The 144,179-nt window shown below is 39.4% G+C and overlaps 2 protein-coding genes across 15 annotated transcripts in view; one reads left to right on the top strand and one right to left on the bottom strand.

Moving 5' to 3' along the window:
* Positions 1 to 6,881, bottom strand: part of lig (ubiquitin-associated protein-like lingerer) — a 114,797-nt gene extending 107,916 nt beyond the window's left edge. For 4 of the 7 annotated variants that reach the window (XM_053784327.2, XM_053784330.2, XM_053784331.2 and 1 more), the window contains exon 1: positions 4,144 to 4,286. The gene's annotated coding sequence lies outside the window, so the exon portion shown is untranslated. Of the gene's footprint in view, positions 1 to 3,824; positions 3,970 to 4,143; positions 4,288 to 5,686; positions 5,831 to 6,759 lie in introns of those variants that run through there. The other 3 variants (XM_053784328.2, XM_053784332.2, XM_053784329.2) reach the window with 3 other exon arrangements.
* Positions 6,882 to 24,940: 18,059 nt separating this feature from the next.
* Positions 24,941 to 118,962, top strand: LOC128694122 (uncharacterized). Of its 8 annotated transcripts, none has more exons than XM_070093583.1 (9): positions 24,941 to 25,080; positions 76,948 to 77,049; positions 85,175 to 85,329; positions 89,023 to 89,188; positions 92,599 to 92,813; positions 96,462 to 96,573; positions 102,590 to 102,916; positions 107,951 to 108,208; positions 118,781 to 118,962. In XM_070093583.1, exons 1-9 carry the CDS (start codon positions 25,009 to 25,011, stop codon positions 118,919 to 118,921), a joined length of 1,548 nt encoding a protein of 515 aa, XP_069949684.1. In that variant the 5' UTR covers positions 24,941 to 25,008; the 3' UTR covers positions 118,922 to 118,962. The 8 variants fall into 8 exon arrangements, with proteins under 8 accessions (XP_069949684.1, XP_069949685.1, XP_069949687.1 ...); XM_070093586.1 differs by lacking the exon at positions 24,941 to 25,080 and adding an exon at positions 83,721 to 83,832 and having other exon boundaries at positions 77,026 to 77,049; XM_070093590.1 differs by lacking the exon at positions 24,941 to 25,080 and adding an exon at positions 83,730 to 83,832 and having other exon boundaries at positions 77,031 to 77,049.
* The last annotated feature ends 25,217 nt before the right edge of the window (positions 118,963 to 144,179 follow it).

The raw sequence follows: 144,179 nt of genomic DNA, 5'->3' as shown, positions 1-144,179 counted from the left end.
TCCCAGATGAGTATGGGTGGCTAGCCAGAGCTAGATAATGTTTCCCCATACCCTGGGGCACCAGGCTTTTCAAAAAACAAGCCCACTAAATTCAGAGTAAACTTCTACAGTACTTTAATATTTTTAGACTGAATCTATAAAGAAACTGTAAATAAATGGGCAAGAAAAAACAGAAATAATCTACAGTTAGATAATAAAATTTGCAAATTACTGAAGATCAAAAGGAATCTCATGGATATTGCACAACTGACACATAATATATAAGAAAGAGCAAAGCACTGAGAGTACTAGAAAATATACCAGTAATTACAGTTTAACTATGTGCAGAATATCAGTATTAAATTATGATTTATCTATGTAGGGGTTGCAAGATTCTGTATGAGGCACAAGTACGCTCACACCTTGAGTATGCTCCACTTTCTTGGTTCGCCTGCCCCCCTTCTCATTTGCAACTGCTTGACAGAGTAGAGAACAGAGCAAGACGTCTCATCTCTCGCCTGGACCAATCCTGGATAGATCTGTAATTTCAGCAGAGCCTTCAACACAGGAGGGATGTGGGTGGCCTTACTGTTATGTACAAGGCCAATATTGTAAAAGTACCGCACTTGGATCCACTTTGAGGACAGCGTGAAGCAAGTTTCTATACCACAAGACGAGCAGAAAGCAGCAACTTCACTCTAGCTGTACCTTTCTCCAGAACATCACTTCATCTGAGATCATTTATTCCCAGGATGACTCAAGTCTGGAACACATTTGTACAGCATTATGATGTCAATGAGATAAAGTCAGCTGATCAGATGAAAATGCTGGCCCACAGATGGCTCCAACTTCATCGTGTTCCCTACTTGTATGTTTCATAACAATAAAAATGCTTTCAAATGAGCTGATGTAGGTAACGGCTCTTAGCTTGCCAATAAAGTTAGGAATCCTTAACCTGTAAATAGCTTGTCAATAAAGCTAGGGATCCTTAACCTAACCTTGTCAAACCCTGTGTAAAAAAAAAAGAGAGAGAGAGAGAGAGGGGAAAGATAAAGAAAAATAGAAAAAGTGAGAGAAAAAGAGGAAAGGGGGGGGGTGTAAATAATCCAGATTTATTACAGGGAAACACCCATGATAGTTTCAAACTGAAAAGTAAATAACAGTCATACCATCATATGCATACTGTGCTCAAAATTTTCATCACAACTTGAAGCTAAATTTCTCTGAACTCAAAATTATCATAACTCAAGGGACCACTGTAGGCTCATACTGTACTGAAAAATGCAACAAATTTTCTTAGGTAAAAACTGTAATACTTTATTTTCAATATTATGCTGCCACTTTCTTTAACAGTCTTCTGTATGAAAATATCAAAGCCTTACTGAAAAAGAGAGAGAAAAAGAAAAATGCCTTCAAGTGAGCTGATGTAGGTAACAGCTCTTAGCCACAAATGCCTTACTGAAAAGCCAGTGTTAGTAAATTTGTTGTCTTGTATCCTATAAGTGGTTCATTATTTTACTCGAAACATTTCACCATGAGTGGAATACCAGTGATCTCAAATGTTCCCAGGTCACCGATTAGTCAGATGTCTCAAATGTTTTCTACTAGTGGAGAACTCTCCTGTACACACTGCTGGCAAGCACTCTTGTAAATATAACCAATACTCTATCCTTACGATAATGTTCTTATGAGTGAAAAGGGGTAGGCTTGTGAATGATTACCAGAAATGCATTTACAATGTTGGATAACTTGTCATACTTTACATCACCAAGCTTGCTGCTTTGATAACTCACTGGCATAAAAAACACAAGAACTCTGAACACTGCAGTATGCATGCTGGCCCATGCTTGGCAGGTTCAGCTCACCCCACCCCCTCCCCCACATCCATTCATGTATCCATAAAACCCCCATTTAAAGCAACCCAAAGGTCTCGAAAAAATGTCACCATCTGGGAGTTTGTTCCACTCGTCTACATTTATTGCCAAATCAGTAATCCTCTATATCCTTCTTAATTCTAAACATTTTCATCTTGAATCTACTGCAGGAAGTCCTGCCTCATTTATAGATACATGTATTAGTAAATCCTTGATACAAAGGACTAATAGGGGAGAAACAGGTGGCCAGGAATGGCAATTGGGGTGTATAGAGAAGAGATTGTTTTGTTGTAAATCAAAACATAAGAATTCTGCAATTGCTGGACTTTTACTTTTTAATCAATTGATCCAGCAAATTTTGTCCCATATTTCCAATCTTATGTCAACGTCCTCCATTATATCAGCATGCTATTTATACCCCCTTAATTTATTAGTTTCCCCATTTGTACATGTCTAGCACATCTCAATTATATAGACAGGGTCCTTGTGTTTTTAATTATGTAAATTCTCCAGCATTAAATGGGATGTGCATTAGGAAGTTGTACATAATTTTTTTTTTATTTTTAACCTGGAGGGTTAGCTACTCAGGGTAACTCAATAAAGTCCACGAGTCCTCAGGGACTGTTACTCTTAAGTTCACTGTGGTCCTATAATATTCTCCCCCAGAATGCAACCTATAACAACTAACATCCAAGTACCAACTTACTGCTGCATGAACAGGGGCAGCAAGTGTAAGGAAACATTCCCATTTCACCTATGCCAGTACTGATACCCAGTCCCTCCGCAAGTAAGCTGAGGACACTATTAAGTGAACCACAAGCATCCACAATGAGAATTCAACCTTGGGCCTAAAGATTTTTTTTTTTTGGGGGGGGGGAAGGGGGGGAGGAACCAAACTCGATAATAAAAAATTTACATAATAACCTATTGCTAAGCTTTAAAAAGAAGGATCTTAAATCAGCTCAACTGTATGTATAATATACCACGTGTCCCCTAACTCCTCCTTTTCAGCGAGTGCAAATTCGGTGCTTTCAGCCTATCTTTATAGGAAAGAATTGATATACGGGATCAACTTCATCCTCCCATGTATATTTTCCACGGCAATTATGCCCATTCTGTAATACAGACAACAACTGAGTAGCATGACCTAACTGATGCCTTATCGAAGACATATAAAGTTGAAACATATCCCAAGTACATCAGCAGCCTCAAAATTAAATAATTTTTAGATATCCAGGCTTCATTTTTTTTTTAATTCTTTACACTTTTTAAACCCTTGTATATATTTTCTGTGGAGTGAACTTGCTTTAGTAGACACCAAGGAATAATCAATAGTACATCTACTTGTCAGCAACTGTTTAAAATCCTCTAATAAATATTTTACAAAGATTATTCCTTCAACATACATGAAGAATAAATAGTTTTATTTTGGGCTTACCAACTTATCACGTAAACATAAAATAACTATATTCTCAAGGACTTGAATCTTTTCTACATCTAACTGCTAAGGTTGGGATATCACATTTACAAAATTGTTCCTCAATTTTATATCTTTCTGATTTCTTGTGTATAAAAATTATACATATTAAAACATCCATGGAACTTTATGCTCGGTAGGGCCATTACATTTCCACCATTATTCTCTGCTTTTATTCACTTCTGTATTGAAACCTAGAAATTAGTTAATAAAAGAAACGTATAATCATGGGGGATTTATCTAACTTGTTGCTCATCAGGATATTCACACTCGTACCGCTGTTCCTTGGTGTCTATCACCTGCAATCTTCATTTTAGGCACTGGTTATGGTTTTGCAGTGGAAATGTGTGTAGAAGAGCAGTAATTAGAGGTGCCAGAGGTGGTCACCACACATGTAGACACAGCAAAGCAAAGTGTAAACAATGGAGACGCAGGCATCAAGGACCCTCCCGCAAGCCTCTATAATTTGCTCAATTATACATTCCACGCCTCACCGAAGAAGGATAAGGAAGCAGCAAGTAAGGGTCCACCTCTGGTGGCAAGCTGACCCCTCAGGAATCATCACCATGGCCAGTCGACACAGCCAATGTTCAATAACACATGCGAGGTTGACGCCATTTGCACCAGCACATCCTATGTCTGCACAACACCGGTTTTAATGTCTGTTTTTACGTAAACTAAGACACTCACGCGGCTATCCTTCCACTAATAGTCCTCGTGAACCATTTCCGATGTTGTTTATCACATATGGAAATACAGTAAATTGCTAGATAGATAACAAATGCACATTAAATCCACAGGGTTCATATTTACCTAGGAAAATGCGCTCACAAAAGCTCTAGGGTCACGTGACCATGTGTGGCGGCGCGCATGCGCACCATCCGTGACGTCACAACAACGTTTTCTTTGATAACTTTGGCACTTCTCTAAATTACTACACTATAACTCTAATCAATAAGAATTAAAGGCTATAAAGGGATCTTCTAGCTATAATGAGACTCAGATCAATTTGCGTAGTGGCTAAGGAGTGCAGTATGGAGGTGGTCGCCTGCTTAGTTCAGTTCCCCGTGCTGAAATTGGTTCATTTATTTCTAAGAAGCTTGTAACAGGTTCCACGTGATAACCCTGACTTTCATTCACCACTTCCACAACTTATCATATCTACACTAGAGATTCACCACAGTTTTGCACCAGTTAATGACGTTTTGACACGGGTAGTGGACATGTGTATTATAAAGCTTAATTATGTTTGAGAAATAAAGTGGTTAGAGTGGCACTAGTGCCGACTTTACTGCAACATGAACGATAACTTTACATTCCTTCCTGATAGATATACTTCCTACCTGCACATTCACTTCTCACTAAATAAAACGGTTACTACGAAATGAAGCTTATTACGTTATTAATATAGACCTTTAAGGGTGAGTGTTTTAATTGTTGTGTTAGGGCTCTTAATCCAAGGAACTGGAGCTGTCCTCCCCCTCTGATCGAAGCTGGCTATCTCATATTTCCCAGATACTGTGTGATATTAACGGGTTTAAAGCTTTTCCTGTAAATAATAACAATAGGAATCACAGATTAATGTCAGTACATCGAGTAATAAGTCAAAAATCAATGATAAATATAAGAGATAAGTAGACTCATGCGGCAGACTTGCACCATCACTTCCAACACAATGGAAAATTCTTTTCAAGTCTGTCATTTCCCATTAACTTGGAATATACTTAAAGATGGAGATTGTGTCCTAGTAAGGTGTGTTATACTAAGTTTATTCAGGTATACACAAATAGTTACATATATTAGCAGGATATGTGTAGAGAACCTAGGATAATCCAAAACAGTCAGACAAAGTGACTTATTTCCATTGAGGTCCTAGTAAATCTTCTGTTGCACTGGTGAAACAAATGTTAACAAACTTTTTCTCGAAAATTTTAAGTATGAATTTCCATTTGTGTTTTTATAATTTGCGGGAATAGTGGATGTGATCGGTTGTAATACAGTATTATCTTCTCATGACTACCATTATTTCCATATCATTCACGAGGTTTTAATGAGTTTCAAGGATAAACTTTCTTTGTATAGTATTTTAAATAATTTCTCTTATACAAATAAGTGTACTTCAGCCCGCCTCGCTACATACAACATATAAAGACAATGAGCCAACATTCTGGCCAAGTTCACAGAGGATACCCAGCTAAAACTTTCTCTTAAACCAGATTTTTTTTTTTGAGTTAGTATTTTATAAAAGTAGACATCCTAGTCATTTAATATAGGTAATTTTCAATTAATTAACAGGGCTATTTTAAGAATAAATTGCTAGACGTACTTTGACAGGGATTTACTAAGTGTAGGTTACCTGTAGTCGCTTCCGGGGGACCCAGCCCCCCCGGGGACCGGTCCAAGACCAGTTCTCCTGGTTGCTGGTCTGATCAACCAGGCTGTTGGTGCATACCGCCTGCAGTCCAAGGTATAGACGGGGCCAGGAGCTATGAATCGACCCCTGCAAACACAAATAGGTGAGTACATCATCCTGGTTGATCAGGAGCTAAATATAAATTGACGATTAATTATTAGAGTGAATAACCCAAAAATAATTTTATGGACCAACATAAAAAAAATAACATGTCCAACGTTCCCACCCGCCCCGGGGTTGAACCCGGGGTACTGCGGTTATGAGACAAAGGCGCTACCACTTGAGTCACAATCATGAGAGGAGCATTCAGGCGGGTGCTGGTGAGAGACTCTTGATCCAGGGAGCTGGAACGACCCTCCCTTCCCTCAGATTAAGCCTGATAACCCTCCCAATCCCAGCCCCCGTAGGTTCGTACGGGTTTAGTGCTTCCCAATAAGAATAAGAAAATAATAATAGTAATAACAGTAATAATATAATAAAATTAATAATAAAAGTAATAATACAAAAATAATAAAATAAATAATAATAATAATAATAATAATAATAATAATAATAATAATAATAATAATAATAATAATAATAATAATAATAATAATGTGCACAACTGTCAGAATAAAGTCACAAAATTTAAGTCACCGTATCTCACATCACAGTATTCCTGTTGTTGTTGTTATTGTTGCTATACATTTACCTTAGATAAACCTTTGATGAGTTCTGAGTTTTTCTCATGCCTGAGAGCAGCCCTGGGCCAGGATTGTTCTTGTTGCTCTTGCTCTAAATGCTTGCATAAAATAACTAATATATATACCAGTCTTTCTAACAACTTTATCTTATTAAAAACACATTATTATTATTATTATTATTATTATTGGTCAGATGAAAAGTCACACTGGTGTTTGTCATGAGTGAGGCGTCTCGGTCCGCACTCAGAGATTCCTTAGTAACTTACATTCATTACTCTCTATATATTTTTTACTGCATTCATAATACCATTTTTTTTACAATGCTGTACCTACCTATGCTAACGAAGACAGCTGGCAGAGGCGGGGCAAAATGGTGGTACACCCGACTATTGTGTGTGCAGAGGTAGTTTCAACTCCTGGGCTCGCCTCTCAACTCACAGCTTGCCAGAGTCACCTCTGTTATCTACGTGGTACTTATCATACATGCTTTTGTAGCTGAATATGTTTTGTTTACTGCGTGACCTAAGAAAGGTATTCCTACATTCCATAACGTCAGTCCCTTGTGTCTTAATGCACGAGAGATTGGAATAGTTGAATAAGTAATCTACTCACGTCTTTCTTCTCATCTATCCTTCGTATTCTGTACCTCGCCACACTATTTTTTTTTTTGATCTGTATTTCTGGTTGAACCAAGAGCTGTCTTTATCTTTGTTGATTTTATATCTGAATTTGAAGTTCTGCTCGACCACCGGGTATTTTATAGCTGGGTACTCCATCGTCTCATTAGCTGACTTTCCAGTCCTGTATACCACTGCATTTCATTCGGGAATTCTCTCGTCCCCTCTTCTAAATTCTGTTTTTTTTTTTTTTTTTTTTTTTTTTTTTTGCTCTTTCCACCTTCCATTCTTTTCTCGACTTTCAGTTCTACTAGGTACTCAAAGTTTACAACTGAATGATCACTAGCCCCCCAGGGAGCTTTCATATTCTACTCCACCTATGACCAAGGGCGGATCTACTGTGAAACTAATGAAGCTTAACCTTCAGGGCCCCTAATCCCGGAAGGGCCCCAGAAGCGACTTTAGTCCACATTGCTTAAAAATTTTGGGTCTACTCTATGAGAAGGGGCCCCCATAACAGTTCAAGCTTCAGGGCCCCCAAAAATGTAGGTCGGCTACTGCCTGTCAGATGTACATGCAGGAAATACTAGGTCCAGTCTTGCTGGCTCATCATCTCTCTCTCTTGTCGTGTCCTTAACATGCTGAATCAGCATGTTAAGGACATGTTAAGGACACAGGACTACAGCAACGCTCACCCGTGAGCATTGCTGTAGTCCTGTGTCAACCATCGTAATATTGCTGTCTTAATATTCTTGCTTCGCTCTCGTATTATTAGGCCGCAGATGGTATATCACTGTAACTACTGCTTTACGTTCCCCAGTCTTTAACTGAGCCGTTGTGAAATCATGTCTCTTGTTTGTGCATTTCTCGTACCTCTTTAAAACTCCGCTGAGTTCTCATTGTTGGTGCATTTCTCGTACTTCTTTTAAACTCCGCTAAGTTCTCATGTGCATTTCTCGCACCTCTTTAAAACTCCGCTAAGTTCTCATGTGCATTTCTCGTACCTCTTTAAAACTCCGCTGAGTTCTCATTAACAGTGTCACTCCTCTGCCATTACTGCTTCCTCTGAATTCCTTTTTGATATCCTGTTAGATACTTGGCATCTGATATTATATGAGTCAGAGTTATCTTTGTGATAGCTACAATGTCAGGAGTTGCCTCCTGACATTGTAGCTGTCACACTTTCTCCAGCTATTCATTCTTTCAACTCATAACTCTTTGTTAAATAATGCATATGCATTATTAAACTTTACCATACACTAGTTTGTGCTGTCTACTCTTTCTGCAAATTACTCATCCGGCAGGAGTGAGGGAGGAAATGATTGGGTTGATGCTCATTATTAATATTATTATTATTATTATTATTATTATTATTATTATTATTATTATTATTATTATTATTATTATTATTATTATTATATGTACGCGGCGCTAAACTTGTTAGTCTGATTAAAATGTTTATTATTCACCATACACTCAGCCTTTGGGCGAGTCAAAAGATTACTGAAATATACAATGGGCCCAGAACAAAAAAATATATACTTGAGGTTTTATCACCCACCAACCTCAGACTAGTCTCTGATGAGCCTACTGCTATCAGTAAGTCTAGTCTCGTAGTTTTATTAGCTTTAGTTCCGGGACCAGTCTTGTTGCAAACATGAGACGTAGCCACTTACGACGCTGGCTCAACTCACTGGTGGGAACGTATGCCAATACGTTCCCACCTATGCTCAACTCAGTTTAATACGCGTTCTCTTCCTGTGTATACACCTCAGGATGCAGGTCATGGGGCTGGAGAATGTGCACATGTTCGCAACGAAACTGGTCCAGGAACTGCTAGGAGAGACTATATATACTGAAAGCACCTGTCGGCATTGAGTATAGAGTGAATAATCTAGCACACTAACGGTTTAACGCTGTCATAATAATAATAATAATAATAATAATAATAATAATAATAATAATAATAATAATAATAATAATAATAATAGAGGATCAAGGGCCGGATTTAGGCATAAGCTAAACAAGCTACAGCTTAGAGCTTCACAGTCTGAAGGAGCCTCTGAAAATCTCAGAATTTATTATCTATTTGCGTATGCCTAAATCTGGCTCTGAATACATACCTGATGGCAGTGTCTTCCATTGCAGACACTGCAAGGCTCCAGGCGGACATCAACCAAATCTTTCAGTGGGCTGCAGAAAACAATATGAAGTTCAACGATGAGAAATTTCAATTACTCAGATATGGTAAACACGAGGAAATTAAATCTTCATCAGAGTACAAAACAAATTCTGGCCACAAAATAGAGCGAACCACCAACGTCAAAGACCTGGGAGTGATCATGTCGGAGGATCTCACCTTCAAGGACCATAACATTGTATCAATCGCATCTGCTAGAAAAATGACAGGATGGATAATGAGAACCTTCAAAACTAGGGAGGCCAAGCCCATGATGACACTCTTCAGGTCACTTGTTCTATCTAGGCTGGAATATTGCTGCACACTAACAGCACCTTTCAAGGCAGGTGAAATTGCTGACCTAGAAAATGTACAGAGAACTTTCACGGCGCGCATAACGGAGATAAAACACCTCAATTACTGGGAGCGCTTGAGGTTCCTAAACCTGTATTCCCTGGAACACAGGCGGGAGAGATACATGATTATATACACCTGGAAAATCCTAGAGGGACTAGTACCGAACTTGCACACGAAAATCACTCACTACGAAAGCAAAAGACTTGGCAGACGATGCAACATCCCCCCAATGAAAAGCAGGGGTGTCACTAGCACGTTAAGAGATCATACAATAAGTGTCAGGGGCCCGAGACTGTTCAACTGCCTCCCAGCATACATAAGGGGGATTACCAACAGACCCCTGGCAGTCTTCAAGCTGGCACTGGACAAGCACCTAAAGTCGGTTCCTGACCAGCCGGGCTGTGGCTCGTACGTTGGTTTGCGTGCAGCCAGCAGTAACAGCTTGGTTGATCAGGCTCTGATCCACCAGGAGGCCTGGTTACAGACCGGGCCGCGGGGGCGTTGACCCCCGGAACTCTCTCCAGGTAAACTCCAGATACTCTTCTAGCGTGTGTATATATATATATATATATATATATATATATATATATATATATATATATATATATATATATATATATATATATATATATATATATATATATACAAACATACATATATATATACATACATACATACATATATATATATATATATATATATATATATTATATATATATATATATATATATATATATATATATATATATAAACTGACTGATTTTTATGTTTTATGTGTTAATCATGTTACAGTTTGAAAATTACATTCCATTTTCTGTCAATTACAAGTTTACGTCAGTATTTTACTACTAGGAATTGAATATATTCAGTCACTGGGAATGAATTTTGCAGTATTATTTTCCTCTTAATAAATATGTTTAAACTGAATAATTAAAGTCATATTTGTAAAGTTGTAATGGAGTAACCTTGGCACTCCCTCACCAGGTTATGGCTTATATTAGAGGCACTCAATATGAGATGGTTATAATCGTAACTACAAATTTTAAATGGGTGGAAGATAAGCCAGTGGAAGGCCTCGGTCAGATGATCAAGAGTTGCAGCGGCGGGTCATCATATTAAGATCAACGTCAGGAAACACTTGTCCTGTTTCCTGACAAATCTTACCTAAGCTTAGATACACTCTTGTCAAATTTACTTATTATACAACTTTAACACGTGACAAGCAGCGATTCTAAAAGCTTCCCATAAGTTAGGCCTCACCAGGTCTATATCCAGCCCTGTCTACGAGTTACTCTCAAGACTTGATCGAGCAGGAAAAGAGACTAAAAAGAATCAGGTTTAAGTTATAAACATGACTGAATCACAGGAATGTCAGATGTTATTACATCAGCCTCGAGGTGATCAGTAAGTGAAATAGTCAGGATGAAGAGATGGTGAGCCAGACACTATGTTAGCTTTAAAAATGGGCAAGTTGGAGCTAGTAAGGCTACACTTTAATAACTTGGCTAGGGCTGGGTAAGGAAGTGGGGCCAGGAGCTAAGAATCGACCTCCTGCAACTACAAAGGGGGTGAAATAAAGAGACACTTCAATGCAGTATGGAAACTTTATTTATAACAACTTTTCGCTTGATTTATTAGCTTTATCCAGCTGCTAACTTTAAAAATATTGCAAATCAAGCAAAAGTGTCATAAATAAAGCTATTATTATTAGTAATAGTAGTAGTAGTATCAAAAAGCAGCGCTAAACCCACGAGTCATACAGCGCTCCACCTTGCAGAAACTCGAATGCTCTTCCACCCACAAAGAGCAAGTATAAATTGTTGAGTAGAAGAGGACGCAGCCTTGACCTTGAATACTACGTAGCCACCACAACACTCCCTGGTGCCCCACCTACTACACCTGCTTCACTCATCTCCCATACTCTGTTGTACACGAGGATTATCCACGATATTCAGTCCTCACTGTAACTGTCACAGTAGCATCACCAAACACTGCTTCCTTCACCACACTGTTCACTGTCCTCCCTGCACTATTTGTTACTGTAGTGTAGTCTACGTTGGTCCAGGTGACCTTTCAGACCAGAAAGACAAACGAGGTATTTTCTTTAAACTCTGTGTAAGAAAACTAACCCCTTATAATCAATCGGGACTCCTACTGTTGCATAAGACAGGTGTTGATGGTTAAGAGTCGCATCCTGGGCGGTAAAAAGTGTAATATAAAGTGTACGAGAAACACTAAGATACATCCTGGGTAAGAATGCTAATGTCTGGGTAAATTTCACACCTGTTGGAATTTTAAGTACGTTTATTTAGGTAATAGGTACACATCAAGTACAATTATCATACCTTGTAACGTGTAAACTACCTAGGATAACCCAAACAAAAGTCAAGTGTATGGTAAACAGTATTAGCACGATATGGCGTACCTAATAACGATTATTAAACTAAATGATCATGTAAACTATATTATTTGTATCGCACAAAGAAATAATTTTTTTATAGTACCCATTAACTGTCAGTGATGAGTCCTGTAACATCTTCAATTTCGTAGCTCTTCCCACAAAACTTTCATGTGTTATTACTTTTATTTAATGTTAGGTTAAGGTGAGCGTCTATAGGTTACATAAACCCATAATAATGTATTGCAGACGAGTAATAAGTAAAATAAAACAGGCACGATACGTCTGGCAACGAGGTACTCACACTGAACTATGGTACCATCACCACTGGAGTACTCACATGTACTCACCTATTTGTACTCACCTATTTGTGGTTGCAGGGGTCGAGTCTTAGCTCCTGGCCCCGCCTCTTCACCGGTTGCTACTGGGCCCTCTCTCTCCCCGCTCCATGAGCTTTATCAAACCTCGTCTTAAAACTGTGTATGGTTCCTGCCTCCACTACGTCATTTTCTAGGCTATTCCACTGCCTTACAACTCTATGACTGAAGAAATACTTCCTAATATCTCTCTGACTCATTTGTGTCTTCAACTTCCAATTGTGGCCTCTTGTTTCTGTGTCCCCTCCCTGGAACATCCTGTCTTTGTCCACCTTGTCTATTCCACGCAGTATTTTATATGTCGTTATCATGTCTCCCCTGACCCTCCTGTCCTCCAGTGTCGTCAGGCCGATTTCCCTTAATCTTTCTTCATAGGACATTCCCCTTAGCTCTGGAACTAACCTTGTCGCAAACCTTTGTACTTTCTCTAGTTTCTTGACGTGCTTTATCAAGTGCGGGTTCCAAACAGGTGCTGCATACTCCAGTATGGGCCTGACATACACGGTGTACAGTGTCTTGAACGATTCCTTACTAAGGTATCGGAATGCTGTTCTCAGGTTTGCCAGGCGCCCATATGCTGCAGCAGTTATCTGGTTGATGTGTGCTTCCGGAGACATGCTCGGTGTTATACTCACCCCAAGATCTTTCTCCTTGAGTGAGGTTTGCAGTCTTTGGCCACCTAGCCTATACTCGGTCTGTGGTCTTCTGTGCCCTTCCCCTATCTTCATGACTTTGCATTTGGCAGGATTAAATTCGAGAAGCCATTTGCTGGACCAGGTGTCCAGTCTGTCCAGGTCTCTTTGAAGTCCTGCCTGGTCCTCATCAGATTTAATTCTCCTCATTAACTTCACATCATCTGCAAACAGGGACACTTCTGAGTCTAACCCTTCCATCATGTCGTTCACATATACCAAAAATAGCACTGGTCCTAGGATCGACCCCTGTGGGACCCCGCTCGTCACAGGTGCCCACTGTGATACATCATTACGTACCATGACTCGTTGTTGTCTCCCTGTCAGGTATTCTCTGATCCATTGCAGTGCCCTTCCTGTTATATGCGCCTGATGCTCTAGCTTCTGCACTAATCTCTTGTGAGGAACTGTGTCAAAGGCCTTCTTGCAGTCCAAGAAGATGCAATCAACCCACCCCTCTCTCTCGTGTCTTACTTCTGTTATTGTATCATAAAACTCCAGAAGGTTTGTGACACAGGATTTGCCTTCCATGAATCCGTGCTGATTGGCATTTATACTCTTGTTCCGTTCCAGGTGCTCCACCACTCTCCTCCTGATAATCTTCTCCATAATTTTGCATACTATACACGTCAATGACACAGGTCTATAGTTTAGTGCCTCTTTTCTGTCTCCTTTTTTAAAAATGGGAACTACATTTGCCGTCTTCCATACCTCAGGTAGTTGCCCAGTTTCCAGGGACGTGTTGAAGATTGTGGTAAGTGGCACGCACAACATATCTGCTCCCTCTCTAAGGACCCACGGGGAGATGTTGTCCGGTCCCATTGCCTTTGAGGTATCGATGTCCCTTAGCAGTTTCTTCACCTCCTCCTCATCTGTAGGTATGTCGTCCAACACTTGTTGGTGTATTCCTTGCTGGTGTCCCCATCTGGTCTGTCCCCCCAGAGTCCTTCCTGACTCTACTGTAAATACTTCCTTAAATCTCGTGTTGAGCTCCTCACATACCTCTTGATTGTTTCTTGTGAGTTCTCCACCTTCTTTCCTCAGCCTTATCACCTGGTCCTTGACTGTTGTCTTCCTCCTAATGTGGCTATACAGCAGTTTCGGGTCAGATTTGACTTTCGATGCTATGTCGTTTATATACTGTCGCTGGGCCTCCCTCCTTATCTGTGCATACTCGTTTCTGGCTCTTCGTCTGTGTGAGGTTGCAGGGGTCGATACACAGCTCCTGACCCCGTCTCTTCGCTCCTAGGTTTACTTTCTCCAGCTCCAAGAATCTTATCGTACCTCTTCTTAATGTTGTGTGGATTCTGCCTTCATACTTCACGCTCCAGATTGTTAGAAGAGATAAGATTTTGTTCGGATTTTTAAGCCCGGAGGGTTAGCCACCCAGGATAACCCAAGAAAAGTAGTGCGTCATCGAAGGGCTGTCTGTCTATCGTATTTCCACTGGGGTCCTCAATCTTGTTCCCCAGCATGCGATCCACCCGAGTCGACTAACACCCAGGTACCTAATTACTTGCCAGGTGAACAGGGACAGTAGGTGTAAGGAAATGCCCAATGTTTTCACTCTTGCCGGGCATCGAACCATGGACAAGTGTATGAGGAGAAAGTGTTGCTTACCAGTCGGGACACTAGAGTTGAAGAAATACTTCTTAACATCTCTATGACTCATCTGAGTTTTCACCTTCTAGTCTCTGAAACATTTTGCCCATGGTCACCTTGTAATTTTATCTCAGTATTTTGTGCTTCTTTATCATATCCCCCTATCTCTCCTGTTCTCCAGTGTCATCAAGTTGAATTCCCTTAACTTCTCCTCATAGGGAATACCCCTCAGCTCCAGGACTAATCTTGTTGCAAACTAATGCACTTTATAATTTCTTGATGTACTTATCAGGTGTGGGTTCCAAACTGGACTCGTTACAGTTGTGGCCGGGTGTGGAAGTGTGAATTGCTCATTACTCTATAATTTGTTCATGATTGTAGCCATGTATAAACGTAAGTAACCATTCTTACAGGATTCATTACCTTTGTAACTTGTGAGCTCATTACCTTTGTACCTAGTTCAGCTATCAAAACTTTGGGGGCCCAGTCCCTGGACCCATTACGTATCTGTAATCTGTAAATACCTTTGTAACTTGTCATGATTGTGACCAGACCTACCTGGAGTTCATTACCTTTGTAAATTGTGAGTTCATTACCTTTGTAAACTGTGAGTTCATTACCTCTGTAACTTGCTCAGCTATCAAAACTTTGGAGTCCAGTCCCTGGACCAATTATGTACCTCTGTAATCTTTTGACTACCGCCCACAGGATGGGTATGGGGTGCATAATAAACATATTAAACTAACTTCCAAACTGGCTCTGCGTACTCCAATACGGGCCTGACGTTCACTGTACAAGTGTCGTAAATGGCTCCTTACTTAGAGGTCAAAACGTTATTCTTAGGTTTGTCAGACGCTCATATGCTGCAGCAGTTATTTAGTTGATGTGCACCTCAGAGGATATTCTCGGTATGATACTCACCCCAAGATCCTTCTCCTTCAGATAGGTTAGCAGCCTTTGACCCCCGGGCCTGTAATCCGTCTGCGGTCTTTGAGGCCTGGTCACAGACCGGGCCGCGGGGGCGTTGACCCCCGGAACTCTCCAGGTAAACTCCAGGTTCCCCAGGCTTCGTAACTTTGCTCTTGGGGTTTAAACTCAAGGAGCCATTTGTCGGACCAGGTTTGAAGTCTGTTCAGATCCTTCTGTAGTCTTTCCTGATTCTCCTCTGCTTGTATTCTCATTAGCTTCACGTCATGTGTGAACAGGAACACCTCTGAATCTATCCCTCCTGTTATGTCATTCACATTTACAAGAAACAGCACCGATACTAGGACTGACTTGTGGAACCCCACTCGTCACGTGCACCCATTCCGACACCTCGTCACGTACATTATCACTTGTTTCCTTATATTCAGGTAATCCCTGATCCACTACATGGCGAGACTTACATTGAACAACACAATCACCACTCTGGAGTGATAAACACTGAGTGTCAGTGTGAGCTGCACTGTGAACAATGATATCGTGCTACTCTAAAATGCTAGGCTGTCTCTGCTATATTTCTGTTCTCCTTTCCCCCCCTCTCCCCCCCAAAAAAAAACCCTTGCTATTTAATGTTATTGTCCCATTATTTTTGTAATTGCCGTTATAATAATAAATTTTTATTGCTCCGAATGATCATTTTACTCGAAAATCTTAACTTAGTTATGTTACATTGGGCATATAAATAATCTAACTTTAATTGTTGTCCAGTAATTTTAAGTTATAATGTTAGGACTGTCCGAAATGCTTTGCACAACTACGGGTTTTAACATGTACTCATCTGTTTGTGGCTGCAGGGGTCGTTTCTCAGCTACTGGCCCTGCCTCTTAACTTGCTTCTTGACAGATTTACTCTCGTAGCCTCATGGGCCGTATCGTAGCCATCCTTTTCAACTATGCATGAAAACCTAGGTTGGTTTGTTAGTTAATGTGGTTTAAAGTCCATCCACTACGCGAGTCATCAAGGCTGCATGTAACCTGTTCAACAGCAATCAAGAATATTTTTTATTCCTAAAGTGGGAATCCAAGTAAACTCAACACATATACACTGAGAGCTATAAACCTCATCGTGTTTATATATACTATATATCTTGTGTTGATACAAACTATGTTGTTAACCAGTTTCTGCTATACACTTGTATATTCTTGGAAAATATATAAGTTGTTTCCACTTCGTATGGGTCAGTCAGTATGGTAATATCTTGAGACTGGATTTCCAGTATCTGCTTGTAACCGGAGTATCAGAATTTCGAATTATTGATATCTTTACGCTCTAGTTCTGTCAGGAATATCTAGCTCTATGGAGAACACATGGTGAGTATCTCACGAGAGCTGACCTCTCTAGCCAGTTGTGGAAAATTGCATTTACTTGGATGTATCATTATATACATAACAGTAAATGAACAAAGATAATTATTATTTATCAGTTAGACAAGTAGGAATTTGGGACACCTAGGTAGCAAAAAATGTCCCCCTTCGATACCTACCACTGTCATATCCACAAGTTGCTCTGGACCTATTACTTACAAATGAAAAATACATCACCAGGAATGCTGGTAAATATATAAATTTGTGGACTGTATATTAAATTAAAAAAAGAATTATATATACACACATTTATATAACAGAAGGAGAATATATCTTAATCATAACACTCACCAATTTGACTGGAGATTAATGTGTCATGTACAGGACCCCCCCCCCTTTTGCCTACATTTATGAAAATTTTACTGGCCAGAAGTTAAACATAAATTAGACAGCATATCTGAGGTTCCTGGAGTTGTCCTGTCATGTCGCCTGATATCTCAAGTTATGCAGGAATGCACATCCAACAACTTCGCCTCCTATTTGAGAGGTGTCAGCCCAATTTTAACCTCTAGAGCACGAAAATTCCTTCCCATTACACTAACGTTGTATCCAATTCAAAAACCAAAATGGCGACTATCCTGCCCAGCCGCAGATTTCCCATTTTCGATGACATACTTCTTTTAAAAATACAATATAGGGCATCTATTTACCTATAAATTACCGTATTTCCGGAAAATACATACAATATTTTCTACACTGCGGCCGGCCGGAGTTCGTTGCTAAACGACTCAAATTGCTCATTTGACAATGGTGGAGGACCTGGGTACATATAGGATCTGGCATCCACACGGCAGCATATTACACAAGATTTAATCACCCTTTTTACACTTTGCCGTCCTTGTGGAATCCAGCAAGTTTCCCTAATAAAATGTAAGGTATCTTGTACCCCACCATGCATTATATTTTCATGGGCATTTAGCACAATTAAATTTGTTAGATGATGAGTTTTGGGCAGTAAGATAGGGTGTTTAGCATAATCATCCAATTCAGCATTTTGTAACCTACCTCTGCACCTAATTACACTGTTCTCTAAATACAGCCCCAATTTCTCTATTATGGAACCTTTCACAATTTTTCTTTCCATCATCAATTTAATCTCATTTCCATGGATTTCCTCCTGTACCCTCTTTATCCAATACTCAAGAGGATGTGAAAACTTATATGATATATTCATCTTGCTTAGAAATTTAAACACCAACTTAGTTACATTGATTAGTTTGGGTAAAGAGGAATATCTATTTATATCAATGGCTAAGAGAGGACAAACTATTGGAGTGGTGGTCACAGTAATTTCAACAGGAGCAATATACGCCTTTTGTACAGGCCAATTAGCTTTATTTACCAACCAGCTCGGTCCTTTAAACCATGATACAGCACCTACAAATTTAGCATAAGGTCAACCTCGAGACAAGAAATCAGCTGGATTCTCCTCACCAGGTATATGATTAAATGTTAACATATGCTGACCCAAACTATTATACTTCTCTTGCATCTGATTAATTTCAGCAACTCTGTTTTGTATGTACACAATTTTACTGTTTCCATTACGAATCCATTGTAAGGATACCTCATTATCAGACCAAATTAAACTGTCGCTAATATTTATCTCCTGCAACTTATTTCTTATATAATTAGCTAATTTGACACCTACATAAATGGCTGTTAATTCCAACTGAGGTAGGTACGTGATTTAATTGGAGACACTTTAGCCTTAGACATAACAAGAGAAATAACACTATTACATTGAAGGTAAGCAACTGCTCCATATGCCAATTTTGAAGCATCACAAAAAATGTGGAGTACATTTTTTCCATTTGGATTGGCCACCTGGCATGGGAACTCCAACATTGGAATTTTCTCATAATCACCAATTAATTCATCCCACCTGTTGATGAATTCCTCAGGTAGAATTTCATCCCAAGCACATTTAAGTTTCCATGCTTCCTGAATTAATAATTTCCCTCTTATAGTAAGGGGTGACACTAAACCTAGTGGATCAAAACATTTGGAAACTTCAGCAAGCAAAACTCTCTTAGTTAATTTGTTGGGCATACTGTAATTATTAGATTTTAACATTAACAAATATCTCTCAGTATCCCAAGTTAAACCCAATACATTACTACATTTTAGCATTTCATCTCCAGGGAAATCTTCACTTATTTTGTCCTTTAATTTGGACGAATTACTATTCCATTCCCTCAGAGGCATATTTGCACTTTGCATTATTTTATTAGCCTCTCCATAAGTCATTAACAGTTTCTCTTCAGTTGACGTCACACCCAGGAAATTGTCCACATAAAATTGTTTGCTCATTACTTTACTCACTGGACTTCCCATACGTTTAAGATGTGCATTTATCGTCGCTTGAAGTAGGAATGGACTGGATGTAGCACCAAATAATACTCTTCTAAAGCGAAAGGTTTTCAGAGGGCTAAGTGGGTCAATAGGATTCTCAGGCCATAAGAAGCGGGTACAATCCCGGTCAGCCTCTTGTAAACCCACTCTTAGGAAAGCTTTACTTATGTCAGCCGTAAAGGCATAGTGCTTCACTCTGAAATTTAATAAGATATCTCCTAATTTTTCCGTCAACGACGGACCTGTCATCAAACAGTCATTTAAACTAGGTACATTTTTGTTACTCCTGGCACTACAATTAAACACAATTCTCAGAGGAGTTGTCTTAGAATCCTTCTTCACTCTGTGATGTGGCAAATAGTGACCATAAATTTTGGCTTGCTCAGGAGGTACCTCTTCTATAAATTTATTAATTAACTGCTCAGCAATTATATCATTATAGGCAGTTAGCAATTCTGGTGTCTTACTCAGTTCGCGGAGCTGAGCCTTTAATTGTCCATATGCCATTCTGTAATTAGTGGGCAATTCTGGATGGTTCAGTCTCCACGGAAGTCGTACCCAGTATTGTCCAGATTCAAATTTTACATCTCTCAGATATTGCTCCTGAGTAAAAGAATCGTCTGGACTTTCTTCATTTACATTTATTCCAATGCTGTCTAATTCCCACAATTTATGCACTGGCTCAACACCATCCTCTATGGAAGAATTATACTGGGGTACGATTTCATGAGTAAGACACACAGTTATGGTATTGGTAGTTTCCTCTAGTCATGAATTATTATTACGAGGAATCCTACCATACATTACATGGCCTCCAGCAGTCTTCAAAAGGGTGACACCACATTTCTTTACCATATCCTTTACAAAGCAGGCATAATAGTCACTACCAATCAAAATATTTATTGGGCCTACAGAATCATCACTTACACCAGAAGGTGCTAAATTTACATTATGTGAGAGTCTTTCTGTAGCTTTACTAAGCCCTACTGTAGATATTTTCTCTGGAAGTCTATCCACAATTACTGCATTAACACATTTTTTCTCATTGCCTAACCTGACAGTTACATAAGCAGTGTCATACAATTGAACTCTTTTATCTGAGAGAAAACCAGATAATTTTAGAGTTGTAGGATCTCCCATCTGTACTTTCATACCATCAAGACATTTACGTTTAATGAAAGTACGTTGGGATCACTGGTCTAATAATGCATTTACATTTTTTGATTTATGCCTTTTATCATCAACTTTTACCTGTAACACAGGTAAGGCTACTTCAGCAAAACCATCATTATTAACATTAGCAGCAATTTTTACATTAGCTACTGTTGTGTCAGGATTGTCAACATTATCATTATTATCAACATTATCATATAGACCTTTACACATGACTATATGGTGTCTTCCTTTGTGACATTGATAACAGAAGTTTAATTTGGCATGTCAATCCTTTACATTGTGATTACCTAAACACCTGATACATCTGTCAAGTTCCTCCAATCTTTCAACTTTATCATTCCATGAATTGTATGCATTGCAATTCTTAGAAAAATGAGTACCCTTGCAGAAAAGACAATCTCTCTTTTCTTTGACTGGTTTCTTATTAATAACTGGGCTACTCTTAGGAGGTTACTTATTCTTCTTACCTTGTGGAGAGTCAGTATTTCTGATTCCTGCTAATTGATATGCATCTATGCAACTCTCTTTAGGAAATGAATTTTGATTATTACTATTGGTATAATTTTTCCCTTTATGAAACTTGACAGATACCTCAGAGTTATTATGTGTTGCATCTTTAAAATAAGTGGTTGACTGGTCTGCAACTGAACAATTAATTATTGTAGACCTAGTCTTATTTCCTCCAGACCTATATAACCCTTGTGATATTTATTCGAGAGCCATTCAAGTGTTTTACAGCTTAATTTATTCCGTACCATGGCACTCAATAACCAGTCTGATTTCTTCAGATTATATTTATTAGTTAAAGTTTTGAGAGTGCTCTCCAGTTTAACTCTAAACTGCTGTAAACCTTTGTAAGTGTGATCTGGAGATTTTAAATTAACAATGATATTCACTAGATCCAACCTACTTTGTTCTATATTACCATAAGTGACCTTCATCAAGTCAACTGCTTCATTGTAAGAGTCATTTTCATTGGGAAAGGCTTGTATCAGTATGTGAGCATCTCCTCTTACCTGTCCTTTGAGGTAAAATAATTTAGTTACACAGGCTAGGTCACTCCTGTCATGCACAGCTGCTTTAAAAATTGACCAAAATTCCTCCCAATTTTCTCCAGGATTAAACACAGGCAAACACAATTCTGGGAGTTTTGGCAAAGAAATATTATTTGTTGGAGCAGACTGACCAACTGCCTGGTTTACACATTTTAATTTATTCAAGGCCTGACTTTTACAAGAAAGAATCTTTTCCTCTAATTCATAATACTGATTAATCATGAGATCTATTTCAGTCTCATCTACACAGTTTACTAACAAATCTCCTTCATATTTGTTGTAATATAATTTGTATGAATCATATCTATTCCCTAAAGCATCTAAATATAATTTTAAATCATCAGTATTCACAGTTTCTTGATTCATTAATTCCAAACATTTATTATATGCCTTGGTTACATGACCCTTTCTAGCTTGCAGTGATGCTTTCTTTGCTCTATATTCCATATGTTTGTCTTCTACATTAATTTCCTCATTTTCAGCCATGATGCAATGTATTAAATTCAACTTAACACTGATACAACTTACCTTTGAATAAATCCTAGCTACTTGAGCTCAGCAATTACATATAAAAGATTGTAATATAAATTTTAAATGTACATGAGTACAAACCTTTAGCCAGCCTTGGCTTATCAAAATTATTATACAAATTAATATAAATCCTTGCCAGAATTTGGCATAGCAAATTAATATTATACACATTAATATTAGTTACACTTGGCTTATCAATTACACCTACACTGATATAAATCTTGGCCAGAATTATCTTATCAAATTAATATTATACAAATACAGAAATATAAATCCTAGCCACTTTGGCTTTGCAAAATTAATATACACATTAATTAGCTACACTTGGCTTATCAATTACACATACACTTATACACATTAATATAATCTTTAGCCACACTTGGTTTAGCTTATCAAAATTAATATTGTTATTATTATAATCCACTACACATTAAGTAAATTTGTGAACTTAACATCTACATCCTTCTGTCATGTCACATATAATTATTAAGTAATTAACTAATTAATGACTTCACTAATTACCTCCGGTTCAAGAAGGACCAACGGGCAAATTAATTGTGGAGAATTGCATTTACTTGGATGTATCATTATATACATAACAGTAAATGAACAAAGATAATTATTATTTATCAGTTAGACAAGTAGGAATTTGGGACACCTAGGTCGCAAAAAATGTCCCGCTTCGATACCTACCACTGTCATATCCACAAGTTGCTCTGGACCTATTACTTACAAATGAAAAATACATCACCAGGAATGCTGGTAAATATATAAATTTGTGGACTGTATATTAAATTAAAAAAAGGATTATATATACACACATTTATATAACAGAATGAGAATATATCTTAATCATAACACTCACCAATTTGACTGGAGATTAATGTGTCATGTACAGGACCCCCCCTTTTGCCTACATTTATGAAAATTTTACTGGCCAGAAATTAAACATAAATTAGACAGCTTATCTGAGGTTCCTGGAGTTGTCCTGTCCTGTCGCCTGATATCTCAAGTTATGCAGGAATGCACATCCAACAATTTCGCCTCCTATTTGAGAGGTGTCAGCCCAATTTTAACCTCTAGAGCACGAAAATTCCTTCCCATTACACTAACGTTGTATCCAATTCAAAAACCAAAATGGCGACTATCCTGCCCAGCCGCTGATTTCCCATTTTCGATAACATACTTCTTTTAAAAATACAATATAGGGCATCTATTTACCTATAAATTACCGTATTTCCGGAAAATATATACAATATTTTCCACACCAGTATTTATGATGGGTGCGGAAGCCTTGATGATCTCTGGACAAATAGCCAAGAGAAGATTGGGTGGCCAGACTGTCGGGGGACAGAGTTAGTGATTCTGTGGCCAGCTTCTGCTAGAGCAGGAGCCTTGTGTCTCTGAGTTGGAAAGATGGAACTTTCCTGTGGGAGCTGGATTATACTGAATGTAAAAGGTATAATTTGGATTATATTCCCCGTGGAAGGTGTATTGTGGTTTATACTCCCTGTGGTAGGTGGAGTCTGTTATACTTGGAGTAAGTGGATACTCAGTTTTGTCAACTAATTATATTCTCTATTAGATCACCTCACTTTGTCATATCTACCTAGATATCTTAGTATCAGATCCCTTTCTAATTAACCAAAATATGCTGTCGTAATAAGTATCTAAGTTTTAATAAATTGTGATAGTATACACTTTCCCCAGCATCGCTAGGTGGAATCGAGTCATGAATGGTGCTCAACTTCTCGCCTGTGCTGTGACAACATTTCCCATGTCATAGTTCCTTCATACACTTATTAAAGGAAAATTTTGCATAAATAAAACAGCAAAGAAAAAAAATCCACATTATTATTATTATTATAATCAAGGGGGAAGCGCTAAACCCGGAGGATTATACAGCGCCTGGGGGGGGATGTGGAAGGCATTCAGGCTTAATTCGGGGAACTGGAGCACAGTTCCAATTCCCTAAATCAAGAGCCCCTCACCAACATCAAGGAACCTTCCTTGAGGGAAAAAACAAAAATCCACAGCCTGTTGACTATGGAAATCCGGAAACTTTCATCATTTCGCAAATTGTGTTAAAAACTTATGTATATTTCAGGGTATTTATTAAAGGAAACGTTCCGCCACGGGTGGCGAAAAAATGTTTTATAAATATTTTTTTGTTTCCCTATTTTTCTATTGTTATTTAGCATTACTATGAGGGTTCATCCTTTTATGTTTTTCTTAGTCCCACTTAAAAAAAAAAAGTTCCTGTTGACGCCCAGGTAACCTGCATTTTAGTAAGTACTGCTACTACCACTAATAATAATAATTAGTATTATTATTACTATTATTATTATCTTCAACCACTCCCACGGGGTCCTCCTCTAACGACCCCAAGGGTCGTTAGAGGAGGACCAATTATTCCCAAGGGGTCCACTAACGATTCCCACGGGGTCCCCCATCAACCACTCCCACTGGGGTCCTCCATCAGTCACTCCCACGGGTTCCTTGATCAACCACTCCCACGAGGTCGTCCACCCCCTTTCCCCGGGGTCCTTCACTAATGAGTTCCCCGGGGTCCTCAACTAATGACTCCTGGGGCCCTTCATTAATGGCTTCCTGGGGTCCTTTATCCACCACTCCCACAGGGTTCTCAAAAAACGACTCTCCAGGGGGTCCTCCACCACCCACTCCCACAGGGTCCCCCATCAACTACTCCCACGCACTATTTAGAAATCAACAGATACAGAAAATGTAAATACATAATAAAAATAACTTATAAAGAAGTATCCGTGAACAATAGAGTTGCCAGCTAGTCAGTTATGAGGGACATTATGTCAGTAATGTACGGCGCAGTTGGCAGGGTGACCTGCTTTCTAGTTCTTGTAACCAAACCTTCATACTATGGCTGCTCAACGGTCCATCTGTAACATGTGTTGGCCTTGTATCAACCGGGCAGAATCCGAATCCCAGCAGGTGAGTTCATCGGAGGTGATGCGAGTCAGTTGTGCAGCGGTACGAGATCTTTTGTCTATACAGTAGGTTGCACACTACACAAAGATTCCACTTCCACAGTTGCTACAGGGACTGTGAGACTCGTATGTCACTTCATGTGCTTTAAATTATTCTTTAGATCCCCCTCAGTTGAGGTGCACTCATGCCGATGAGGGACACTTATTCCAAGAAGTAGATTTATCCGTTCTTTTCTTTATTTTTATTATTATTTATCGGACCTGATTGCCTCTCGTTATCTAGACGCCGCATGGTTCCTATGGGTTGGACTGTTTCCTAATTGAGATAAAATAAAATGCTCTTTAGCTAATGAAAATAGTTTTTTGGGTAATAGTTTGCGACCGCTATACTGATTTCGTCCATTATACACTGAGCTATAAAATATTAACTTGATTTTATAGTTGGCAATATTTTGTTGTGCAGATGGAAATAAACCTAACGAAAACCACCTAACCTAACATAAAATAACGTAAACGTTACTTAACGTTACCTCCTCGATCGGTATTACGGTGAAAAAAAAAAAGGTAAAAGGACTTGACATACTTTATTTTTGAAAAATGTTTGTTCACAAATGTATGTTGTACCAAAAACTGATATGAACCCACTATCAGATTGCTTCGAATTTGGAAACTGTTCAGGCTTTTAAGATTTATAAAACTGGATAAGATTTCCTCCTTTACCTGGAGTTTACCTGGAGAGAGTTCTGGGGGTCAACGCCCCCTGGTGGATCAGAGCCTGATCAACCAGGCTGTTACTGCTGGCTGCACGCAATCCAACGTACGAGCCACAGCCCGGCTGGTCAGGGTGATTGGAGATCAGTAATTTCCATTTGAGACTGACTTGGGAGTTCTTCAACACTGCAACAAAATCCTTAAACTGAAGTGACTGAAAATGAGGGTTTATTAGTTTTACTATTTTTAAATATTTCAAGTTACTGCGGGCCGCATAACATCTTGTGGCGGGCCGCATAACATCTTGTGGCGGGCCGCATAACATCTTGTGGCGGGCCGCAGTTTGGTGACCCCTGATTTAGGCCAAAGTTCGATCGAAGAAACATAACAAAGCAGTGGTTGACACCATAGTAGAGAACAGCTAGAAGTGTACACGGCTGAAGCAGAGCTACTTATCTTGGGTGAGTTCGACCACAAATAGAGTGAGAGAACAGGAAACCATATGGGGTGCTAGAAACTTGGAGAGGTAGGTTGATGGAGGTGGTTAGAGATAACTTTAGGTATCAGCATGTTAAGAATACAAGAGAGAGAGGAGATGAACCAGCAAGACTAGACCTAGTATTTATCTCAAGTACATCTGATATGGAAGAAATAGAATAAGAGGAGTACCCTGGGTGCTATAGATCATACAGTACTGAAATTCAAGTACCTTTTGTAATTAAATGTAGAGGGAAGAGCGGCAAATGGGAGCATGAGAGACCACATTTTAGAAGAGGGAACTTTGTATGGATGAGAGATTTCCTGAATATAGTGCAGTGGGAAAGGGAATCTGAAGGAAAGTCAGTGGATGAGATGGTGGACTACCTAGCTGGAAAGTGCTGGGCTGCAGAGCAGAGATTCATATTCAAAAGTAGAAGGGGAAATAAAAACAGTCCTTGATATATCCACAGATGCAGATAGGAAGAAAAAGAGAAGCATAAAAGTGGAAAATTATAAGAAGCGAAGAATAGGTGAGAACAGAGAAGCAGATTAGTCAGAAACGAATATGTAAGGGTGAGAAGAGAGACTGAGCGACAGTTTGAGAATGACATAGCCGCCAGGGCAAGTCTGGAGCTAAACTGCTTAACCATCACATGAGAAGAAAGGCGACAGAAAACGACTAAGTGATTCGATTAAAGAAATAAGAAGTGTTGAACGAGCGATTTAAAGAGATCTAACCGCAAACAGGGGCAGCACCAGAAAGCCTAGGTAAAAGAGTACAGGCGAGAGAGAGATCATAATCTACACCTGGAAGATTCTGGAGGGACTAGTCTCTAATCTGTACACAGAAATCACTCCCTACGAAAGCAAAAGACTTGGCAGGCGATGCAACATACCCCTAGTGAAAAGTAGGGGCGCCACTGGTACACTAAGAGAAAACACAGTAAGTGTCCAGGGCCCAAGACTGTTAAACAGCCTCCCACCAGCCATAAGGGGAATTACCAATAGACCCCTGGTTGTCTTCAAGAGGGAGCTGGACAGATACCTAAAGTCGGTGCCAGATCAGCCGGGCTGTGGTTCGCACGATGGACTACATACGGCCAGCAGTAACAGCCTCGTTGATCAGGCCCTGATCCACCAGGAAGCCTTGTCATGGACCGGGCCGCGGGGGCATTGATCCTTGGAATACCCTCCAAGTAGACTCCAGGTAAACAGGTACTGGACACTGGAATCAGATACATCAAAGGTAATGGGACCTGACAAGGTGTTACTATAGACTTGTGGTTGGAAGCAGAACTGTTGTTCAGACCACAGCTAAGATCTACAAGTCAATGTCCTCGTGACTTGCTTTTAGAGATTTTAAAATTGAAGTTGAAAAATTATGGAAATTAAGGTTTTCTTACCCAAAAATAGTGCAAAATTCTGGCAACATGTTGATGCAATCAGCTTCTTTCTATCATATTTCTAAGTATGTTTTTTCAAAAATGTAATTTTTATGTTTTTGCTGTCATCAAGAGGATATGTTGGCAATTAGTGTTTTTATTGTTGTTTTTTTACTTCAAATTTTACTATTATTGTTTCATTTTAAATACTCAACATAGCAAGTTCTGTGAGGACTAAAGTGAAGAGCACGGAGTTGTTGCTGCTCAGTTGCCTCTGGGTTGTCAACAATGATAAGGGTTTGCAACACGCTCAGATTTGGCGCGCCATGTCCATAGACTTTTGTAGAAAAAAAAATACGAATAACTCAGGAATAAGGGATTGACATTTGTTTAAAATTGTTTTTCAAAGAGTAATAATGGGAGTGTCATGATTTTTTCAGACATTATTGATGAATGATGGTTCTGTTAGTCTTCAGAGATGATTTGCAATATGTTTTACCATTTTGTTTTTGACTCTTATTCTCCCAAAAAACTAAAAAAAAAACACAAATTTAAATTTTTTTTATAATGCAATCTATTGACATTTCTCACAAAAAGCTTTGAAATTTAGATAATCTGACTCATTATCTTTCTTCTGATGTTTACTAAAACATTGTACATCTTACCAATTTTATAGGCCAGGGAGGGTTTTATGATAAATACAATTTTGCAATATCTTGCAATTTTGCAACATGAAGTCAATACAAACAAGTGTGTTGGATGCAGACTGCTTTTTTAAATCACAGGACAAATTTTCATTGAAATTGGACAAAAAAAAAAAAAAAAGCAGCAAGGGCCTCCATCCCTTAATTTTAGTAGACTGAGTAGACGTCAGATTTAAGATGGCACGTCCGAGTATACGTACTGCAGTGAAGCATCTTATCTCTCACCGCATCCCGTCCTCTGAATAGCAAGTTCGTTTTATAAGCTGAGTGTAGTAAGATAAGACATTAATGTAACGTTTAGGAAACTTTGCTGACGGTGCTTCCCGCAAAACTGGATTGACAAAGCTCTCCGAACGAATGCACACTTGTTATACTCGCACACTTGTCAGTATAATATGCTCTTTCTTATATTTTACATTACCTTTAAATATCCTGTATTCATATACCAGAACAAATAAACTCAACTGTCTTTTGTACAGTAAGTATCAATTAGTTTTTATTAGGGCAATTCACCATTATCGATGTCACTTTCTTAACTGCTAGCAAGCCACTACTCTGTTTTATGTTAAGTTACAGTCAATCACAGTCATCACAGTCAAGTAACACTAGGAAACATTGAAGTCTGTTTACTTATCACTTCCGGTAATGTGTTGCATCCCCACACCGTCAGCAACATTCATATTCCATCGTTTGCTGTTTATTTATTCCCAGTCACTGTGTTGTCGACGAGTCAAAGCACGGCAGTTAAACTACATTTATGTAAGTTCATGTATCCTAGCCTAACTTGGCCGTTGTCGTTATGTAAGTTCATGTAACCTAGCCTAACTTGGCCAGTGTCGTTATGTAAGTTCATTTAACCTAGCCTAACTTGGCCAGTGTCGTTATGTAAGTTCATGTATCCTAGCCTAACTTGGCCAGTGTCGTTATGTAAGTTCATTTAACCTAGCCTAATTTGGCCAGTGTCGTTATGTAAGTTCATGTAACCTAGCCTAACTTGGCCAGTGTCGTTATGTAAGTTCATTTAACCTAGCCTAACTTGGCCAGTGTCGTTATGTAAGTTCATGTATCCTAGCCTAACTTGGCCAATGTCGTTATGTAAGTTCATGTATCCTTGTCTAACTTGGCCGGTGTCGTTATGTAAGTTCATGTATCCTAGCCTAACTTGGCCGGTGTCGTTATGTAAGTTCATGTATCCTAGCCTAACTTGGCCAGTGTCGTTATGTAAGTTCATGTATCCTAGCCTAACTTGGCCGGTGTCGTTATGTAAGTTCATGTATCCTAGCCTAACTTGGCCGGTGTCGTTATGTAAGTTCATGTAACCTAGCCTAACTTGGCCAGTGTCGTTATGTAAGTTCATGTATCCTAGCCTAACTTGGCCAGTGTCGTCATGTAAGCTCATGTATCCTAGCCTAACTTGGCCAGTGTCGTTATGTAAATTCATGTATCCTAGTCTAACTTGGCCGGTGTCGTTATGTAAGTTCATGTATCCTAGCCTAACTTGGCCAGTGTCGTTATGTAAGTTCATGTATCCTATCCTAACTTGGCCGGTGTCGTTATGTAAGTTCATGTATCCTATCCTAACTTGGCCGGTGTCGTTATGCAAGTTCATGTATCCTAGCCTAACTTGGCCAGTGTCGTTATGTAAGTTCATGTATCCTAGCCTAACTTGGCCGGTGTCGTTATGTAAGTTCATGTATCCTAGCCTAACTTGGCCAGTGTCGTTATGTAAGTTCATGTATCCTAGCCTAACTTGGCCGGTGTCGTTATGTAAGTTCGTGTATCCTAGCCTAACTTGGCCAGTGTCGTTATGTAAGTTCATGTATCCTAGCCTAACTTGGCCAGTGTCGTTATGTAAGTTCATATATCCTAGCCTAACTTGGCCGGTGTCGAGAGGTTTTTCTACCCTAGAAGCCTAGCCTGAGGACAAGCTTTTCTGTTGTACTGTCTGCATAGAGCCCATGCTGTCTGCCAGCTGAGTTCATATTTCGTGCCATACTCGTGCTGCCACCTATAGGCCTACCACTTCAGTATGCCTACACCTGCCTCTGCCTCACTCTGGCCGCTCACTTCACTCAGTCAACAGGGCTTGAAACCTCTCTCCCTCGCTGGGCATGGCCCTCCCGGGCCATGGGCACTTAACACTCTGCCTGTGTACCCGACGACATTGCAAATAAAGTAAGAAGCCTCCAAAGTATATCATCATTCCCTGCTACCAAGAATGATCAGTAAACTCCGTAAACAATAACTGCTAGGAACATGTTGATAACTTCTAGTAGCATGTTGATAACTGCTAGTAGTATGTTGATAACTGCTAGTACCATGTTGATAACTGCTAGTAGTATGTAAAGTAAAAGGACACAAGTGCAACTAATGTGACATTTATTGTGGCGACGTTTCGCTCTCCAGGAGCTTTATAAGCCCTTTTACTTTACATATTGTCGGTAATTCTACCAACTTTATTACAATCTGCTAGTAGTATGTTGATAACTGCTAGTAACATGTTGATAACTGCTTGTAGATGCTGATAACTGTTAGTAACATGTTGATAACTGCTAGTAGCATGTTGATAACTGCTAGTAGCATGTTGATAACTGCTAGTAACATGATAACTCCTAGTAGCATGTTGATAACTGCTAGTAGCATGTTGATAACTTCTAGTAGGAGGTTGATAACTGCTAGCAGCAGGTTGATAACTGCTAGTAGCATGCTGATAACTGCTAGTAGCATGTTGATAACTACTAGTAGCAGGTTGGTAACTGCTAGTAGCAGGTTGGTAACTGCTAGTAGCAGGTCGGTAACTGCTAGTAGCAGGTCGGTAACTGCTGGTAGCAGGTTGGCAACTGCTAGTAGGTTGATAACTGCTAGTAGCAGGTTAATAACTGCTAGTAGCAGGTTGGTAATTGCTAGTAGCAGGTTGGTAATTGCTAGTAGCAGGTTGGTAACTGCTAGCAGCAGGTTGATAATTGCTAGTAGCAGGTTAGTAACTGCTAGTAGCAGGTTGGTAATTGCTAGTAGTGGGTTGGTAACTGCTAGTAGCAGGTTGATAACTGCTAGTAGTAGGTTGATAACTGCTAGTAGCAGGTTGATAACTATTAGTAGGTTGATAACTGCTAGTAGCAGGTTGATAACTGCTAGTAGCAGGTTGATATCTATTAGTAGCAGGTTGATAACTGCTAGTAGCAGGTTGATAACTGCTAGTAGCAGGTTGATAACTGCTAGTAGCAGGTTGATAACTGTTAGTAGCAGGTTGATAACTATTAGTAGGTTGATAAGTGCTAGTAGCAGGTTGATAACTGCTAGTAGCAGGTTTATATCTATTAGCAGGTTGGTAACTGCTAGTAGCAGGTTGATAACTGCTAGTAGCAGGTTGATATCTATTAGTAGCAGGTTGATAACTGCTAGTAGCAGGTTGATAACTGCTAGTAGCAGGTTGATAACTGCTAGTAGCAGGTTGATATCTATTAGTAGCAGGTTGATAACTGCTAGTAGCAGGTTGATATCTATTAGTAGCAGGTTGATACCTGGTAGTAGCAGATTGATATCTGGTAGTAGCAGGTTGATATCTGTTAGTAGCAGATTGATATCTGGTAGTAGCAGGTTGATATCTTATGATAGCAAGTTGATATCTTATGAAAGGTTGATATCTTATGATAGAAGGTTGATATCTTATGTAAATAGTATAGAAACCCGCCAAGTTGAAGACTTAAGACGTTTCTCCATCAATTGGCTTCCTCAGTCCGGTACAAAAATCAATGGTGGAAAATGAGAAGGATTTTGAGGTAATCGGTCGCTCAGCCTTTATCAGGGGAATACAGGAATACTGATTTGGAGATTGTGATGCCTTTGTGGTATTGTCATTTGACAGTCAGTGGGATCAGCGAGGGATGTGGGAAGGGCCCCTTAAACCTTCCCTGGCATCTAGGGTTCTCCCTTGAAGGGCATATCAGTGGTAAGGGCTGGCAAAGGTGCCTTGTTGATTAAGCAAGTTAAGTGGGATGGTGGGAGTGGCAGTCAGTGCAGCAGTGGTGATGGTGGTGGGTGATGGAGGTGGTAGTGGTGAGGGGTGGTGATTATGGTTGATGGTTGTGGTGGTAGGGGTGAGCAGTGGTGGATGGTAGTGGTGGTGATGGGTGGGTTGGTGGTGGGCGGTGGTGGTGGTGGTAGTGATGTTTGATTGAGATCCATTAACTATTGTCACACCCTGCGTCATTGTGTACTGGAGTGCGATAAAATTAAGAATTTAGAGACAGCTCACTCAGAAATGTTCAAGAAATGTCAAAGTATTTTATCCATAGTGGAATATTACGGACCATTGTGGAAAAATACCCTGACTTTGCTCACTGTAAATAAAACATTACTGTGGAAAATTGCATTTATCTGAATGTAACTAATTATTCACATAACAGTAAATGATAACAAAGATAATTATTATTTATCAATGTTACATAGACAAGTAGGAATTTGGGACACTTAGGTCACAAAAAATGTCCCCCTTCGATACCTACCACTGTCATAACCACAAGTTGCTCTGGACCTATTAATTAAATGAAATATACATACACCAGGAATACTGGTAAATATATAAATTTGTGGACTGTATATTAAAAAATGATTATATATAAATTCACATATACATAACAGAAGGAAAATATATCTTAATATCACTCACCAATTTGACTGGATATTAAGTTGTATCATACTCAGAAAAACCTCACTAACTAAATCTATGAAAATAATGCTGGCCAGAATTACACACAAATCTAGAGAGCTTATCTGAGGTTCCTGGAGCTGTCTTGTTCAGTCGTCTGATATCTCAAGTTATGCAGGAATGCACATCCAACAATTTTGCCTCCTATTTGAGAGGTGTCAATCCAATTTTAACCTCTAGAGCACGAAAAATTCTTCCCATTATATTAACGTTGTATCCAATTCAAAACCAAGATGGCGAGTCTCGTCTGCGCAGACGCAGGCTTTCCGTTTTCTATGACATAAATATTATTAAATACAGTATTGCCATCTATTTACATATAAATACTGTATTTCTGGAAAATATGTACAGTATTTTCCACACTGCAGCCGGGCGGAGGTCGTTGCTAAACGACTCAAATTGTTCATGTGGCAATGGTGGAGGACCTGGGTACATATAGGATCTAGCATCCACACGGCAACATATTACACAAGATTTAATCACCCTTTTTACACTTTGCCGTCCTTGTGGAATCCAGAAAGTTTCCCTAATACAATTTAAGGTATCTTGTACCCCACCATGCATTACATTTTTATGGGCATTTAGAACAATTAAATTTGTTAGATGATGAGTTTTTTGCAGTAAGATAGGGTGTTTAGCATAATCACCCAATTCAGCATTTTGTAACCTACCTCTGCACCTAATTACATTGTTCTCTAAATACAGCCCCAATTTCTCTATTATGGAACCTTTCACAATTTTTCTTTCCATCATCAATTTAATCTCATTTCCATAGATTTCCTCCTGTACCCTCTTTATCCAATATTCAAGAGGATGTGAAAACTTAAAGGAAATATTCATCTTGTTTAGAAATTTAAACACCAACTTAGTTACATTGATTAGTTTGGGTAAAGAAGAATACCTATTTATATCAATGGCTAAGGAAGGACAAACTATTGGAGCAGTGGTCACAGTAATTTCAACAGGAGCAATATACACCTTTTGTACAGGCTTAGCTTTATTTACCAACAGCTCGGTCCTTTAAACCATGATACAGCACCTACAAATTTAGCATAAGGTCAACCTCGAGACAAGAAATCAGCTGGATTCTCCTCACCAGGTATATGATTAAATGTTAACATATGCTGACCCAAACTATTATACTTCTCTTGCATCTGATTAATTTCAGTGACTCTGTTTTGTACGTACATAATTTTACTGTTTCCATTACGAATCCATTGTAAGGATACCTCATTATCAGACCAAATTACACTGTCGCTAATATTTATCTCCTGCAACTTATTTCTTATATAATTAGCTAATTTGAGACCTACATAAATGGCTGTTAATTCCAACTGAGGTAGGTATGTGATTTAATTGGAGACACTTTAGTCTTAGACATAACAAGAGAAATAACACTATTACATTGAAGATAAGCAACTGCTCCATATGCCAATTTTGAAGCATCACAAAAAATGTGGAGTACATTTTTCCCATTTGGATTGGCCACCTGGCATGGGAACTCCAACATTGGATTTTTTTCATAATCACCAATTAATTCATCCCACCTGTTAATGAATTCCTCAGATAGAATTTCATCCCAAGCACATTTAAGTTTCCATGCTTCTTGAATTAATAATTTCCCTCTTATAGTAAGGGGTGACACTAAACCTAGTGGATCAAAACATTTGGAAACTTCAGCAAGCAAAACTCTCTTAGTTAATTTATTGGGTATACTGTAATTATTAGGTTTTAACATTAACAAATCTCTCTCAGTATCCCAATTTAAACCCAATACATTACTACATTTTGGCACTTCATCTCCAGGGTAATCTTTACTTATTTTGTCCTTCATTATGGATGAATTACTATTCTATTCTCTCAGAGGCATATTTGCACTTTGCATTATTTTATTAGCCTCTCCATAAGTCATTAACAGTTCCTCTTCAGTTGACGTCACACCCAGGAAATTGTCCACATAAAGTTGTTTGCATATTACTTTACTCAATGGACTTCCCGTACATTTAAGGTGTGCATTTATTGTCGCTTGAAGTAGGAACGGACTGGATGTAGCACCAAATAATGCGCTCCTAAAGCGAAATGTTTTCAGAGGGCTAAGTGAGTCAATAGGATTCTCAGGCCATAAGAAGGGGGTACAATCCTGGTCAGTCTCTTGTAAACCCACTCTTAGGAAAGCTTTACTTATGTCAGCCTTAAAGGCATAATGCTTCACTCTGAAATTTAATAAGATATCTCCTAATTTTTCCGTCAACGACGGACCTGTCATCAAACAGTCATTTAAACTAGGTACATTTTTGTTATTCCTGGCACTACAATTAAACACAATCCTCAAAGGAGTGGTCTTAGAATCCTTCTTCACTCTGTGATGTGGCAAATAGTGACCATAAATTTTGGCTTGCTCAGGAGGTACCTCTTCTATAAATTTATTAATTAACTGCTCAGCAATTATATCATTATAGGCAGTTAGCAATTCTGGTGTCTTACTCAGTTCGCGGAGCTGAGCCTTTAATTGTCCATATGCCATTCTGTAATTAGTGGGCAATTCTGGATGGTTCAGTTTCCACGGAAGTCGTACCCAGTATTGTCCAGATTCAAATTTTACATCTCTCAGGTATTGTTCTTGAGTAAAAGAATCGTCTGGACTTTCTTCATTTACATTTATTCCAATGCTGTCTAATTCCCACAATTTATGCACTGGCTCAACACCATCCTCTATGAAAGAATTATACTGGGGCACGACTTCATGAGTAAGACACACAGTTATGGTATTTGTAGTTTCCTCTAGTCATGAATTATTATTACGAGGAATCCTACCATACATTACATGGCCTCCAGCAGTCTTCAAAAGGGTGACACCACATTTCTTTACCATACCCTTTACAAAGGAGGCATAATAGTCACTACCTATCAAAATATTTATTGGGCCTACAGAATCATCACTTACACCAGAAGGTGCTAAATTTACATTATGTGAGAGTCTTTCTGTAGCTTTACTAAGTCCTACTGTAGATATTTTCTCTTTAAGTCTATCCACAATTACTGCATTAACACTTTTTTTTCGCATTGCCTTACCTGACAGTTACATAAGCAGTGTCATACAATTGAGCTCTTTTGTCTGAGAGAAAACCTGATAATTTTAAAGTTGTGGGATCTCCCATCTGTACTTTCATACCATCAAGACATTTACGTTTTATGAAAGTACGCTGGGATCCCTGGTCCAATAATGCATTTACAATTTTTGATTTATGCCTTTTATCATCAATTTTTACCTGTAACACAGGTAAGGCTACTTCAGCAAAACCATCATTATTAACATTAGCAGCAATTTTTACATTAGCTACTGTTGTGTCAGGATTGTCAACATTATCATTATTATCAACATTATCATATAGACCTTTACACATGACTATATGGTGTCTTCCTTTGTGACATTGATAACAGAAGTTTAATTTGGCATAACAATAATTTACATTGTGATTACCCAAACACCTGATACATCTGTCAAGTTCCTCCAATCTTTCAACTTTATCATTCCATGAATTGTATGCATTGCAATTCTTAGAAAAATGAGTACCCTTGCAGAAAAGACAATCTCTCTTTTCTTTGACTGGTTTCCTATTAACTGTGCTACTCTTAGGAGGGTACTTTTTCTTCTTGCCTTGTGGAAAATCATTATTTCTGATTCCTGTTCCTTGATATGCCCCTATGTAACTCCTTTTAGGAAATGAATTTTGATTATTAATATTGGGATAATTTTTCCCTTTGTGAAACTTGACAGATACCTCAGAGTTATCATGTGTTGTATCTTTAAAATGAGTTAGTTGGCTGGTCTGCAACTGAACAATTAATTCTTGTAGACCTAGTCTTATTTCCTCCAGACCAAAATAACCCTTGTGATATTTATTCGAGAGCCATTCAAGTGTTTTACAGCTTAATTTATTCTGTACCATGGCACTCAATAACCAGTCTGATTCCTTCAGATTATATTTATTACTTAAAGTTTTGAGAGTGCTCTCCAGTTTAACTCTAAACTGCTGTAAAGCTTTGTAAGTGTGATCTGGAGATTTTAAATTAACAATGATATTCACTAGATCCAACCTACTTTGTTCTATATTACCATAAGTGACCTTCATCAAGTCAACTGCTTCATTGTAAGAGTCATTTTCATTGGGAAAGGCTTGTATCAGTATGTGAGCATCTCCTCTTACCTGTCCTTTGAGGTAAAATAATTTAGTTACACAGGCTAGGTCACTCCTGTCATGCACAGCTGCTTTAAAAATTGACCAAAATTCCTCCCAATTTTCTCCAGGATTAAACACAGGCAAACACAATTCTGGGAGTTTTGGCAAAGACATATTATTTGTTGGAGCAGACTGACCAACTGCCTGGTTTACACATTTTAATTTATTCAAGGCCTGACTTTTACAAGAAAGAATCTTTTCCTCTAAGTCATAATACTGATTAATCATGAGATCTATTTCAGTCTCATCTACACAGTTTACTAATAAATCTCCTTCATATTTGTTGTAATATAATTTGTATGAATCATATCTATTCCCTAAAGCATCTAAATACAATTTTAAATCATCAGTATTCACAGTTTCTTGATTCATTAATTCCAAACATTTATTATATGCCTTGGTTACATGACCCTTTCTAGCTTGCAATGATGCTTTCTTTACTCTATATTCCATATGTTTGTCTTCTATATTAATTTCCTCATTTTCAGCCATGATGCAATGTATTAAATTCAACTTAATAACACTGATTATGTACTAAATTATGCACTTTATAAAGGTAAATAGTACAACTTACCTTTAAATAAATTCTAGCTACTTGAGCTTAGCAATTACATGTAAAAAATTGTAATATAAATTTTCAATACACATTAATAATGTTAGCTACACTTGAGCTTAGCAATTACACATGTAAGAAATTTATATATAAATTTTAAATGTACATTAATACAAACCTTTAGCCAGCCTTGGCTTATCAAAATTATACAAATTAATATAAATCCTTGCCAGAATTTGGCATGGCAAAATTAATATTATACACATTAATATAATTAGCAACTCTTGCCTTATCATTTACACATATATTGATATAAATCTTGGCCAGAGTTGTCTTATCAAATTAATATTGTAATAATTATAATCCACTACACATTAAGTAAAATTAATATTATACACATTAATATAATTAGCAACACTTGCCTTATCAATTACACATACACTGATATAAATCTTGGCCAGAATTGTCTTATCAAATTAATATTATACAAATTAATATAAACTTAGCCAGACTTGACTTATCAAAATTAATATCGTAATTATAATCCACTACACATTAAGTAAATTTGTGAACTTAACATCCACCTCCTTCTGTCATTTCACATATAATTATTAAGTAATTAACTAATTAATGACTTCACTAATTACCTCCGGTTCAAGAAGGACCAACGGGCAAATTAAATGTGGAAAATTGCATTTATCTGAATGTAACTAATTATGTATATAACAGTAAATGATAACAAAGATTATTATTTATCAATGTTACATAGACAAGTAGGAATTTGGGACACCTAGGTCGCAAAAAAATGTCCCCCTTCGATACCTACCACTGTCATAAACACAAGTTGCTCTGGACCTATTAATTAAATGAAATATACATACACCAGGAATACTGGTAAATATATAAATTTGTGGACTGTATATTAAAAAATGATTATATATAAATTCATATATACATAACAGAAGGAAAATATATCTTAATATCACTCACCAATTTGACTGGATATTAAGTTATATCATACTCAGAAAAACCTCACTAACTAAATCTATGAAAATAATGCTGGCCAGAATTACACACAAATCTAGAGAGCTTATCTGAGGTTCCTGGAGCTGTCTTGTTCAGTCGTCTGATATCTCAAGTTATGCAGGAATGCACATCCAACAATTTCGCCTCCTATTTGAGAGGTGTCAATCCAATTTTAACCTCTAGAGCACGAAAAATTCTTCCCATTATATTAACATTGTATCCAATTCAAACCCAAGATGGCGAGTCTCGTCTGCGCATACGCAGGCTTTCTGTTTTCTATGACAAATATTATTAAATACAGTATGGCCATCTATTTACACATAAATACTGTATTTCCGGAAAATATATTCAGTATTTTCCACAATTACCACGTATGTGTGTGTGTGCTTGTGTACTCACCTATTTGTACTCACCTATTTGTGGTTGCAGGGGTCGAGTCATAGCTCCTGGCCCCGCCTCTTCACTGATTGCTACTAGGTCCTCTCTCTCCCTGCTCCATGAGCTTTATCATACCTCGCCTTAAAACTATGTATGGTTCCCGCCTCCACTACTTCACTTTCTAGACTATTCCACGACTTGACTACTCTATGACTGAAGAAATACTTCCTAACATCCCTTTGATTCATCTGAGTCTTCAACTTCCAATTGTGACCTCTTGTGTATGTGTCCCATCTCTGGAACATCCTGTCTTTGTCCACCGTGTCTATTCCGCGCAGTATTTTATATGTCGTTATCATGTCTCCCCTGACCCTCCTGGCCTCCAGTGTCGTCAGGCCGATTTCCCTCAACCTTTCTTCGTACGACAATCCCCGTAGCTCTGGGACTAGTCTTGTTGCAAACCTTTGCACTTTCTCTAATTTCTTGACGTGCTTGACTAGGTGTGGATTCCAAACTGGTGCTGCATACTCCAGTATGGGCCTGACGTAAATGGTATACAGTGTCTTGAACGACTCCTTATTGAGGTATCGGAACGCTATCCGTAGGTTTGCCAGGCGCCCGTATGCTGCAGCAGTTATCTGATTTATGTGCGCCTCAGGAGATATGCTCGGTGTTATACTCACCCCCAGATCTTTTTCCTTGAGTGAGGTTTGCAGTCTTTGGCCATCTAAATTATATTGTGTCTGCGGTCTTCTTTGCCCTTCCCCAATCTTCATGACTTTGCATTTGGCAGGGTTAAACTCAAGGAGCCAGTTTCTGGACCAGGCTTGTAGCCTGTCCAGGTCTCTTTGTAGTCCTGCCTGATCCTCATCCGATTTGATTCTTCTCATTAACTTCACATCATCTGCAAACAAGGACACTTCTGAGTCTATCCCTTCCGTTATGTCGTTCACATATACCAAGAACAGCACAGGTCCTAGGACTGACCCCTGTGGAACCCCGCTTGTCACAAGCGCCCACTCTGACACCTCGTCACGTACCATGACTCGTTGTTGCCTCCCTGTCAGGTATTCTCTGATCCATTGCAGTGCCTTTCCTGTTATGTGTGCCTGATCTTCTAGCTTTTTCAGTAACCTCTTGTGAGGAACTGTGTCGAAGGCCTTTTTGCAGTCCAAAAAAATGCAGTCGATCCATCCCTCTCTCTCTTGTCTTACTTCTGTCACCTTGTCATAAAACTCTAGTAGGTTTGTGACACAGGATTTTCCTTCCCTGAAACCATGCTGGTTGTCAATTATACACTTGTTTCTTTCCAGGTGCTCCACCACTCTCCTCCTGATTATCTTCTCCATGACCTTGCATACTATACACGTTAGTGATACAGGTCTGTAGTTTAGTGCCTCATGTCTGTCTCCCTTTTTAAAAATTGGGACTACATTTGCCATCTTCCATACCTCAGGGAGTTGCCCAGTTTCAAATGATGTGTTGAAGATCTTTGTTAATGGCACACACAATATCTCTGCTCCCTCTTTAAGGACCCACGGAGAGATGTTGTCTGGTCCCACCGCCTTTGAGGTGTCAAGTTCGCATAGCAGCTTCTTCACTTCCTCCTTGGTTATATGTACCTCATCCAGCACTTGCTGTTGTACCCCCCTGTTCTGATTTCCTGGAGTCCTACTGGTTTCCACTGTAAATACTTCTTTAAATCTCGTGTTGAGCTCCTGACATACCTCTCGGTCGTTTCTTGTGAATTCCCCATCACCCTTCCTCAGTCTGATTACCTGGTCCTTGACTGTTGTTTTCCTCCTGATGTGGCTGTACAACAGCTTCGGGTCAGTCTTGACTTTCGATGCTATGTCATTTTCATATTGTCGCTGAGCCTCCCTTCTTATCTGTGCATATTCATTTCTGGCTCTTCGGCTAATCTCTTTATTTTCCTGAGTTCTCTGTCTTCTGTACCTTTTCCATTCTCTAGTACACCTAGTTTTTGCCTCCCTACACCTTTGGGTGAACGAAGGACTCGTTCTGTTCTTCCCATTATTTCTGTTTCCCTTGGGAACAAACCTCTCCTCTGCCTCCTTGCATTTTGTTGCCACATAGTCCATCATTTCTTGTACTGGTTTTCCTGTCAGTTCCCTCTCCCACTGAATGTTTTGAAGGAAGTTCCTCATGCCTGAGTAGTTTCCCCTTTTGTAGTTTGGTTTTTCCCACCCTATTCCTGCTACTCTCTCCACTTGGAGCTCAACTATGTAGTCGAAGCACAGAACCACATGATCACTAGCTCCCAGGGGCCTTTCATACAAGATATCCTCGATGTCTGAACTACTCAAGGTGAATACAAGGTCCAGTCTTGCTGGTTCATCTTCTCCTCTCTCTCTGGTAGTGTCTCTAACATGTTGATGCATGAGGTTTTCCAGTACTACATCCATCATCTTGGCTCTCCATGTTTCGGAACCCCCATGGGGCTCCAGGTTTTCCCAGTCAATCTCCTTGTGATTGAAATCACCCATAACTAGTAACTTTGCTCCCCCCACATGTGCTCTCCTGGCTACCTCGGCTAGTGTGTCGACCATGGCTCTGTTGCTCTCATCGTATTCTTCTCTTGGTCTCCTGCAGTTCTGTGGTGGGTTGTACATTACTGCAATTATCACCTTATGTCCCTCAGACTGGATTGTTCCTACTAAGTAGTCCCTTTCACCCGTGCCATCCATTCCTTCCATTTTCTCAAAACCCCACTGGCTTTTAATGAGCAGTGCAACTCCTCCTCCCCCTCTCCTCCCTCTGTCTTTCCTGAGGATTTGATATCCGGGTGGAAAGATTGAATCTGTTATTATTCTGGTGAGTTTTGTTTCTGTGAGTGCTATTATGTCTGGGGATGTCTCCTTGATTCTTTCATGCCACTCCTCATACTTATTTGTTATTCCATCTGCATTTGTATACCATACCTTCAACTTCTTTTCTAAGACTGTGGTCTGGGAGGTGTATTGGGGTTGGGGAATTGGGAGACCTGATAAGGAACTATGGGTGGTTGCTGTAGGGGTGGAGTTTGTAATGTAGTGGATGGGGGCATTGGATATGACATGGGTGTTTTGGTTTAGAGTGTTTGGCTGCACTGGGGTTGACCTGGTTGGGAGGCTTCTATAGGAAGCTGTGAGGGAGGTTGTATTTGATCTTCTTCCTGTGTCTGGGATCTCCTGTCTGTCTTCTCCATCCCCTCTCTTTCCTCCTTTCGCCTTTGTATCATCTCTCTCAGTTTCCGCCTTTCGTCTTGTGTTCTGTCGCGGTCGAGATACACCTTCCTGTATTCCGGCATGTCCCTTAATCGTGCTTTCTCCCACAGTATCCTGTTCCGAGTCGATTCTGCCTTGAAGGTCACTTTCACTGGCCGGGTTCTTTTTTTTACAAACCCCCCTATTCTCCGAAAATTTTCCAGCTGGGTCATGTCGTCTTCTCCGATTACTTTCATGATGCTTTCAATTGCTTTTTTTTCCCCTTGTTTTCTTGCTTCATATGTTTCCCCTTCAACTTCCTGTAGCCCATACACAAAGACTGACCTCACCCTTTCATTCTCCCACTGCATATCCCTGTGTATCCCCTCATTCAATTTGATTTCCTCCATTGCAGCTTTCCTTTCTTCAGTTTCACTAGCTACTGTACATGTGCTCAGTGGCCTGTCATTTTCCCTTCTCGGCTTTCCCTGGGCTCTGTTGTGGTCTTTTAGGGCCTCCACATATAGCTTAGCTCTTTCATTTACTACAGTCTCCACTGATAGAGCTTCTACATGCAGTTTTGCTCCTTCTGTCCCTACAGTCCCCTTATTTGTGGCTGAGGTAGCGGTCTCTGTTGTCAATCCCAAAATGTTATTTAGTTCTTTAGTCTGTTTCAGATTTTCCAGTTCCTCTTCTAAACTCTGTATCCTGGCCTCTGCTGCTTTGACTTTCACCTCCCACTTCCTGCTTTCCATGTCTATCCTCTCTTCCATTCTCATGCTAAGTTCTTCTAGTTTCTTTTCCCATTCTTGTTCCCTTTTTGTGAGCTCTGCTGCCCAATCTTCCTTTGCAGTTCCCTCCTCCTGTCCCTTGGGTTTTCTTGTTGCTCTCTGGCAACCCATTTTTTTTTATCCTGATTGCCTCAGAGTGGGAAACCTATGTAATTCTGTATGTTAGGTTAGTATTGTATATGTCAGAGTGTGGGGGGGAGGTAGAGGAGGAACTGTGGCTATATGGGAGAGTAGTGGGGAGGGGGAGTGGGAAGGAGAGTGAATCAAGTGGTAAGTGGGTGAGTGGGAGAGGGAGAGGTGGGGAGGGGGAGGGTGAAAGAGGGAGGGGAGGGATCAGGTGAAGGAGTGAGATGTCGGTGGGGGAGGGGGGGGAGTGTATGTGTGAGTCTGGCAATATGTGTGTGTGTGTGTGTGTGTGTATTGTGTGTGTGTTGTGTGTTGCATGTGTGTGTTTGTGGGGGGGTGTGGGGGGGTGTGGGTGAGTGTGTGGGTGGGTGTGTGGGTGTGGGTGTGTGTGGGTGTGTGGGTGGGTGTGTGGGTGGGTGGGTGTGTGGGTGTGTGGGTGGGTGTGTGTGGGTGTGTGTGGGTGTGTGGGTGTGGGTGTGTGTGGGTGTGTGTGTGTGGGTGTGTGTGGGTGTGTGGGGGTGTGTGTGTGGGGGGTGTGGGGGGGGTGTGTGTGGGTGGGTGTGTGGGTGGGTGGGTGTGGGTGGGTGTGTGGGTGTGTGTGGGTGGGTGTGTGGGTGTGTGTGGGTGGGTGGGTGGGTGTGTGGGGGGGGTGTGGGGGTGTGTGTGGGTGGGTGGGTGGGTGTGTGTGGGTGTGTGTGGGTGTGTGGGTGTGTGGGTGTGTGTGGGTGTGTGTGGGTGTGTGGGTGTGTGTGGGTGTGTGGGTGTGTGGGTGTGCGTGCGCACACTAGGCTACGCTACTCTTTTGAAGATTATAAAAAAAAAATTTTCCCAATCAATTCCTTATTAATATGCACTAATATATACTATATAATATTAATTGCGTACACTTGTGTTTGTGTGTGTGTGTGTTTACTAGCTTGTTCTTTGAAAAAGAGGGGGGGGTTACGTTAACACTATTTGTTATTGTTGTTGGTTCACCGGTACTCTCCCGGCCCAGATCTCCGCACACTACGCTACTTTACTTTTTGAAGATTATAGGATTATTTTTTCTCACTCAATTCCTTATTAATATATACTGTTTATTATAACAATAATTACGGGTGCACACGTGTGTTTGTATGTGCGTACTTGTTTACTAGCTTGTCCCTCAGAAAAACAAGGGGGGGGGGGGTTCACTAGGCTACACAACTTCTGGAGTTTACCTGGCGATATTTAGATAATTTACTAACCACTATCTATCTCCTGGTACTGAAATAGGGAGAGAGAGATGGTATAGCATACAACCAGCAGGGCGAGACACTGAGACTTTAGACACTAACCAAAATTAACCACAAATAGGCAAGTGATGTCGTCTGCACAACAATGGAGGTTCCTGCTGGTCGGCTGATATCAACTCCTTCAATTTGTAACTCCTTCAGGAACTTTATCATACATTCAAGTTTTTATTTTCTTTTTCTTTTAAGACTTGGTATTCCCTCTTTTTTCTTTAGTACAGTATTATGGTCATAACAAGTCTGATGATGTTAGCTACCTTCACAACACCAACAGCTGGGGATTGACTAATTTTTTCTTACTTTCAGTATTTACTTAATCACTCTTTTATGACCTTATCACTACACTGCTGCTATAATCAACCAACATATGTATTTGTTAATATTTCAGATCACACCGTTAACCCAATTAACTGTTTGGATATTTTGTGTCAACACTGCGGCCAGTAGCCTGATCAGCTCCCTCACTCAAATTTCATTCAAATTTAAATTGTAAAATTCTTGATCCTATCACATTATTCGCACTCTTGGAAGCTATTACACTCTTGTAGGTATGTTCACTGATTCACTCACGTACGATGACCGCTAATAATATCTTAGGACAGCCACTAAAACGCTAAACCCTGGGAGCACTATTTAGCGATACTGCTTCACGTGTGTGGTGTGTGTGTGGTGTGTGTCTGTGCGTGCGCCCTTGGGTGTGTGCGCGCGCACGCGCTCGTGTGTGTGCGTGCGCGCTCGTGTGGGTGTATGGCCTACTTAATATTTGTACTTATAACTCATTACAATTGTGACCGGGTGTGGACGTGTCAGAGGCTCATTACTTTATAATTTCTTCATGATTGTAACTATGTATAGGAGTGTAGATGATTCATTACCTCTGTAACTTGCCATGATTGTGACCAGATCTACCTGGAGTTCATTACAGACTTATATTAAATGAGGGCATTCGCTGCCTGACCACGGTCGAGTGAGGTTGTGCGCTGCACCCCTCTGCTGTTCAGGCGAGCTACCTTGTATCAACATGGCGCTGAGTGTGAGGAGGCGCGTAAATACCATTGGTATTGAGCTGCTTCGTGGGGCGATTTCACCCTCTTCAGTGCAAGTCTTACTCCCGACAATCATTAGGGAGACCTATGGAATCCAGGACGATGAGGTGTATGGTGTAGCCCTGAATGGGGCTTATAGAATCTTCGTCAAACTGAATTCCACGTCCGTGTATGAGTCTTTGGTGACGAGGTTCCAAGACGTGAGTCTTGACGCTACTCCAGCTGTGAAGGTGCGTTTGATCGACGTATCTCGCCACTTTACGTGGGTTAAGATACGTAATGTCCCATTTGAGGCAGATGAGGCTGACATAAGGAGTGTTTTTGAGACATATGGAACCGTACATCTGGCACAAAAGGGCAAGTGGACGGCAGGTGCTTACATGGGACGTCCGGAGGGTACCTTTTCCCTGAAGATGACTCTGAGACATCCCATACCGTCTTACGTCGTGTTGGAGGACTTCAGGACGCAAGTTATGGTATCGTATGCCGGACAGAGACGTACGTGCAGAATATGTGGGGCATACGACCATATGGCGGCAGAGTGCGTGAAGCTGAGGAGGGCGCCAGCGCAAACTGGTGAAGCACCAGTTACCAGCGTGATAGCTGTTGAGAGCCCAGTGCGCAAGCAAGGGCCTGGGCGCTTGTGGAGTGAAGAGGTGGAGGATTCCAAAGAGGAGAATGGCATGTGTGAGGTAAGCTGTGATGTAAAAGGATCTGTTACTACACAAAGGACAAGTACAGAAGTGCAAGTGCAGGAGGAGGTGCAGGCTCTAGAGGAAGAGCTTCAGGAGGTGTTAAGGACATTGACACCGCCTGCAGAGGATGTTGTTCCTGAGCTGGTGAGAGACACGGCGGTGCCTGTAGAGGAATGTAAGGATAACAAACATAGCAGGGTTGACGGGCCAACTAGTAAGAGAGAGTTGTCGCCGTGTGCTGTGGAACGGGGCGTGGTGGAGGTTGAGGTTCATCGTGAGGGAACCTCAGAAGATAACATGGATGTAGAGGGCATCACGAGGAAGAGAGCGGTGGCGTCAGACTCAGATGATGTCCTGACGCCGGCGCAGAGGTCTAGGAGGAAGGAAGAGCAATGTCGAAGCAGTCACGATAAGAGGCATCGCAAAAAAGGGGGAGGGGTTGATGGTGTGAAGCCTTGTGCTGGCTCTGGGGCAGGAGGCCCTGGGATGAATGAAGAGAGGAGGAAGGGTTGGAAACTATAAAGAGGCCTTAGGTGTATGACTGTGAACGTAAATGGACTGTGTAATAGTGTGAAGAAGGAATGGTTTCGAATGTTTCTGTATAAATATAGGGTGGATGTAGTGTTCCTGCAAGAACACAATTTCAAGGAGGGAAGAGTGCTCGAGGTGGAGGGGTTTCAGGTCATGACTCTGCCATCTGCACGTCTGAAAGGTGGTGTGGGTATATTGATCAGGGAGGCAAGCCCGTTTGTGTTGCTAAGAAGTGAGGGGGGAGGAGGGGGAAGAGTATTGCGCGTGGATGGGTGGTGGATGGGACAGCGGGTATCTTTTGTATGTGTGTATGCACCAGCGGAAAATGATGTGAGGGTAAAAAGGGATTTTGTATGTGAAGAACTAGTTTTCTTCTTACGTGGTTTACCTGCAGTGGCCATCGTTGGTGGCGACTGGAACTGCGTTATTAGGAGGGCTGACGTGGAACCAAAAGGGGCGGGGCACGTGTCGGCGGCCTTGCGAGATCTTTTGAGGGATATTCAGTTGCGGGATGCGGTTGGAGGAGGGGCGTGGGAGGTAGAGCACACTTTTGTAAGACGGGGTTACGCTGCTAGGTTGGATAGGGTGTATATATCTCAAGGGGTTGGGTTGACATTTTTCCGTACAATAGAAGTAGCTTATTCGGATCATCGGGCGGTAGTAGCAGAGGTGGCGTGGGAGTCACTCGCAGGTATATCTAGGGGATATTGGAAATTAAATACAAGTGTGTTAGGTGATGAGGAGGGGATAGAGGGATTTGCAACGCTGTGGGAGGGGTTACGTGCAGAGATAAAAGGGGTAGAGGATGTGGTGATGTGGTGGGATGGTGTGGCTAAAGAACGGATTAAGCAATATTACGTAAAGGAAGGGAAACGTATCAATTCTTTAAAATATGGGCTTGCTAACTATTTGGAGGATAGATTACGGGGTTGTTATGCGAGGGGGGCGGTGGCGGGCACTTATCCAATGGATGAAATTATGGCAATTAAAGGGAGGCTGCGTGAGGTACAGGATGAGAGGTTCCAAGCGGTGCGGGTACAGGCGGGGGTGGAAGAGGTGTTATGGGGCGATAGACCTTCATCGTGCGTATTGCGTAGGCAGAAACAAAGACAGCAGGCAATGACTATTCCATGGTTGGAGGTTCATGAATCGATAGGAGGGTACAGGGAGGGGCAGGTCATACAAGCTACGGAAGGAATGGGGGCGTTTGCTGACAAGTGGTATGAGAAGTACTGGCAACGAGAAGGGGTAGAGGATGGGGTTTTAGAACAGGTGTGTGGGAGTGTGGTATGTCAGTTGCGTAACAGTGATAGGGAAGCACTGGGTGGCGAAATAACTGAGGGGGAAATATGGAGGGCTTTAAGTGGAATGCGAAAGGGCAAAGCACCGGGAATTGATGGACTCCCGGTAGAGTTTTATCAGCAGCATTGGGAACTATTGAGGCATTTTCTGGTTAGGTTATTAAATTGCATGAAGGAGAGAGGTGAGCTGGGTGAGAAGCAGGCAACGGCTGTCGTTGTATTGGTACCGAAGGGTAAGGTGCAGCATACGCTTCGGGATTACCGGGCGATCTCGTTGTTATGCGCAGATTATAAATTGTTTGCGAAGATTTTGGGAAATCGGGTCAAGTGTGTGGTAGGGCGGGTAGTATCAAAAACTCAGTTTGGTTTGCCAGGGAGGTCTATGGTGGAGGGGCATGGGTTACTTAGGGATTTCGTGGAGGCAAAAGGGGGGGGGGAGGGAGGGAGGTTTGGTGGCGCTCGATTGGCAAGGGGCATACGATAGAGTGGATCGGAAAGCATTGAAAGCCATCCTCAGGGGTCAGGGGTTTGGGGAAGAAATAGTGGGCTGGGTTGAGGCGTTGTATGGAGGTGCAATGGCGAGGGTACAGATTAATGGTCGATTGGGTGGGAAGATTGTAATGGGTAGGGGACTTAGGCAGGGGTGTCCTATGTCACAATTATTATTTGCATGCATACAGGACCCCTTTTATAGATTGATGGAGCAGTGTATGTGTCACGTAGAGGGACCAGGGTGTGAGGTTGCGAGGGTTTGGCCAGTTTTAATTGGGTATGTGGATGATACAACTGTTCTGATCAGGGAGGAGATGTCAATGGACACATTAGACGGGGTAGTACAAATGTTCGCAGGGGCAACTGGTATGAGGGTAAATTCAGATAAATCCATGGTCATGGGGTTAGGAGCTTGGGCGGGTAGGGTTGATTGGGGTAGTGCAGTTGTGAGGAAGCAGGTGAATTCGTTAAACATCTGTGGTCTTATTTATGCAGACGATCTACCTGTGGCACGCATGGAAAACTCGCTTAGGATGGTAGAAAGGATTCAGGGACGCTTGGGTGCATTGCGACCTTATCATTTGACCCTTGTGCAGCGTGCCATTGTTGTTAATATCTTACTGTATAGCAAAGTATGGCACGTGGCAGCCGTGTTCCCATTAACTGGGCCAGCAATAACGAACATACTTAGGAAGGTTTTTAAATTCTTGTGGGGTTCGAGCTGTGATTGGATTAAGAGAGATGTGGTAATGTTACCTGTAAGTAAGGGGGGGCTGGGATTGCTGGACTTAAAGCGGAGGGTCAAATGTGTCTTCATTAAAAGGGAGGTGATGAGGGAAAGTGTGGGTGGGGGGGGGGTTGGCCAGGATCCATAACAGATTGCAACGGATGTATACAGGAGTTGAGTTGCATGAGTGTGAAACTGTGTTGAGGGCTCTGGCGTGGGATCGAGAGCCAGCAAAGGTTAAAATAGGTAGGTTGTGTAGATTGTTAGCCGGGAGGGTTGTAGCGCCTGTAGAGGGAATTTTCCCCATGTATGCATGGGGAAGTATATGGAATAGGTTGAGTAGGATGAGGTTGCAACCTCGTGTTCGGGATGTAATGTATCGTTTTCTGCACGGCATTTTACCGTCGGGTGTGGTTCTACGGGATAGACGAGTCGTTGACGGGGGGGAGTGTGGGATATGTGGTGGGGAGGAGTCGGCTTTTCATGTAGTATATTTTTGTGATGGACTGAGGAGTGTCAAGGGGTGGTTAAATAGGGTGATAAATAGGATAGGAGGTAAAGGAATTTCTGTATTGAGAGCATTAAGTCTCGACGTGGGGGGTTGGGAGGAACGTGTAATCAGAGCTGTGGGATACATTATGGCAGATTATATCTATATAGTGTGGGGATTGCGGGGCAAACAGGTTACTGAGGTGAAGAGGAGGGTGTTAGCGTTAACGTTCTATAAAACGGTATGTAGAAATAAGGAAATTTATGGGAGGAGGTGGGTGAAGGATTTTTCAGAGGGATATAGGCAACTTACGTTACAGGTTTTATTAGACTTGTAATATACGAGGGAGGGGAGGGTATGATTGGAAAGTGTTGCTGGGGTAGGGAAGTCAGGGGTGAAAACAGGGTTGCCTCCCTGGTAATGGATAACAAAAGTTTTGTGAGAGTGTTGGATGAGTGATGCATGAGTGAATAATATGTGGACCACGGGTGCTAGCACCTGTGGAGCTGGCCAGTTTTTGTGTGACAGGACTTTATACTTATTATACATATTGTGTGTGGTAATATTGATTTACGGTAATGACATTGTAATTTGGAGATTTGCTATAATAATTGCATGTGTTTGCTCCAACTTGTTTTCTAGGTGCCTTGCACTGCATAGTGTTGATGCTGTGATCATGCACGGTGTCCAGAGATATGATGTGATATGTTTGTATTAATGTCTGTGCATTATTGTTCGTCACTGGTGTTCTGCAATTTTCAGTTTTGTTTTGAGAGTAAAGAGGTTAATGCACGTCAGATAGTGTAAATAAAGTTGGGCAACAGTGGTGTTATAGGTTTTTGTGGTTAGGTGCGTGCTAGGCACAGTCTTTATGTGTTACTTGTGTCATGGTTATATTTTATGTTGTATTGTACTGTTGTCAATAGCACTATGTAATGTCCATATAAGCTGTATAGAGCTTGAATGTCATAGTTGAAGCTGTGTGATTGTTTTAACACTGGAATTGCATGTTTAAATGTGTAAAGGCTTACATGTGTTGGATTTTGAGACTAAGTTTATTCTTATGGTTGTAGTAATTTTGTATGTCCTTGTGACTTTTCTATATCACCATTGTTGTGTAATACATATTGTTATGTAACTGAACCATTAGGACAATTACATAAATTAATGTTTGGATCATTGCTGTGTGACTTTAGATTAGGCAACATTCATTGTTTATAGTATGTTAGGTTGTAAATAGTGGGGTGGTTGGATAACCACTAGGGGGGGGGGGTAATATGTCTGTATAATATGTTCAGTGCAATGCATTGCATGGTCTGTAGTCGATCATTAAGTACCATTTCGAGGGATGTGTATATAAAAGTGTTGTTCATATCATGTAATTCTGTTGAGTAGCTCCAACAGGTTTGGGTTAAGTGATAGGATGAGGGAGCAGGGAGGGGGGGGGGGTGTACCCACACGGAGTTGTAAGTGTGGTGTGTAACATTAGCTGTAGGGAGGATTGTGTTACTTTATAGACTTAAATGAGTTTTACATATTATATTTTGTAATGTCATGTTTAAAATAAAATATAAAAAAAAAAAAAACCTTTGTAACTAGTTCAGCTATCATAACTTTGGGGTCCAGTCCCTGGACCCATTATGTACCTCTGTAATTTTTTGACTACCACCTACAGGATGGGAATGGGCTGCATAATAAAGATATTAAACTTATTTGAGATCCATTGTGATATATATATATATATATATATATATATATATATATATATATATATATATATATATATATATATATATATATATATATATATATATATATATATATATATATATATATATATGCAATAAGATCACAGTAAACAGGTGATTTCAAAATATGCAAAACAACCACTCTGAAAGAATAGAGAAATTCCAAGCGCTTTCGTGACTACTCACATTATCAAGGAACTATGAAAGTGAAGCATCCAAGGAAGCTATATAAGGGGTCGGCCAGCACCTCACTATCAGATCCCACAACGGTTAAACACCTGACGCGCGGCGAGCCAACTTGGATAGGTCCTTTGCAAAGGACCTATCCAAGTTGGCTCGCCGCGCGTCACGTGTTTAACCGTTGTGGGATCTGATAGTGAGGTGCTGGCCGACCCCTTATATAGCTTCCTTGGATGCTTCACTTTCATAGTTCCTTGATAATGTGAGTAGTCACGAAAGCGCTTGGAATTTCTCTATTCTTTCAGAGTGGTTGTTTTGCATATATATATATATATATATATATATATATATATATATATATATATATATATATATATATATATATATATATATATATATATATATATATATATATATATATATATTTCTTTCAACGCACCAGCCATTTCCCACTGTGGTGGGGTGGCCCAAAAGGAGAAACGAAAGTTTCGCCTTTTAAATTTAGTAATATATACAGGAGAAGGGTTACTAGCCCCTTGCTCCTGGCATTTTGGTCGCCTCTTACGACACGCATGGCTTACGGAGGAAGAATTCTGTTCCACTTCCCCATGGAGGATATATATATATATATATATATATATATATATATATATATATATATATATATATATATATATATATATATATATATATATATATATATATATATATATTTGCACTGAAGGTCACAGGCAACTCAGGCGGCACAATTAAGTACCTATAGTGGTATGTTCACTTACGGGATGCTTGGTGCTGCCCAATACTATGTAATAAGGCTTTATGTCCTGTGGAGAAATTTTCTCTAACAGGGTGGCAACTCCTCTCAAGGGGGCTAAGACCCATCCCTCTATTCCCACACTGGCAGTGCAGGTGCAGGCTAAGGGGGTCATGACCTCTTGTTCTTTCTATTAACAGAGATGAAGGAAGATCTTATGTCTTGCAACGAAGTATCATCAAAACATCCACATATCTTAGCATGTGTTACTCTGCAGAATTAGACTCCCACTAAATTAGATGTAGATCAAGAGCAGATAAAATGGATACATTTTATCTACAATATAATATATTCACGTGTATGTCTGAGGGAACTTCTATTTCGTAAGACCATTAAAAATTTGAAAGAATATGCCTCTTCTCTGATAATATAGATAAGGGAATTAAACTCAATAACCTGCATCTTGGAGTCGAGGAATTCACACAGTGATCCAGTAAAGTCATCAGAGCTGACCAGTACTGTGCATGGTTGTATAGTCACTCATGGGATGAGTGGCACTGATCAGTCCTATCTATGGTGGTATGTTCACTCACAGGCTAAGTGACAGTGCCTAATAGACTCGCCCCTTTGGGCATAATCTTGAAATTTAAACTTTCATCAATGGTACAAACTCACAGGGCTGAAATAAAGCAAAAGAAAGGGAAAGTACAGTAGTCTGTTTAAGAGGTCCTTAGTTATAAGGTGAAATATTCCATACTCTCACCACGTGCCGCTGTATTTTCTCTATTTCAAGATAAAGATTTTATTTCTTTGCAATGTTTACAATGTGTGATTACAATTTTGATTTGTTAAGTACAAAGAAATCCACTATCATGCTAGGGCATTTAGGGCAGACTGAACCTAATGCTTACAAACTACTTAATAATGTACTAGAGATTAGAGAGTAGATAATTTATATTATACATCGTTTTTCTTATTACAACAAAGGTAACTAGTGGTTTACAATAATTGAATTTATAGTTGAAATGAAGTATATAAAAAATTACAGTATTACAATTTAGCACAATTTACAATAATGAAATTGAAACAATTTTAAGTTTGAAGTAATGCTTAAATAATTGAGCAATCGTAAATTATTTAGGATTTTTTAGTTACTGGTAGGTGATAACGTATAGTGTTTGGTTAATTTTGGGTGATGAGGTGATTTCTAAGTAGAGCCTTAAATTGATTTGCAGTCAGAGGCACATTTGTATGTCCAGGCCATGAATTCCAAATCTTTGGGCCCTTTACGTGCATAGCATTTTTGCATTGGGAGAGCTGAACATAAGGTATATCAAAGAGTGTTTTGTACCTTGTGTTATGCCTGTGTGTTCTGTTGTAGCTATCAAGGAGGAGTTTGAGAGTAGGATTAATAGTGGAGTATAATGTTCTGTATATGTAGTAGGCACAATAGTATGTGTGGATGTTTTGTATATTAAGCAAGTTCAGGCTCTTAAAAAGGGGTGGAGTGTGTTGCCTGGTTCAGGAATTGGTAATAAATCTCACAACAGCTTTTTGTTGGATTATTAAAGGTTTAAGGTGATTTGCTGTGGCTGAACTCCATTCACAAATACCAAAGGTGAGGTAAGGGTAGATGAGAGAGTGGTAAAGAGCGAGAAGTGCTGTTTGGGATACATAGTACCGTATCTTAGAAATGATGCCTACTATTTTGGAGACTTTCTTGGATATTTGCTGTATGTGGGTCTGAAATTTAAGATAGTCAAGGTGGAGACCTAGAAATTTGCCCTCTGTGTCTTCAAATGGGGCAACCATTTATTGACATATTTAGCTGAACATTTGACGCTCTGTTTCCAAACAGCATGAAGTAGGTTTTGTCTATATTGAGAGCAAGTTTGTTGGTCGCCATCCAAGTAGATATTTTTAGTAGTTCGTTGTTTACAGTGTCTTAGCGTAATTGGGTTTGGGTGAGAGAAGACATAAGTAGTGTCATTTGCAAATAAAACGGGTTTAAGGAGTTTAGATGCGTTTAGGAGGTCATTGATGTAAATGAGAAAGAGAAGTGGGCCAAGGACACTACCCGGTGGGACTCCAACAAGAACAGGTTGTGCAGTGGAGCTAAAGCCGTTTGTGTATTCATACTACTAATAAAATATATCTTTTTCTACAAGTACATGCACAAGGTATACAGGCCTAGCTGACATCAGTGACATATTAATATATAGAAAGCCTCTTGTTATGCAGAGCATTTTGGGCAAATTAGGTCAGTTTTGTCTCAGGATGCGACCCACACCAGTTGACTAACACCCAGGTACCCATTTTAAACTGATGGGTGAACAAGGACAGCAGGTGTCTTATGGAAACACATCCTAATGTTTTCCAGCCGTACCGGAGAGAACTCCGACCTCATTGTGTGAGCTGAGTGCGCTCGCGATCGAGCTACTGGTGTCTTTTGCTAAGATAAGATTTTAAGTAATCAATAGCGTCCTCTGACTCCGTAATGTTCAAGTTTTAGGTGTAATAGGTCATGGTCAACTGTATCAAATGCTTTTCGTTGGTCTATGAAAAGTCCCAGGGGAATTTAATTTTTTTCCGAGTGCAGTATATAGAAGTTCAAGCATATGTATAATTGCATCATTAGTAGTTTCTTCGGCCTAAATCCAAACTGGCAGAAACTGGGATACTAAGTAGGAGTAAACTTGCTTGTTTGATAGGTCTTTATTTATTCAATTCAGTTGGATCGCTTCCTTTGAGGATCGGGGTGACACATGCTGTCGTGAGTATGGATGGGAAGGTAGAAGATTCAATAGACTTGTTAAAAAGAGTTGCAATAATGGGTGACAACACATGAGAACTTTTTTATACATGAGTGGTGGTAAGTTATTTAGGTCTCCTGCCACGTACTTTAGTGTTTTGATGATGAGTGAGATTTCAGTAGGGTTTGTTGGGGCTAGAAATAGAGTATTTGGGTGGTAATCTGTGAGGTAGTCTTTTAGCTGAGTGTTTAAGTTTGGGATTTTGTTTGCTAGCTTTGTTCCTACGGTCGAGAAAAAGACATTAAGTTTGCTGGCAGTATCTGTTGGCTGGAAGAGAGGTTCTTCTGGTTTCGTTAAGTTAATAACTTTGTTTCGAGATAGTTTTTTAGATCTTAGAATTTCAGATAGGGTTTTCCAGGTCTTTTTCATATCCCCCTTTTATGTTATAGAATCTGTTTTCATAATACAGTCTTTTAGACCTCCTTATCGGATAAGTAAGTATTGGCGAGTAACGTTTTGTCAGTTTCTTTGTTATTAGACCCATTCTGTATTGTTTTTCATATAGCTCTTTTTTATCAATGGATTTGAGGATGCTGTTTGCAAGCCAGGGCTGTTTAGTCTCTTTGTTGTGATATGCTATGTTTTTTATTGGACAATGCTTGTTACAGATTTTTTTTTTTTTTTAATTTTTTTTTTTGACATTCATCAATATCGAGGTTGACCGCTAGCTCACTACGCCAGTCGATCTTACTTAATGCTGAAATAAAGTTATTTACTGATGACTTGTCATGTAGTCGGAGTAAGTTATTACTTGTATCTTGAGGTAGTTTACATAAGTTGGTTATGAGAAAGGTGGGATAGTGATCTGTGGTGTTATCTGTGATTATGCCTGTTTTTAGTGGGGATATAGTGTCAGAACTCTGTGTTCCATATGTGGGACCCCTTGGGCCATATGTGAGACCCTCTGTGTCATAGCTGCCCTGTGTTAAAATCGTGGTTAAGAGGACGGGCTGCAAAAATTGAATTAAACGCATTTACTCTAGTAAATGTTAACTGTAGTGCGGCCGCCTAGTGCCATTCCATGTCATATCCGTTTTGCAGGCGTGCATATTTGCCCTGTAAATCTGCATTGCCATTTTCTGTCTACGAGATTTTCGACCGAGACCGATGCCATCAAAATTAGCCGATACTGGTACTTTTCCCACCTTTATTTCCGTATTTGGTCTATTCTCATTATTCTCCTTTCCAAATGGTTGTCATTCCCATTTGCTCTAATAAGTTTATTATGTGTATTTTGCACGCAAAACATTAAGTACTTATAATAACACACACAAAGTTAACATTAAAAGAATTAATTTATTCTTGTTATTGAAAATAAAATTATAAAATATATATGTTGTTATAGACAACTTACATAAGCAGGTTAGGTTAGATTTGATTAGGTTAAGCTTGGTTAGGCTATCTTTCATTTGGTTAGGTTAGACTAGATTAACGTGCTTTAGGCTACACAAACCTTTAAATTTATATTAATTACAGATAAGCGAATGCAGAACAAGTGATGACGATACGTAGGTCGTGTGGATTGTAAGTAGATAGTGAGTAAATCTGCAGGATTAACACTACTGGTGCCAAAGTATTATTATTATTATTATTATCAGCAGGAGCGCTAAACCCGCGGGGATTATACGGCGCCAGTGTGGGTGAGGGGATGGAAGACATTCAGGCTTAATTCATGGAATTGAAGCACAGATCCAGTTCCCTAGATCAAGAGCCCCTCACGAGCATCAAGGAACCTCCTTAGAGGGGTTTTAACGTCTAAGTACAGTAACATATAATGATCATTGACTGTTTAGTGGAAATTGGGAATATGTGACATTTTCCGAGTAGACAGTAAGTGAGTAGACCAGATGGACGCAAATGAAACAGGAATAGACCAAATAAGACCAATTGAAAAAAAAAGGGGGGAAATTTTGCCGTAGAGAAAGTGGAGAGTAGAGCAACTAGGCTAGTGTTCCAATACTCAAACTTATTAAGTATCATGCACAAATAACCCGCACATAGAAGAGAGGAGCTTACGACGACGTTTCGGTCCGACTTAGACCGTCGGACCGAAACGTCGTCGTAAGCTCCTCTCTTCTATGTGCGGGTTATTTGTGTATCGTTCCAGTTACGGTATTGTACCTTTTTTTGTTATTATAAAATATCAATTTCACAAATCATTCAAAGATTGTTATGTATGCCTCCCAGAATACATAAAGGGGATTACCAGTAGATCCCTGGCTGTCTTCAAAAGGGAACTGGACAGTCACCTAAAAGTCAGTACCTGACCAGCCGGGCTGTGGTTCGTATGCTGGTTTACGTGCGGCCAACAATAACAGTCTGGTTGATCAGGCCTTGATCCACCACGAGGCCTGGTCACGGACCGGGCCACGGGGATGTTGACTCCCAGAATGACCCTCCAGGTAAGCTCATGATGTTAAAACTTATAATCTCTGTGTTCAAACTGATGATGATCAACATCGTCACGTACATATTATGCTTGTAAATGTATTTAAATATATATATTTATTTATACCAACAGTTTTCGACATAATGCCAGCTATCTGCTTTATTGATTTATTATTATCGCTGTTTCTGGTACTACTGCCACTGTAGTTGTTGCTGTTGCTGCTAGTAATATTGTTGCTGTTGCTGCTTCTGTTGTTGGAAATAAATGGTATCAAATACCGACACAGTGGAAATATAAACACATATGCAGTATAATGTGATCCTTTATTGACAACGTTTCACCCACACAGTGGGCTTTTTCAAGTCACACACAGATCTGTGTGTGACTTGAAAAAGCCCACTGTGTGGGTGAAACGTTGTCAATAAAGGATCACATTATACTGCATATGTGTTTATATTTCCACTGCTTCTGCTGTTGTTGTTGTTGTTGTTGTTGTTGCTGCTGCTGCTGCTGCTGCTGCTGCTGCTGCTGCTGCTGCTGCTGCTGCTGCTGCTGCTGCTGCTGCTGCTGCTGCTGCTGCTGCTGCTGCTGCTGCTGCTGCTGCTGCTCCTGCTGCTGCTGCTCCTGTTGTTGCTGCTACTGCTGCTGTTGTTGCTGCTACTGCTGCAGCTGCTGTTGGTGCTGCTGCTGCTATTAATATTATTATTTTGTGATCTTGTGTGTGATGGATTACTAAAAAAAATAAAAATATTCATTGATATTTTGTCAGATTCTTTATTATTATTATTATTATTATTATTATTATTATTATTATTATTATTTCTTTCTTTCAACACACCGGCCGTATCCCACCGAGGCGGGGTGGCCCAAAAGGAAAAACGAAAGTTTCTCCTTTTACATTTAGTAATATATACAGGAGAAGAGGTTACTAGCCCCTTGCTCCTGGCATTTTAGTTGCCTCCTACAACACGCATGGCTTACGGAGGAAGAATTCTGTTCCACTTCCCCATGGAGGTAAGAGGAAATAAACAACAAGAACAAGAACTAGTAAGAAAATATTAGAAAACCCAGAGGGGTGTGTATATATATGCTTGTAAATGTATGTGTAGTGTGACCTAAGTGTAAGTAGAAGTAGCAAGACATACCTGAAATCTTGCACGTTTATGAGACAGAAAAATGGACACCGGCAATCCTACCATCATGTAAAACAATTACAGGCTTCCGGTTTACACTCACTTGGCAGGACGGTAGTGCTTCCCTGGGCGGTTGCTGTCTACCAACCTACTACCTACTACTATTATTATTATTATTATTATTATTATTATTATTATTATTATTATTATATACATTGTAGCCATAATCATCTAGGGTTCATCCAGCTCTTCAATACTGACTGGGAAAACATTCAGAAATTGGTGCAAGCTTATGGGTAGAAAAACGAATGGAATAAAACAAAGATGTGTGTGGTTTGTTGAGGGACAAGCAATCGCCTGTCCAGTTACGGGTTAGGTGAGGGTCACCAAGAAGCAGGTCAACTATTTCCTGACGCGAATCTCAGTCACCTGGTGAGCCGCCACTGGTGCTTTTGGTCATCCGGCCAAGGCCTTCCACTGGCTTATCTGTCCGCCTCATTAAAAACTTTAAATTATTGTTCCTGTTACTGGCAAGACCCAGCAGTGCTTAACTTGGCTGATTGCGACCATGTCAAGCACATCTGGCTGACTACGACCACGTTAACCACACCTAACTGACTACGACCACGTCAACCACACCTGACTGGGGAAAATACTATATTTTCCGGAAATACGGTAATTTATAGGTAAATAGATGCTCTATATTGTATTTTTAAAAGAAATATGTTATCGAAAATGGGAAGCTTACGCCTACGCAGAAGGTCAGTCGCCATTTTTGTTTTTGAATTGAGTAACAGACATTAGTAATGGGAAGAATTTTTCGTGCTCTAGAGGGTAAATTTGGGCTGACACCTCTCAAATAGGAGCCTAAATTGTTGGATGTGCATTCCTGCATAACTTGAGATATCAGGCGACAAGACAGAACAACTCCAGGAACCTCAGATAAGCTGTCTAATTTATGTTTAAATTCTGGCCAGTAAATTGTTCATAAATGTAGGCAAAAGGGGAGGGTCCTGTACATGACACATTAATCTCAGTCAAATTGGTGAGTGTTAGGATTAAGATATATTCTCCTTCTGTTATATAAATGTGTTTATATATAATCATTTTTTAATTTAATATACAGTCCACAAATTTATATATTTACCAGTATTCCTGGTGATATATGTTTCATTTATAATTAATAGGTCCAGAGCAACTTGTGGATATGACAGTGGTAGATATCGAAGGGGACATTTTTGTGACCTATGTGTCCCAAATTCCTACTTGTCTATGTAACTCTGATAAATAATAATTATCTTTGTTATCATTTTCTGTTATGTACATAATGAGTTACATTCAGATAAATGTAATTTTCCACATTTAATTTGCCCATTGGTCCTTCTTGAACTGGAGGTAATTAGTGAAGTCATTAATTAGTTAATTACTTAATAATTACATGTGAAATGACAGAAGGAGGTGGATGTTAAATTCACAAATTTACTTAATGTGTAGTGGATTATAATTATTACAATATTAATTTGGATAAGTCAAGTGTGGCTAGGATTTATATTAATGTGTTTGTACAATATTAATTTGATAGACAATTCTGGCCAAGATTTATATCAGTGTATGTGTAATTGATAAGACAAGTGTGGCTAAAGATTATAATGTGTATAATATTAATTTTGCTATGCCAAATTCTGGCAAGGATTTATATTAATTGTATAATATTAATTTTGATAAGTCAAGTCTGGCTAAGTTTATATTAATTTGTATAATACTAATTTGATAAGACAATTCTGGCCAAGATTTATATCAGTGTATGTGTAATTGATAAGCCAAGTGTGGAAAATACTGTATATATTTTCCAGAAATTTAGTATTTATATGTAAATAGATGGCCATACTGTATTTAATAATATTTATGTCATAGAAAACAGAAAGCCTGCGTCTGCGCAGAAGGGACTCGCCATCTTGGTTTTGAATTTTGTACAAACGTTGGTGTACTGGGAAGAATTTTTCGTGCACTAGAGGTTAAAATTGTGTTGACACCTCTCAAATAGGAGGCAAAATTGGTGGATGTGCATTCCTGCATAACTTGAGATATCAGACGACTGGACAAGACAGCTCCAGGAACCTCAGATAAGCTCTCTAGATTTGTGTATAATTCTGGCCAGTGTTTTCATAAATTTAGTTAGTGAGGTTTTTCTGAGTATGATACAACTTAATATCCAGTCAAATTGGTGAGTGATATTAAGATATATTTTCCTTCTGTTATGTAATTGTGTATATATATAACCATTTATTATTTTTAATATACAGTCCACAAATTTATATATTTACCAGTATTCGTGTATGTATATTTCATTTAATTAATAGGTCCAGAGCAACTTGTGTTTATGACAGTGGTAGGTATCGAAGGGGGACATTTTTTGCGACCTAGGTGTCTCAAATTCCTACTTGTCTATGTAACATTGATAAATAATAATTATCTTTGTTATCATTTTCTGTTATGTACATAATGAGTTACATTCAGATAAATGCAATTTTCCACACCAAGTGTTGCTAATTATATTAATGTGTATAATATTAATTTTGCTATGCCAAATTCTGGCAAGGATTTATATTAATTTGTATAATAATTCTGATAAGACAAGGCTGGCTAAAGGTTTGCATTAATGTACATTTAAAATTTATATAATTTTCTTACATGTAATTGCTAAGCTCAATTAGCTAGGATTTATTCAAAGGTAAGATGTACTATTTACCTTTATAAAGTGCATAATTTAGTACATAATCAGTGTTATTAAGTTGAATTTAATACATTACATCATGGCTGAAAATGAGGAAATTAATATAGAAGACAAACATATGGAATATAGAGCAAAGAAAGCATCATTGCAAGCTAGAAAGGGTCATGTAACCAAGGCATATAATAAATGTTTGGAATTAATGAATCAAGAAACTGTGAATACTGATGGTTTAAAATTGTATTTAGATGCTTTAGGTAATAGATACCTGGAGTTTACCTGGAGAGAGTTCCGGGGGTCAACGCCCCCGCGGCCCGGTCTGTGACCAGGCCTCCTGGTGGATCAGAGCCTGATCAACCAGGCTGTTGCTGCTGGCTGCACGCAAACCAATGTACGAGCCAGAGCCCGGCTGGTCAGGAACCAACTTTAGGTGCTTGTCCAGTGCTAGCTTGAAGACTGCCAGGGGTCTGTTGGTAATCCCCCTTATGTATGCTGGGAGGCAGTTGAACAGTCTCGGGCCCCTGACACTTATTGTATGGTCTCTTAACGTGCTAGTGACACCCCTGCTTTTCATTGGGGGGATGTTGCATCGTCTGCCAAGTCTTTTGCTTTCGTAGTGAGTGATTTTCGTGTGCAAGTTCGGTACTAGTCCCTCTAGGATTTTCCAGGTGTATATAATCATGTATCTCTCCCGCCTGCGTTCCAGGGAATACAGGTTCAGGAACCTCAAGCGCTCCCAGTAATTGAGGTGTTTTATCTCCGTTATGCGCGCCATGAAGGTTCTCTGTACATTTTCTAGGTCAGCAATTTCACCTGCCTTGAAAGGTGCTGTTAGTGTGCAGCAATATTCCAGCCTAGATAGAACAAGTGACCTGAAGAGTGTCATCATGGGCTTGGCCTCCCTAGTTTTGAAGGTTCTCATTATCCATCCTGTCATTTTTCTAGCAGATGCGATTGATACAATGTTATGGTCCTTGAAGGTGAGATCCTCCGACATGATCACTCCCAGGTCTTTGACGTTGGTGTTTCGCTCTATTTTGTGGCCAGAATTTGTTTTGTACTCTGATGAAGATTTAATTTCCTCGTGTTTACCATATCTGAGTAATTGAAATTTCTCATTGTTGAACTTCATATTGTTTTCTGCAGCCCACTGAAAGATTCGGTTGATGTCTGCCTGGAGCCTTGCAGTGTCTGATTCATACAAAGTATATTACAACAAATATGAAGGAGATTTGTTAGTAAACTGTGTAGATGAGACTGAAGTAGATCTTATGATTAATCAGTATTATGAATTAGAGGAAAAGATTCTTTCATGTAATAGTCAGGCCTTGAATAAATTAAAATGTGTAAACCAGGCAGTTAATCAGTCTGCTCCAACAGATAATGTTTTTGCCCAAACTCCCAGAATTATGTCTACCTGTATTTAATCCTGGAGAAAACTGGGAGGAGTTTTGGTCAATTTTTAAAGCAGCTGTGCATGACAGGAGTGACCTAGCCTGTGTAACTAAATTATTTTACCTCAAAGGACAGGTAAGAGGAGATGCTCACATACTGATACAAGCCTTTCCCAATGTAGATGACTCTTACAAGGAAGCAGTTGACTTGTTGAAGGTCACTTATGGTAATATAGAACAAAGTAGGTTGGATCTAGTGAATATCATTGTTAGTTTAAAATCTCCAGATCATACTTACAAAGGTTTACAGCAGTTTAGAGTTAAACTGGAGAGCACTCTCAAAACTTTAAGTAATAAATATAATCTGAAGGAATCAGACTGGTTATTGAGTGACATGATACAGAATAAATTAAGCTGTAAAACACTTGAATGGATCTCAAACAAATATCACAAGGGTTATTTTGGTCTGGAGGAAATAAGACTAGGTCTACAAGAATTAATTGTGCAGTTGCAGACCAGTCAACCAACTCATTTTAAAGATGCATAATAATAACTCTGAGGTATCTGTCAAGTTTCACAAAGGGAAAAATTATCCCAATATTAATAATCAAAATTCATTTCCTAAAAATAGTTGCATAGGTGCATATCAAGTAGCAGGAATCAGAAATAATGATTCTCCACAAGGTAAGAAGAATAAGTACCCTCCTAAGAGTAGCCCAGTTAATAGGAAACCAGTCAAAGAAAAGAAAGATTGTCTTTTCTGCAAGGGTACTCATTTTTCTAAGAATTGCAATGCATACAATTCATGGAATGATAAAGTTGAAAGATTGGAGGAACTTGACAGATGTATCAGGTGTTTGGGTCATCACAATGTAAAGGATTGTCATGCCAAATTAAACAACTGTTATCAATGTCACAAAGGAAGACACCATATAGTCATGTGTAAGGGTCTATATGATAATGTTGATAATTATGATAATGTTGACAATCCTGACACAACAGTAGCTAATGTAAAAATTGCTGCTAATGTTAATAATGATGGTTTTGCTGAAGTAGCCTTACCTGTGTTACAGGTAAAAATTGATGATAAAAGGCATAAATCAAAAAATGTAAATGCATTATTGGACCAGGGACCCCAGCGTACTTTCATAAAAGGTAAATGTCTTGATGATATGAAAGTACAGATGGGAGATCCCACAACTTTGAAATTATCTGGTTTTCTCTCGGATAAAAGGGCTCAATTGTATGACACTGTTTGTGTAACTGTCAGGTTAGGCAATGAGAAAAAACGTGTTAATGCAGTAATTGTAGATAGACTTCCAGAGAAAATATCTACAGTAGGGATTAGTAAAGCTACAGAAAGACTTTCACATAATGTAAATTTAGCACCTTCTGGTGTGATGATTCTGTAGGCCCAATAAATATTTTGATTGGTAGTGACTATTATGCCTCCTTTGTAAAGGGTATGGTAAAGAAATGTGGTGTCACCCTTTTGAAGACTGCAGGAGGCCATGTAATGTATGGTAGGATTCCTCGTAATAATAATTCATGACTAGAGGAAACTACAAATACCATAACTGTGTGTCTTACTCATGAAGTCGTACCCCAGTATAATTCTTCCATAGAGGATGGTGTTGAGCCAGTGCATAAATTGTGGGAATTAGACAGCATTGGAATAAATGTAAATGAAGAAAGTCCAGACGATTCTATTACTCAAGAACAATACCTGAGAGATGTAAAATTTGAATCTGGACAATACTGGGTACGACTTCCGTGGAGACTGAACCATCCAGAATTGCCCACTAATTACAGAATGGCATATGGACAGTTAAAGGCTCAGCTCCGCGAACTGAGTAAGACACCAGAATTGTTAACTGCCTATAATGATATAATTGCTGAGCAGTTAATTAATAAATTTATAGAAGAGGTACCTCCTGAGCAAGCCAAAATTTATGGTCACTATTTGCCCCATCATGGAGTGAAGAAGGATTCTAAGACCACTCCTTTGAGGATTGTGTTTAATTGTAGTGCCATGAGTAACAAAAATGTACCTAGTTTAAATGACTGTTTGATGACAGGTCCGTCATTGACGGAAAAATTAGGAGATATCTTTTTAAATTTTTGAGTGAAGCATTATGCCTTTATGGCTGACATAAGTAAAGCTTTCCTAAAGAGTGGGTTTACAAGAGGCTGACCGGGATTGTACCCGCTTCTTATTTTCTGAGAATCCTAGTGACCCACTTAGCCATCTGAAAACCTTTCATTTTAGGAGCGCATTATTTGGTGCTACATCCAGTCCGTTCCTACTTCAAGCGATGATAAATGCACACCTTAAACGTATGGAAAGTCCATTGAGTAAAGTAACGAGAAAATAATTTTACGTGGACAATTTCCTGGGTGTGACGTCAACTGAAGAGAAACTCTTAATGACTTATGGAGAGGCTAATGAAATAATACAAAGTGCAAATATGCCTCTGAGAGAATGGAATAGTAATTCGTCCAAATTAAAGGACAAAATAAGTAAAGATTTCCCTGGAGATGAAATGCTAAAATGTAGTAATGTATTGGGTTTAACTTGGGATACTGAGAGAGATTTGTTAATGTTAAAACCTAATAATTACAGTATGCCCAATAAATTAACTAAGAGAGTTTTGCTTGCTGAAGTTTCCAAATGTTTTGATCCACTAGGTTTAGTGTCACCCCTTACTATAAGAGTGAAATTATTAATTCAGGAAGCATGGAAACTTAAATGTGCTTGGGATGAAATTCTACTTGAGGAATTCATTAACAGGTGGGATGAATTAATTGGTGATTATGAGAAAATTCCAATGTTGGAGTTCCCACGCCAGGTGGCCAATCCAAATGGGAAAAATGTACTCCACATTTTTTGTGATGCTTCAAAATTGGCATATGGAGCAGTTGCTTACCTTCAATGTAATAGTGTTATTTCTCTTGTTATGTCTAAGGCTAAAGTGTCTCCAATTAAATCACGTACCTTACCTCAGTTGGAATTAACAGCCATTTATGTAGGTGTCAAATTAGCTAATTATATAAGAAATAAGTTGCAGGAGATAAATATTAGCGACACTGTAATTTGGTCTGATAATGCGATATCCTTACAATGGATTCATAATGGAAACAGTAAAGTTGTGTACGACAAAACAAAGTCGCTGAAATTAATCAGATGCAAGAGAAGTATAATAGTTTGGGTCAGCATATGTTAACATTTAATCATATACCTGGTGAGGAGAATCCTACTGATTTCTTGTCTCGAGGTTTACCTTATGCTAAATTTGTAAATGCTGTGTCATGGTTTAAAGGACCGAGCTGTTTGGTAAATAAAGCTAATTGGCCTGTGCAAAAGGCGTGTATTGCTCCTGTTGAAATTACTGTGACCACCGCTCCAATAGTTTGTCCTTCCTTAGCCATTGATATAAATAGGTATTCTTCTTTACCCAAACTAATCAATGTATCTAAGTTGGTGTTTAAATTTCTAAACAAGATGAATATTTCATTAAACTTGACGATCCACAGGACCAGGCTAATTTGATGGGTGATGTATGGGAGAAAATTCTCTCCCACAATAACAGTCGTCAATTTAATAATAATCATTATCAGTTGGTAAATGAATGGAGAGATGAGAACTTGGATGATCTACAACCACTACCTACCATCGATACTTCAACTCTTGAAGATACCCACCCGCTTACTAGACCTATTACATTACTAGAGATAAGTCAGGTTATTGGAAGAATGAGAAATAGAGCCCCTGGCCTCTCTGGAATAACAATGAAATTGCAAACAGTCCTTGGTAAATATCTTTAATGCCATCTTGGCCTCAGGACATTTTCCAGTGGTTTTTAAGACTACTAGGATGATCTTTCTTGCTAAGCCCAATAAAGACATCCACCAACCTGGGAACTATAGACCTATATCTTTACTTGAAGTCACTGGAAAAGTTCTTGAGAAAGTCATTTCCAACAGATTGAATTACTATATGGAGTTTAATCACTTGTTTACTGAAAAACAATTTGGCTTTAGAACACATAGAGGTACCAGTCATGCAATAAATGTTATTTTTGACACTGTAGCAAGTCTAAAACAGCAGGGCAATCTTGCCTTAATTGCCACCAGAGATGTTCATAAAGCTTTTGATAGCTTATGGCATGATGGCCTTATATACAAACTCGTTGACCTACCAGACCATAACTGGACTTTTCTCAGAGTAATTTATAATTTCTTAACTCAAAGAAAAATCATTCCCACCTTTCATGGCAAGTCGACAGAACCTTTTATACCGACGGCTGGTGTCCCACAAGGTTCTTGTCTCAGTCCACTTCTGTTTAACATTTATGTGAATGACCTTCCTCAACCAGAGTTTAATGACACAATTGTGACACAGTTTGCAGATGATGTTATTCATGTCGTCTCATCAACTCCAGTAACAGGAAAATACAAGTATGAGAGAGTCATAGAAAAAATGAATATTGAACTTCGTCGAACATCTAATTGGGAGAAGAAATGGAGAATTACGACTAATCCTGACAAGGTCCTTGTTAGCACGATAGGATGTTTTGCATCAACCATCGAAGATAAAGGGGGTATCTCCATCAGAGGTACACCTGTAGCCATTAGAAACCCTAACAAGATCTTGGGATATGAAATAGACAGGCTGCTCCACTCAACATCTCATGTAACTAAAAAGATCAACACAGCCAAAGCCGGTCTTAGCAGACTCTTTCGATTCAATCAAGCCCCTCAACATGTCAAAAAACATCTGTATAAAATGATAATAAGACCTATACTCGAATACCCTTGTGTCCCAATGTCATTAACAACAAAGACCAACATGCTACGGTTACAAAGGGTCCAGAATAGAGCTCTTCGCTTCATTACCCCTCAAGGAAGGTTCCTTGATGTTGGTGAGGGGCTCTTGATTTAGGGAATTGGATCTGTGCTCCAGTTCCCCGAATTAAGCCTGAATGCCTTCCACATATCCCCCCCCCCCAGGCGCTGTATAATCCTCCGGGTTTAGCGCTTCCCCTTGATTATAATAATAATAATTCGCTTCATTACCGATACCAGGAGGAGAGACAGAGTTAAAATGGCAGATTTACACACACAACAAGATATTACTGCCACAAATGTACGCCTTGACACCCTAAAAAAGAAACAACTTTATACAATGCAAGAACTATACATGCCAGATAGAGAACATCCTATACAAGTGATAAATACCACCGATTACACCATCAATACTCCGCCTCACAGGACTCAAAGAATGACTCTCCCACAGAGGGTTCGTCGTTTTATTCATAAAGATGATTACCCTCGACCCATGATTTTGAGCAACCTCCCTGATGAAGAAGATTGGATACCACCAGAACCCTTCTATGTATACTGAGAAAATCATCGCCCCCAATTAGGGAGACATCTTAAATAACTTTCTAATGTAAAATTATGCTATTCACTATGGTTGGACACCACCATTAAGAAGCTATTGTCACGAACTTATAAACTGACCAGAAAATTATTGCCTTTCTTGTCGTATAAAGCGCTGTATAGCCCTTGTGGCTTAGCGCTTCTTTTTGATTATAATAATAATCTTGTCGTATAAATATCCGTTGTGCAATCGCGAAAAAAAAAAAAAAAAAAAAAAAAAAAAAAAACAAAAAAAAAAAAAAAAAAAAAAAAGCAATTGCAACTTGTATAACTACTACCAATTCAGAGTCATGTAGTTATATACCTATTATATCTATGTGACTCTGATGGGTTAGTATTATACCCCTTAAAGAATATCTTATCAATTCACATACACTTTTTAAATTACACCAAAGTGGTTGGGCCACTTACCTTTTATATCCTACCTCTCCCCCCCACTCCCACCCTTTTCCAATATTTCCATCCTTACCCATCCTTCTTCCTTACCCATCTTACCAAAGCTCTGGTCATCAGAACTCGAATGAATATTTCATTTAAGTTTTCACATCCTCTTGAATATTGGATAAAGAGGGTACAGGAGGAAATCTATGGAAATGAGATTAAATTGATGATGGAAAGAAAAATTGTGAAAGGTTCCATAATAGAGAAATTGGGGCTGTATTTAGAGAACAATGTAATTAGGTGCAGAGGTAGATTACAAAATGCTGAATTGGGTGATTATGCTAAACACCCCATCTTACTGCCCAAAACTCATCATCTAACAAATTTAATTGTTCTAAATGCCCATAAAAATGTAATGCATGGTGGGGTACAAGATACCTTAAATTGTATTAGGGAAACTTTCTGGATTCCACAAGGACGGCAAAGTGTAAAAAGGGTGATTAAATCTTGTGTAATATGTTGCCGTGTGGATGCTAGATCCTATATGTACCCAGGTCCTCCACCATTGCCAAATGAGCAATTTGAGTCGTTTAGCAACGACTTCCGCCTGGCCGCAGTGTGGAAAATACTGTATATTTTCCGGAAATACGGTAATTTATAGGTAAATAGATGCCCTATATTGTATTTTTAAAAGAAGTATGTTTTCAAAAATGGGAAGCTTGCGCCTGCAGTTCAACGATGAGAAATTTCAATTACTCAGATATGGTAAGCATGAGGAAATTAAATCTTCATCAGAGTACAAAACAAATTCTGGCCACAAAATAGAGCGAAACACCAACGTCAAAGACCTGGGAGTGATCATGTCGGAGGATCTCACCTTCAAGGACCATAACATTGTATCAATCGCATCTGCTAGAAAAATGACAGGATGGATAATGAGAACCTTCAAAACTAGGGAGGCCAAGCCCATGATGACACTCTTCAGGTCACTTGTTCTATCTAGGCTGGAATATTGCTGCACACTAACAGCACCTTTCAAGGCAGGTGAAATTGCCGACCTAGAAAATGTACAGAGAACTTTCACGGCGCGCATAACGGAGATAAAACACCTCAATTATTGGGAGCGCTTGAGGTTCCTAAACCTGTATTCCCTGGAACGCAGGAGGGAGAGATACATGATTATATACACCTGGAAAATCCTAGAGGGACTAGTACCAAACTTGCACACGAAAATCACTCACTATGAAAGCAAAAGACTTGGCAGACGATGCACCATCCCCCCAATGAAAAGCAGGGGTGTCACTAGCACGTTAAGAGACCATACAATAAGTGTCAGGGGCCCGAGACTGTTCAACTGCCTCCCAGCACACATAAGGGGGATTACCAACAGACCCCTGGCAGTCTTCAAGCTGGCACTGGACAAGCACCTAAAGTCAGTTCCGGATCAGCCGGGCTGTGGCTCGTACGTTGGTTTGCGTGCAGCCAGCAGCAACAGCCTGGTTGATCAGGCTCTGATCCACCAGGAGGCCTGGTCACAGACCGGGCCGCGGGGGCGTTGACCCCCAGAACTTTCTCCAGGTAAACTCCAGGTCCAGGCAGAAGGTCAGTCGCCATTTTTGTTTTTAAATTGAGTAACAGACGTTAGTAATGGGAAGAATTTTTCGTGCTCTAGAGGTTAAATTTGGGCTGCCACCTCTCAAGTAGGAGCCTAAATTGTTGGATGTGCATTCCTGCATAACTTGAGATATCAGGCGACAAGACAGGACAACTCCATTTATAATTAATAGGTCCAGAGCAACTTGTGGATATGACAGTGGTAGGTATCGAAGGGGGACATTTTTGTGACCTAGGTGTCCCAAATTCCTACTTGTCTAACTGATAAATAATAATTATCTATGTTCATTTACTGTTATGTATATAATGATACATTCAGATAAATGCAATTTTCCACATACAAGAACGTTTTAATTGATAATAATAATTGGTTAAACATCACTTTAATGGGACATCCTAGGTTAATTTACACATAGTTTACAATATAAAACTAATTGTAAAAAAATTAATCTTACTTAATGAACCTAAATAAAAAAAATAAACTTCACATAAGCCTGCAGTACCTATTACCTGGAGTTTACCTGGCGAGAGTTCCGGGGGTCAACGCCCCCGCGGCCCGTTCTGTGACCAGGCCTCCTGGTGGATCAGAGCCTGATCAACCAGGCTGTTACTGCTGGCTGCATGCAAACCAACGTACGAGCCACAGCCCGGCTGGTCAGGAACCGACTTTAGGTGCTTGTCCAGTGCCAGCTTGAAGACTGCCAGGGGTCTGTTGGTAATCCCCCTTATGTATGCTGGGAGGCAGTTGAACAGTCTCGGGCCCCTGACACTTATTGTATGGTCTCTTAACGTGCTAGTGACACCCCTGCTTTTCATTGGGGGGATGTTGCATCGTCTGCCAAGTATTTTGCTTTCGTAGTGAGTGATTTTCGTGTGCAAGTTCGGTACTAGTCCCTCTAGTATTTTCCAGGTGTATATAATCATGTATCTCTCCCGCCTGCGTTCCAGGGAATACAGGTTCAGGAACCTCAAGCGCTCCCAGTAATTGAGGTGTTTTATCTCCGTTATGCGCGCCGTGAAAGTTCTCTGTACATTTTCTAGGTCAGCAATTTCACCTCCCTTGAAAGGTGCTGTTAGTGTGCAGCAATATTCCAGCCTAGATAGAACAAGCGACCTGAAGAGTGTCATCCTGGGCTTGGAATCCCTAGTTTTGAAGGTTCTCATTATCCATCCTGTCATTTTTCTAGCAGATGCGATTGATACAATGTTATGGTCCTTGAAGGTGAGATCCTCCGACATGATCACTCCCAGGTCTTTGACATTGTTGTTTCGCTCTATTTTGTAGCCAGTATTTGTTTTGTACTCTGATGAAGATTTAATTTCCTCGTGTTTGCCATATCTGAGTAATTGAAATTTCTCATCGTTAAACTTCATATTGTTTTCTGCAGCCCACTGAAAGATTTGGTTGATGTCCGCCTGGAGCCTTGCAGTGTCTGCAATGGAAGACACTGTCATGCAGATTCGGGTGTCATCTGCAAAGGAAGACACGGTGCTGTGGCTGACATCCTTGTCTATGTCAGATATGAGGATGAGGAACAAGATGGGAGCAAGTACTGTGCCTTGTGGAACAGAGCTTTTTATCCTAGCTGCCTCGGACTTTACTCTGTTGACTACTACTCTCTGTGTTCTGTTAGTGAGGAAATTATAGATCCATCGACCGACTTTTCCCGTTATTCCTTTAGCACGCATTTTGTGCGCTATTACGCCATGGTCACACTTGTCGAAGGCTTTTGCAAAGTCTGTATATATTACATCTGCATTCTTTTTGTCTTCTAGTGCATCTAGGACCTTGTCGTAGTGATCCAGTAGTTGAGACAGACAGGAGCGACCTGTCCTAAACCCATGTTGCCCTGGGTTGTGTAATTGATGGGTTTCTAGATGGGTGGTGATCTTGCTTCTTAGGACCCTTTCAAAGATTTTTATGATATGGGATGTTAGTGAACATTAAAATGGTATGAAATACCGACAGATTGTTAGGTAAGACACATATGCAACAGTTAGGTATCTTTATTTCGAAACGTTTCGCCTACACAGTAGGCTTCTTCAGTCGAGTACAGAAGAAGCCTACTGTGTAGGCGAAACGTTTCGAAATAAAGATACCTAACTGTTGCATATGTGTCTTACCTGACAATGGGATGTTAGTGCTATCGGTCTGTAGTTCTTTGCTGTTGCTTTACTGCCCCCTTTGTGGAGTGGGGCTATGTCTGTTGTTTTTAGTAACTGTGGGACGACCCCCGTGTCCATGCTCCCTCTCCATAGGATGGTAAAAGCTCGTGATAGGGGCTTCTTGCAGTTCTTGATGAACATGGAGTTCCATGAGTCTGGCCCTGGGGCAGAGTGCATGGGCATGTCATTTATCGCCTGTTCGAAGTCATTTGGCGTCAGGATAACATCAGATAGGCTTGTGTTAACCAAATTCTGTGGCTCTCTCATAAAAAATTCATTTTGATCTTCGACTCTCAGTCTGGTTAGCGGCTTGCTAAAAACTGAGTCATATTGGGACTTGAGTAGCTCACTCATTTCCTTGTTGTCATCTGTGTAGGACCCATCTTAAGTAGGGGCCCAATACTGGACGTTGTTCTCGACTTTGATTTGGCATAGGAGAAGAAATACTTTGGGTTTCTTTCGATTTCATTTATGGCTTTTAGTTCTTCCCGCGATTCCTGACTCCTATAAGATTCCTTTAGCTTAAGTTCTATGCTTGCTATTTCTCTGACCAGTGTCTCCCTACGCCTGTATTATGTTTCATAACAGATAACGACAATATGGTCAACTGTTTATTATGAGCACCACTCCCACGAGCCCTCTTAATGCTGGGATGGTGCCAGAGCCAGAGCTTGCTACCACCTGCAGCTCACAAGACTGCCACTCCCACGAGCCCCTATGGGGCGAGGTGGATGGCAGACCAGAGGCCTAGCTTCTCCCTCCGAGCCCTGTGAGGGCGGGGAATGGGGCTAGGCCTGGGGACAGTTGGTCCCGAAGCTGAGGAGGTACTTGTACCTTCTCTCATGGCAGACATAGGTCTCAAGACACTCCCAAGACAGGGAGCCAAGGCCGAGTCATCATCTGGAAAGACCCGGGCCAGGAGAGTACCAGCGAATCAAGAACAACAACAACAGTTGATTAATTTTATGCAATAAAATGTAATTATATATCTATATATATATATATATATATATATATATATATATATATATATATATATATATATATATATATATATATATATATATATATATATATATATATATATATATATATATATATATATATATATATATATTGCTAAACATTGCTAAACTCACAAATTATGATGTAGTTAAGAATTAATCTAAGTCTGCTCGAAATGCCTGGCCATGCTAGGTGTCCTAGTGGCTCCCTCTGTAATTAGTATTTTATAACATGTAAACAACAAAATAACCAAAACCTGCAAACCCCCACATTGTAACCCTTATAGAGAATAAACTTGAATTGAATTGAATTGAATATATATATATATATATATATATATATATATATATATATATATATATATATATATATATATATATATATATATATATATATATATATATATATATATGTCGTGCCGAATATGTAAAACTGGTCAATTAGCAAGAACTCATTAAAAATTAAGTCCTTTCTAAAATTTTCTCTTATACATTTAAAGATATATTTTTTTCATTAATGTTAATGTAAAAAATTTTAATTTTGCACGAGAAGAATCTTAGAAAACTTACCTAACCTTATTATAACAAGAGCAATTTATTTTATCCTAACCCAACTAAATATATTTTAGATTTGTTTACAATAATTTAATACTAAACAAACACAGTGAAATATATTTTTTTCGTTAGGTTCAGAATGATTTTGGCGAAATTATTGCATACACAAATTTTCACTTGTCCTATATGGCAACATGAGCGTTGCTATTTAAGCCAAGATCGCAAGTTCTGCCTATTCGGCACGACATATATATATATATATATATATATATATATATATATATATATATATATATATATATATATATATATATATATATATATATATATATATATATATATATATATATATATATATATATATATATACGTATATATATATAATATAATATATATAATATATATATATATATATGTATATATATATTATATATATATATATATATATATATATATATATATATATATATATATATATATATATATATATATATATATATATATATTTTTATATATATATATATATATATATATATATATATATATATATATATATATATATATATATTTTATATATATATATCTGTATTATATATATATATATATATATATCTATTATATATATATATATATATATATATATATATATATATGTATTATATATATATATATATATATATATATATATATACGCGTCATCGGTTTCATCAGTGTGACGTTTGTGGTTCCCTGTGAGAAAGCAAGACTCATCATATGACGCAATGTCTAATGTACGCTGAGAAAAAACCTGAGCAGGTAGGAATCTTGTGATGACAGGGTGTCACAACCGGTTGTAATATTTTCCCTGGTAGTAGATGATGACGACAAAAGCAGTAATTGGAAACTTCATTCAGAGGACGTTTCGCCCGGGCGGCAGACGTTTTCATATCAAACGTTGGCTGAATAGCTACCATTTATTGCTTTTGTCTTTGTCATCTACAGGTGACGTTCTTCCAGACTATGGAACTGAACTTCACCATCTACCTTCGTAACTTTCCTGCGATTAACTTGATCATACAGACGGAGACGCTACGTGGCCATCATATTAATGAAATAAATTTAAATTCATTATACGTGTTGCATTCTTTATAAGGTATAGTTTTGCAATAAGTATATGTGTTATTTTTTAAAGTGAAAATACAAAAAAAAATACAGTTTTATTAAGAAAAGTAAAAAAAGCAAGCGAAAAAAAATGTGTCCATGAGACTAGGGGGAAGCGACCATGACGCCTTTTTACCTCTCATACATTTCTTTTCTATCTCTTCTCTATATAATTTATCTTGTTCCCTCAGAGATGACAGATGTCCTGATGAAAATTATACTTCTATAGTTTATGGGATAGGATATCTTGATATATGATAATTTCCGGCTATAATGGAAGGAAACATTTGGATTTTCGTAGCCTATGAACATTTAATGGTACACTAGAGTATCATTATTGCATTACCCAGTTCAGCTAACTCAGACTGACAAATTTTAACACAGATTAAGCGGTTCCCTTATGATTATAATTATAATTACAGGTTTATGTCGAAACCAGTGCTATCTTATACTCTTTCTAAATTCGAATTTATACACTATTAATTCATTAGAGTTCTTTCTTTGGTAAATATCCTCAGCACATTATAGAATTTGCATCTGTGTTCCAGTTGCACATCAAATTATATTTTCTTTATTCTAAGTCTTTCCCGAGAGTTCAGGTACAGGACTCAGTCTGTGCAGGGAGATTACAGAGATAGAAGAAATACTTAAGTACTCTACTTGATGGAAGGAATAAAACAATAACAAAACTCCAAGATATTGCAAGAAATTCAAATATTTCCTCACAAATGCGACATCCACATTAACAACGAGAGGTTTTCATCTAAGGTACTTCCAGCTTCTTTATAAACTGCCAATAAAGTATGGTTACATTATTATTAGTAGTATCAGTAGTAATATTAGTATTATAACAGTCATGGGAAGCGCTAAACCCATAGGGGTTAGAATGTCTTGGGAAGGAGAGGCAGTGAAGTTCGAGCTAAGGAAAGGGAAGGAGCTCCAATATTCTTTCAGAGTTGGTAGAACAATCGGTGTTAATTTATGTCATCAGCTGCACTGTGCACCACCATCCCTAAAATCTGGAACACCCTACCTGAAAACTCTAGAACTGCAGACACATTCATCACCTTCAAAACTACCATTAGAAAACATCTTATCTCCCTGATACACCCTGTCAACTAACTACACGAATACCACCTGGTGGTTCACACTTACACTCACCCATTTGACCATAAACAGAAATATCAATCTCAATCTTAAAATAATGAATCCTAACTAGTCATAAGTTGGCCTGTGATACTCCAATACTGAAACTATGTACTATGCCAAAACAAAAGCATTCACATTGCTAAACTCACAAACTAGTATTTAGTCACTTAGCCATAATACCAACTTACCTCGTAATTTGTAATATTTTAAATTTAAGAATTAAACTAAGTCTGCTCGAAATGCCTAGCCATGCTAGGTGTTCTAGTGGTACACTCTGTAATTATTATTTTACTACATGTAAACCACACAATAACCAAATTCTGTAAACTCAGCATTATAATCCTTACAGAGAATAAACTTTGAATTGAATTGAATCCAATATACTATATATGATTAACAAAAAACCGATCCACCAGACTGTGGTGCCTTCCTTGGAGTGCGAGCGGCTGGTACCAACAGGCGGACTGACCCAGCCATTAGCCAGCAGCGGGGGTGATGACCCCCAGAGCCAGGTACAGGTGAGTCAGTACTTCCTTTGTTACTTACCCCTCCCCCCTCTCCTCAAAGGAGGTTACCTGACGCCGGTGAGGAGAGGGGGCTCTTGATCCAAGCAATTGAACCTGACCTTCCCATTCCTTGGATCAAACCAGATTGCTTCCCGTTTCTCCAGGCATTGTGACCCCTACGGGTTTAGCGCTCCCCATGAATTTACTACTACTACTACTACTAATAATAATAATAACATATTCTTCCTACTTATCAAGGGTAAAAATTGGTTACATTTTTATTGTATGTTATTAAATCCATGTGTAGAGAATATTTAAGAGGCACGTAAGTTCCCCCGTCTTCCAGTAACATGGTCATTTTTCCACTATAATCTACCTTGTCCATAATTACTATCACATTTACTTTGTCTGTTTCGTAAGGTGAAGTCCAGAATCTTTACTTAATTCATGGTATAACTTAACACATCTTTGATGACAGTTGTTGTTGTAGACGTCTGAGTTTTGGTCACACCTCTACAACAACAACTGTCATCAAAGATGTGTTAAGTTATACCATGAATTAAGTAAAGATTCTGGACTTCACCTTACGAAACAAAGTAAATGTGATAGTAATTATGGACAAGGTAGATTATAGTGGAAAAATGAACATGTTACTGGAAGACGGGGGAACTTACGTGCCCCCTCAAGGAAGGTTCCTTGATGTTGGTGAGGGGCTCTTGATTTAGGGAATTGGATCTGTGCTCCAGTTCCCCGAATTAAGCCTGAATGCCTTCCACATCCCCCCCCCCAGGCGCTGTATAATCCTCCGGGTTTAGCACTTCCCCCTTGATAATAATAATAATAATAATAATAATAATAATAATAATAATAATAATAATAATTGTCAGTTCAGCTAAAACAGGTCCAGTATGGATAGTACATATTAAATTTATTAAGTAACGTAAACAATTAAATATTAGTCCATGGAGTAACATATGATACCATTCTCACGCAAGCAACGTACCAGGAAATAATTTTTCGTTAGCAACGTTTATTACGTCACGATGCGGAGTGAGCTGTGTGTATGTGCTAACATATAGGTAATCACCTATATGTAGCTGCAGGAGTCGATTCACAGCTCCTGACCCCGTCACTTCGCTGGTCACTACTACATCTACTCTCTCCCTGCTCCAAGCGTCTCATCGTACCTCTTCTTAAAGCTATGTATGGATCCCTTGTGTGTGTGTGTGTGTGTGTGTGTGTGTGTGTGTGTGTGTGTGTGTGTGTGTGTGTGTGTGTGTGTGTGTGTGTGTGTGTGTGTGTGTGTGTGTGTGTGAAACGTTCAGAAGTGAACGTTACTTTTTTTTCGGCCATCTCGTTGCCAGAGGTATCACGGCTAGTTTTTGCACTTTGCTTATATAAGTTTATGTAACCTTGGCGTAGTCCTTCCTAAATTAACTTTAACCTAATTTAAAATAAAGAAAATAGCATTAGAGAAAGAATAATAGGAAGCGTTAAAACAACTGAAATGAAGCAAGCGTTGATAAAGCAACTGTGAGCACTTACGTAAGTCCTGCTTTCAGTCTTACGTCATAAATGCGATAAGAAGCTAAGAGATGATAATAATACGTATAGTCAAATAATGACATACCTATGTAACTCTGAAAACTCTAAATATATATAGGTTACGCATATCTTGGGCTTCCAGTCGTATTAAATTATATTTGTATTATATTTATATAAACTAACCAGTTGGAATGCAAAACTAATTCCCGTAACTTCTGTGTGAGGATCATGAAGAATAAAAATATTTTATGTTTTATTGTTAAATGATGGAGAAGCTGTATAATCTAATCATAACTGGAGTAAAACGTTTATTATTATTATTATTATTATTATTATTATTATTATTATTATTATTATTACTATTATTGTAAAAAGAGGCGCTAAACCCGTGTGGGGCATAATTAAATAAAAAAATTATATTTCGTCATGTCATCTGAGGAAGGTAACCAATATGAATAAATAATAACCGCTCAGAGATTTCCCCTCCGCTCGCTTAAGACCCGCGTCGGGAAACACTTGTCCTGTTTCCTGACACACTTACCTTGGTAAGTTTATTTAGGTATACACAAATACAGTTACATAGATTATCATACATAGCAGCATACAGTTACATAGATTATCATACATAGCAGCACACAGTTACATAGATTATCATACATAGCGGCATATGTACAGAGAACCCAGGATAACCCAACAAAGTCAGACTAAGTGACTTACTTCTCATTTAACTTGTTTAAAATATTGTGTCATAAATCATAGGAACTCTCAAGCTATATAAATATTGACTGCTCTTCTATTTCAAGAGCACGCAACCTTACAAAATATATGCAGGAAGTGCTAAACGCGTAAGGCTCAGAGAAAGCCCTGGAAAATAGAAAATTATCAGGTTGCGACCCCTCAAGGAAGGTTCCTTAACACTGGTGAGGGGCTCTTGATCTAGGGAATTGGATCTGTGCTCCAGTTCCCTGAGTTAAGCCTGAATACCTTCCACATCATCCCCCCCCATCCCACAGGCGCTGTATAATCCTACGGGTTTAGCTCTTCCCCCTTGATTATAATAATAATATCAGATTGCGAGGAATACCACTCTGTGATATATACTCGGTATATATTGTATGTTTGTGTAATGTTGCAAATACGCATCTGTTCCAGTAATGTTTTTTGACTTTCTGATTTATGTTTTTTTTTATGAAAGGAGAATGGAAGAATGTGAGGTTATGTCCTCATTAAGAGGCTGTGGTATGGGAGTGTCATTGACCTCTGTTAGACGGTGGGTAAAATAACTTTCAATCTTGTAGCAGAACGAAAGAAAGATAAGTACAATGAGTAGTCAGTAGTTTACTGGCTGGCATGTTCTTTAGTATTATATAGTCTGTAAGCATTAAATTAAGTTTGTCCATAATGCCTAGGCATGATAGTGGCTCTTTACACTGCAACTCAATATTGTAATTTCATAATCTCAATGTAATCTTGCAAGGAAATAAAAATTGATTGATTGATGTGTGTAGACCGGGTAGTGGTCCTTGAAGACAGCCAGGGTTATGTTGGTAATCCTTCTTAGGTATAAAGGGAGTGTTTTGAAAAGTCTTCGTCCCTTCACACTTATTGAGTTTACCTTAGTGTACTCATTGAACCTCTGCTTTTCATAGTTGAGTATTCTGCACCATCCACCTCTTTTCTCGTCTACGTTCCAAGTATAGATCGAGGGACTTCAGTAATTGAGGTGCATGACTGAATTTGTGCGAGAAGTTTAAGTTCTTCGCACATTGTCCAGGTCTGCAGTTTCACCTGAGTACAACAGTATTCCAGCCTATTTTGAAACTTCTAGTTATCCAGGCTATCATTTCCTTGTGGTTGTTATAATGAGAGTGTGTGATCTTTAAAGGTGAGACCAGACTTGATTATTTCCTAGATCTTTCACATCACTCTTACACTATATCGATGGAGTTTGTTTTATATTTCAGTCCAGCCTTTCATTTCTTCAATCTTTCCATAACGGAGTAATTAAAACTTGTTCTCATTGAACATCATATTGCCAGTGGCCCAATACAGACAGTCTTGGGTTATCGTGGGTGGCTAATACTCCAGGTTAATCGGTGGAAACGTTAGATGGTAGGCAGGTATAATGTTCGTCAGGAAACAGGACAAGTGTTGTCTGACGCTGGTCTTAGTCATATGATGACCCACAGCTGGAGCTTTTGGCCATCTGCAAAATGCACTTTTCACGTGCCTGAAGCATTCTATGAAGAGGGAGCATGGACACAGGTGATCCCACGGTCACTAAAAACAACAGACATAGCCCCACTCCACAAAGGTGACAGTAAAGCAATTGCAAAGAATTACAGACAGATAGCACATTATAAAAAGCTTTGAAAGAGTTCTGAGAAATAAGATCGCCACCTACTTAGATACCCATCAGTCACACAACCCAGGGCTGCTAGCATGGGTTTAGAGCAGGTCGCTCCTGCCTGTCCCAACTACTGGACCACTATGACATGGTCTTGGATGCTCTGGAGGACAAACAAAATGCAGATGTAAAGAACAGAAAGGCACAGTACCGTTAATGGAACAATACACTCTGCACATAGGAGAAAGGAGCCTGTGACGACGTTTCGGTCCGACTTGGACCTGTGTGGGTTATTTGTGTAAAATGCAGATGTAGCATACACAGACTTTGTGAAAGCCTTCGACACGTGTATAATGGTGTAATAGCACAAAATGCCTGATAAAGGAATGACAGTTGGTAAATGGATCTATAACTTCCTAACACATAGAACACAAAGAGTAATACTAAATAGAGTAAAGTCAGGCGGCTACGGTGAAAAGCTGTGTCCCACGAGGTGATAAATTAGACACATGTGCAACTCTTGGGTGTCTTTATTGAGGAAACGTTTCGCCACACAGTGGCTTCATCAGTCCATACAAAGGAGAATCTTGAAGAACAGAAGGAGAATGAGGTAATCAGTCCCCCAGTCCCTGCTAGGAAAATGGTAGGATGGATAATGAGAACCTTCAAAAGTAGGGATACCAAACCCATGATGATTCTCTTCAAATCGCTTGTTCACTCTAGACTGGAATATTGCTGCTCACTAACGGCCCTTTTCAAGGCATGCGAAATTGCAGACCTGGAGAATATACAGAATTTTTTCACAGCACGTATAAGTACGATAAGGCATCTAAATTACTGGGAACGGTTGAAGTCCCTTGATCTGTACTCCCTGGAACGCAGACGAGAGAGAAAAATGATAATATACACCTTGAAAATTCTAGAGGGACTAGTCTCAAATCTGCACACGAAAATCACCCTCTACGAAAGCAAAAGACTTGTCGGGAGATGCAATATCTTCCAGTGAAAAACGGGCGCCACGAGTATGCTAGGGAGACAACACAATACGTTGTTAGAGGGGCCGTAGACTGTTCATCTGCCTCCCAGCATACATAAGGGGGATTACCAATAGACCTCTGGCTAAAATGACCATAATTTTTAAAGGGGTGGACCGGTAAGCCAGCGGAAGGCCTCGGTCAGATGACCAAAAGCTCCAAAGGCGGGTCATCATCTGACTAAGACCCGCGTCAGGAAACATTTGTCCTGTTTCCTGACGAACCTTACCTAACCTAGACCTCTGGCTGTCTTCAAGAAGGCGCTGGACAGGCACTCAAAGTCCGTTCCTGACCAGCCGGGCTGTGAGGGATGATGTTGGCGAAGTGTTCAGTTTCTAAGTGTTCCATATACAAGTTGGCTAAGACGGCGCTGATGGGGGACCCCATTCCCATACCATAGGTTTGTTTGCAGAGCCTTTTATTGAGTCGATTTACGAGCGACCAGCAGTAACAGCATGGTTGCTCAGGCCTTGATCCACCACGAGGCCTAGTCACGGCGTGGGCCGCGGGGGCGTTAAGCCCCCGAAACCCCCTCAGATATCAGACCGAGGATTTCCGCTGGCTTACCACTCCACCTCTCGAAAAAAAAAAAAAATATGGAATGAAAACGTATGGAGCTGGGCGAGATATACATATATGTAGGAGCGTCAGTCTCAGTGACACGCTGGTGCGGTGAACACACTTGATATATTCATTTGACTGGATTGATATAAACAACTTTATATATATATTTTCTCTTTGGTATCAAGTCTTCAAACGGATTTATAAAAAACATCGTATATAACGGACTGGAAAAGTTTTTTAAGTGGATGTGACTGATCTATTGGAAGGTGACAGACAACACACCTGCAACTTCACTGTACACATGGTATGATTTTACACATTATTATTATATTATTATTGTTATTATTATTAATAATATTATTCACGGGGAAGCGCTAAACTCGTAAAAGTTGCTATTTTGGCTTAAATAGCAACGCTTATCTTGCCATATAGGACAAGTGAAAATTTGTGTATGCAATAATTTCGCCAAAATCATTCTGAACCTGACGAAAAAAAAATATATATATTTCATTGTGTTTGTTTAGTATTAAATTATTGTAAACAAATCTAAAATATATTTAGTTGGGTTAGGCTAAAATAAATTGCGCTTGTTATAATAAGGTTAGGTAAGTTTTCTAAGTTCCTTTTGGTGTAAAATTATAAATTTTTACATCAACATTAATGAAAAAAAAATATATCTTTAAACGTATAAGAGAAATTTTAAAAAAAGGAGTTCATTTTAAATGAGTTCTTGCTAATTGACCAGTTTTACATGTTCGGCACGACATATATAAATAAAATTTGCTGTGGCAATTATTGGTTCCTTACGTTACTGTGAGTACACGGGGTTGTGTTGGAGGTGAGACACTCTTGATCCAAAGAATTTGAGTTGCCCTTTCCTTCATTGAATTAAATCTAATTAATTTAACATTTCCCAGCGTTGTATGATCCCTGCGGGGTTTAGCGTACCCTCGTGAATAATATAATCAATGAGGACGCCTTGTTGTTATGGCTACCTAGTGTAAATACCGTCTTGTTCTACTTTCACTTCGCTGTATAGCCCTTGTGGCTTAGCGCTTCTTTTTGAATATAATAATAATCTACTTTCACTTTGTGACGTTCATCTATATCCTACACGGTATATTCCTCTCCATAAATACTGTAAGGCTATATTAATCCCCATTTTAGAGATTATTCTTGATTAATCTTATCAGTTTTGTTAGCAAACGTTGGTATTAGTGGCAGCAGGTGGAGGGACGCTGCTTCTATATTCTGCTGCTCTACAAGAAAGTTCAAAATTCAGGAGTTCCTCGGAGCCAATTTACAGTAAGAACAATACTGTGATAATATGTTTTAGTTGATATGTATTTTATTATTGTCGTTAAAGATCAGCTTTTGTCTTTATTGATGCAGAGATCAGTTTCATCCCCATCCATGCAGAGGTCAGTTTTTATCCTTATTTATACGAGTTCAGTTTTTTTTTATCTTGTGATGTATTAAACCTGTGCTCCAATTTTTTGAATCGAACCTGAATGATTTCCATTCCTCCCGGCGCTGTATGGCTCCTATGGGTTTAGTGTTCCCCATAAATACAGTATACAGTATCTATTGATGCAGTTTGCTGGTTGGGTTTAAACATTACAATTTTATTACACTTGTTGAGGATACATTTACGTTTACAAGAACAAAATAGTACATTATGTATACTTTACATAAAATATACTTAATATAAGATAACCCTGTTAAGTCAGTGTGATATATCTTCCATTGGGGTCCCATAATTTTCATTGAGGTTATCAGTGAAGGGCTCTTCATCTTAGAAATTGGACCTGTATTCCCTTGGATCAAACCTCAATGTCTCCTATTTCCCCAGGTGCTGTATGATCCCTAGCACATCCCATGAATGTAAAAATCCACTGAGGTTTTAAGTGGATCCCTATGGAAAGAAGTAACTGACTTTGAGGTTATCCTTGGTTAAAACAACGTACTGGTCATTCTGCTTACCTTCTACACCATTGTAAAAAGTTTTTTACTGTGTGCACAAAACTTAATAACAATTTATGAGAGTATACAAGAATACATGTTTGTTTTTCGTGAGGGTAAAAGTGTATATCAGGAGATAACATGTATTAATTAAACATGAGTTGTATGTTTCATGGAAAACCCCATAGTTGTGAAATGAATTTTGAACACACACATTGCAATTTTTGTGGTAGTTAAATAAATTATTGCTTAAATTTAGATTTTGGATATATGTATATGCAAAATTTAAATTTTTTTCAAATGATCAAAAGGGCATACAAATGTTATGGGTGCATAAAAAAGTACATTATAATAACTCTGTAGTGAAGCACTGTGATTTATTTCCTAAGATATCTGCTAAAACTAAACTAAGCATCTATATACATTTTGCTTTTACTATTATAATGTACTGATACAACTTGCTTGGAATCTTGCACTTAAAGTTCTCTAGTCTGATTGTGCCTGTATTGCTTTTCTAACAAAGCTGTTAACATTTTCAGTTTTATTTTTTATATTTACAGAAAGGGAAACATGAAACAAGTATGCTGTACTAGAATTACATTTTTATACAATTCATTATTGTAGTAGACCTGTAAGCTGAAAATACAACTTTGAACTAAAGTATTTCTTTTTTTAATACTTGCAGATTACTATGGACTCCCTAGTTCCTATGAAAGAGATAATGATCGAACTTGATGCCATTCATGAAGAAACTTTCAATGAGAGGCTTCCAAAATCTTTTACCAAAGCAGTAGAAAAAATGTTGAATTATGCTCAAGGGAGTGAAAAGGCTTCTGAAAAGTAAGTGCCAAGCTACGAGTTCTGTCATAGCAACTCAGTAGTGTATTTTTATCTTTGAATGTAAAATACTGTAATTTATTTTTTACTGTAGTTTGAATTACCATAATGTAAGATATTTTAAGTGTAGGTCTTAATGTGACTGCCTAGACCAGTGTTCCACAATCTTTTCACCCTTGCAGAACCCTTGAAATAATTTTCATGTCTCAGGAAACACCTACATGAAAATTATTATATATCATTATTAACCCCTAGACTGTCGCAACACCAAATCCTGAGGTGTCTCCGAGTGTCGCAAAATTTCCAAAAAAAAAAAAAAAATTCTTATGAAGTGATAGAGAATCTTTTGTCGATTGTAATGACACCAAAAGAACAAAATTTGATGTAAAACTGACGGAATTACTCTCACGAAGTTAGCAACCTCAGCGATATTTACTAATCGGCGATTTTGCCCACTTTGAGCCCTATTTTCGGCTAATTCCATTGTTCCAGTCGACCAAACTCATAGCTATTTCTTTAGAACTTCATTTTTTCTATCGATTGAGTACAAGAAACTGCCCATTTACCAATTTCAATTACCCAATAACATGGTCAGAAATTTGCAATTTGACCAATTTCACGAAAATTAAAAAATATGTATGGCAATTTTAAAAGAGGGTCCTGAATGAACAATGCAGACATTCCTGGCTCTAAAATAACATTTTCTTTGTTCATCAGTCATGTCTCCAGGCCCCTCTGATATTACCCTTGCTTTCTATTTTGAATTTTTATTCAAACAAAAAAATAGAAGATTTACTGTTATGCAGACTACTGCAATATTGTAATAATTGTATAAATAATGTCAACCCATTCATGACTGCATATTAGAATGGCTACTTGGACATTTATTGGAAAATGACATCATTTGTTTACTTTTGAACATCGACAAAAATCAAACATCTCCCCTACTTTGAGCTCCATTTCAAGGTTCTTTTCATAGTAAAACCAATCAAAATCACCTCTATTTCTACAATATGTTTTCCATTCTATCGAATGAGACCAAGAAAACGAGAATATGGCCATAAATACTATACAAAAATAGACCACAAAGTTGGCATTTTAGTTAAAAAAAAAAGGTGTTTTTTTTTTTCTCATTATGCACTGCATGCTGCAGGATTTTTTTTATGTGGTGCACACTGACCACACAGACCCATTCTATCACATGTGGGCCTACCAGCTTTCTCCTGCTTGATTTGAAGCCGCTAGAATTTATAAGTACATATATATACGTCATAAACTGTGGCTCGTAAAACGTATATATACGACCAAAACAGTCAAAGGGTTAATATCTTTCTCTTTTATAAACAAAGTACATAAGGAAAATATATTTTTTCAGATAACTAGTCTTATAAGTAAAAAATAACTTAATGTTTTTCTCAATTTTATTGACAGCGCAAAAAAAAAAACTGAAATTAAACTGTTTGTTCAGGAAATCATGATTACTACAGTGACTTAATTGTTTATTGACAGTGTTGAAAAGGCATACGATAAATCAAGGCAAAATATCATAGGACTAAATATATGGGTCAAGAAAATGTTATTTTTGAAACCAAGTTTAGATAATGAAATTTGCTTCTCTAATATGAAGCCTATGGTTATCTTTTGGTACAAAATGCTTAATTCGGGGTCGAACTTTAGGTAAACACACACGGATTTCATCTTCAACTGAAAGGAGACAATTTCTGTCTTTGCTCTTGATACTTGTTAAGTAAGAAAATGCTTGCTCACACATGTAGGAGGTTGAAAACTACAGCAATATATTTATTGCTGTTTCTGTGAATGGCAGGATATTATTCTTTCACAGAAATCCAGAACTTGTCCAGTTCACAAAATTCTTCCTCTTCTCTTAAAAGTCAAGTTCTCATCCTGAGAACTCAGACCAGTCTGCAGGGGAGTTGACCCTTGAAACCCTCTCCAGGTATACTCCAGGTATCCCTAAATGATGGGCAAAATTTACTAAGTAACATGGGGGAATGAGGGACTGTACCTGCACGCCAGGAAGCACAGACAGGACTGATGGAGACCATTCATGTGTCCTGTACTCGAGGGAGTCACTTGATACACCAATCTGTCATGTACAGCATTTACTTATGATTAGCTTATTTATCACTATTTCTCTCAGAACCCCTAGTGACCCCTCGTGGAATCCTGGTTGAGAAACACTGGCCTAGACCGAGCCATGACATGATGAACTTGACATACATGAGTTCTTAGATGGTCAGAAACTGGGTTAAATCCTGGCTTTCTCCTCTTATTGACTCTTTCTAACAAAATCAATTCTTAACTCTGTCCCATTTTCCAAGCTCACCCTTACAAGATTCTTCTTTTTACATAAGTCATTCAGTCAGTAAATCAGCTTAGAGTACTGTATTTCAGATTTTACATTAAAAGATATTCTGAGTGGGGTAATAATATACAATACTACTAACCGGAAAAGAATTTACCAAATGCGTAACAAATTAATCATATGTACAATATTAAAATAACTGATGCACAAGCAATTGCATTGTTGTAATGGGAGCTATTCTGGTTTCTGAGAGTTGTGAATTTGGCAATTAACTATAATTGCTTACTGTAGTAAATAGTGAGTAGCTGACAACCTAGGAATGTAGAATACACATAGCTAGCCAAACTTTTCTTTATTAGATTATATTTTGTCCTAAATATGGTGATGTGATAGACTTAATAAAGCCCTGTTTAAAGAAAAAATTCATCTCGTAACAGGTCTCTCTCTCTCTCTCTCTCTCCTATATGTGTTTTGCATTCCAGTACAGTGGAACCTTGGTTTTCATATGCCCTAGTTGGAGAAAATTCTCTATTCAGATTTATACGCTCTCCATGTCATTCTACTTTGATCCATTCTCTCTAAATGACCAAACCACCTCAACAACCCCTTTATTAACTCCACACCCTCTCCTAATTTCCACACTCCGAATTTTCTGCATAATGTTTACACCACACATTGCCCTTAAACAGGACATCTTCACTGCCTCCAACCGCCTCCTCGCTGCAGCATTTACATCCCAAGCTTCACACCCATATAAGAGTGTTGGTACTACTGTACTTTCATACATTCCCTTCTTTGCCTCCATAGATAACATTTTTTTGTCTTCACATATACCTCAATGCACCACTCACCTTTTTTCCTTCATCAGTTCTATGGTTAACCTCATCCTACATAAACCCATCAACTGACACATCAACTCTCAAATATCTAATGACATTCACTTCTTCCATACTCCCTCTCTCCAGTGTGATATCCAATTTTTCTGTATCTAAATCATTTGATACCCTCATCACCTTACTCTTATCTATGTTCACTTTCAACTTTCTACCTTTACACACCCTCCCAAACTCGTACACTAACCTTTGAAACTTTTCTCTAGAATCTCCCATAAGCACAGTATCGTCAGCAAAAAGTACGAGTAGTATGTATGTAGTATATAGTATAATAAATTGAAAATTAAGGAGTTTTTCAGTAGCCTGCCAGAGATTCTTGGGTAGAAGACTTGACTGATTTATTATATGTATTAACTTTTTTACAAGTTTTAAAGTGATTTGTTAGTTTTACACCATGTGTTAGTAATGTCTTGTTATTTAGTTTTTTTAAAGGTTGACAGAATTCATTCACTCCTGAATAATACAATAACTTTGCAGATTTCATGAAGTTTCATCCAACATGAAAGAGAATAAGAAGGTACGAATAGTAAGTGCAGAAGTACCGCATAATATCCTACCCAGTGCCATCCTTCATGACATCAAGGTCAATGGCCATGGTGCTGATGATGAAATGTACAATAAACATGCAGAGCTTCGCAAAATGGTAGGATTTTTTCTCCCATAAGCTGTTTATCTACTGATATGCACTATATTGAAATTATGTAATAGATATTAATGATGGATGATTTCTAATAAGTTTAATTTAGGCTGGAAATTTGTTACTTTGTTTTAGTAATAGAACACCTATGATAAATATTATGATAAACTAAGTTGGTTAAGTGATTTGTCTATCAGGAAAGATTGCATTTTGTCATGCATTAATAAAATACAGTGGTACCTTGACTTACGAGTTTAATTCATTCAGTGACCGAGCTTGTAACTCAATTTGTGCGTATATCAAATCAGTTTTCCTCATTGAAATTAACTGAACTGCCATTAATCCGTTCAAGTGGAATGCCTGGCTCTCGGGAGGCAGGAGAAAATACTTCAATATAACGCTAATATCAAGTAGGTAGTAGGTTGGTAGATAGCAACTGCCCAGGGAGGTACTACCATCCTGCCAAGTGAGTGTAAAACAGAAACCTGTAATTGTTTTACATGATGGTAGGATTGCTGGTGTCTTTTTTCTGTCTCATAAACATGCAAGATTTCAGGTACATCTTGCTACTTCTGCTTACACTTAGGTCCCACTACACATACATGTACAAGTATATATATTCACACCCCTTTGGGTTTTATTCTATTTTCTTTCTAGTTCTTGTTCTTGTTTATTTCCTTTTATCTCCATAGGGAAGTGGAACAGAATTCTTCCTCTGTAAGCCATATGTGTTGTAAGAGGCGACTAAAATGCCAGGAGCAAGGGCCTAGTAACCCCTTCTCCTGTATAAATTACTAAATTTAAAAAGAGAAACTTTTTTTTTTCTTTTTGGGCCACCCTGCCTTGGTGGGATACAGCCGGTTTGTTGAAAAAAAAAAAAACTTCACAAAAAGCACAAAACGTTGGGATGCTGGGTGGATGTTGTGCCGTTCACTGCACCAACTAGTGGCAGCATATCTGGAGCTCACTCGTAACTCGGATTTTGGCTCGCAACTCAAAGCAGAAAATCGACCGAGCGACGGCTTGTAACTCGGAAAACTTGTAAGTTGGGGCACTCCTAAGTCAAGGCACCGCTGTACTGTGATTTGCATTACAAGATGTAAAGCACAGATTAAATAGACTTTTCCAGGAGCAAGATAAGTAACCCACATACACAAGTATGTACGTACAGGCAGTCCCTGCTTAACCCTTTGACTGTCGCAGGCCCAGTTCTGAAACTGTTATTCTATGTCGATAAATTTAAAAAAAAAAAAAAAAACTTTCTTATGAAATGATAGAGAATCTTTTCCCAATGGTAATGACACCAAAAGTACGAAATTTGGCCAAGAACTCACGGAATTACGCTCCCGTGAAGTTAGCGGTCTCGGCGACATACACGTATCAGCGATTTTGCCGACTTGGAGCCCTGTTTTTGGCCAATTCCGTTGTTCCATAGCTATTTCTTTAGAACTCCATTTTATCTATCAGTTGAGTACAAGAAACCGCCCATTTACTGATTTGAACTACCCAATAAAATGGTCAGAAATTGGCAATTTGGCCAATTTCACTGCCAGTTTCAAAATAGGGTCCAGAATAAACAATGTAGACATTCTTGGCACTAAAATAACATATCCTCTGTTCATTAGTCATGTCTCTAGGCCCCTCTTATATTACTATTGCTTTCTATTTTGATTTTTTATTCATACAAAAAAAATACAAAATTTACTGGTATGCAGACTACTGCATTATTGTAAAAATGGTATAAATAATATCAGTGCACTAGTGGTAAGATATTAGACTCTCCAGTTGACGTGTATTGGACATGTGGTGTGATTTGCTTACTCCTGAACATTGGTAAAAATCGAACATTTCCGCTACTTTCAGCTCAATTTCAAGGTCGTTTTCATCGTGAAAGTAATCACAATCATCTCTATTTCTGTAATATGTTTTCCATTTTATCACCTGAGACCATGAAAATGAGAATACAACGATAAATACTATACAAAAATACACCTCAAAGTCGGCATTTTAATCCAAAAAAACGGTCAGTTTTTTTTTCTCATTACGCATTGTGTGCCACAGGATTTTTTTTATGTAGTGCACACCGACCACACAGACCCATTCTCTCACATGTGGGCCTACCAGCTTTCTCCCGCATGATTTGAAGCCGCTAGAATTTATGCGTATTAATACGTCAGAAACAGTTGCGCGTAAGACGTATATGTACGATGTAAACAGTCAAAGGGTTAATGAAAGTTTTTTTTTTCAACAAACTAGCCGTATCCCATCGAGGCAGGGCGACCAAAAAAGCGCTCGAATACGACAGTTTAGATGTCACCCGAAACAGCCAATATCCCAAACCCCACTCTAAAGTGCAGGCATTATACTTCTCACCTCCAGGACTCAAGTCTGGGTAACAGGTTTCCCTGAATCCCGTCACAAAATATTACCCTGCTCACTCTCCAGTCAGGTCCCAAAAACCATTAGTATCTATTCACACAGATCTAATGTGCTCACGCATGCCTGCTGCATGTCCAAACCCCTTGTACACAAAACATCTTTTACCGCCCCCCCCCCTTCCATTATTTCCTAGGACTACCCTGACTTCTCCCCTCCACTACACTTATCCCATGTGGGTCATTCAGTGCAAGGAGAGATAGAGGCTTGAGCATCTATCTGCCAGTTGGAAGACAAACTATTGCAGTAGGATTGATTATTTGATTGGCATCAGACTGCAATAAAACAATAAATTATGATTCTAAAGTAATGCTCTTTTTCTTAGCATTTGCACCACTTTATTCCTTCTCTTGATGACATTTTGAGGTTATTTTTAATTGGGGAAGGACAAAATTAAGCACCATTTCTCTTCTGGCCACTCATTTGGTCTGCTGCTTACTGCAAAACATATGCCAGAGAAAAAGAAAAGAATCTAAACTGGCAAGACTAGTGAGAGAGTTGCATACAACCCATTGCTCAACAAGTGATATATCTTAAACACATGCTAAATCAGATCACACTTATGCTTTACCTATACACAAATAACCCGCACATAAGTAAGTAAGCTTCTCTCTTTTATGTGCGGGTTATTTGTGTATCGTTCCAGTCACAGTATTGTGCCTTTTTTTGTTATTTATGCTTTACCTATGTTTTACCTAATGTTTCTTACCCTTTTAGGTAGATTCTGAAGTGAGTACTTGTCAAATGGTACTGCCTGTATATAAAGAAATATAAGTAAACAAGAAAATATTGTATGTAATTATATTCACATACTGGACATACCATATGAGTACTGTATATTTGATCCAGTTTATTAAAAAGTATTAGAATTAATTTCAATGTAGTAAATTTGTAGAGGAAAGAAAAAGGAGTTCTTTAAGAATTTTTTTTTATGATATATTCAGTGGCAGAAGCTAACTTGAGTAATTTGTCTTTCACAGATTCCTCGTGGTGCAACAATTATGGAGTTTAATAATACTAAAGATGTTGTTATCTATGCCAATAAAAAATTTGTGGGTGGGGTTGGAGATGAAGATGAAGTTCAACCAGAAAATAATGACATTTGGAAACAGTATTGTTTAGAGGATCCTGACACTGCTACTAAAGTTATTTGTATGGAAAAACTCAATGGAGAGGCAGCCCACTTTAGTGTAAGGTGAGCAAAGTAACATTTATGAAGGGATTCAGGGAAACCAGTTAGTCGAAAATGAGTCCTGGAGGTGGAAAGTACAGTGCCTGCACTTTAAAGGAGGGGTGTTGATATGTGCAGATTTTTAACTGTAGTGTAGACACACCTCTGGCAAGACGGTGATGGAATGAACGATGATGAAAGTGCTTCTTCTTTTTCAGGTCGCCCTGCCTTGGTAGGAAACGGCCAATGTGTTGATAAAAAAATATATATGTAGTATCTTAATATCTTTCTGCTATTTTTTTTTTAACCAGTCATATCCCACTAAAGCAAGGTGACCCAAAAAAGAAAAAACAAAAGTCTTTATTTTTAAATTTAGTAATTCATACAGGACAAGGGGTTATTAGCTCCTCGCTTTCAGCATTTTATTCGCCTCTTACAACACGCATGGCTTACGGGATAAGAGGAAATTAACAAGAGCAAGCACTAGCAAGAAAATAGAAGAAAACCCACAAGGGTGTGTGTGTGTGTGTGTATATATATGCTTGTACATGCATATGTATAATCTAAGTAAGTAGAAGTAGCAAGACGTACCTGAAATCCTGCATGGTTAAGAGACAAAAAAAAGACACCAGCAATCTTACCATCATGTAAAACAGTTGCAGGCTTCCGTTATACACTCACTTGGCAGGACGGTAGTACCTTCCTGATTGGTTGCTGTCTACCAACCTACTTCCTAATGTCTATTAATATATGTTAATGATTTTGGATCTCATTGCCCCTGGAGCCCAGTCTGATGGTACATTACAGTATATCAAAATAGCAGCCCATGGTAAAGACAAATGACAGTCTTGTAGTGCCACACCCCATTGTAATGCATGTATGTAACTGATTTTTTCTTTCCTTCAAACTGGCCATATCCTGCTGAGGCAGGGTGACCTAAAAAGAAAAACGAAAGTTTCTCTTTTTATAATTAGTAATGTATACAGAAGGGGTTACTAGCCCCTTGTTCCCAGTATTTTAGTCGTCTCTCGTGACATGCATGGCTTACAGAGGAAGAATTCTGTTCTGCTTCCCCATGGAGATAAGAGGAAATAAACAAGAACAAGAAATAGTAAGAAAATAGAAGAAAACTCAGAGGGGTGTGTGTGTATATATATGCTTGTACATGCAAATGTAGTGTGACCTGTGTAAGCAGAAGTAGCAAGATGTACCTGAAATTTTGTGCAATTGATATATGCTTTGGTAATTATTTATTTGTTTCCTCTAACCTTCTTTTTGAATCATTCAAAACCCATGTGAGTGTTGGTACTATTATACCCTGGTACATTGTTTTTTTTTTCCTGCAGATACTTCAATACACTCCTCACCTTTTTTCCCATTATCGAATTTCATTTGTGATGCCCATGACGTGTACAGCAGTATGTGCGGGGCATGGACTTCCAGCAAGCATGCGTGAACGTGTTAGATATGAGTGATTGCAGACAAATGTTTTTTATGACTTGAGTGTGAGCAAAGTAACATTTATGAAGGGATTCAAGGAAACCGGTAAGCTGGACTTGGGTCCTGGAGGTGGGAAGTGCAGTGCCTGTGCTCTGAAGGAGGGGTGTTAATGCTGCAGTTTTTAAACCGTAGTGTAGGCACGCCTCTGGCAAGACAGCGATGATGTGAATGATGATGAAAGTGTTTTTCTTTTTCGGGTCACTCTGCCTTGGTGGGAAATGGCCGATGTGTTAATAATATAAAAAGCAATGTGTAGTGCTCTAGTTATAAAAACTTTTCTTATTGGCATTTAGGTGTCTTCTCAAGATTATTTGACTTGTATATAGAGGGTGTATAAAGGTAGAAAGTTGAAAGTGAACATAGATAAGAGTAAGGTGATGAGGGTATCAAATGATTTAGATAAAGAAAAATTGGATATCACATTGGAGAGAGGAAGTATAGAAGATGTGAATGTTTTCAGATATTTGGGAGTTGACTTGTCAGTGGATGGATTTATGAAGGATGAGGCTAACCATAGAATTGATGAAGAAAAAAAAGGTGGGTGGTGCATTGAGGTATCTGTGGAGACAAAAAATGTTATCCATGGAGTCAAAGAAGGGAATGTACGAAAGTATAGTGGTACCAACACTCTTATATGGGTGTGAAGGTTGGGTTGCAAATGCTGCAGCAAGGAGGCAGCTGGAGGAAGTGGAGATGGCCTGTCTAAAGGCAATGTGTGGTGTAAATATTATGCAGAGAATTTGGAGTGTGGAAATTAGGAGGAGGTGTGGAGTTAATAAAAGTATTAGTCAGAGGGCTGAAGAAGTGATTTAGGCATTTAGAGAGAATGGATCAAAGTAGGATGACTTGGAGAGCGTATAAATCTGTAGGGAAGGAAGGCAGGGTAGGGCTTGTGATTGAAAAGGTTGGAGGGAGAGGGTAAAGGAGGTTTTGTGGGCGAGGGGCTTGGACTTCCAGCAAGCATGTGTGAGCATTTTAGATAAGAGTGAATGGAGACGAATGGTTTTTGGGACCTGACGAGCTGTTGGAGCGTGAGCAGGGTAATATTTTGTGAAGGGATTCAGGGAAACCGGTTAACCAGACTTGAGTCCTGGAAATGGGAAGTACAATGCCTGCAATTTAAAGGAGGGGTTTGGGATATTGGCAATTTGGAGGGACTTTTGAACTGTTATATCTGAGCGCCTCTGCAAAAACAGTGATTATGTATGAGTGAGGTGAAAGTGTTGAATGATGGTGAAAGTATTTTCTTTTTTGGGGATTTTCTTTCTTTTTGGGTCACCCTGCCTCGGTGGGAGACGACTGACGTATTAAAAAAAAAATAGAAAGAAACCTAGGTAGTAGGTTGGTAGACAGAAACTGCCTAGGGAGGTACTACCATCCTGCCAAGTGAGTGTAAAACAGAAGCCTGTAATTGTTCTTTCTACATGATGGTAGGATTGCTGGTGGCTCTTATCTGTCTCATAAACATGCAAGGTTTCAGGTATGTCTTGCTACATCTATTTACACTTAGGTCACACTACACATACATGTACAAGCATATATATACACACCCCTCTGGGTTTTCTTCTATTTTCTTACTAGTTCCTGTTCTTGTTTATTTCCTCTTACCTCCATAGGGAAGTGGAACAGAATTCTTCCTCCGTAAGCTATGCGTGTTGTAAGAGGCGACTAAAATGCCAGGAGCAAGGGGCTAGTAACCCCTTCTCCTGTATATATTACTAAATTTAAAAAGAGAAACTTTCGTTTTTCTTTTTGGGCCACCCTGCCTCGGTGGGATACGGCCGGTTTGTTGAAAGAAAGAAGAAAACGTGCAAGATTTCAGGTATGTCTTGCTACTACTACTTACACTTAGGTCATACTACACTTGCATGTACAAGCACATATACACACACGCCCCTCTCTGGGTTTTCTTTACTAGTTCTTGTTCTTGTTTATTTCCTCTTATCTCCATGGGGAAGTGGAACAGTATTCTTCCTCCGTAAGCCATGTGTGTCATAAGAGGTGACTAACATGCCGGGAGCAAGGGGCTATAAGCCCTTCTCCTGTATTTATTACTAGAGTTAAAAAGAGAAAAAAAAAAGAAAATATTCTTAATTGAAACAACTGCTTTACGAGAGCTTAAACTACAGTTATCATCATGGGTGAATTATTACTTGGCATTTATCTTTTCAGGTACATTGAGGGTCTTTTCTGTCTTATTACTGGAAGCAAAAATGTCCACATGTTGATTAGAAAAATAGAAGACATTGAACAGTATAGTGGAGAAAGATTCACTGTTGCTAAGGTTAGTTGAGAGGATTTTTTATAATATATTTTTTTATAACAAACACTTTTTTCAATATAGTCATACTTGTGACAAATATTAAGATGTGAAGGATGATCCAGACTAGAACATTGATTAAAGAATATATTGGTATGGTTATACATGTACAAGATGAATATCAGTAATAGTTCTTTCAACAAACCGGCTGTATCCCACCGAGGCGGGGTGGCCCAAAAAAAAGAAAAATGAAAGTTTCTCTTTTTAAATTTAGTAATTTATACAGAAGGGGTTACTAGCCCCTTGCTCCCGGCATTTTAGTCGCTTCTTACAACACGCATGGCTTATGGAGGAAGAATTCTGTTCCACTTCCCCATGGAGATAACAGGAAATAAACAAGAACTAGTAAGAAAATAGAAGAAAATCCAGAGGGGTGTGTGTGTATGTATATATATATATATATATATATATATATATATATATATATATATATATATATATATATATATATATATATATATATATATATATATACAACCACACACACACACACACACACACACACACACACACACACACACACACACACACACACACACACACACACACACACACACACACACACACACACACACACACACACACACACACACACACACACACACACACACACATACATACATACACACACACATACATACACACACACACACACACACACACACACACACACACACACACACACACACACACACACACACACACACACACACACACACACACTTTCTTCTTTCAACATACCAGCCGTATCTCACCGAGGTGGGGTGGCCCAAAAGAAAAAAAAATAAAGTTTCTCCTTTTAAATTTAGTAATATATACAGGAGAAGGGGTTACTAGCCCCTTGCTCCCGGCATTTTAGTCACCTCTTACGACACGCATGGCTTACAGAGGAAGAATTCTGTTCCACTTCCCCATGGAGAATATATATATATGTGTGCTTGTATAATAGGTTGGTAGACAGCAACCACCCAGGGAGGTACTACCGTCCTGCCAAGTGAGTGTAAAACGAAAGCCTGTGATTGTTTTACATGATGGTAGGATTGCTGATGTCTTTTGTCTGTCTCATAAATATGCAAGATTACAGGTATGTCTTGCTGCTACTACTTACACTTAGGTCACACTACACATACATGTACACATATTTATATACACACTCATCTGAGTTTTCTTTGATTTTATCTTATTAGTTCTTGGTCTTATTACTTTTCCTTTTATATCCATGGGGAAGTGGAATAAGAATCTTTCCTCCGTAAGCCATGCGTGTTGTAAAAGTCAACTAAAATGCCGGGAACAATGGGCTAGTAAACCCTTTTCCTGTAAAGATTACTAAAAAGAATAAGAAGAAGAAAATTGTCAAAGTGGGAAGTCTGAATGTGCGTGGATGTTGTGTAGATGATAAGAAAGAGATTATTGTGGATGTTATGAATGAGAAGAAGCTGGATGTCCTGGCTTTAAGTGAAACAAAGCTGAAGTGGGTGGGAGAGTTTCAGTGGAGAGAAATAAATGGGATTAGGTCAGGGGTTTCAAATAGAGTTAGAGCTAAAGAAGGAGTAGCAATAATGTTGAAGGATAAGCTATGGCAGGAAAAGAGGGACTATAAATGTATTAATTCAAGGATTATGTGGAGTAAAATAAAGATTGGATGTGAAAAGTGGGTTATAATAAGCGTGTATGCACCTGGAGAAGAGAGAAGTGTAGAGGAGAGAGAGAGATTTTGGGAAATGTTGAGTGAATGCGTGGGGAGTTTTGAATCAAGTGTGAGAGTAATGGTGGTTGGGGATTTCAATGCTAAAGTGGGTAAAAATGTTATGGAGGGAGTAGTAGGTAAATTTGGGGTGCCAGGGGTAAATGTAAATGGGGAGCCTTTAATTGAGCTATGTGTAGAAAGAGATTTGGTAATAAGTAATACATATTTTATGAAAAAGAGGATAAATAAATATACAAGGTATGATGTAGCACGTAATGAAAGTAGTTTATTAGATTATGTATTGGTGGATAAAAGGTTGATGGGTAGGCTCCAGGATATACATGTTTATAGAGGGGCAACTGATATATTGGATCATTATTTAGTTGTAGCTACAGTTAGAGTAAGAGGTAGATGGGAAAAGAGGAAGGTGGCAACAACAAGTAAGAGGGAGGTGAAAGTGTATAAACTAAGGGAGGAGGAAGTTCGGGTGAGATATAAGCGACTATTGGCAGAAAGGTGGGCTAGTGCAAAGATGAGTAGTGGGGGGGTTGAAGAGGGTTGGAATAGTTTTAAAAATGCAGTATTAGAATGTGGGGCAGAAGTTTGTGGGTATAGGAGGGTGGGGGCAGGAGGAAAGAGGAGTGATTGGTGGAATGATGAAGTAAAGGGTGTGATAAAAGAGAAAAAGGTAGCTTATGAGAGGTTTTTACAAAGCAGAAGTGTTATAAGAAGAGCAGAGTACATGGAGAGTAAAAGAAAGGTAAAGAGAGTGGTGAGTAAGTGCAAAAGGAGAGCATATGATAGAGTGGGAGAGGCACTGTCAAGAAATTTTAATGAAAATAAGAAAAAAATTTGGAGTGAGTTAAACAAGTTAAGAAAGCCTAGGGAAAGTATGGATTTGTTAGTTAAAAACAGAGTAGGGGAGTTAGTAGATGGGGAGATGGAGGTATTAGGTAGATGGCGAGAATATTTTGAGGAACTTTTAAATGTTAAGGAAGAAACAGAGGCAGTAATTTCGTGCACTGGTCAGGGAGGTATACCATCTTTTAGGAGTGAAGAAGAGCAGAATGTAAGTGTGGGGGAGGTACGTGAGGCATTACATAAAATGAAAGGGGGTAAAGCAGCTGGAACTGATGGGATCATGACAGAAATGTTAAAAGCAGGGGGGGATATAGTGTTGGAGTGGTTGGTACTTTTGTTTAATAAATGTATGAAAGAGGGGAAGGTACCTAGGGATTGGCAGAGAGCATGTATAGTCCCTTTATGTAAAGGGAAAGGGGACAAAAGACACTGTAAAAATTATAGAGGAATAAGTTTACTGAGTATACCAGGAAAAGTGTACGGTAGGGTTATAATTGAAAGAATTAGAGGTAAGACAGAATGTAGGATTGCGGATGAGCAAGGAGGTTTCAGAGTGGGTAGGGGATGTGTAGATCAAGTGTTTACATTGAAGCATATATGTGAACAGTATTTAGATAAAGGTAGGGAAGTTTTTATTGCATTTATGGATTTAGAAAAGGCATATGATAGAGTGGATAGAGGAGCAATGTGGCAGATGTTGCAAGTATATGGAATAGGTGGTAAGTTATTAAATGCTGTGAAGAGTTTTTATGAGGATAGTGAGGCTCAGGTTAGGGTGTGTAGAAGAGAGGGAGACTACTTCCTGGTAAAAGTAGGTCTTAGACAGGGATGTGTAATGTCACCATGGTTGTTTAATATATTTATAGATGGGGTTGTAAAGGAAGTAAATGCTAGGGTGTTCAGGAGAGGGGTGGGATTAAATTTTGGGGAATCAAATTCAAAATGGGAATTGACACAGTTATTTTTTGCTGATGATACTGTGCTTATGGGAGATTCTAAAGAAAAATTGCAAAGGTTACTGGATGAGTTTGGGAATGTGTGTAAAGGTAGAAAGTTGAAAGTGAACATAGAAAAGAGTAAGGTGATGAGGGTGTCAAATGATTTAGATAAAGAAAAATTGGATATCAAATTGGGGAGGAGGAGTATGGAAGAAGTGAATGTTTTCAGATACTTGGGAGTTGACGTGTCGGCGGATGGATTTATGAAGGATGAGGTTAATCATAGAATTGATGAGGGAAAAAAGGTGAGTGGTGCATTGAGGTATATGTGGAGTCAAAAAACGTTATCTATGGAGGCAAAGAAGGGAATGTATGAAAGTATAGTAGTACCAACACTCTTATATGGGTGTGAAGCTTGGGTGGTAAATGCAGCAGCAAGGAGACGGTTGGAGGCAGTAGAGATGTCCTGTTTAAGGGCAATGTGTGGTGTAAATATTATGCAGAAAATTCGGAGTGTGGAAATTAGGAAAAGGTGTGGAGTTAATAAAAGTATTAGAGGGCAGAAGAGGGGTTGTTGAGGTGGTTTGGTCATTTAGAGAGAATGGATCAAAGTAGAATGACATGGAAAGCATATAAATCTATAGGAGAAGGAAGGCGGGGTAGGGGTCATCCTCGAAAGGGTTGGAGAGAGGGGGTAAAGGAGGTTTTGTGGGCAAGGGGCTTGGACTTCCAGCAAGCGTGCGTGAGCGTGTTAGATAGGAGTGAATGGAGATGAATGGTACTTGGGACCTGACGATCTGTTGGAGTGTGAGCAGGGTAATATTTAGTGAAGGGATTCAGGGAAACCGGTTATTTTCATATAGTCGGACTTGAGTCCTGGAAATGGGAAGTACAATGCCTGCCCTTTAAAGGAGGGGTTTGGGATATTGGCAGTTTGGAGGGATATGTTGTGTATCTTTATATGTGTATGCTTCTAAACTGTTGTATTCTGAGCACCTCTGCAAAAACAGTGATAATGTGCGAGTGTGGTGAAAGTGTTGAATAATGATGAAAGTATTTTCTTTTTGGGGATTTTCTTTCTTTTTTGGGTCACCCTGCCTCGGTGGGAGACAGCCGACTTGTTAAAAAAAAAAAAAAAAGTGTGCTTGTACATGTATGTGTAGTGTGACCTACCTGGAGGTTACCTGGAGGTTATTCCGGGGATCAACGCCGCCGCGGCCCGGTCCATGACCAGGCCTCCCGATGGATCAGGGCCTGATCAACTAGGCTGTTACTGCTGGCCGCACGCAGTCTAACGTACGAGCCACAGCCCGGCTGATCCGGCACTGACTTTAGGTATCTGTCCAGCTCTCTCTTGAAGGTAGCCAGGGGTTTATTGGCAATTCCCCTAATGCTTGATGGGAGGCTGTTGAACAGTTTTGGGCTCCGGACACTTACGGTGTTTTCTCTTAGTGTACCAATTGCGCCTCTACTTTTTATTGGCGGCATTTTGCATCACCTGCCCAGTCTTTTACTTTCGTAGGGAGTGATTTCTGTGTACAGATTTGGGACCATTCCTTCCAAGATTTTCCAAGTGTAGATTATGATATATCTCTCCCTCCTGCATTCCAACGAGTACAAGTCAAGTGCTTCCAAGTGTTCCCAGTAGTTAAGGTGCTTGACAGAACTTATACGTGCAGTAAAGGATCTCTGTACACTCTCTAGATCTGCGATTTCACCTGCTTTGAATGGAGATGTTAATGTACAGCAGTATTCCAGCCTAGAGAGAACAAGTGATTTGAAAAGGATCATCATGGGGTTGGCATCTCTCGTTTTGAAAGTTCTCATTATCCATCCTATCATTTTCTTTGCACCTAAGTGTAAGAAGAAGTAGCAAGACGTACCAGAAATCTTGCATGTTTATGAGACAGAAAAAAGACACCAGCAATCCTACCATCATGTAAAACACTTACATGTTTTTGTTTTACACTCGCTTGGCAGGACGGTAGTACCTCCCTGAGTGGTTGCTGTCTACCAGCCTACTACCTACCATCAGTAAGTTTTTTTTTTTTTTTTTTTTCCAACAAGTCGGCCGTCTCCCACCGAGGCAGGGTAATACAGTGGAGCCCCGGTTAATGATATTTTTTCACTCCATAAGTATGTTCAGGTGCCAGTACTGACCGAATTTATTCCCATAAGGAATATTGTGAAGTAGATTAGTCCATTTCAGACCCCCAAACATACATGTACAAACGCACTTACATAAATACACTTATATAATTGGTCGCATTCGGAGGTAATCGTTATGCGGGGGTCCACTGTAGTTATAATCATGAAAATCACTAAACTAAATTCTGGCTTAATAGAATGACGTATACACAGTATACATGCATTCTGTACTGTGTGAATATTTCAAAGCCAAATTCATACCATTGTTTTAGACACTTATAATATATTTTGACCATGGTTTGTCATGTTTCATTTACATAGTCATACAGTACTTGTGTTTCCACAGGTTATGGCTAGAGCAGTGTGGAATAAATTGTATGAGTTGGAGTCTAGGCATCGACACCTGCTGTTCAGCTTAATGCACCACACCAAGTGTACTGCTGTTTGTGAGATTTTCCAGCCAGATCATCAACACATCATTAAGCTTAAAGATGACTTGAAACAGCCACAACTTAATGTAATTTCATTCACTCCTGTTTATAGTGAAAATGAGGAGTCAAGCCTTCTTGCACTGCCACCACACCATACTTTGAATCTGTTATCTGCATTGGGATTTGCTACTCCTTCCTACTCAGTAATAGCAACAGAGGATGTAATAAACCACCAAAACAAGGTATGTTACAAAGGATATATTTCATATTGCATAAGCATTTTGTAAACATTATGTACCCAGCAGTCAGTGATAATATATTATTCCCAAAATATACAGGACATAAGCATACATTTCTTCTTCTTATTCTTTTTAGTAATCTTTACAGGAAAAGGGGTTACTAGCCCATTGTTCCCGGCATTTTAGTTGACTTTTACAACACGCATGGCTTACGGAGGAAAGATTCTTATTCCACTTCCCCATGGATATAAAAGGAAAAGTAATAAGACCAAGAACTATTAAGATAAAATCAATGAAAACTCAGATGAGTGTGTATAAATAAATGTGTACATGTATGTGTAGTGTGACCTAAGTGTAAGTAAAAGTAGCAAGACATACCTGTAATCTTGCATATTTATGAGACAGACAAAAGACATCAGCAATCCTACCATCATGTAAAACAATTGCAGGCTTTCGTTTTACACTCACTTGGCAGGACGGTAGTACCTCCATGGGTGGTTGCTGTCTACCAACCTACTACCTACCTGTTTAAGGGCAATGTGTGGTGTAAATATTATGCAGAAAATTCGGAGTGTGGAAATTAGGAAAAGGTGTGGAGTTAATAAAAATATTAGACAGAGGGCAGAAGAGGGGTTGTTGAGGTGGTTTGGTCATTTAGAGAGAATGGATCAAAGTAGAATGACATGGAAAGCATATAAATCTATAGGGGAAGGAAGGCGAGGTAGGGGTCGTCCTCGAAAGGGTTGGAGAGAGGGGGTAAAGGAGGTTTTGTGGGCAAGGGGCTTGGACTTTCAGCAAGCGTGCGTGAGTGTGTTAGATAGGAGTGAATGGAGACGAATGGTACTTGGGACCTGACGATCTGTTGGAGTGTGAGCAGGGTAATATTTAGTGAAGGGATTCAGGGAAACCAGTTATTTTCATATAGTCGGACTTGAGTCCTGGAAATGGGAAGTACAATGCCTGCACTTTAAAGGAGGGGTTTGGGATATTGGCAGTTTGGAGGGATATGTTGTGTATCTTTATATGTGTATGCTTCTAAACTGTTGTATTCTGAGCACCTCTGCAAAAACAGTGATAATGTGCGAGTGTGGTGAAAGTGTTGAATGATGATGAAAGTATTTTCTTTTTGAGGATTTTCTTTCTTTTTTGGGTCACCCTGCCTTGGTGGGAGACGGCCGACTTGTTGAAAAAAAAAAAAAAGCATACATTAAAGGAGAAAATGATGTAGAGCAGAAATATCACCAGATCATTGGTTGAATATATAAAGTTAAATACTGCTATGTGTAGCCTTGAAATGGTACACTGGGGATGGTGGAATCTTATTTGAACATTAACCTATGCAAGTGACATTTACTATGTAGGAGCAGATAATTATAGAATATAATTGTTAAAAAATCTTGGTATTAGCATATGGGAGGAAATGAGCAGTGATAAATAATATAGGTGTGGATGATAAAGTCAAATGTTGTGTGTGGAGCACAAAAAATACCTTTGGAATCCCCTCATCTTATGTTTACATATGAAATGGGTGATAGATACAGTAATTAAGCTCCCTAAAATGAACAATGACAGTGTAAAAGGAATAAGACCAAGGATGCACAATTGGTGGCTTGTGGGCTGCATATGCCATTTTGAGTAGCACAGTTGTGGCCTTCAGTGTGTTGTGGAGAAAAATATTAAAAGCATGGTGTGAATTACAAAGCTGAAAAATATGCAAGAAAGGTTGGAGATTGGAATTCTTGAGGTTTTTTGCAAGCATTTTGGAGATCTCCAGAAAGAACATAAAAGACTACAACTGTTCAGCAGACCTGTCTCTGATAGATAGCGTTAAATTAGAAGCCTCATTGATTTAACTGATCTTCCTAGTTATAATGTGCTTTGCTCAAAGTTTGTGGAAGGGAACTTGTTTAATTACTTCAAGTGGTTGCCTCAAGATCAGTGTTCATATTTGCATGAAAAGGCAATTACTTACATATACTTATTTGGCTCCACTTACATCTGTGAGCCAGCATTCAGGCTCTTAAATCTCAACAAATCAAAAATTTGCAATTGATTTATTGATGACAGTCTTCACTCCATTCTATGACTGGCAACTATGAAATTGGATTCCAACAAAAAAAGAAATAGTTTCAGAAGTAGTGTCAGAAATCCCACAGAAAAGCTACTTCTACATTGTTAAGAATGGTAAATATATTGTTTATTCTCACTATAGACTTAGGTGAAAGACTCAAAAAAAATTATACTATATATTACATAAATGCAGTGCCCCCTGCTTATGATTTGGTCTTCCAGTGTGGCCCCTGCTCATGGGTCACTATGTGGCTCTAGAAGTGAAATGACTGTGCATCCCTGAGTTAGGACTATGGTTGGACTTCTGTGTGAGCCTTGGTGGTGTGTAGGCGGTTTGGCCTGTCTAAAGAATTACTGACAAATTTACCCCATTATCTTCCTGGGACAACTATCGTTATACTTTATCCCCTGGACTCCGAACATCAGTTCCTGTTTCCTCTTTTTAAAATTGTTATGGCAGTAGGGAAACTCTGAAAGCTGTCTAAGGTAGGGTGTAGATGTAATGTCAGCCCAGATTTAAACAGGAAATCCACTTTACTGTACTTGATTGGCACTTGTATTTTCTTTTTCTATTTCCAGAAGGAACTCTTAGTCCCTTCCCTATTACTGCCCAGATTATTGCATTACTATATTTCTTTACTAGACACTAGGAGGTAGGGCTTGATATAAAACAATCTTGGATAGTCCTTTAAACTCCTTCAGCAATAATGAAAAGGGAAAAGGATGATGGAAAGGCAGATGTCATAATTGAAAGGGGTTTTAGGGATTTAATGTGTTGGAGTGTCATCAAGGTTGGAAATACAGTCCCTACACTCGAGAGATGTGGAAGTTGCTGCTTGGAGAGTCATTTGACTTGTGATTTCTGCACACTTCTGGCAAGACAGCTGCTGAATGAATTATAGTGAATGCTTCCTCTTTTTTCACAACACCCTACCTTAGTAAGTGACAGTCAGAGTGGTAAAAAAAAAAAAAAGTCATAAGCATCTTAAAGAGCATACACAACAGTTTATCTTGGCAAGGTCTCAGGTGCTAAATAACAAATTTCATGAAAATAATTCCTTTCTTGTGTTCTCACTGCTGTTCTTTTATACACATTTAATGTTTTCTTGTATTTATATAACTGGCCTCTTAAACCCACTCTTATTCTAATACTTTTATAGTTATATTTCATATGCATTCACACACACATCCTCCATTCTTCTGCATTAAAAAGGATATGTTGCTTTTGTATATACAGCATACTGTGTTTGTCATTCAGCAAATTTTCAAGTACTGATCCCCTTCATCTAATGTTATTTTCACTTTTATTTCACAAACCCTGATATATTTTTAATATAGTATCTACTGTATTATCACTGCCTTAATCTATTTTAAATCTTGTACTACTTTTGGATTCTATAATTCTCTTTAAGAATAAAGGCCACAATACTGTGACGAAAATAATTAACAGTTAACCAATAAATTGTAAATAATTTTTTAACACCTCGGGTATCTCCCACTGAGGTAGGGTGACCCAAAAAAGAAAAAGTACTTCATAAAGTTTTTCCTCTTTTTACATTTAGTAATTTATACAGGAGAAGAGGTTACTAGTGCTTGCTCTTGTCACTTTAGTCACCTCTTACGACACGCATGGCTTATGAAGGAAGGTTTATGAGTATGAATGCTTTGTTTAACATACAGTGGGCCCCCGGTTTGCGATATTAATCCGTTCCTGAGAGCTCATCGTAAACCAAAATTATCGAAAAGCGAATCAGTTTTCTCCATAAGAAATAATGGAAATCAAATTAATCCGTGCAAGACACCCAAAAGTATGAAAAATTTTTTTTAACACATTAAACAATAAGTTTAATGCACACAAACTGAAGAAGACATGCACAGTTTGTAGTACTGTACTCTACTAACAATAGAATACATGACACTTACCTTTAATGAAGATCTGGTGATGATTGATGGGATGGGAGGAGGGGAGAGTGTCGAACTTATTGTTTAGAAGGGGAATCCCCTTCCAGTAGGACTTGAGGTAGCAAGTCCTTTTCCGGGGTTACTTCCCTTCTACTTTTAATGCCACTAAGACCAGCTTCAGAGTCACTGGCAGCCTCACTATGCCTAATCACACTATGTATGCCACTACGAATCTTAAATCTTTCAAACCAACCTTTGCTGGCCTTAAATTCACTCACATCACCACTAGTTGCAGGCAATTTCTTTACCAAATCGTCATGCAACTGCCTAGCCTTTTCACAAATGATCGCTTGAGAGATGCTATCTCCTGCTATCTGTTCTTCATTTATCCACACCAATAAGTCTCTCAACATCTTTTAACACTTGCAGTCGCTGTTTTGTAATCACAGTTGCATCTTTTGCAACAACAGCTTCCTTGATTGCTGTTTTCCTGGTCACTATAGTAGAGATGGTTGATTGGGGTTTTGTATACAACCTGGCCAGCTCCAACACACGCACTCCACTTTCGTACTTTGCAATTATCTCTTTCTTCATTTCAATAGTCATTAGCACCCTTTTTCTCGAAGGGTTGGCACTAGAAGCTTTCTTGGGGCCCATGGTGATTTATTTTGCAGAAACAAGCACCAAAAACACTGATAATATGGAATGTACCGATTGTATCCTTAGATGCGAGCACACTGGCTGGCTTGTAAACACTGGCACACATATGGACACGTCTCGGACGAATCGTATACCGGGATTTTAACGGGAGCCGAGGCAAAATTTTTGCATTAAAATGCATCGAATACCGGATTTATTGGATACCGATGGCATCGCGAACCGGGGGTCCACTGTATTTTTTAAATTGTCGATTTCATTTTCATATCCTCACGTTTGGCTACAGTACATTCATTTCTAGTCAGTGCACTGTGTTGAATACATAGTGTTGCATTATAAATGTAGGTTGTGGTCCAATTTTTTGTAGATTCTGACTTTCTTAATGCTGTATATTTTTCTCTTGTACAGGTTCGAGGTGAACTGCATAAAGAGGGAGAAGTCTTATATTTTCTTAATAAGGCTGAAGAAACCATTGGAATAGCAAAATCAAAAACATTTTGGTATATAATGATTAGGGCACTGAGAGAGAAAGCTGCCTACTGTTTTATAACCAGAAAGAAGCGTCATAGTTGGAATTTAGAAGACAATATTCTAAAAACACAAAAACGATTAGAAGAACTTCAGCCTTGGCTGAAATTCTCAGATTCTTACTTAAAAAGTTGGAAGGTAAGGATTAGTATTAAATTTTAGTTTTTCTTTTACAAAAGTTCTATTTTTTTTTTATTATCACACTGGCCGATTCCCACCAAGGCAGGGTGGCCCAAAAAAGAAAAACTTTCATCATCATTCACTCCATCACTGTCTTGCCAGAAGGGTGCTTTACACTACAGTTTTTAAACTGCAACATTAACACCCCTCCTTCAGAGTGCAGGCACTGTACTTCCCATATCCAGGACTCAAGTCCGGCCTGCCGGTTTCCCTGAACCCCTTCATAAATGTTACTTTGCTCACACTCCAACAGCACGTCAAGTATTAAAAACCATTTGTCTCCATTCACTCCTATCAAACACGCTCACGCATGCCTGCTGGAAGTCCAAGCCCCTCGCACACAAAACCTCCTTACTCCCTCCCTCCAACCTTTCCTAGGCCGACCCCTACCCCGCCTTCCTTCCACTACAGACTGATACACTCTTGAAGTCACTCTGTTTCGCTCCATTCTCTCTACATGTCCGAACCACCTCAACAACCCTTCCTCAGCCCTCTGGACAACAGTTTTGGTAATCCCGCACCTCCTCCTAACTTCCAAACTACGAATTCTCTGCATTATATTCACACCACACATTGCCCTCAGACATGCCATCTCCACTGCCTCCAGCCTTCTCCTCGCTGCAACATTCATCACCCATGCTTCACACCCATATAAGAGCGTTGGTAAAACTATACTCTCATACATTCCCCTCTTCGTCTCCAAAGACTCCTAAGTGCAGCACTCACCCTTTTCCCCTCATCAATTCTATGATTCACCTCATCTTTCATAGACCCATCTGCTGACACGTCCACTCCCAAATATCTGAATACATTCACCTCCTCCATACTCTCTCCCTCCAATCTGATATCCAATCTTTCATCACCTAATCTTTTTGTTATCCTCATAACCTTACTCTTTCCAGTATTCACTTTTAATTTTCTTCTTTTGCAAACCCTACCAAATTCATCCACCAATCTCTGCAACTTCTCTTCAGAATCTCCCAAGAGCACGGTGTCATCAGCAAAGAGCAACTGTAACAACTCCCACTTTATGTGTGATTCTTTATCTTTTAACTCCACGCCTCTTGCCAAGACCTTCGCATTTACTTCTCTTACAACCCCATCTATAAATATATTAAACAACCACGGTGACATCACACATCTTTGTCTAAGGCCTACTTTTACTGGGAAATAATTTCCCTCTTTCCTACATACTCTAACTTGAGCCTCACTATCCTCGTAAAAACTCTTCACTGCTTTCAGTAACCTACCTCCTACACCATACACCTGCAACATCTGCCACATTGCCCCCCTATCCACCCTGTCATACGCCTTTTCCAAATCCATAAATGCCACAAAGACCTCTTTAGCCTTATCTAAATACTGTTCACTTATATGTTTCACTGTAAACACCTGGTCCACACACCCCCTACCTTTCCTAAAGCCTCCTTGTTCATCTGCTATCCTATTCTCCGTCTTACTCTTAATTCTTTCAATAATAACTCTACCATACACTTTACCAGGTATACTCAACAGACTTATCCCCCTATAATTTTTGCACTCTCTTTTGTCCCCTTTGCCTTTATAAAAAGGAACTATGCATGCTCTCTGCCAATCCCTAGGTACCTAACCTTACCCTCTTCCATACATTTATTAAATAATTGCACCAACCACTCCAAAGCTATATCCCCACCTGCTTTTAACATTTCTATCTTTATCCCATCAATCCCGGCTGCCTTACCCCCTTTCATTTTACCTACTGCCTCACGAACTTCCCCCACACTCACAACTGGCTCTTCCTCACTCCTACAAGATGTTATTCCTCCTTGCCCTATACACGAAATCACAGCTTCCCTATCTTCATCAACATTTAACAATTCCTCAAAATATTCCCTCCATCTTCCCAATACCTCTAACTCTCCATTTAATAACTCTCCTCTCCTATTTTTAACTGACAAATCCATTTGTTCTCTAGGCTTCCTTAACTTGTTAATCTCACTCCAAAACTTTTTTTTATTTTCAACAAAATTTGTTGATAACATCTCACCCACTCTCTCATTTGCTCTCTTTTTACATTGCTTCACCACTCTCTTAACCTCTCTCCTTTTCTCCATATACTCTTCTCTCCTTGCATCGCTTCTACTTTGTAAAAACTTCTCATATGCTAACTTTTTCTCCCTTACTACTCTCTTTACATCATCATTGCACCAATCGCTCCTCTCCCCTCTCGCACCCACTTTCCTGTAACCACAAACTTCTGCTGAACACTCTAACACTACATTTTTTAAACCTACCCCATACCTCTTCGACCCCATTGCCTATGCTCTCATTAGCCCATCTATCCTCCAGTAGCTGTTTATATCTTACCCTAACTGCCTCCTCTTTTAGTTTATAAACCTTCACCTCTCTCTTCCCTGATGCTTCTATTCTCCTTGTATCCCATCTACCTTTTACTCTCAGTGTAGCTACAACTAGAAAGTGATCTGATATATCTGTGGCCCCTCTATAAACATGTACATCATGAAGTCTACTCAACAGTCTTTTATCTACCAATACATAATCCAACAAACTACTATCATTTCACCCTACATCATATCTTGTATACTTATTTATCCTCTTTTTCTTAAAATATGTATTACCTATAACTAAACCCCTTTCTATACAAAGTTCAATCAAAGGGCTCCCATTATCATTTACACCTGGCACCCCAAACTTACCTACCACACCCTCTCTAAAAGTTTCTCCTACTTTAGCATTCAGATCCCCTACCACAATTACTCTCTCACTTGGTTCAAAGGCTCCTATACATTCACTTAACATCTCCCAAAATCTCTCTCTCCTCTACATTCCTCTCTTCTCCAGGTGCATACACACTTATTATGACCCACTTTTCGCACCCAACCTTTACTTTAATCCACATAATTCTTGAATTTACACATTCATATTCTCTTTTCTCCTTCCATAACTGTTCCTTCAACATTACTGCTACCCCTTCCTTTGCTCTAACTCTCTCAGATACTCCAGATTTAATCCCATTTATTTCCCCCCACCGATACTCCCCTACCCCCTTCAGCTTTGTTTCGCTTAGGGCCAGGACATCCAACTTCTTTTCATTCATAACATCAGCAATCATCTGTTTCTTGTCATCTGCACTACATCCATGCACATTCAAGCATCCCAGTTTTATAAAGTTTTTCTTCTTCTCTTTTTTAGTATATGTCTACAGGAGAAGGGGTTACTAGCCCATTGCTCCCGGCATTTTAGTCGCCTCATACGACACGCATGGCTTACGGAGGAAAGATTCTTTTCCACTTCCCCATGGACAATAGAAGAAATAAAGAAGAACAAGAGCTATTTAGAAAAAGGAGAAAAACCTAGATGTATGTATATATATATGCATGTGCGTGTCTGTGATGTGTGACCAAAGTGTAAGTAGGAGTAGCAAGATATCCCTGTTATCTAGCGTGTTTATGAGACAGAAAAAGAAACCAGCAATCCTACCATCATGCAAAACAGTTACAGGTTTCTGTTTCACAGTCATCTGGCAGGACGGTAGTACTTCCCTGGGTGGTTGCTGTCTACCAACCTACTAGGGAAGCCTAGAGATTTATGAAACTTGGTTGTAGAAGAATTTCATACAGTATTTGTCTTGGTTTTGTGTAATTAGTTTTGCTACGTAAATTAATTGATGCATTTGAATTGATAGAGAATTCATTTTCTCAGATACTTGAAAGAAAATAATAAAAATTTAAGAGCCTTTTTATTCTTTATATCATATTACTGTGAAAGCAATGGAAAATATGTCCCCTTTATACATTCCGAGTTTTTAATGATACACTTATGAGAGAAAAATGTAAGCAAAATTCTTTCTTTCTTCTTTCAACACACCGGCCGTATCCCACCGAGGCGGGGTGGCCCATAAGGAAAAACAAAAGTTTGTCCTTTCACATTTAGTAATATATACAGGAGAAGGGGTTACTAGCCCCTTGCTCCTGGCATTTTAGTCGCCTCTTACAACACGCATAGCTTACGGAGGAAGAATTCTGTTCCACTTCCCCGTGGAGATAAGAGGAAATAAACAAGAACAAGAACTAGTAAGAAAATAGAAGAAAACCCAGAGGGGTATGTATACATATGCTTGTACATGTATGTGTAGTGTGACCTAAGTGTAAGCAGAAGTAGCAAGACGTACCTGAAACCTTGCATGTTTATGAGACAGGAAAAAACACCAGCAATCCTATCATGTAAAACAATTACAGGCTTTCATTTTACATTCACTTGGCAGGACGGTAGTACCTCCCTGGGCGGCTGCTGTCTACCAACCAACTATTTGTAATAAAAATGGATTGTTAATTGAAAAAATCTGATTTTCAGTAAAAGGCAATAGTCAGATTTTTTTAATGACTTTTGTTCAACTTAAAGATTTCTCATCAGGTTTGTAACAGATACTGTAATTTTAATAATGTTTTTCTACCTCTAATTTTTTATGCTGTACTGTAGTTTACTGTAATATACTGTAATGTACTGTAATTTACTGTAATAGGTAGTAGGTTGGTAGACAGCAACCACCCAGGGAGGTACTGCCGTCCTGCTAAGTGAATGTAAAACAAAAGCCTGTAATTGTTTTACATGATGGTAGGATTGCTGGTGTTTTTTTTTTGTCTGTCTCATAAATATGCAAGATTACAGGTATGTCTTGCTACTTCTACTTACACTTAGGTCACACTACACATACATGTACATGTGTATTTATACACACTCATCTGAGATTTCATTGATTTTATCTTAATAGTTCTTGGTCTTATTACTTTTCCTTTTATATCCATGGGGAAGTGGAATAAGAATCTTTCCTCCGTAAGCCATGCGTGTTGTAAAAGTCAACTAAAATGCCGGTAACAATGGGCTAGTAACCCCTTTTCCTGTAAAGATTACTAAAAAGAATAAGAAGAAGAAAACTGTCAAAGTGGGAAGTCTGAATGTGCGTGGATGTTGTGCAAATGATAAGAAAGAGATGATTGTGGAAGTTATGATGAGAAGAAGCTGGATGTCCTGGCTTTAAGTGAAACAAAGCTGAAGGGGGTGTGAAAGTTTCAGTGGAGAGGAATAAATGGGATTTGGTCAGGGGTTTCAAATAGAGTTAGAGCTAAAGAAGGAGTAGCAATAATGTTGAAGGATAAGATATGGCAGGAAAAGAGAGACTATAAATATATTAATTCAAGGATTATGTGGAGTAAAATAAAGGTTGGATGTGAAAAGTGGGTTATAGTAAGTGTATATGCACCTGGAGAAGAGAGAAGTGTAGAGGAGAGAGAGAGAGATTTTGGGAAATGTTGAGTGAATGCGTGGGGAGTTTTGAACCAAGTGTGAGAGTACTTGTGGTTGGGGATTTCAATGCAAAAGTGGGTAAAAATGTTGTGGAGGGAGTAGTAGGTAAATTTGGGGTGCCAGGGGTAAATGTAAATGGGAAGCCTTTAATTGAGCTATGTGTAGAAAGAGATTTGATAATAAGTAATACATATTTTATGAAAAAGAGGATAAATAAATATACAAGGTATGATGTAGCACGTAATGAAAGTAGTTTGTTCGATTATGTATTGGTGGATAAAAGGTTAATGGGTAGGCTCCAGGATGTACATATTTATAGAGGGGCAACTGATATATTGGATCATTATTTAGTTATAGCTACAGTTAGAGTAAGAGGTAGATGGGACAAGAGGAAGGTGGCAACAACAAGTAGGAGGGAAGTGAAAGTGTATAAACTAAGGGAGGAGGAAGTTCGGGTGAGATATAAGCGACTATTGGCAGAAAGGTGGGCTAGTGCAAAGATGAGTAGTGGGGGGGTTGAAGAGGGTTGGAATAGTTTTAAAAATGCAGTATTAGAATGTGGGGCAGAAGTTTGTGGTTATAGGAGGGTGGGGGTTATAGGAGGTTTTTACAAAGCAGAAGTGTTATAAGAAGAGCAGAGTATATGGAGAGTAAAAGAGAGTGGTGAGAGAGTGCAAAAGGAGAGCAGATGAAAGAGTGGGAGAGGCACTGTCAAGAAATTTTAATGAAAATTTGAAACAATTTTGGAGTGAGTTAAACAAGTTAAAAAAGCCTATGGAACGTATGGATTTGTCAGTTTAAAACAGAGTAGGGGAGTTAGTAGATGGGGAGAGGGAGGTATTAGGTAGATGGCGAGAATATTTTGAGGAACCTTTAAATGTTGAGGAAGAAAGGGAGGCGGCAATTTCATGCACTGGCCAGGGAGGTATACCATCTTTTAGGAGTGAAGAAGAGCAGAATGTAAGTGTGGGGGAGGTACGTGAGGCATTACATAAAATGAAAGGGGGTAAAGCAGCTGGAACTGATGGGATCACAACAGAAATGTTAAAAGCAGGGGGGGATGTAGTGTTGGAGTGGTTGGTACTTTTGTTTAATGTATGAAAGAAGGGAAGGTACCTAGGGATTGGCAGAGAGCATGTATAGTCCTTTTATATAAAGGGTAGGGGACAAAAGAGATTGTAAAAATTATAGAGGAATAAGTTTATTGAGTAAAACAGGAAAAGTGTACGGTAGGGTTATTATTGAAAGAATTAGAGGTAAGACAGAATGTAGGATTGCAGATGAGCAAGGAGGTTTCAGAGTGGATAGGGGATGTGTAGATCATGTGTTTACATTGAAGCATATATGTGAACAGTATTTAGATAAAGGTAGGGAAGTTTTCATTGCATTTATAGATTTAGAAAAGGCATATGATAGAGGGGATAGGGGAGCAATGTGGCAGATGTTGCAAGTATTTGGAATAGGTGGTAAGTTACTAAATGCTGTAAAGAGTTTTTATGAGGATAGTGAGGCTTAGGTTAGGGTGTGTAGAAGAGAGGGAGACTACTTCCCGGTAAAAGTAGGTCTTAGACAGGGATGTGTAATCTCACCATGGTTGTTTAATATATTTATAGATGGGGTTGTAAAAGAAGTAAATGCTAGGGTGTTTGGGAGAGGGGTGGGATTAAATTATGGGAAATCAAATACATAATGGAAATTGACACAGTTCCTTTTTGCTGATGATACTGTGCTTATGGGAGATTCTAAAGAAAAATTGCAAAGGTTAGTGGATGAGTTTGGGAGTGTGTGTAAAGGTAGAAAGTTGAAAGTGAACATAGAAAAGAGTAAGGTGATGAGGGTGTCAAATGATTTAGATAAAAAAAAATTGGATATCAAATTGGGGAGTAGGAGTATGGAAGTGAATGTTTTCAGATACTTGGGAGTTGACGTGTCAGCGGATGGATTTATGAAGGATGAGGTTAATCATAGAATTGATGAAGGAAAAAAGGTGAGTGGTGCATTAAGGTATATGTGGAGACAAAAAACTTTATCTATGGAGGCAAAGAAGGGAATGTACGAAATTATAGTGGTACCAACTCACTTATATGGGTGTGAAGCTTGGGTTGTAAATACAGCAGCGAGGAGACGGTTGGAGGCAGTGGAGATGTCCTGTCTAAGGGCAATGTGTGGTGTAAATACAGTGGACCTTCGCATAATACTATTAATCCGTTCCTGAGAGCTCAATGTTAGGTGAAATTATCGTTAGGCGAATTAATTTTCCCCATAAGAAATAATGGAAATCAAATTAATCCGTGCAAGACACCCAAAAGTATGAAAAAAAAAATTTTTACCACATGAAATATTAATTTTAATACACACAAACTGAAGAAGACATGCACAGTTACATGACACTTACCTTTATTGAAGATCTGGTGATGATTGATGGGATGGGAGGAGGGGAGAGTGTTGATGGTCTTAGTGTTTAGAAGGGGAATCCCCTTCCATTAGGACTTGGTGTCAAGTCCTTTTCCGGGGTTACTTCCCTTCTTCTTTTAATGCCACTAGGACCAGCTTCAGAGCCACTGGACTTCTGTCGCACAACATATCTGTCCATAGAGGTCTGTACCTCTCATTTCGTTATGACTTTCCTAAAGTGTTTCACAACATTGTCAGTGTAATAGTCACCAGCACGGCTTGCAATAGCTGTCTGAGGGTGATTTTCATCCATAAAGGTTTGCACTTTAAGCCACATTGCACATATTTCCTTAATCTTTGAAGTAGGCAACTTCTTCAATTTCTCTCTCCCCTTCTCCGAAGCAGTTTCCTCAGGTGTGGCCTCTTGCTGTTGAAGATGATCTAGCAGCTCATCAGTGGTTAGTTCTTCATTGTACTCCTCCACCAACTTTTCCACATCTTCCCCACTAACCTCCAACCCCAAGGACTTCCCCAGTGCTACAGTTGATTCCTCAACTGTCATATGCTTCTCAGGGTTAGCCTCAAATCCTTCAAAATCCCTTTTGTCTACACATTCTGGCCACAGTTTTTTCCAAGCAGAGTTCAGGGTCCTCTTAGTCACTCCCTCCCAAGCCTTACCTGTAAGGTTTACACAATTGAGGATATTAAAGTGATCTCTCCAAAACTCTCTTAAGAGTCAATTGAGTTTCTGAGGTCACTACAAAGCACCTTTCAAATAGAGCTTTTGTATACAGTTTCATGAAGATGGAAATGACCTGCTGGTCCATGGGCTGCAGGAGAGGAGTGGTATTAGGAGGCAAAAACTTGACCTTAATGAAGCTCATGTCCCCACAAAGTCACTCTGCCAAGTCTGTAGGATGACCAGGGGCATTGTCTAACACCAGGAGGCACTTAAGGTCTAATTTATTTTCAATTAGGTAATTTTTCACTGTGGGGGCAAATGCATGGTGTAACCAGTCTTAGAAAAAGTCCCTAGTGACCCATGCCTTACTGTTTGCCCTCCACAGCACACACAAATTAGCCTTGAGGATATTCTTTTGCCTGAACGCTCTGGGAGTTTCAGAGTGATACACCAATGAAGGCTTCACTTTGCAATCACCACTAGCATTGGCACACATTAACAGAGTAAGCCTGTCTTTCATAGGCTTATGTCCTGGGAGTGCCTTTTCCTCCTCAGTAATGTAGGTCCTACTTGGCATTTTCTTCCAAAACAGGCCTGTTTCGTCACAATTAAACACTTGTTCAGGTTTCAGTCCTTCACTGTCTATGTACCCCTTGAATTCATGCACATATTTTTCAGCTGCTTTGTGGTCCAAACTGGCAGCCTCACCATGCCTTATCACACTATGTATGCCACTATGCTTCTTAAATCTCTCAAACCAACCTTTGCTGGGCTTAAATTCACTCGCATCATCACTAGTTGCAGGCATTTTTCTAATTAAATCCTCATGCAACTTCCTAGCCTTTTCACTTATGATTGCTTGAGAGATGCTATCTCCTGCTATCTGTTTTTCGTTTATCCACACCAATAACAGTCTCTCAACATCTTCTATCACTTGGGATCTCTGTTTTGAAAACAAAGTTGCACCTTTGGCAAGAACAGCTTCCTTGATTGCCATTTTCTTGGCCACAATAGTAGCGATGGTTGATTGGGGTTTACTGTACAGCCTGGCCAGCTCGGAGACACGCACTCCACTTTCATACTTAGCAATGATCTCTTTCTTCATATCCATAGTAATTCTCACCCTTATTCCTGTAGGGTTGGCACTAGAAGCTTTCTTGGGTCCATGGTCACTTATTTTGCAGGTGAAATCACTAAAAACGCTGTAATAATACGAAATGTTCCGATTGTATGCTTGGATGTGACCGCAGAGGCTGGCTTGTAAACAATACCACCGGCGGAACAAGTGAGGCGGGCTCAGGCCGCACATGGACGCTTGTCGGACGAATTGCGTTGAGCGAGTTTTTTAGCGCTAGGCGAGGCAAAATTTTAGCGTTAAAATGTATCGCTAGGCGGATTTAACGTTATGTGATGCCAACGTTAGGCCGGGGTCCACTGTATTGTGCAGAAAATTCGGAGTGTGGAAATTAGGAGAAGGTGTGGAGTTAATAAAAGTATTAGTCAGAGGGCTGAAGAGGGGTTGTTGAGGTGGTTTGGTCATTTAGATAGAATGGATCAAAGTAGAATGACATGGAGAGCATTTAAATCTGTAGGAGAAGAAAGGCGGGGTAGGGGTCGTCCTCGAAAAGGTTGGAAGGAAGGGGTAAGGGAGGTTTTGTGGGCGAGGGGATTGGACTTCCAGCAGGCGTGTATGAGCGTGTTTGATAGGAGTGAATGGAGATGAATGGTATTTGGGACCTGACGATCTGTTGGAGTGTGAGCAGGGTAATATTTAGTGAAGGGATTCAGGAAACCGGTTATTTTTGTATAGCCGGACTTGAGTCCTGGAAATGGGAAGTACAATGCCTGCACTCTAAAGGAGGGGTTTTGGGATATTAGCAGTTTGGAGGGATATGTTGTGTATCTTTATACGTATGTGCTTCTAAACTGTTGTGTTCTGAGCACCTCTGCAAAAACAGTGATTATGTGTGAGTGAGGTGAAAGTGTTGAATGATGATGAAAGTATTTTCTTTTTGGGGATTTTCTTTCTTTTTGAGTCACCCTGTCTCTGTGGGAGATGGCCGACTTGTTGAAAAAAAAAAAAATTTTTTTCCTTTTAAGTTTAAAGATAATTAATGGCTTTAAAAACAGTGCTGTATTTATATTTTCAGGAACTTGGAGAAGCTTTTCTGAAGTGGTTAAATGAAGAATTACAAGGAAATGAAGAAGCAGAAAGTATTAGACCAAGATTTCCAATAATATGGGAAAAGTTTCTCTTAAAAACAGGACTAACGGATGAGATAAATTCCTGATAAAGAATATCTAGGGACATAAACTTTAAGAATGCACATTATCTTGGAGTAAGTTCTTAACCTACACTTTGAAATTTGTTAACACGTAATTTGGAGGTCAACTGAAGTGCAAACATCTCAGCAGATGGAGGAATGAACTTCCAGTCTTTGCTTTAAATGATCAACATGGGTTTAACGATTGACATTTTCTTTTAACTTGGCCATTTTTCACCAAGGCAGGGGTGACCCCAAAAAGAAAGAAACACTTTTACCATCATTCAACACTTTCAGTGTCATACACATGTAATCACTGTCTTTGCAAAGACGCTCAGATACGACAATTTAGATGTCACTCCAAACAGCCAATGTACCAAACCCCTCCTTTAACCCCTTAACTGTCCAAATGTAGATCTACGTTCTTACCGCTAGCGCTCCAAACGTAGATCAATTTTTTCTTTTTCCTGCCTCCAAATTTGGGACGATTGGCCCGAGTTGTCTGGTTAGGATAGAATGGGTCTTAACACTCGGTGTGCCCAGTATTAAAAAAATCTAGGACCACTTAGTACCTTGTGGGAGCACCAGTTCAATTGAGTACCAGCTAGAGCAAAGAGTATGGCAAACACCAGGGACTCACTGATGTCATGTCGTATTAACACTCCCTTTTAAAAAGGAAAGTGATGTTGGCCTGAGTTTAGTGGCCTTGAGATGGATATGGCCACAAGTAGTTGAGGAAATATCAAATACCTTGATAATAACCCATGTGCAACATTTGTGCAACAACCTTTCATTTTGATACCACTAATAGTGTCATCCTGCCAGAATGTCCTATTACCTATTCCCTAAGTAAAGAGAAACAATTCTTGACTGTGTGTAATACGTGTTTGGCAGACCGGGTGGCTGGCTGGCTGGCCGGGTGGCTGGCTGGTTGGGTGGCTGGCTGGCTGGCCGGCTGGCCGGTTGGCTGTCTCTATCTATGCCTGTCTCTGTCTGTCTCTATCTCTATCTGTTTCTGTCTGTCTGTCTCTACCTCTATCTCATAGGTACACTTTTTTTTTTTTTTTTTTTCAACAAGTCGGTCGTCTCCCACCGAGGCAGGGTGACCCAAAAAAGAAAGAAAATCCCCAAAAAGAAAATACTTTCATCATCATTCAACACTTTCACCACACTCACACATTATCACTGCTTTTGCAGAGGTGCTCAGAATACAACAGTTTAGAAGCATATACGTATAAAGATACACAACATATCCCTCCAAACTGCCAATATCCCAAACCCCTCCTTTAAAGTGCAGGCATTGTACTTCCCATTTCCAGGACTCAAGTCCAACTATATGAAAATAACCGGTTTCCCTGAATCCCTTCACTAAATATTACCCTGCTCACACTCCAACAGATCGTCAGGTCCCAAGTATCATTCGTCTCCATTCACTCTATCTAACACGCTCATGCACGCTTGCTGGAAGTCCAAGCCCCTCGCCCACAAAACCTCCTTTACCCCCTCTTTCCAACCCTTTCGAGGACGACCCCTACCCCTCTTTCCTTCCCCTATAGATTTATATGCTTTCCGTGTCATTCTACTTTGATCCATTCTCTCTAAATGACCAAACCACCTCAACAACCCCTCTTCTGCCCTCTGACTAATGCTTTTATTAACTCCACACCTTCTCCTAATTTCCACACTCTGAATTTTCTGCATAATATTTACACCACACATTGCCCTTAGACAGGACATCTCCACTGCCTCCAACCGTCTCCTCGCTGCTGCATTTACCACCCAAGCTTCACATCCATATAAGAGTGTTGGTACTCCTATACTTTCATACATTCCCTTCTTTGCCTCCATAGATAACGTTTTTTGACTCCACATATACCTCAACGCACCACTCGCCTTTTTTCCCTCATCAATAATATGATTAACCTCATCCTTCATAAATCCATCCGCCGACACGTCAACTCCCAAGTATCTGAAAACATTCACTTCTTCCATACTCCTCCTCCCCAATTTTCTTTATCTAAATCATTTGATACCCTCATCACCTTACTCTTTTCTATGTTCACTTTCAACTTTATTCCTTTACACACATTCTCAAACTCATCCACTAACTTTTGCAATTTTTCTTTAGAATCTCCCATAAGCACAGTATCATCAGCAAAAAGTAACTGTGTCAATTCCCATTTTGAATTTGATTCCCCATAATTTAATCCCACCCCTCTCCCGAACACCCTAGCATTTACTTCTTTTACAACCCCATCTATAAATGTATTAAATAACCATGGTGACATTACACATCCCTGTCTAAGACCTACTTTTACCGGGAAGTAGTCTCCCTCTCTTCTACACACCCTAACCTGAGCCTCACTATCCTCATAACAGCTCTTTACAGCATTTAGTAACTTACCACCTATTCCATAAACTTGCAACATCTGCCACATTGCTCCTCTATCCACTCTATCATATGCCTTTTCTAAATCCATAAATGCAATAAAAACTTCCCTACCTTTATCTAAATACTGTTCACATATATGCTTCAATGTAAACACTTGATCTACACATCCCCTACCCACTCTGAAGCCTCCTTGCTCATCCGCAATTCTACATTCTGTCTTACCTCTAATTCTTTCAGTTATAACCCTACCGTATACTTTTCCTGGTATACTCAGTAAACTTATTGCTCTATAATTTTTACAATCTCTTTTGTCCCCTTTCCCTTTATATAAAGGGACTATACATGCTCTCCGCCAATCCCTAGGTACCTTCCCCTCTTTCATACATTTATTAAACAAAAGTACCAACCACTCCAACACTATATCCCCCCCTACTTTTAACATTTCTGTCATGATCCCATCAGTTCCAGCTGCTTTACCCCCTTTCATTCTACGTAATGCCTCACGTACCTCCACCACACTTACATTCTGCTCTTCTTCACTCCTAAAAGATGGTATACCTCCCTGGCCAGTGCATGAAATTACCGCCTCCCTTTCTTCCTCAACATTTAAAAGTTCCTCAAAATATTCTCGCCATCTACCTAATACCTCCCTCTCCCCATCTACTAACTCCCCTACTCTGTTTTTAACGGACAAATCCATACTTTCCCTAGGCTTTCTTAACTTGTTTAACTCACTCCAAAATTTTTTCAAATTTTCATTAAAATTTCTTGACAGTGCCTCTCCCACTCTTTCATCTGCTCTCCTTTTGCACTCTCTCACCACTCTCTTCACCTTTCTTTTACTCTCCATATACTCTGCTCTTCTTATAACACTTCTGCTTTGTAAAAACCTCTCGAAAGCTACCTTTTTCTCTTTTATCACACCCTTTACTTCATCATTCCACCAATCACTCCTCTTTCCTCCTGCCCCCACCCTCCTATAACCACAAACTTTTGCCCCACATTCTAATACTGCATTTTTAAAACTATTCCAACCCTCTTCAACCCCCCCCACTACTCATCTTTGCACTAGCCCACCTTTCTGCCAATAGTCGCTTATATCTCGCCCGAACTTCCTCCTCCCTTAGTTTATACACTTTCACCTCCCTCTTACTTGTTGTTGCCACCTTCCTCTTTTCCCATCTACCTCTTACTCTAACTGTAGCTACAACTAAATAATGATCTGATATATCAGTTGCCCGTCTATAAACATGTACATCCTGGAGCCTACCCATCAACCTTTTATCCACCAATACATAATCTAACAAACTACTTTCATTACGTGCTACATCATACCTTGTATATTTATTTATCCTCTTTTTCAAAGAATATGTATTACTTATTACCAAATTTCTTTCTACACATAACTCAATTAAAGGCTCCCCATTTACATTTACCCCTGGCACCCCAAATTTACCTACTACTCCCTCCATAACATTTTTACCCACTTTACCATTGAAATCCCCAACCACCATTACTTTCACACTTGATTCAAAACTCCCTACGCATTCACTCAACATTTCCCAAAATCTCTCTCTCTCCTCTACACTTCTCTCTTCTCCAGGTGCATACACGCTTACTATAACCCACTTTTCACATCCAATCTTTATTTTACTCCACATAATCCTTGAATTTATGCATTTGTAGTCCCTCTTTTCCTGCCATAGCTTATCCTTCAACATTATTGCTACTCCTTCTTTAGCTCTAACTCTATTTGAAACCCCTGACCTAATCCCATTTATTCCTCTCCATTGAAACTCTCCCACCCCCTTCAGCTTTGTTTCACTTAAAGCCAACACATCCAGTTTCTTCTCATTCATAACATCCACAATCATCTCTTTCTTATCATTTGCACAACATCCACGCACATTCAGACTTCCCACTTTGACAATTTTCTTCTTCTTATTCTTTTTAGTAATCTTTACAGGAAAAGGGGTTACTAGCCCATTGTTCCCGGCATTTTAGTTGACTTTTACAACACGCATGGCTTACGGAGGAAAGATTCTTATTCCACTTCCCCATGGATATAAAAGGAAAAGTAATAAGACCAAGAACTATTAAGATAAAATCAAAGAAAACTCAGATGAGTGTGTATAAATAAACGTGTACATGTATGTGTAGTGTGACCTAAGTGTAAGTAGAAGTAGCAAGACGTACCTGTAATCTTGCATATTTATGAGACAGACAAAAGACACCAGCAATCCTACCATCATGTAAAACAATTACAGGCTTTCATTTTACACTCACTTGGCAGGATGGTAGTACCTCCCTGGGTGGTTGCTGTCTACCAACCTACACATAAACAGTTATTATACATAGTGTAAATTACCTAGGATAACCCAAAAAATCCAGACAAGAGTGCTAGACTGTGCTTGTACATATAAGACATAACAAGCATGACTCAAGTAATACACATTTTAGCTTGTTCAGGAATTAGACGTGACGACTCTGCATCATGTGTAATACCTGTTGGTTCACGAGTGGCTCTCTGAGACAGAGACAAGCAGACAGGCACACAGGAAGACAGACACACAGGCAGACAGAAAGACAGATAAGCAGAGACAAAGAGACAGAGCTAGACAGATAGACAAATAAGCAGAGACAAAGAGACAGAGCTAGACAGATAGACAAATAGACAGACAAACAGATAGCCAAACAGATAGACAGACATGTTTATATGTAACAGTGAAAACAAAGCCACAGCAGTGCACGATCATCAAGTGTCACTCCTCTGCTGCACTGTCAGCAGTGGAGTGACACTTGGTGGTATTACACCATCAGTGGTGGGCACAGCTAACTGCTAATCCGCTAACTAAAAAATTAGCTCTGCTAGTGCTAAACTGCTAAACGGCCAAAAAAATTAGCGGAAGCTAACGCTGATCACTAACTTTTTCAAATGAATTCAGATTCAGTTTAGTATTTTGGTCTTTTACTTTTAAGACTTTTAGAACAGACCTGGAGAGCTTCCTAATAAGATATAAAGTTTTAATGAAACAAGATTGCCCCAAAATAAAGAAAACTCTGATAAAGAGTGAAATTTTGTTAATTTTTTAGACTAATGGTAAGGACAGTGTTGCAAAGAGTACAGTACTCATCTTTAATACTCGAGTATAAGTACCAGTGTTGTAAAGCAACGAAGTAAAACTACTTGAGTACTGTACTAAAGTAATTTTATGGTATTTACTTTTTAAAAAAGTACTGAAATTGCTCACTACTTTTACTTAAGTACTGAAATTGTTATTACTTTGACTTCACTACAGTCTGATAATGATACGTTCCTCGCTGCAGACTCCTCAACAACATCCTCAGGCAGAACAGAAACGTCTCCTCAGTTCATAACAATAAGTGACGACACACCCCGGTGATCGCTGACACTATAAGACTATAACAGTGTTGCTCAGATGCTGCTGCGTTGACAAGTCACGTTTACACGTAGTCAGCCAGTAGCTTGCCTGACTGACTGTTGAAATGCCTACAAGAGAGAGGAACAAAGACATGCTCCATTGAAAAGGCATTGCTTTCTGACTACCAACAACGTATGAATTTTTTTTTTAGCGGACTCAGAGTTAGCGGAACTTTATTTAGTGGAAGCTAATTGGTCCGCTAACTGTTTCCAAAGTCAGTGGAAATGCTAATCCGCTAAACAAAAAGTTAGTTCCGCTACTTAGCGGTTAGCAGAACTGTGCCCACCACTGTATACCGTGCTTCAAGGAGTTTCACATATACTCCAGCATGTCTAAAACATTGCTGGGACTTATAAATACTTTGTATATATTTCTAGACAATAGTAGGTGACTAAGGCAGGTGAAAATGTTCACCTGTCAGTGTGCTTGTGACTATTTGAATACTATACACAAATAGGCCGCACATAGAAGAGAGGAGCTTACGACGACGTTTCGGACCGACTTGGACCATTTACAAAGTCTAACAAAAAGGAGAGCAGGATGGGTATATATAGGCAGGAGGTGGTAGTAGTAGTAGTAGTGGAGGGAAGGAAGTAGTAGTGGGGAGGTAGTAAGAGTAGGAGGGGCCAGTCAAATACTAAGAAAGAGGAGCACTGCAAGGGCGCTAGGTGCCCACAGAAGGTAAGAGCAAGAACACCGAGGGGGGGAAAACAAATAAATAAATAAAGAAGGAACAATTACACAGGGCAGAAGAAAGACAACCCTAAGGAGAAAAAGGAAAGAGGAAAGGGGAAGAGGGAGAAGAAGAAAAAAGGAGGAATCAGGTTAGGTCACGAGTGTTCTGAAGTTTGGAGCATTTTACAATGTAGTGGGAGAGGAAGGCATCTACAGAGACGAAGTCAGGACTAAGATTCATACAAGGAAAGTTGTGTAATAGGGAGGATTCAACCAGATGGTGACTGTTAAAGTTGGAAGTAGGGAAGACAGTTTTAGCAGAAGACCAGTCAATAGGATGGCTGTGATCTCTGATGTGACAGAAAAGAGCATTGTTAATGTCAGCAAGCCTAACACTATTTTTTGTGCTCCCTAAGTCTGTCAGAAAGAGATCAACCAGTCGGACCGAAACGTCGTCATAAGCTCCTCTCTTCTGTGCGGGTTATTTGTGTATTATTCCAGTCACGGTATTGTGCCTTTTTTTGTTATTTGAGTACATGTACTATTTCAGTACCTAATATTTGTGTCAGAACAAACATTGGCTATGAAATCACAAAAACTACTACAGCTTGTAATTATCAGAACATAAAAATTATATAAATTAAAAAAAATGAGGAAAAAAGGTATAGCAACAACACTTATGCAAGCAGCAGGAATTGATGTTGCCATCAGGTGAGCATTCAGTGGCAACTTCGCGGTCTTATATCTCGATAAGTATTGACCCTAAATTTTTTTTTGGCCTTACTACCACACAAAATTGCCCTCTTTAATTTAATTTTTTTGTTTTTTCTTTCAAAATATTTGGAGCGCTGGTCAAGAAAACATAGATCTACATTTGGACAGTTAATGGATTCAAGTGCAGGTACTGCAACATTAAATTTTACAGTAGTGAGATTAAGTGTACATTTATTTTTGAGGTTATGAATATATTGTTTCTTGTCAGCGAGGTGAAGCCTGGTCATTGTAAGCTCTATCCAAGGGTCGGCCTGTGTCAGCATTTTCACTCGTCTAGGAGCTTGCTTAACCTTACTGATAGTTCATGCATATCATTAGGTTAGGTAGGGTTTGTCAGGTAACAGGACAAGTGTTTTCTGATACGGGTCATATGATGACCCGCAGCTGAAGCTTTTGGTCATTTGACTGAGGCCTGCTGGCTTTCTGGTCCAACCCTTTAAAAATTAGGGGTATACTTTTACTATAATTAGCAGATTAATTTGCTAAGTCTGTATTTTGTAATGTATTTATTCCAGTCTTACATATTGAAATACAATAGGCCTGTCAAGGGAGGTGCCTTGATGCCAGCAAAGGGCATCACTGCACACTCATTTTTTTTTAATTGCACCTGATTGTTACCCATCCCCCATTTCCCAGGTGCTATATGACCCCTACTGGTTTAAATTGTATTATTCTGCAGTGAACCTTCGGTATAATGGACTGCTGTGGGGAATCAAAAGTAAATTCCATCAAAATTACAATATTTCCATGATTGTAATGTGAACAGAAAAATGCAGGAAGACTTTGTCTTTTGAATGAGTTGAGGCCATATTGGATACACTCCCAGTGCAGCAGAGCCTACCAGACACCCTATAAGAACATATAGTATCTCTTAAGGCACATTCCCCATGCAGCTTAGTTATATCAACCCTTTGTCCATTATATCCAAAATCTATTACATAAGGGTCAGTTATAATGGCGATTTATTCAAGCAGTAATGTGTATATTATACCTCATTTCTATGAATGCTCTAATAATTTACCTCATAATTTAAGACTTATAACAAATCATATTCCATCAAGTCAAGTTTAGGTTTCTGGCCTTCTTATCTATGCCATATTCTATTGGACTGTCCTGTCTTTCAGTGAGCACACAGCAGTTACCTCCAACGTTATCACTGCTGTAAATTCCTTATTTTATCTTCCCTCATTGCTGACGGCCCCACCTTTGACTCGAGACTCCCTCTTTGACTTTTTCACAGCAATTGATTTATTACACAAACTTTCATAATACTCTGTTTAGTACTCCTCACAGCCCTCTCTAACTCTAACTCGGCTATCCTCTCCACCTCTGGCTACTTTCTGCCCCAGCAACACCCCCTGCTCTGCAGTGCTGTATGACCCTAGTGGGTTTAGTGCTTCTTTTTGATTATAATAATATTGACCTGTTATAATTTCTGATTTCTTTAGATTACATCGCAAAACTGGTCTGAAGCATTTGATTACTATACTTCACAAAATATTTTATACTATTACAGAAACCTAGGGCAGTTTAGTTTTTTTAATTATTGCAAACCTCGCAAATCCCCAGGCAATTTATGTAGATTCTCTGGATTATGTTCTTGTTGCACTCTTTTTGCACATGGGTAAGAACATACTTGCAAATTCTGAAAGGGCCCTCAGGTAGCCAAATGTAGGACAGTGTGGTGAAAAGAAAGAATAAATAAATCATTACATTAAAGTTCTGAGTAAGTTATTTGGGTTCTTTTGATGTGATGTGCATGTAGTATAACATGGGTGAGGAGTTGTATCCATTGCAGCTCTTTCATGGGGATTAATACCTACTAGTGCTGTATCTAAATATTCATTCAAAGGGGCTACTTTGATACTATTGAAGGGCTCTCAGACTGAGTAGAAGCTATTTTTCCCTTCCTCAGATCAAACTTTATTACCTTCTATTTCTGAAGTGCTGTGTGGCTCATAAATGTTTAGCACTTCCCAATGAATATGATAATAATATTACATGAAGATCTCGCATATCTATCATTTTTTACATCTAGTACAAGTTAGCACTTCAAAATTTTTTTATTGTTTTCCTCTTTCTTTTTCACCAAATGTAAATGGTCCAGCAATATTACCATGAGTAAAAGTAACTTCATATAGAAATGTGATTAACCAAATACGAAAAGGGAAAAAGAGTAAAGCAAAGAAAGATACAATACATGTTGAAATATGTAGTCTTAGAATGTGGCATACAGTGTCTTTTAAGGGAACTGCAAGCGATTGTCATAAAGTATTGGTGACCAAAGAAAGCTTTTCTACCCCCATGCTGTTGCCTTTACCGACATCAGTGGCTCAAATAATTTTTAAGTCTCGATTCTGTTTTTCACTAGTTATGAATTTTTTAATAAATTCTTAGAATGATTCAATTATGGACTTTAGTAAATGACAGTACATTATTATTATTATAATCAAAAAGAAGCGCTAAGCCACAAGAAATGACAGTACAGCATTTCATAAGAAAACAGTTCATTTGACTTAACATTGACTTTATTTGTAAATGAATAAAACTCAAGTTAAGCTTCTGTCACCTTATGGAAGGGTCTCTTCATCCAAGGATTATTATTATTATAATCAAGGGGGAAGCGCTAAACCCGGAGGATTATACAGTGCCTTTCATCCAAGGAATTAAACCTTATCCCATTCCTTGGATTACACCTGACTGCTTCCCATTCCTCAAGAGCTGTATACCCTACATATTTAATGCTTCCTGTGACTGTAATAAGCTTTTGATCATGCTTGTATTATTGATTTATAACTTAACCACCCTTCATTGGGGTGTCTTGATGCCAGTGAATCTGAGCTACCCTTGAATTAGTTCTTAATTAATACATACCATATTTCCCATTCCCGGGTGCTAGGTTTCCTCTGGGCCTTCAAGGGGGTGCCTTGATGCCACTGAAGGACTCTTGATCCAGATAATTTGAGCTATTCTCCCTTTCATGGACTGAAAACTATTACTTAGGTGCTATTTGACTCCTGTTGGTTTAATATTTCCATAAGAATATTATAATGACTCCCATGGTTTATAGTAATAGTAATACATACTTTATTTCAGCATGATACAATGTACAAAGGTGAATGACATTTGGGTGTACATGCAGAAATCCCCTTTAAATGCAGAGCATTTTGGGCAAACTTTAAGACTAACTTAAGATTAATAATGCAATAACAGTGAGTATTGCCTCCCCATGAATGTAATATATCCAGTAAAAGTTTTTTTTTTTTTAACACGGCCATTTCCCACTGAGGCAGGATGACCCAAATAGAAAGAAAAACCTAAAAAGAAAGAAGAAAACTTTCATCATCATTCAACACTTTCACCATATATCCCAAACCCCTCCTTTAAAGTGCAGGCATTGTACTTCCCATTTCCAGGACTCAAGTCCGTCTAACCGGTTTCCTTGAATCCCTTCACAAAATATTACCCTGCTCACACTCCAACAGTAATATAATGAATGATTATAATACTGGATCAAGGGGCTAGTAACCCCTTCTCCTGTATACATTACTAAAGTTAAAAAGAGAAACTTTTTTCTTTTTGGTCACCCTGCTTCAGTGGGATATGGATGGTTTGTTGAAAGAATTATAATACTGAACAAGTGACAATGCCCCAGTGAATTTTACTGAACAATGAATAACAATATCCAAGAAAAAATTAAGATAATGTGACCAGTATAATTAAGTAATGAGGTAGTTACCAATGTAGTTCTATGGAATAGTGACACCTCAGTGGGCATACTTTTTCCATGATGGGTGAGGGGAATTGAGAACTTCATAAACACCACTAGCTATACTGGCTGGGACTTAACATGCAGGTAGAGCTTCCTGTGGAAACTAAGAGCCATGCAAGATCTGTATAGTCATCATTTCAACTTCAAGTTGCTCTCAAGGAAGCTTCCTTAGAAGCTGCTGAGGGGTTCTTTATCTGAGGAATTGGACCTAAACTTCCCTTCCTTGAACTGAACCTGATTGCTTTCCATTCCCCTGGGCACTGCATGACCCCTGTGGGTTTAACAGTTCCCCATGAATTTAGTAATCAACTGAACATTTGTATTTGGCCCTCCTCCTTCAACAGGAATTGTCACTGAGATGAATGTAGTGCTGTATGACCCTAGTGGGTTTAGCACTTTGTTTTGATTATAATAATTTGAGATGAATCTCTTGTCAATTGAAGACTGGGCAAATACATCTCACCGACAACCACCTAGTTGCAGGTGCTTCTTTTTCCGTCTGTGTACTGGTAGTTCATGATGTGATGCTAACTGTGGGACGTATTTTAAAAGTTTGCCTATGGCTTAGTACTTTCTGCCTTTGTCATAGTTTTTATAATTATTGAAGTGCTTATAGGCACCTTGGGAACTTTTGACATATTTAATGTAATCTTTTTTTAACATGCCAGCTGTCAGCCATGCAGGTAGGGTGACCTAAAAATGAAGAAAAACCATGACCATCACTCACTATCACTGGCATGCCAGAGGTGTGCCAACAGACCTCAGATACCCCTCCAACCTACCATATCTCTACCCCTCCTTACAGCCTGTATAGCCCTTGTGGTTTAGTGCTTCTTTTTTATTATAATCATTTACCCCTCCTTAGAGTGTATGCACTGTATTTCCCACCTCCAGGACTGGAGTTGGCTAACCGGTTTTCCCCGAATCCCTTTACAAATATTACCTTGCTCACACTCCAACAGCATATTAGTATTTATTTGTGTTGAGTGATGCTTTGTTGTTACCTTTATTCTTGTTTTTATGGTTGTATATTTTGTATGGCTATGAGCACTGAATGACCCAAGGTGCTGGTGAACAGTATTACCCTTGGAGGTGGCAAAGTGATCAGTTCTGTCACTTAATGTTATTAGAAGACTGTGCTGGTAGCGGAAGCTGTTCCTGGTAGCAGAGGGTCTGAAAGTGAAGCAAAGTCTGCACTCACTTCCCAACTAACTTAATTTAACTAGGCTAATATAGTGATTAGATTTCAGAATCTAGATGGTATGGTGATAGTGATAAACTGTAGAAAAGTTTTAAGGCTGCCTGAAATGCTTTGCATAATAAAGGGCTTTCTATAAAGTAGTTATATTTGTCACTCGCCAAAATTGTATAACATACTAAGTAGGAAGCTCGATTGTCTGGCGCTCAGCAGACAGAAGATCAAGCCTCCTCCACTTCTGTGGAAAATACTGTATATATTTTCCAGAAATACAGTAGTTATATGTAAATATATGGCCATACTGTATTTAATAAAAATTGTTATCGAAAACGGGAAGCTGCGCCTGCACAGACGACTCGCCATTGTTGTTTGTTTTGAATTGAGAGTAACAGACGTTAATTAATAATGTGAAGAATTTTCGTGCTCTAGAGGTAAAATTGGGTTGACATCTCTCAAATAGGAGGCGAAATTGTAGGATGTGCATTCCTGCATAACTTGTGATATCAGGCGACTGGACAAGACAGCTCCAGGAACCTCAGATAAGTCTTATGTTGTAACCTGGCCAGTGTTATTTTCATAGACAGTGAGGTTTTCTGAGTATGATACACATTAATCTCCAGTCACATTGGTGAGTGTTATGATTAAGATATATTCTCCTTCTGTTATATAAATGTGTTTATATATAATCATTTTTTAATTTAATATACAGTCCACAAATTTATATATTTACCTAGCGCTGTATAGCCCTTGTGGCTTAGCGCTTCTTTTTGATTATAATAATAATATATATTTACCAGAATTCCTGGTGATGTATATTTCATTTATAATTAATAGGTCTAGAGCAGCTTGTGGATATGACAGTTGTAGGTATCGAAGGGGGACATTTTTTGTGACCTAGGTGTCCCAAATTCCTACTTGTCTATGTAACTCTGATAAATAATAATAATCTTTGTTATCATTTACTGTTATGTACATAGTGATTTACATTCAGATAAATACAATTTTCCACAACTTCTTGCACTGAATGACCCATGTGAGTTTAGCGTATTACGTGAATTATTAGATTGTATAATATACTGTAAAATAAGATTTTGTTCGGATTTTTAACCTTGGAGGGTTATCCACCCAAGATAACCCAAGAAAGTCAGTGCGTCATCAAGGAGTGCCTGTCTTATTTTCATCAGGGTTCTTCAGTCTTGTTCCCCAGGTGGCCTGGTGGCTAAAGCTCCCGCTTCATACACGGAGGGCCCGGGTTCGATTCCCGGCGGGTGGAAACATTTCGACATGTTTCCTTACACCTGTTGTCCTGTTCACCTAGCAGCAAATAGGTACCTGGATGTTAGTCAACTGGTGTGGGTTGCATCCTGGGGGACAAGATTAAGGACCCCAATTGAAATAAGTTAGACAGTCCTCGATGACGCACTGACTTTCTTGGGTTATCCTGGGTGGCTAACCCTCCGGGGTTAAAAATCCGAACGAAATCTTATCTTATCTTATCTTACCCACACCAGTTAGGTAACACCCAGGCACCTACTTACATGCTAGGTGAATGGGGACAGCAGGTGTAAGGAAACACAAAGCTTATAGAAATAAATTGTGTGTTTTTAAGGGAAATGTTTCACCACAAGTACAGAGTTTATTTATATACAATTTTACACCATTTTAGATGATTATAAATTGTCTTCGACCCTTGTAGGTTTGGCACTTAGTTTTGATTATAATAATATAAAATGTCTTACATAATGGCAGGTGTAAATTAAAATATACATGTAATAATAATATCTTAATTTCTACAAGTACAAGGTATACAGGCCTAGCTGACATCAATGACATATTACTATATAGAAAGCCGCTTGTTATGCAGAGCATTTCGGGCAAATTAGGTCAGTTTTGTCCCAGGATGTGACCCACACCAGTCAACTAACACCCAGGTACCCATTTTGTACTGATGGGTGAACAGGGACAGCAGGAATCATATGGAAACACGTCCTAATGTTTTCCAACCATACTGGGGATTCATACTCCGGACATCAGTGTGTGAGTTGGCACTCGAGCTATGGGACACCCTTTCTAGGATTACCCCCAAAAACTCGGTGACTTGTTTCTATTGAGGCTTCATTATTAGGACTGATGAAGCATCATGGGAGAACGTTTACTTTAATAAATGTCCAGGACTGTAAGTTTATTCAAGTACAGGTACACATAAATACAGTTACACATACGTAATTTATACATAGCAGCATATGTGTAGATTACCTAGGTACCTGACCAGCCGGGCTGTGGCTCGTACACTGGATTGCGTGCAGCCAGCAGTAACAGCCTGGTTGATCAGGCTCTGATCCACCAGGAGGCCTGGTCGCAGACCGGGCCGCGGGGGCGTTGGCCCCCGGAACTCTCTCCAGGTAAACTCCAGGTAACCCAAAAAAGTAAGACACGTGTCCTTTCCAGAGACCAGGTTGTTTTGAGAAATTTCGAATTTCATATTTTATATTTTTAAAATATAAGCATCCTTTACATAAATAACCCACATGTAGGAGACTGATGAAGCCATTTCTCTCCGATTTGGACTATTAACTAGTCACACATAGAAGTGCAAACGAATGAACTAACTCATGTAAGAGAATAGCAGGGGTGGTGAAGGTACTGGAGAGGAGTGTCTTCAGTTATATATATCGCAAGGTAGCAAATTATTGTAATAAAAACGAAGCACTAAACCTACAAGGGTCACTCACAAGGTAGCAGCATGCAAGCATAACCATGGTTTTTAAAGAGGTGCACCGGTAAGTCAGCAGAAGTTCTCGGTCAGGTGACCAAAAGCTCCAGCAGCTGGAAAAACTTGTCAGGAAAAACTTGTCCTGTTTCCTGACAAACTTTATACATGCATGCGAGCTGGGGACAGTTGGTAGGCACCAGAATTCATGAGTTCAGTTTACTGTTTTATTTGGAAAGACTCTTTCTTGAGATTTTTAAATATGTACCTCATTTGGCGAGTTGTGCACGGTTGTTGAAGTCTTCATTGAACTGATTTACAAAATCTTGGGGTTGTCGTGGTGTGAAGTTATATGAGAAGACAGGTAGATTTTGCCACCGAAGTGGCTAGTTTATTGTGCACCTCATATCCATCCTGTGGACGGTCACACAAGAGCATATGGATACACAAAAGGCCTAGGAACTAGGCCCCAAAAGAGTTAACAGGTGTACATATGGGTTTATAGCTACATATCTACAGTTCACTTACCTGTTACAAGCAAATTTAGGAAATCTGCTTAGTATATCTGGTATTTTATTTTCATTAATAAGATATCTTGACATGTCACATAGGTTATTATACTGTCTGTCTCTGTATTCCTCAGTAAGTGGACAATTAAGCACATAGTGTTCAAGACAGTGACCATATGCCTGATCACATAATTTACATTTAGTTTGATCATCATCTGTGTGTCTCCCAAACTGCCAGAAGTACTTGTAACCAAGCCTAAGCCTGGTCACTACAACATCAGTCAGTCTGTTCACATTGCAAGTTGCTCCATATTATTATTATAATCAAAAAGAAGCGCTAAGCCACAAGGACTATACAGCGCTGCAGGGCAGGAAGGAAGCGAGGGCATCAGGTGGCAAAAGGAAGATGGATGAGTAATAGGTTACGGATAACAGCGGGGTAGTGGATGGTGAAAGGGTAAAGGGCAGCAAGAGACTGAACTAGAAAGGGCTGAGGGGAGTGCGAAAAGTATCATCAGAGTTTGTGGAGTAAATCAGTCGTTGTCAAGAAGTCAATGAGAGAGTCAGGATTAAAGGAGGGTCCATCAGCAAGAAGTGAAGGTAAAGAGAGAGTAGTAGAACGAAGACGAAGTTGGAGGTAAATTCTGCGTGCTCGTTGATAGAGAGGGCAGTCTAACAGAATGTGGCTAATCGATACAGGAACTTGACACTGCTCACAGAGAGGAACAGGGTGCCTCTCCATGAGATACCCATGAGTAAGACGAGTGTGGCCAATGCGAAGGCGGGAGAGAGTGGTCTCCCAACCTCGGCACTGATGACAAGAAGACGGCCAGTAACCTATGCTCGGTTTAATAGAATGAAGTTTGTTACCGAGCAGAGTTGACCAACGTTGTTGCCAACGGGTGCGAAGGTGGGTAGCTATTACCTGGAGTTTACCTGGAGAGAGTTTCGGGGGTCAACGCCCCCGCGGCCCGGTCTGTGACCAGGCTTCCTGGTGAATCAGCGCCTGATCAACCAGGCTGTTGCTGCTGGCTGCACGCAAACCAACGTACGAGCCACAGCCCGGCTGATCAGGAACTGACTTTAGGTGCTTGTCCAGTGCCAGCTTGAAGACTGCCAGGGGTCTGTTGGTAATCCCCCTTATGTGTGCTGGGAGGCAGTTGAACAGTCTCGGGCCCCTGACACTTATTGTATGGTCTCTTAACGCTGGGTAGCTATTGCAGCAAAATAGTCCAGAAATGGAACACCTCGATAGGAAATCGGTAGGTCATGTACTGCTGACCGCGCAGCAGTGTCTGCCTGTTCATTGCCCTGTACGTCGACATGACCAGGGACCCAACAAAAAACAATATCTTTATGTTTGGTAGAGATACGGCGTAGCCAAAGTTGGATACGGAGAACTAGGGGATGAGATGTATCAAATTTTCGTATAGCCTGTAGAGCACTAAGGGAGTCTGAGACTACTACAAATGATGACACAGGCATAGATGCGATACGAATAAGTGCTGCAAGAATGGCATACAGTTCAGCAGTAAAAATGCTAGCTGAAGATAGTAAATGCCCCCGCACGACGCTGTCCGGAAACACTGCTGCGAATCCGACGCCGTCTGAAGACTTAGAGCCATCTGTGTACACAGCGGTGGCATGAGAATGGGAGTGGAAGTGATCAAGAAAAAGAGAGCAGGAAGCCACCGTAGGCAGTTGAGCTTTCGAGCAAGGGAGTGAGAAAGAACAGACCCGAACAGCTGGAACTTCCCAGGGGGGTAGGGAAAAGTGAGATGCTACATGAACATCATATAAAGGTGGTAACTGAAGGGAAGACAAGAGTGAATGTAGGCGAAGAGAAAAGGGACGGAGCAAACAGGGGCGGCAAACGAATAAAGAATGTCTACTAATATCGGTGACCATTCTATAAATGGAAGGATTGTGTAGATCGTGAGAGCGTACATAGTAGCGAAGGCAATGGGCATCACGGCGATCAGACAAGGATGGAACATTTGCTTCTGTATAGAGGCTCTCAACAGGGGAAGAGCGAAAAGCACCAAGGCACAAACGTAATCCTTGGTGATGGATAGAGTTAAGGCTAGAGAGAGTAGCAGGAGAGGCCGCGGAATAAATCTGGTCACCATAATCGAGTTTCGATAAAACGAGGGCTGAATGTAGGCGAAGCAGAATTCGACGATCAGCTCCCCAGGAAAGATGAGCAAGGGTTTTAAGAAGGTTTAGCCGGCTGTGACAAGTTGCCTTCAGAGAGGTAATGTGAGGTTTCCAGGATAACCGACGGTCAAAGAGAAGGCCTAGAAACCTGACTGTATCACGTTCGGGGATACGGGAGCCATAGAGATACAAAGGATGATCGGAGATAACAGAGCGTCTAGTGAAAGTAATTTGGTGAGTTTTGGTACTTGAAAATTTAAACCCATGCGTGGTGGCCCAAGTGGAAACACGGTCGACCGCATGCTGGAGAGAAACTGCAATAAGGTGACAGTCAGCGCCTGCACAAGCAATAGCGAAGTCATCAACATAGAGTGATGACCAAATATTGGGTGGAAGAACAGAGGCCAAATCATTTATAGCAAGGAAGTTGCTCCATAAACATACTTATCTACGTTCATGTTATCATAGTGGGTTATAGATCTACTCAGGTTTCTAACTGCATTCCTATAACAATCATTTACATTATTCTCTCTTAATATTTATTATTCCTAATGCTAGACACAGTTATACCAAAGTTATATTCTACATTCTCCTTCTGGGTACTCTTCTTGGCTAACATATCAACTTTATCATGAAGGACTAATCCAAAGTGTGATGGGATCCATAGCAATTGTACATTAATTACTTTGTCCCTGATATTTGAGTATCTATACCTGATTAACACAAGCCTATCCGATGTTATCCTGACGCCAAATGACTTCGAACAGGCGATAAATGACATGCCCATGCACTCTGCCCCAGGGCCAGACTCATGGAACTCTGTGTTCATCAAGAACTGCAAGAAGCCCCTATCACGAGCCTTTTCCATCCTATGGAGAGGGAGCATGGACACGGGGGTCGTCCCTCAGTTACTAAAAACAACAGACATAGCCCCACTCCACAAAGGGGGCAGTAAAGCAACAGCAAAGAACTACAGACCAATAGCACTAACATCCCATATCATAAAAATCTTTGAAAGGGTCCTAAGAAGCAAGATCACCACCCATCTAGAAACCCATCAGTTACACAACCCAGGGCAACATGGGTTTAGAACAGGTCGCTCCTGTCTGTCTCAACTACTGGATCATTACGACAAGGTCCTAAATGCACTAGAAGACAAAAAGAATGCAGATGTAATATATACAGACTTTGCAAAAGCCTTCGACAAGTGTGACCATGGCGTAATAGCGCACAAAATGCGCGCTAAAGGAATAACAGGAAAAGTCGGTCGATGGATCTATAATTTCCTCACTAACAGAACACAGAGAGTAGTCGTCAACAGAGTAAAGTCCGAGGCAGCTACGGTGAAAAGCTCTGTTCCACAAGGCACAGTACTAGCTCCCATCTTGTTCCTCATCCTCATATCCGACATAGACAAGGATGTCAGCCACAGCACCGTGTCTTCCTTTGCAGATGACACCCGAATCTGCATGACAGTGTCTTCCATTGCAGACACTGCAAGGCTCCAGGCGGACATCAACCAAATCTTTCAGTGGGCTGCAGAAAACAATATGAAGTTCAACGATGAGAAATTTCAATTACTCAGATATGGTAAACATGAGGAAATTAAATCTTCATCAGAGTACAAAACAAATTCTGGCCACAAAATAGAGCGAAACACCAACGTCAAAGACCTGGGAGTGATTATGTCGGAGGATCTCAACTTCAAGGACCATAACATTGTATCAATCGTATCTGCTAGAAAAATGACAGGATGGATAATGAGAACCTTCAAAACTAGGGAGGCCAAGCCCATGATGACACTCTTCAGGTCACTTGTTCTATCTAGGCTGGAATATTGCTGCACTCTAACAGCACCTTTCAAGGCAGGTGAAATTGCCGACCTAGAAAATGTACAGAGAACTTTCACGGCGCGCATAACGGAGATAAAACACCTCAATTACTGGGAGCGCTTGAGGTTTCTAAACCTGTATTCCCTGGAACGCAGGAGGGAGAGATACATGATTATATACACCTGGAAAATCCTAGAGGGACTAGTACCGAATTTGCACACGAAAATCACTCACTACGAAAGCAAAAGACTTGGCAGACGATGCACCATCCCCCCAATGAAAAGCAGGGGTGTCACTAGCACGTTAAGAGACCATACAATAAGTGTCAGGGGCCCGAGACTGTTCAACTGCCTCCCAGCACACATAAGGGGGATTACCAACAGACCCCTGGCAGTCTTCAAGCTGGCACTGGACAAGCATCTAAAGTCAGTTCCTGATCAGCCGGGCTGTGGCTCGTACGTTGGTTTGCGTGCAGCCAGCAGCAACAGCCTGGTTGATCAGGCGCTGATCCACCAGGAGGCCTGGTCACAGACCGGGCCGCGGGGGCGTTGACCCCCGAAACTCTCTCCAGGTAAACTCCAGGCTTCTCCACTGAGCATGTTGTTGGAGTCATTATATGAGTCAAGAGCATTCGGTGATGACATAGAATCAGTAATGATTCTATGTCATAAGTTAGCTTTAGCACCATTAGGATTGCAAACAATTCAGTTTGCAGTGTAGACGCCCAGTTGTTAATTCTTAGGCGTATTCCAGTTCCAGTGTAAAGTCGAAGGTAGAGTTCTTTGGCGAACATGGTATATTTTTATTGAAGGTGTAGTGAAAAATCGTAGGTTTTTCCAGGCGGGGCCAGAGGTATGGTCGTTGGCTTAAATTTCTTCTATAGAGGTATGAGTATCTTTCGGTGTTGCAATGGGTGCGACGGTAGTAGCAGGCTGGACAGCTGTGGTTGGAGGATCTGATGAGTTGATGATCCCTTCTACATTTGAGAATATTTTCAGTATATCTGCTGATGGTGCAGTGTCTGGAAAATTGAGGCAGAAAGTTTATTTATTGTAAATATGAGTTCCAGAGGAGGTGCCATTCTTCATGTGGGCATACATAAACACAAGATCTTGATGGAAGTACTGGAATAAATTTGGTAGTATAATTAGGCTGTTGGGTAATTTAGTAAATTCTTTAAGTGTCAGTTTGAAGTCTAGTGATTGCAGTGTAAGCCGGGGTCACAAGTTTTTGCCTGTTTGTGGTATCTTTCCTGAAAAGGCACTTGGTTGCAAGAGTGTGATGATCACTCTACTCTTGCATTAAGACACTGGCTGAGAGGTCGAGGTGCATTCCTTATGAGCGTGTCCTGTGCTGCAGTATTTCTTTTCCTTTAAAGGGCAGTCCTGGGCGAAGTGGGTATATGCATAACAGTTCCAACATGGCATAATGTGTTGGAGTCGCTCTGGTTCAATGTTCCTGGGATTAAGTGGTAATATGAGATGTGTAGACTTTCACTGAGTACCTGAGATGCCATGGCGATTTCGGCGAAGGTGACCTGGATCATAGAGCTGGCAGCTGGAATTTTTGTGATGAAGTCGGTGGTGGCCCTTTTGACTGGCTAGTGACATTGCGATCAAACTTCTTCATGAACACCGATTTCTTGGCCCTCAACACAAGTAAAGGAGCCACTTCGAAGTCACGGTTCTTGAGAACGTTCGTTGCTGTGGTGGTGGCTTCGTTATCGTTACAGCAGGTGGCGACGAAAGCCCTTAGTACTGAGAAGGATGACAGTTTCACCTGTAGGTTTGACATCGTGAGTGTTGCCAGAGTCCTTTTCGTCATGTCCAAGATGATCCCACGAAGTGGGCGAAGGCACACACGATGTGCCGTGACGATGTTGCTGACAGCGTAAGAGAGCTTGATTTGTTTGTTCACCAAGTATAATCTACTGTGTGAGTGTTATGAGAGCATGTCAAGTACAACATACTTGAGTGACAGATACCAACATGTTACCATTCATAACTATTCTTCAGTAACCCAATCGGTCAACATGGGAGTTGAAGAATTAGACATATGTGTAACATGTGAGTTTATTTGTAGACATTTCGCCAACCAGTGGCTTTATCAATACAATACAAGGATATATATATATTATATTACTGGTATCCCATCCATTAATTATAAAATTGGTAAATCATATATCAACTGTATTATTGGTATCACATATATCAACTATATTATTGGTCATCCCGTCTATTATATTACTGGTATATTGTAAGTTAACTATATTACTGGTCATCTTGTAACTTAACTATATTATTGGTCAACCCGTATAATAGGCATATTACTGGAATTCCGTAAATTAACTATATTATTGATCTTCCCGCCTATTAAGCATATTATTGGTATTCTGTAACTTAACTATATTATTGGTCAACCCGTATATTTAGTACTGGTATCCCGTATAATAAGTATATTATTGGTATCCTCTAACTTAACTATATTACTGGTCGTACCGTCTACAAATTTAAGGTACGAGTCTCGTCAGAGTAACTATATTAACAACCTAGAGGCTTTTTCCTAGTACCTTAAGCGTATTTTTCTAGAAGAAAGAAAAGGTTTTCTCGATGACAAAAGTGGAAGGACTTAAAGAAGACTTCAATCACTTCACTATGGCTGCCAATGGACAAAAACTGTCTGGTGGCATGAAGAGACCTCGCTCCACAGCTCCCCCTCTCACTCCACCTTCCAAAAAGCCAAAATTGGATGAGAATGTCCTCCAGGAGAAGAGTACCGAACCATGGAAGCGATGCTGTCCCCCAGACAGTGAAGCAAAAACAGGTGGAGACACCTCTAGCAATACTGTTATCCCCGTGTTATCCTGGAGCAGCCTCGACATGAAAACAAAACTTGGTAGAGGGGCATATGGAGAGGCATGGGCAGCTCTCTTAAAACAAGATGATGGCTCCGCTACCAAGGTCGTCGTCAAGAAGCTCTTCGACGACGTTTATCTGAAAGAAGCTGTTAAGGAAGCCAGAGCTCTTCTCAAGGTTGATGGTGCCGGTGGAGCCCCAAAACTTTATGGAATGATCTACGATCCTTTAGCTATTGTCATGTCCCGCTGCCCCGGAATAACTTTCGCAAAATTTATAGGAAAAAATTCCGTTGAAGATTGCTTTAAGGCATATAAAGCTGCTATAAGGGCATTAATAGATATTCACCAGACCGGTTTTGCCCATAACGACATAACAGAATCAAATATAATGATTAGAAAACAAGGTCAGGATTACGTAGCACATCTCATTGACCTCGGCCTCGCAGTAGATAGAACATTAAAACCCAAACTTTACAAGATGAAAATTAAAGATGATAAAACTCGACTAAAAGAAATTCGTGGGTATATCATGCAAGACAAAAACATCAGAGAATACTGAGTTGTCAAACCCAGGATCAAGATTCTACCTTGAGTTATGAAACCCAGGATCAAGATTCTACCTTGAGTTATGAAACCCAGGATCAAGATTCTACCTTGAGTTTTCAAACCCAGGATCAAGATTCTACCTTGAGTTATGAAACCCAGGATCAAGATTCTACCTTGAGTTATGAAACCCAGGATCAAGATTCTACCTTGAGTTATGAAACCCAGGATCAAGATTCTACCTTGAGTTATGAAACCCAGGATCAAGATTTTACCTTCAATTATGAAACCCAGGATCAAGATTCTAGTTCTACCTTGAGTTATGAAACTCAGGATCAAGATTCTACCTTGAGTTATGAAACGCAGGATCAAGATTCTACCTTGAGTTATGAAACTCAGGATCAAGATTCTACCTTGAGTTATCAAACCCAGGATGAAGATTCTACCTTGAGTTATGAAACCCAGGATCAAGATTCTACCTAGAGTTATCAAACCCAGGATGAAGATTCTACTTTGAGTTATGAAATCCAGGATCAAGATTCTACTTTGAGTTATGAAACCCAGGATCAAGATTCTACCTTGAGTTATGAAACCCAGGATCAAGATTCTACATTGAGTTATGAAATCCAGGATCAAGATTCTACATTGAGTTATGAAACCCAGGATCAAGATTCTACATTGAGTTATGAAACCCAGGATCAAGATTCTACTTTGAGTTATGAAATCCAGGATCAAGATTCTACATTGAGTTATGAAACCCAGGATGAAGATTCTACTTTGAGTTATGAAACCCAGGATCAAGATTCTACTTTGAGTTATGAAACCCAGGATCAAGATTCTACATTGAGTTATGAAACCCAGGATCAAGATTCTACATTGAGTTACGAAATCCAGGATCAAGATTCTACATTGAGTTATCAAACCCAGGATCAAGATTCTACCTTGAGTTATGAAACCCAGGATCAAGATTCTACATTGAGTTATCAAACCCAGGATCAAGATTCTACATTGAGTTATGAAACCCAGGATCAAGATTCTACATTGAGTTATGAAACCCAGGATCAAGATTCTACATTGAGTTATGAAACCCAGGATCAAGATTCTACATTGAGTTACGAAATCCAGGATCAAGATTCTACATTGAGTTATCAAACCCAGGATCAAGATTCTACCTTGAGTTATGAAACCCAGGATCAAGATTCTACATTGAGTTATCAAACCCAGGATCAAGATTCTACATTGAGTTATGAAACCCAGGATCAAGATTCTACATTGAGTTATGAAACCCAGGATCAAGATTCTACATTGAGTTATGAAACCCAGGATCAAGATTCTACATTGAGTTATGAAACCCAGGATCAAGATTCTACATTGAGTTACGAAATCCAGGATCAAGATTCTACATTGAGTTATCAAACCCAGGATCAAGATTCTACCTTGAGTTATGAAACCCAGGATCAAGATTCTACATTGAGTTATCAAACCCAGGATCAAGATTCTACATTGAGTTATGAAACCCAGGATCAAGATTCTACATTGAGTTATGAAACCCAGGATCAAGATTCTACATTGAGTTATGAAACCCAGGATCAAGATTCTACATTGAGTTACGAAATCCAGGATCAAGATTCTACATTGAGTTATCAAACCCAGGATCAAGATTCTACCTTGAGTTATGAAACCCAGGATCAAGATTCTACATTGAGTTATCAAACCCAGGATCAAGATTCTACATTGAGTTATGAAACCCAGGATCAAGATTCTACATTGAGTTATGAAACCCAGGATCAAGATTCTACATTGAGTTATGAAACCCAGGATCAAGATTCTACATTGAGTTATGAAACCCAGGATCAAGATTCTACATTGAGTTATGAAACCCAGGATCAAGATTCTACATTGAGTTATCAAACCCAGGATCAAGATTCTACCTTGAGTTATCAAACCCAGGATGAAGATTCTACTTTGAGTTATGAAACCCAGGATCAAGATCCTTGAGTTATGAAACCATCAAGAAACTACACCTGCGTGCTTGGAGACAAAGCCAGAGTTTGTACAGGATATCTTCGACTGGGAAGGAGAGCATCTTCATGGACGCCATCACTCGCAGTGATCAAGCAATAACTACATCCACTGAAGCGGACCTCAGAATATATGAGGATATTTTTACGAATTACCTGGAGTTTACCTGGAGAGAGTTCCGGAGGTCAACGCCCCCGCGGCCCGGTCTGTGACCAGGCCTCCTGGTGGATCAGAGCCTGATCAACCAGGCTGTTACTGCTGGCTGCACGCAAACCAACGTACGAGCCACAGCCCGGCTGGTCAGGAACCGACTTTAGGTGCTTAAAAAGCTTTTTTTTTTAGTTTTAAAGAAGGTAATATTATTTTTTTTAAGTGAAAGGACTGATTTTAGTTGAGGTGAT

Source organism: Cherax quadricarinatus, chromosome 43, assembly GCF_038502225.1.
Source record: "Cherax quadricarinatus isolate ZL_2023a chromosome 43, ASM3850222v1, whole genome shotgun sequence".
Lineage (NCBI taxonomy): Eukaryota > Metazoa > Arthropoda > Malacostraca > Decapoda > Parastacidae > Cherax > Cherax quadricarinatus.
This window is presented reverse-complemented; position numbering and strand designations above follow the sequence as displayed.

Coding starts and splice junctions, on each gene's coding strand:
- LOC128694122 (XM_070093583.1), top strand. CDS start 25,009: ATGGCTGCTCAACGGTCCATCTGTAACATGTGTTGGCCTTGTATCAAC. Junction 77,050..85,174: donor ACCCCCAGAGCCAGGTACAG/GTGAGTCAGTAC, acceptor TAATACTTGCAG/ATTACTATGGACTCCCTAGT. Junction 89,189..92,598: donor ATGCAGAGCTTCGCAAAATG/GTAGGATTTTTT, acceptor TGTCTTTCACAG/ATTCCTCGTGGTGCAACAAT.